At 52.9% G+C, this 144,179-nt stretch overlaps 3 protein-coding genes across 4 annotated transcripts in view; 1 reads left to right on the top strand and 2 right to left on the bottom strand.

Annotated features, from left to right (window-relative positions):
* Positions 1 to 374, top strand: part of KCNN3 (potassium calcium-activated channel subfamily N member 3) — a 124,494-nt gene extending 124,120 nt beyond the window's left edge. Inside the window, exon 8 of the mRNA XM_078879346.1 lies at positions 1 to 374. This exon is cut by the window's left edge and continues 95 nt beyond it. Coding sequence (XP_078735472.1) covers positions 1 to 361 — 361 coding nt within the window. The 3' untranslated portion in view covers positions 362 to 374.
* Positions 375 to 30,436: 30,062 nt separating this feature from the next.
* Positions 30,437 to 74,580, bottom strand: TRIM46 (tripartite motif containing 46). Of its 2 annotated transcripts, none has more exons than XM_078879340.1 (13): positions 74,252 to 74,580; positions 62,994 to 63,158; positions 61,497 to 61,701; positions 47,481 to 47,516; positions 45,764 to 46,134; positions 43,454 to 43,600; positions 40,667 to 40,762; positions 39,383 to 39,636; positions 38,990 to 39,114; positions 37,565 to 38,038; positions 33,192 to 33,540; positions 30,870 to 31,865; positions 30,437 to 30,752 (listed from the first exon to the last, which is right to left on the bottom strand). In XM_078879340.1, the coding sequence occupies exons 1-12, from the start codon at positions 74,312 to 74,314 to the stop codon at positions 31,523 to 31,525; spliced, it is 2,628 nt and encodes an 875-aa protein (XP_078735466.1). In that variant the 5' UTR covers positions 74,315 to 74,580; the 3' UTR covers positions 30,437 to 30,752; positions 30,870 to 31,522. The 2 variants fall into 2 exon arrangements, with proteins under 2 accessions (XP_078735466.1, XP_078735467.1); XM_078879341.1 differs by having other exon boundaries at positions 39,383 to 39,633.
* Positions 74,581 to 84,037: 9,457 nt separating this feature from the next.
* Positions 84,038 to 109,808, bottom strand: LOC144949191 (receptor expression-enhancing protein 5-like). The gene is made up of 5 exons (XM_078879081.1): positions 109,446 to 109,808; positions 98,615 to 98,708; positions 90,340 to 90,478; positions 87,173 to 87,341; positions 84,038 to 84,205 (listed from the first exon to the last, which is right to left on the bottom strand). Exons 1-5 carry the CDS (start codon positions 109,573 to 109,575, stop codon positions 84,153 to 84,155), a joined length of 585 nt encoding a protein of 194 aa, XP_078735207.1. The 5' UTR covers positions 109,576 to 109,808; the 3' UTR covers positions 84,038 to 84,152.
* Between the last annotated feature and the right edge of the window lie 34,371 nt (positions 109,809 to 144,179).

Below are 144,179 nucleotides of genomic sequence, written 5' to 3'. Positions count from 1 at the left end.
GCTGGCGGGCAGCCTGCGCGAGCTGCCCGACCTCGTGGGGCAGGCCGTGGGCCAGCGGCAGCGCGAGGCCCTCGAAGCGCAGCTCTCGCGCTTCCGCCAGCACCACCAGCAGCAGCAGCAGCAGCCCAACCACCAACAGCTCCACCACCACCATCTCCTCCATCACCCACAGCAGCAGCAGCAGCAGCAGCCGGCAGCGGCGCCGGCACCGGCGGCGGCCGTGGCCTACGCCGGACATTTTGCGTGGCACCGGCAGGCGGGGCTGGACGACCCGGCGGTGGGGATGTCTCCGCGCAGGAGGGCCCACTCGTCGTCCTCCTCCTCGTCCATGGCGCCGCACACCTCGTCGGACAGCGCGTGACCCTCCCGTCTCTCCGGAGAGGGGTGGGGGGGGGGGGGCCGGGAGGGCGGGGGGGCGACGCCGCGGTGGCGCCGCACGGATGGATGTAACGGGACATTCTGGGATTCTGCGCGAAATCGCTTGCACTGGACTCGGCTTCGTGGGAGGAGGCCCGCGGGGGTCGCGTGGGGGTCGCGTGGGGGTCGCGTGGGGGTCGCGTGGGGGTCGCGGGTCGCGTCGTCGCGAGGCGGCGGGGCCCGCCGATCCTGCTCGTGGCCGTCTGCGCTCGCGACGTCGGAGATTCGACGTCGTCGCACGCAGCGGGGGCTCGAGTGACCCCCCCCCCCCCGCAAACCGCGAGAGGCCGCTGTCCCTCACCAACAATGGCCGGAAGAGAGAGTGGGGGGGGTACGGGGGGGGGGGAATGGTGAATTTGTGTTCACCCGTTACTATGCATGTCGCGCGGTTCATCCCTCAGAGGCGGATCTGGGAACTTCCAAAGTGGGGGTGTGAGGGGGGGGGGGTGGAGGGGGGCGGGGCAGTCGTGATATATCCAAGCCTTTTAAACAAGGCCCCGCGTCAATGTTTAAAACACTCAGTGTATCTTCTCCGGTAGCATACCAACCGCATCCCAGTAGTCGGGGTCTCAAGGATGGGAGTGTATGGGGAGGGGGGATCACCCCCCCCCCCCCCCTTGAATCCCCCCACAGATCCCTCCAGAGGCAATGTGAGATGATCGCTCACCGTTCGTATCGCCGCTCCGATTTGAAGGCCACTCCCCAGATCTCGTCACCGGTGGTTAAACCAAAAATTATTTTGGTTTTATACAAATTTCACGCAGAGGTCACAGGATACGGTCGCGTGGTTACCCCCCTCCCCATCCTCCTCCACCCCCCCCTTTCCCCGACCCCCCACTCCAAACTGATGCGAAGTTGAAAGGGAACAAAGTGGGCGCTCCGAATGGGACGCGAGTCACCAACCAGCCCACGGCTTTCCGAGTCTCTCCCGACTCCATTCAGATTCACGATTTCCTTGACCTCCCTCACCCCCCCCCCCCCTTCGTGAGTGACCTCTTCACCAAACTCCGTGAGGATTCCTCGTCTCGTGCCGCCTCTCGCTCGACGCTCGTTCGCTACGTTAGCCCGGAGGCAACATTGGCTTCTTACCCAACTCATCCCCCCTGCATCATCCCCCCTGCATCATCCCCCCTGCATCATCTCACCCAACTCATCCCCCCTGCATCATCCCCCCTGCATCATCTCACTCTCATCATCTCACCCAACTCATCCCCCCTGCATCATCCCCCCTGCATCATCTCACTCTCATCATCTCACCCAACTCATCCCCCCTGCATCATCCCCCCTGCATCATCTCACTCTCATCATCTCACCCAACTCATCCCCCCTGCATCATCCCCCCTGCATCATCTCACTCTCATCATCTCACCCAACTCATCCCCCCTGCATCATCTCACTCTCATCATCTCACCCAACTCATCTCACCTGCATCATCCCCCCTGCATCATGTTACCTGCATCATCTCACCTGCATCATGTTACCGGCACCATCTAACCCACATCTCACTCTCATCATCTCACCCGCATCATCCCCCCTGCATCATGTTTCCTGCATCATGTTACCGGCACCATCTAACCCACATCTCACTCTCATCATCTCACCTGCATCATGTTACCTGCACCATCTAACCCACATCTCACTGGCATCATCTCACTCTCATCATCTCACTCTCATCATCTCCCCTGCATCATGTTACCTGCACCATCTAACCCACATCTCACTCTCATCATCTCCCCTGCATCATCTCACTCTCATCATCTCCCCTGCATCATGTTACCTGCACCATCTAACCCACATCTCACCATCATCATCTCACCTGCATCATCTCACCTGCATCATCTCACAGGCATCTCACCCACATCTCAACCGCATCAACTGACCCATATTTCTCACCCGCATCTCAATATCATCATCTCACTCTCATCATCTCACTCTCATCATCTCACCTGCATCATCTTACAGGCATCTTACCCATATTTCTCACCCGCATCATCTCACTGGCATCATCTCACCCGCATCTCACCGCCATGTACAGTGGAGGTGGGCTGGAGCACGACGATGCGCCTGATGGGCACCGCTCACGACACACGAGCGGCAATCCAATTCCTACACGAGAGCGGGAGTGGCGATGAGTGGGTCAGTGGCGAGGGGGTGAGTGCGCTTGGTGTGTGATTGATGAGTGAGTATCGTGGCGAGTGAGCGTGTGGTGTGTGCAAGTGTCTAAGTGAGAGAGAGAGCGATTGTGTTGTGCGTCAAGGTGAGTAATTGCGGGGAGCGGTGGCGCGACGGTTAGCGCGCTGCGCGACCAACCCGCCGACCCGGGTTCGATTCCCGCTCACGGCCACCGACACCAGTGACGATTATCTGAACCGGTCCTGGGGCTCCCCGAGGTGAATGTACGTTTGTTGAACTTCTTGCACGCACCGTATGTAGCCAACCGTGCTAGACAGAGTTGCGGGGGAAGGACAACAAACTAAACATGAGTACCCGGTGCGGTGTGTAAACATCGCCAATGGTGAGACAAAGGCGGCCTGGCGTCGTGATGGCCACCCACCCCCTCGTGTGCCATGCCGGCCGACCTTCATAGGTGCTCGCTAACAACACTTGCTTCGACGGTCTGTTACGGCTACACGGGAGATGTTTGTCTTTGTGTGAGAGGGTGTGAGTGTATGAGTGAGTGTGACAGGGTGCGCGAGTGAGTGTGTGTGTGAGTGAGTGGCAGTGACCACGGGCCTACAGGACGAGTTGGGCCTCACACCCGCCCCACTACCAACGTTTAACGTTTCGCCCGCGGAGCATTCAAATGGCACGCGTCGCTCGCAGGCGAATTGAGCGGCGAGTCGAGGCATCTTCACACAGCTCCCGCTGCGTGCCGTGTCTCGGGTCCGTCCGACGGCGTTTTTTTTTGCAGCTTCGTGAAAAAGAAACTAAATCATGGTTTAGGCGCAAGCATTACAGCTCCGCAGCGACGTCGCAACTCCGTCTGATGAAGGCTTCGGTGGGTTCGCTCGCAACCCGCGAAGCGCAGGCCTCCTCCTCCTCCGCTGGGCCATCGAAGAGTCGCCCTCTCGTTGGCGTCTCGCCTCGCTTGAACGCTGACGGAGGGCGCCGGTTCGTGGTTGGGATTTGGCAGGCCGCCCCGGTGAACCCTCCTCCCCCGTTCACGATGGCGCACGTGCGTGTAAGTCATCGGAACGGGGGTGGAAGTAAAAGGCCACGTGGGGAGGGCTGTGTGCGGCGGTCGTGTCCCTACAGTTCTCTGCCGTGAGCACACAGTGCAATGTCTTTTAAACAAAACAAAAACCAGCGGCGCCACGCGTCTCCAAATAAGATAAACGCCGAGCCGCTCGCGCATTCCGAGATTCGGCGGCGAGCGGGGAACCCACCCCGCGGCCTGCAGACGTCATCGCAACGGGAAAGGGGTTTGGCGGGGCTCCGCAGGGTGGGTGCTCGTCAGCGACGCCGCGGGTCGCCTGGGGCCTCGCGGGCCCCTCGCTGTGACCGCGTGGCAGCCAGTGGCGGCAGCAAGCGGCAGGCGGTAACGGCAGCAAGCAGCAGCAGCGACGGCGTCGTTTTCGTATCCGCGGCAACGTCGACGTTTAAAGTCTCCCGCTTGACATCGTTTTGGAGTCGGCCATTTGGCGTTTGTCGGCATCGCCGCAGTCCCAATGTTAAAAGAAACACTACTAGTAATGACGCCGCTAATTTGTATTTACAGTGGACGAATCCGATGAGCTATGAAGCTCTTTTTCAACACAGCCCCCCCCCCCCCGACTGTGAAGGGAGTGACGTCACGGCGGGCGGTATGATGTCACAGCGATGGATGTGACGTCACAGCGATGGATGTGACGGCACAGCGAGGGATGCGACGTCACGGCGGGCGATGCCACGTCATAGTGAGCAATTTGACGTCACGGGGTGATGTCACGTCACAGCGGGTGATGTCACTCGGGTGCCATAATGACGCGCTGCATCATGATTTTTTTTTTTTACAAATCTCATTCCAAACGCGCTCGCGACCGGCGGGTGTCGCGTCAACAGATGAGCGATCCGTGCGGGGCCCTCGCCAGCAAGCGGCCGCATCACCCGGCGCGCGTCGCACCCCGCGGCGGACGGGGGATACCGCAGAACAGTTTCTGATCACCCCGTCGATCAATTTGTTCCCCTCCTCGATCCGCACCCCAGGCCGTCGCTGCACTCTTCCCACGCAATCCTGCCACGTGGTTGATGCCTGTCGCTTGGCAGGCAAAACACCAACACTTTGAATTGTCGGAGCTGGACTTTTTGGTGAAATTCAGTGAAAAAGCCAAAATTTAATGTGGTGGTTTGTTGGTGCAGAGCATGAACTCACGACACTTGAGAACCCGGTCTAATCACAACTCAGCCTATGCGAGTCTATGGGTCTCTATGTGAGTCTATGGGTCTCTATGTGAGTCTATGGGTCTCTGTGCGAGTCTATGGGTCTCTGTTCGAGTCTATGGGTCTCTGTGCGAGTCTATGGGTCTCTGTGTGAGTCTATGGGTCTCTATGTTAGTGTATGGGTCTCTGTGTGAGGTTATGGGTCTCTGTGTGAGTGTATGGGTCTCTGTGTGAGTCTATGGGTCTCTGTGTGAGTATCGGTCTCTATGTTAGTGTATGGGTCTCTGTGTGAGTCTATGGGTCTCTGTGTGAGTCTATCGGTCTCTATGTTAGTGTATGGGTCTCTGTGTGAGTCTATGGGTCTCTATGTTAGTGTATGGGTCTCTGTGTGAGGCTATGGGTCTCTGTGCGAGTCTATGGTTCTCTATGTGAATGTATGGGTCTCTATGTGAGTGCATGGGTCTCTGTGTGAGTTTATGGGTCTCTGTGCGAGTCTATGATCTCCGCGTGAGTCTGTGTGTTTATGTGCAAGTCGACGAGTCTCTCTGTCAGTCTATGGGGGTCTCTATGCAGTCTACGGGGTCTCTATGATATTTGGTGACCAGGCGCAGACAATCAACTCACCAATCGCTCCTCGGTTATCGTGGGTTTATGGATCGCTCTGCGAGTTTATGGGTCACTTTGCCAGTCTCTGGGTCTCTGTGTGAGTGTATGGGTCTCTGTGTGAGTCTATGGGTCTCTGTGTGAGTCTTTGGGTCTCTGTGCCAGTCTCTGGGTCTCTGTGTAAGCCTATGAGGGTATGTAATTCTCCAGTAATACTGTCAATCAATGGCTCTCGAAGTGAGTCTGTGGATCCTCTGTGTAATTCATCGGCTGAGAGAACCAACTCGCTGGAACTCGAGAACCCGGTTTAGTCGCTGTGGTTTTGCCGGATTTAAACCGGATTCGAACCCAGGAATTTCAGCGGCGGCGGCGCCTCGTTCGTCTGTGACCCCCTGAGAAAACCCGTCCGCGTCTTTGACCTTTGACTTTAAACGTAGACTTTTATTTGTATTCGTTGTTGTCGTCGTCGGAAAAAACTCGTGAATGTTTCACGCGCCCCTATTTTTTTGTTGGACAGCCCAGAACACAGCCTAAGGGGGGGGGGGGGAGGGGGTCACCCACCGTCTCTGCAAGACGGAGAGGTGATTTGACATTGTGGGTGGGGGTGTTTCTCTTGGAAACCCAGGGGGGGGGGCGCGGTAATTCTCCGGGGTTGTTGTTGTTGTTGTCTTTGTTGTTGTCGTCGTCGTCAGCCTTTGTTGGAACTCGCCATCGGCTTCAGAGAGAGAGGGAGAGAGACCGGCGTTTCAGGAACTCGCTCGCAAGTTTTACCATTCTAATCCTCGCGTCTTCACGTCGCGTTACGAGACGGGCGAATCGTACTTGTACTCGCACATGCATCGTCATTATCTGTGCGCTGCTAGATGAACGCCTCCCCAAGCGTCCCGCGATGTCAACGATCCATCCAGCACCACCACCACCACGTGGACGTAATAGTAATGATAGTTAGATAATCATATAATCTAGTTCTTTCGGTAAAGTCACGTAGATAGAAAAATAAACAAAATAAAGACTATGACGTTTCGATCACAACACAAGCGATCGTCATCGGGAGGATCGTCATCGGGAGGATGGCGATCGCTTGTGTCGTGCTCGAAACGTCGTTTTTATTTTATTTACTGTTATTTCTCTATCTACGTGACTTTACCGAAAGAACCAAAGAATGTGGATTCCTGCAGTCACGAAAGTTTTAAGTCGAAATTAAATAATCGTTGCCCCCCCCCTCCCATCCCACCGTGGCGGCCACGTTGCACTCGGCTGTCTGCCTGCCCGCTCCCCCGTGCGACGACCTCCTCCTTCAGCCGTCGCCTCCCTTGCAGCCGTGACCCACACGGCGTCTCCTGCCCAAGCCCACTGACCCCCCCTCCCCCTCTCTCTCACTCACCCCACTATGCACCTCTCTCGTCTGAATCATCTCGCGGTGAGGGCGCCGCGGTGGCTAGGAGATGTTAACTACCTCGCCTGGTGTACAGGAGGTCGTGGGTTGTCTCCCGACCCTGACGCCTGCTGTATATTTGGTGTTGGCGTGTTCTCTCTCCCTTTCTCATCATCATCACGGTGGCTAGGAGATGTTGACTACCTCGCCGGGTATACAGGAGGTCGTGGGTTCGATCCCGACCCTGACGCCTGCTGTATATTTGGTGTTGGCGTGTTCTCTCTCTCTCTCTCGCCGTGGTCGCGTGGATTTTTCTCCTCCGATGTTTTCGCCCCTCCACATTTCGTGTCGACGTCACGCCTTTCGAGGATTTGACTGCCGTAACTTTCCACGTGATCACGATGAGCTCACTTCGTTGATACGATCGTTCGTGATCGCCAGGTCGCTTCTGAAAAAAAGAGCTTTAAAATAGCTCTAGTGGGGCCTCTTTACCGGGTAAAATGAAAACAAAAGACGAGAGGCTTAGTTTATCATTATTTATAGCTGCGAGCTCTCACCTCCCCCTTCTTCTCCGAGCACTTTCCCAATCCGGCGGCGACGTCACGCTCCGAATTTTGCACTTTGACATCTGCCGAGGATATGATTGTTTTGTTTCTTTATTGCAAAGGCGTGGAATGTCTGCTTTGCGTCCCCCCCCCCCGCCAACTTAAGTGGAACAGCCCAACCACTGAGGATGAATGGCAGCCCGTGGCCTGTACCATCTCCCCGTGCCCATCGAGGGGCTCCCCTTGCACGCCCCCCCCCCTTCTTGCGCGAGTTGTGGAGTAGACGAGGGGTAGGGGGTGGGGGTGGAACCGGGGGAGGGGGGTCAAGTCGGTGAGTGAGTGAATGCGCGGTAATTAAGTCCTCTCCGGAGAGGGGAAGGTGTAAATAAATCATCACGAGCGGAGAGAGAGAGAGAGCGGCCCGGAGTGATGCGCCAATACCCCGCCCCGCCCCCTAACTCCGTGCCCCCCCCGCTCCCCGCGGATGTTTAATTGGCTGTCACGATGGGGGGCATCACCCGTCCCCCATCTTTTAAACGAGCGTCTCCCATTAGGTGAGCATCGGATTTAATTTAGTGTTTGTCCGTGCGGATCAGCAGCGTGCGGCTTTCACTCGCCCACAGGCATCGAGGTCAACGCCATCACCATCTGGTCTCAGAGAGATCTGTAGCTACAGCGAGCCCCACTCACTCTCATAGAGATCTGTAGCTAAAGCGAGCTCCACTCACTCTCATAGAGATCTGTAGCTACAGCGAGCTCCACTCACTCTCAGAGAGATCTGTAGCTACAGCGAGCCCCCCTCACTCTCATAGAGATCTGTAGCTACAGCGAGCTCCACTCACTCTCATAGAGATCTGTAGCTACAGCGAGCTCCACTCACTCTCATAGAGATCTGTAGCTACAGCGAGCCCCACTCACTCTCCTAGAGATCTGTAGCTCCAGCGAGCTCCACTCACTCTCATAGAGATCTGTAGCTACAGCGAGCCCCACTCACTTTCATAGAGATCTGTAGCTCCAGCGAGCTCCACTCACTCTCATAGAGATCTGTAGCTACAGCGAGCCCCACTCACTCTCATAGAGATCTGTAGCTACAGCGAGCTCCACTCACTCTCATAGAGATCTGTAGCTACAGCGAGCCCCACTCACTCTCATAGAGATCTGTAGCTACAGCGAGCCCCACTCACTCTCATAGAGATCTGTAGCTACAGCGAGCCCCACTCACTCTCATAGAGATCTGTAGCTCCAGCGAGCTCCACTCACTCTCATAGAGATCTGTAGCTACAGCGAGCTCCACTCACTCTCATAAAGATCTGTAGCCACAGCGAGCTCCACTCACTCTCATAGAGATCTGTAGCTACAGCGAGCTCCACTCACTCTCATAGAGATCTGTAGCTACAGCGAGCCCCACTCACTCTCATAGAGATCTGTAGCTACAGCGAGCTCCACTCACTCCCATAGAGATCTGTAGCTACAGCGAGCTCCACTCACTCTCATAGAGATCTGTAGCTACAGCGAGCTCCACTCACTCTCATAGAGATCTGTAGCTACAGCGAGCCCCACTCACTCTCATAGAGATCTGTAGCTACAGCGAGCCCCACTCACTCTCATAGAGATCTGTAGCTACAGCGAGCTCCACTCACTCTCATAGAGATCTGTAGCTACAGCGAGCTCCACTCACTCTCATAGAGATCTGTAGCTACAGCGAGCCCCACTCACTCTCATAGAGATCTGTAGCTACAGCGAGCCCCACTCACTCTCATAGAGATCTGTAGCTACAGCGAGCTCCACTCCCATAGAGATCTGTAGCTACAGCGAGCCCCACTCACTCTCATAGAGATCTGTAGCTACAGCGAGCTCCACTCACTCCCATAGAGATCTGTAGCTACAGCGAGCTCCACTCACTCTCATAGAGATCTGTAGCTACAGCGAGCTCCACTCACTCCCATAGAGATTTGTAGCTACAGCGAGCTCCACTCACTCTCATAGAGATCTGTAGCTACAGCGAGCTCCACACACTCTCATAGAGATCTGTAGCTACAGCGAGCTCCACTCACTCTCATAGAGATCTGTAGCTACAGCGAGCCCCACTCACTCTCATAGAGATCTGTAGCTACAGCGAGCTCCACTCACTCTCATAGAGATCTGTAGCTACAGCGAGCTCCACTCACTCTCATAGAGATCTGTAGCTCCAGCGAGCTCCACTCACTCTCATAGAGATCTGTAGCTACAGCGAGCTCCACTCACTCTCATAGAGATCTGTAGCTACAGCGAGCTCCACTCACTCTCATAGAGATCTGTAGCTCCAGCGAGCGCCACTCACTCTCATAGAGATCTGTAGCTACAGCGAGCTCCACTCACTCTCATAGAGATCTGTAGCTCCAGCGAGCTCCACTCACTCTCATAGAGATCTGTAGCTACAGCGAGCTCCACTCACTCTCATAGAGATCTGTAGCTACAGCGAGCCCCACTCACTCTCATAGAGATCTGTAGCTACAGCGAGCCCCACTCACTCTCATAGAGATCTGTAGCTACAGCGAGCTCCACTCACTCTCATAGAGATCTGTAGCTACAGCGAGCCCCACTCACTCTCATAGAGATCTGTAGCTACAGCGAGCTCCACTCACTCTCATAGAGATCTGTAGCTACAGCGAGCTCCACTCACTCTCATAGAGATCTGTAGCTCCAGCGAGCTCCACTCACTCTCATAGAGATCTGTAGCTACAGCGAGCTCCACTCACTCTCATATAGATCTGTAGCTACAGCGAGCTCCACTCACTCTCATAGAGATCTGTAGCTCCAGCGAGCGCCACTCACTCTCATAGAGATCTGTAGCTACAGCGAGCTCCACTCACTCTCATAGAGATCTGTAGCTCCAGCGAGCTCCACTCACTCTCATAGAGATCTGTAGCTACAGCGAGCTCCACTCACTCTCATAGAGATCTGTAGCTCCATCGAGCTCCACTCACTCTCATAGAGATCTGTAGCTACAGCGAGCTCCACTCACTCTCATAGAGATCTGTAGCTACAGCGAGCTCCACTCACCCTCATAGATATCTGTAGCTACAGCGAGCTCCACTCACTCTCATAGAGATCTGTAGCTACAGCGAGCCCCACTCACTCTCATAGAGATCTGTAGCTACAGCGAGCTCCACTCACTCTCATAGAGATTTGTAGCTACAGCGAGCTCCACTCACTCTCATAGACATCTGTAGCTACAGCGAGCTCCACTCACTCCCATAGAGATCTGTAGCTACAGCGAGCTCCACTCACTCTCATAGAGATTTGTAGCTACAGCGAGCTCCACTCACTCTCATAGAGATCTGTAGCTACAGCGAGCTCCACTCACTATCATAGAGATCTGTAGCTACAGCGAGCTCCACTCACTCCCATAGAGATCTGTAGCTACAGCGAGCTCCACTCACTCTCATAGAGATCTGTAGCTACAGCGAGCCCCACTCACTCTCATAGAGATCTGTAGCTACAGCGAGCTCCACTCACTCTCATAGAGATCTGTAGCTACAGCGAGCTCCACTCACTCCCATAGAGATCTGTAGCTACAGCGAGCTCCACTCACTCTCATAGAGATCTGTAGCTACAGCGAGCCCCACTCACTCTCATAGAGATCTGTAGCTACAGCGAGCTCCACTCACTCTCATAGAGATCTGTAGCTACATCGAGCTCCACTCACTCTCATAGAGATCTGTAGCTACAGCGAGCTCCACTCACTCTCATAGAGATCTGTAGCTACAGCGAGCTCCACTCACTCTCATAGAGATCTGTAGCTACAGCGAGCTCCACTCACTCCCATAGAGATCTGTAGCTACAGCGAGCTCCACTCACTCTCATAGAGATCTGTAGCTCCAGCGAGCCCCACTCACTCTCATAGAGATCTGTAGCTACAGCGAGCCCCACTCACTCTCATAGAGATCTGTAGCTACAGCGAGCCCCACTCACTCTCATAGAGATCTGTAGCTACAGCGAGCCCCACTCACTCTCATAGAGATCTGTAGCTACAGCGAGCTCCACTCACTCTCATAGAGATATGTAGCTACAGCGAGCCCCACTCACTCTCATAGAGATCTGTAGCTACAGCGAGCTCCACTCACTCTCATAGAGATCTGTAGCTACAGCGAGCCCCACTCACCCTCATAGAGATCTGTAGCTACAGCGAGCTCCACTCACTCTCATAGAGATCTGTAGTTACAGCGAGCTCCACTCACTCCCATAGAGATCTGTAGCTACAGCGATCTCCACTCACTCTCATAGAGATCTGTAGCTACAGCGAGCTCCACTCACTCTCATAGAGATCTGTAGCTACAGCGAGCCCCACTCACCCTCATAGAGATCTGTAGCTACAGCGAGCTCCACTCACTCTCATAGAGATCTGTAGCTACAGCGAGCTCCACTCACTCTCATAGATATCTGTAGCTACAGCGAGCTCCACTCACTCTCATAGAGATCTGTAGCTACAGCGAGCTCCACTCACTCTCATAGAGATCTGTAGCTACAGCGAGCCCCACTCACTCTCATAGAGATCTGTAGCTACAGCGAGCTCCACTCACTCTCATAGAGATCTGTAGCTACAGCGAGCTCCACTCACTCCCATAGAGATCTGTAGCTACAGCGAGCTCCACTCACTCTCAGAGAGATCTGTAGCTACAGCGAGCCCCACTCACTCTCATAGAGATCTGTAGCTACAGCGAGCTCCACTCACTCTCATAGAGATCTGTAGCTACAGCGAGCCCCACTCACTCTCATAGAGATCTGTAGCTACAGCGAGCCCCACTCACTCTCATAGAGATCTGTAGCTACAGCGAGCTCCACTCACTCTCATAGAGATCTGTAGCTACAGCGAGCTCCACTCACTCTCATAGAGATCTGTAGCTACAGCGAGCTCCACTCACTCTCATAGAGATCTGTAGCTACAGCGAGCTCCACTCACTCCCATAGAGATCTGTAGCTACAGCGAGCCCCACTCACTCTCATAGAGATCTGTAGCTACAGCGAGCTCCACTCACTCCCATAGAGATCTGTAGCTACAGCGAGCTCCACTCACTCTCATAGAGATCTGTAGCTACAGCGAGCCCCACTCACTCTCATAGAGATCTGTAGCTACAGCGAGCCCCACTCACTCCCATAGAGATCTGTAGCTACAGCGAGCTCCACTCACTCTCATAGAGATCTGTAGCTCCAGCGAGCTCCACTCACTCTCATAGAGATCTGTAGCTCCGGCGAGCTCCACTCTCCCATAGAGATATGTAGCTACAGCGAGCCCCACTCACTCTCATAGAGATCTGTAGCTACAGCGAGCTCCACTCACTCTCATAGAGATCTGTAGCTCCAGCGAGCTCCACTCACTCTCATAGAGATCTGTAGCTCCAGCGAGCTCCACTCACTCTCATAGAGATCTGTAGCTCCAGCGAGCTCCACTCTCCCATAGAGATCTGTAGCTACAGCGAGCCCCACTCACTCTCATAGAGATCTGTAGCTACAGCGAGCCCCACTCACTCTCATAGAGATCTGTAGCTACAGCGAGTTCCACTCTCCCATATAGATCTGTAGCTACAGCGAGCTCCACTCACTCTCATAGAGATCTGTAGCTACAGCGAGCCCCACTCACTCTCATAGAGATCTGTAGCTACAGCGAGCTCCACTCACTCTCATAGAGATCTGTAGCTACAGCGAGCTCCACTCACTCTCATAGAGATCTGTAGCTACAGCGAGCCCCACTCACTCTCATAGAGATCTGTAGCTACAGCGAGCTCCACTCACTCCCATATAGATCTGTAGCTACAGCGAGCTCCACTCACTCTCATAGAGATCTGTAGCTACAGCGAGCTCCACTCACTCTCATAGAGATCTGTAGCTCCAGCGAGCTCCACTCTCCCATAGAGATCTGTAGCTACAGCGAGCTCCACTCACTCTCATAGAGATCTGTAGCTACAGCGAGCCCCACTCACTCTCATAGAGATCTGTAGCTACAGCGAGCTCCACTCACTCTCATAGAGATCTGTAGCTACAGCGAGCTCCACTCACTCTCATAGAGATCTGTAGCTACAGCGAGCTCCACTCACTCTCATAGAGATCTGTAGCTACAGCGAGCCCCACTCACTCTCAGAGAGATCTGTAGCTACAGCGAGCTCCACTCTCATAGAGATCTGTAGCTAGAGCGAGCTCCACTCACTCCCATAGAGATCCCAACAAGAGTGTCGTTCTTTAATGTTTCACGTCAGATGGGGGATTTTCTTTTTTTTCGTGCAACGCCTCCTTCGCATTCAATCAACAGACATTTAATTGACATTATAGATCGACTTCCCCTCCCTCCCCCAGTACTCTTACCCATTGGCTACGTCATCTCAACGTGTCCCTGTTTTGTTTTCGTATCAACAAACGGGGGAACCACAGGGGGAGAGGGGAGAGGGGAAGCAAGGGGGTGAGGGTCTCATCGTGTCGGTGGTCAGAGCTGTCGTGACGACACGGCGGCGTTCAGCGGCTTCAATGAAAACCTCCCTCGATCACCCTCCTCCGTCCATCCATTCTCCCATCCGTCCGTCTATCCATCCATCTGGCCATTAATTTCATCTGCCCGTGGATAAGATCCATGGGCAGATATCCATCCGTCTGTCCATCCGTTCATCCGTCATACGTCCGCTCTGCGTCGACCGGCACGCGTCTGGGGACATCGTCACAAGCCGTGGGATGAGTTTCCCCTCCCGCGTCCTGTACGTGGCACACTGCACGCCACCTCGCTACCACGTCACCACCACACCACCACCACGTTACCACACCATCACACCACACCACCACACCACCACCACACCACCACCACGTCACCACACCACACCACACCACCACACCACCACTCCGCCACCACACCACCACCACCACACCACCACGTCACCACTACACCACCACCACCACACCATCACACCACCACCACGTCACCACGTCACCACACCACCACACCACCACCACCCCACCACCACACCATCACACCACCACGCCACCACGCCACCACGCCACCACACCACCACACCACCACCACACCACCACCACACCACCAACACACCACCACACCACCACCATACCACCACACCACCACCACCACACCACCACGCCATCAGACCATCATGCCACCACACCACCACACCAACACACCACCACACCACCACCACCACCACACCACCACGCCACCACACCACCACACCACCACCACCCACTCCACCCCACCCACCCAGTCCACCCCACCCACCCCACCCACTTCCACCCACCCACTCCACCTACACTATCCCACCCACCCACCCCCACCCACCCCACCCACCCCACCCACTCCACCCCACCCACCCCACCCACCCCCACCCACCCACCCCACCCACCCACTCCACCTACACTATCCCACCCACCCACCCCCACCCACCCCACCCACTCCACCCCACCCACCCCACCCACCCACGGCAGCCCGAATGACAGAGGGAACGCAATACATCTCTAGGAGAGAGAGGGAGAGGTGATGGGGGGCGGGGGGAGCATTTACAAAATGAAAATTGCCCTCGATGGCCTCACGATATCTTTCGCCTTTGACGCCAATAATGCCTGCGTTGGCTAACGTCGAGTGCATCTCCTGCTGCTGCTGCTGCTGTTGTTGTTGTTCCGATGGAGAAGATTCACGACGATGATGATGATGATGATGGCGATGGTGATGATGATGAGTGGGAAAAGCTAAAAACTTGTAAAACCTCAGGTGCTTTTAATGTCCATCGGTCTTTTTATTTCTTTCTCTCCGTCCGTCTTTGCATGTTGTGGCGTCCACGGAGTTTTCAAATGTTGAGTTCAAAGCACAAATGTTGATTTCATGTCACGAACAGCCCAAAGTCCCGAAAAAAAAATTGTCACTTAACATTACGTGTACATATTCATAACGACAATAATAATGCTGATCATACTACTGTAACAATGAATACTAATGAATAATATATATAAAGAAGTATATAAATATATACATATCCTACACTTGCATTTATATATCTAAAAAAATTGCATATTTTTTGCTATGAAATCACATGCATTGTATCCTTGCATGACATTTAGTAACCAAAATATTTCTATGATTGAAAAATTAAATTCTGTTTTTCTTTTCTTTCTCTTCGCGTTTGTCATGGATCGCCGGGGGGGGGGGGCGACGCCCTGGAGGCATTTCTTGGGGGGCAACGCCCCTAGGGCATCGGCTGGCGACCATCGTCTTGGGGGGCATTGCCATTGGGGGCATTGCCACGGAGGGCATTGTCATGGGGGGCATTGCCACGGCGGGCATTGCCACGGGGGGCATCGCCTGGAGGCCATCGCTTGGGGGGCATTGCCCTGGGGGACATTGCCCCGTGGAGCATTGCCCTGGGGGACATTGCCCTGGGAGACATTGCCCTGGGGGACATTGCCCTGGGGGACATTGCCCCAAGGGGCATTGCCCCGGGGGACATTTCCCTGGGAGGCATTGCCATGGGGGGCATTGCCCTGGGGGGCATTGCCCCAAGGGGCATTGCCATGGGAGACATTGCCCTGGGGGACATTGCCCTGGGGGACATTGCCCTGGGGGACATTGCCCTGGGAGACATTGCCCTGGGGGACATTGCCCTGGGGGACATTGCCCCAAGGGGCATTTTCCTGGGGGACATTGCCCCAAGGGGCATTGCCCCGGGGGACATTTCCCTGGGAGGCATTGCCATGGGGGGCATTGCCCTGGGGGGCATTGCCCCAAGGGGCATTGCCATGGGAGACATTGCCCTGTGGGACATTGCCCTGGGGGACATTGCCCTGGGGGACATTGCCCTGGGGGGCATTGCCCTGGGAGACATTGCCCTGTGGGACATTGCCCTGGGGGGCATTGCCCTGGGAGACATTGCCCTGTGGGACATTGCCCTGGGGGACATTGCCCCAAGGGGCATTGCCCTGGGAGACATTGCCCTGGGGGCATTGCCCTGGGGGACATTGCCCTGTGGGACATTGCCCCAAGGGACATTGCCCTGGGGGACATTTCCCTAAAGGGCATTGCCCCGAAGTGGCGGCTTCTCATCATGTAGACATTCATAGCAGTAGCTAAATAACTCTGCTAAACTCGTGATGTTGATTGTAAATATGTGAGGGAAAAAGCGGAGGACCTGGAGAAAAATCCACGCGGCCACGGGGGGAGAGAGAGAGCAAGACACACAAACTCCAAATATACAGCAGGCGTCAGGATTGGGATTGAACCCACGACCTCCTGTATACCAGGCGAGGTAGTTAACATCTCCTAGCCACCGTGATGATGAGAGAGAGAGACACGCAAACTCCAAATATACAGCAGATGTCGGGTTGGGATTGAACCCACGGCCTCCTGTATACCAGGCGAGGTAGTTAACATCTCCTAGCCACCGTGATGATGATGAGAGAGAGAGAGAGACACACAAACTCAAAATATATAGAAGGCGTCAGGGTCGGGATCGAACCCACGACCTCCTGTTTACCAGGCGAGGTAGTATACGGCAGAGTTCTCGGCCAATTGATGAGCGTGTTTACACGTGGGAAGGAAACACTGGAGGCACCCGGATAAAGGCGGCGCGTGCGAGGGGGCAACACTCGATCCCGTTCGGGTGTAACAGATGGAGTCGCGTTTGCTTCGCTGCCCTCTTCTGGCAAGCCACGTCGTGACAACCTCGACCACCACTCAAGGGAGATGGAACAGATGGGGATTAGTCGGCACTCCGCAGGACCGCAGTCTCGTGGCAAGCGAGGGCAAGGCTCTATATTGACGCCCACGGGAGAAGGGAGTTTGGCAACGTTTCGGGCGTGATCCGCAGGCAGCCACCAAAGACAGAGATCCCCGGTACAGCCTGGACAGACTGATGGGGCAAGTGCTGTTAGCGATCAACCATTGAACGCTCAAACGGCACACGAAATGGGTGGGGTGGCCGGCACCACGCCCGGTCGCATTTGTCTCCCCAGTGGCGATGTTGACACACCGCACCAGGTACTCATTTAAGGCTGAGTCGACCTAGGGGAGGCCCAGGACCGGCGTTGGTGGCAGTTGGCGGGAAATGGAACTCTGGTCGCCCGGTTCTGAGGCGCAGCGCAAACCGCTACACCACCGCTCCCCATAGCCACCACCACCACAACCACCACAACCACCACAACCACCGTAACCACCACTGCAGCCACCACAACCACTACGACAATCACCACCACTACAACCACCACAACCACCACCACAACCACCACCACAACCATCATCACCACTATCACAGCCATCACCACAACCACCACCACAACCACAACCACCGTAACCAGCACTACAGCCACCAAAACCACAACCACCACCACCACAACCACCACCACTACAACTACCACAAACACCACCACCACTACCACCACAACCACCACAACCACCACAGCCACCACCACCACCACAACCACCACCACTACAACTACCACAAATACCACCACCACTACCACCACAACCACCACCACAACCACCACCACCACCACAACCACTACAACTACCACAAATACCACCACCACCACCAGCAGCACTGCCACCGTCGCCTGGCTAATACTCCGCACGGGGGGGTGGGGGGGGGGCTCTGGGCCCACGGCCACGCGCCGCTGCGCAGATGGCGAGCGGCGCAATCCGTGGACTCGCACTCTCCCTCCTCCCTCTCTCACTCTCTCGTTCGCTCTCCCTCCCTCTCCCTCCCTCTCTCCCTCCCGCACTCTCTCGTTCGCTCTCCCTCCCTTCCCTCTCTCTCCCGCACTCTCTCCTCTCTCTTTTTTCGATCAAAGGAAACAAGACGATGCTCGGTGTAATCGGCACTTTGCTTCGTTCATCATTTCTTTTTTTTAATGCTTTGCTTTATGTTAACCCCACCCCCCCCCCTTTAGATAACATAATTCACAATAGATTTTACTCTCTGCACTCCTTACCCCTTTCCCTCTCTCTAGCCCCCCTCTCTCTCTACCCCCTCTCCCCCTACTCCATGTCTATGTTCCCCTTATGTAATATTTGTAAAATGACAAAAAAACTACGACAAGTGCTGCATCTGCAGCCAGCCCTTCTCGCAGTCCTACGGCCTCCGACGAGTAGCTCACAACTGCATGCAGAGCTCCCCGTCATCTGCCACCGAGCACACGGCCTCCTCCATCGCCCACTGCTCCTTGAAGGCCGGCACGGCGTGGGTCAGCCGCGCCACATGGCGGAACTCCAGCCCACACACCCTGGCTCCGACCAGAGCGCGGATGATGCCCAGGCTGCTGGCCGGACGTTTCCCCTCCAGGGCCACCTTCCTCGCCCTGTGCACGGCGAGCTTGGCGTAGCCGCCGAGCACGTTGACCAGCCCCTGAAGATGTTGGGGTCCGTCGCCCTTTTGGTATCCAAAGATGAGGACGGTCGGGGAAAAGTGGAGGCTGAACTTTAGGAGGATGTATCTCAGGACCTTGAACAGCGAGTCCAGGCTCTTGCACTCCACGTATTGGTGCGCCACCGTCTCCACTTTACCGCAGAACCGGCACTCCGGGGACGTGTCGGTGAAGCGCGCCAGGGAGGCGTTGGTGGTGACGGTGCCGTGGGCGATGCTCCAGCTGAGGTCGCCGATGCGGTCGTACGTCGGGCTGGAGTAGAGTTGCCTCCAGCGAGGCCTCTCCGGAGAGACGCAGGGCAGCAGGGCTCTCCTCCAGGCGTGGTCCTTGTGGCTCCTCGGGGTGTCTTGTTGGTGACACCGCACCATGTAGGAGTAGAGCACCTTCCTCTTGACATTTGCGAAGGCCACCTCGGAGACAGAGAGATACAACATTCGGACTCGGAATATACAAAGGGTCCTGGATCGAACCCACGCAAGGCGAGGGAGATCACAACTCCAGGTCACCGTGGAAGAGACAGAGAGAGATCGTGATCTGTCTCTTTTGGGGGGTTCTCCGTGACTTTTCACCGTCTACAGATCTCGGCTCTCTGCTTCCAATCGGGCAAATGAATCGTCGTCGCGTCGTAGTTGTTACCGTGATTAATTGATGCACAAATATGAAGGAAACGCGGAGATATTCGCGAATTTCTTGTTGAGCGAGCCGACGGATCGGGAGCCATCGGACCGCGCCGCCGTCTCCGCCACGGGGAAGCATTCCCACGTCTCTGCGACCTTCGGGGTGATCGGGGACGTCGACGGCCGACCAGCTTTGAATAAAAGCGACGGTGATGCTGATGATGATGAAAATAAAAAGTGTCGCTCGGCAATTCTGCACTCGGAAAAGAATGGAGCGGCCACCCAGCCCAGTTGAGGTGGGGAGGGGGAGGGCGGCTTGTCTCAGAGATGTAGTAGGATTAGAGAGATGTACACGCGAGACAGAGATGTAGTAGGATTAGAGAGATGTACACGAGACAGAGATGTAGTGAGATGAGAGAGATGTACACGAGACAGAGATGTAGTGAGATGAGAGAGATGTAAACCAGACGAGAGACAGAGATGTAGTGAGATGAGAGAGATGTACACGAGACAGAGATGTAGTAGGATTAGAGAGATGTAGACGCGAGACAGAGATGTAGTAGTATTAGAGAGATGTAGACTAGACACAGAGATGTAGTAGGATTAGAGAGATGTAGACGCGAGACAGATGTAGTGAGATGAGAGAGATGTACACGACAGACAGAGATGTAGTGAGATGAGAGAGATGTACACGAGACAGAGATGTAGTGAGATGAGAGAGATGTACACGCGAGACAGAGATGTAGTAGGATTAGAGAGATGTACACGAGACAGATGTAGTGAGATGAGAGAGACGTACACGAGAGACAGAGATGTAGTAGGATTAGAGAGATGTACACGAGACAGAGATGTAGTGAGATGAGAGAGACGTACACGCGAGACAGAGATGTAGTAGGATTAGAGAGATGTACACGAGACAGAGATGTAGTGAGATGAGAGAGATGCAAACCAGACGAGAGACAATAGAGACGACTTTGGGCGTTTTCACTGCGAGCTGATCATTCATACAACCTTTTATTTTATCAGGAGAGGGGGGGGTCAGTGAGCCTCTTGAAGGCACCCTCCTCTAAGCTTCAGCTTGTCTCAAATCCGAAGCGGCTGCCCCCCCCCCCTCCCGCCGGTCACGTGACGCCCGGCGTCTGGAGGTCTCTCCCCCCCCCCCCACACCGATGAGTTTGTAAAACAAAATATAAAACGGAGTGAGACGGTGGGGTGCAGAAGGGAGGAGTCGCGGCCGACAACCTTGGGACAAGTGAAATTCGTCTCGTGCAGAGTGCCATCAAATATTGCGACGCGGGTCAGATGAGTGGTGGGACGGTGGCGGTGGCGTGGCAGGCGACGAGATGTCGCAGCAGCAGCAGCATCTCTCTCGCGGGCTTCACTCTAGAATTCGCTGCCCGCCCTCTCGCCACAACAACAACAGCAACAACAACAGCAACAACAGCAACAACAACGTTGTACGGGAAATAAATATTCGCGTTAAAAAAAAAGTAATCGCGACGCGAATTTTGTTTGTTTCGGTGATGCTCCGTCAGCTGATGCTACCGCTGCTGCTGCGTTGGCAAGCGGTGGACGGGTAGAATAAACAACAACAACAACAACCCTCAACAACAACAACATTCCTCAACAACAACCACATTCCTCAACAACAACAACATTCCTCAACAACAACAACATTCCTCAACAACAACAACATTCCTCAACAACAACCACATTCCTCAACAACAACCACATTCCTCAACAACAACAACATTCCTCAACAACAACAAACAACAGCACGTGGACTTAAATATAAGAAAATGAAGATGAAGAAAAAGATTAATAAGATGATGAATAAGAAGATGATGATGATGATGAAGAATAATAAGAAGAAAAATAATGAGAAGATGAAGAAAAAGAAGAAGATGGTGATGATGATGATGAAGAATAATAAGAAGAAAAATAATGAGAAGATGAAGAAAAAGATTAATAAGATGATGAATAAGAAGATTATGATGATGATGATGATGAAGAATAATAAGAAGAAAAATTATGAGAAGATGAAGAAAAAGAAGAAGATGGTGATGATGATGATGATGATGAAGAATAATAAGAAGAAAAATAATGAGAATATGAAGAAAAAGATTAATAAGATGATGAATAAGAAGATTATGATGATGGTGATGAAGAATAATAAGAAGAAAAATAATGAGAAGATGAAAAAAAAGAAGAAGATGGTGATGATGATGATGAAGAATGATAAGAAGAAAAATAATGAGAAGATGAAGAGAAAGATTAATAAGATGATGAATAAGAAGATTATGATGATGATGATGAAGAAGTAGTAGATGATGAATAAGAAGCCACAACGTTTGGATTGTCCGAAATTCCGAACCCGGGGGTGCTTGACCTTCAGATTGAACGCGCCGCTAGTAACGACCATGTACGGGGTGGGGGCGTCAAATGACGCTCAGTAACGAATGTTCAGTAATCAACGGGCACGTGACGTTTGATGAAGAAGGCCCACTGCCCGAAACGTCGCCCATGACATGTATGTATCAGTGGAGCAGTGTGTTCGTTTGCAGCCTGTCCCTTCATTCCGACTGCTTCGTCAACCGGAGCGTGGCGCCATCGTCGGGAGCTGCCACCCTGAACCCCACAGCCAGCGCGGGTCTTCCTCCTCCCGTCGTTATTCGGGCTGCATGTTCCCACCGTCGTTGTTTTTACACAACACCACGGCTACTCGTCATCGTCGTACGTATTCATACTCACGCGATAATCCGTCGTTTTAAAAACGTGGTCGTTTTTAATTTTCTTTCAATTTTTCATTTTTTTAAATAAAAATGAAATTCTCGCCTTCCCGTGTCGTTCTCACTTGGCTGTGACCGGCTCCGTGCCGCCACCATCAATGACTGATTGATTGACGTGGCATTCGCTCCGTGTGTGAGTGCGTGTGTGTGAGCGTGTGTGTGTGTGAGGGTGTGTGTGTGAGGGTGTGTGTGTGAGCGTGTGTGTGACAGCGTGTGTGTGTGGGCAAAGTGCCATCGGTGAGCTCCTCCGGCAGGCAATGCTGCGTTGGCTGGGTCATGTAGCTCGCATGCCCAGCCACCGCATGCCTAAACAGCTTTTGTTCGGCCGGATCGAGGGGGCTAAACGGGCGCGGCACGGGCTAGAGAAGAGATGGAGTGATGTGGTACAGGAGGACGTGGAGCTGAGTGGACTTGCCGATGACTGGTACCAGCGGTGTCAAGATCGGCCTCAGTGGAGGAGGCTCGTGAAGGACGCTACTTGGCAGTTGGAGGCAGTCGCCCTCCAACAACAACGGAGGGCGGAGGAGCGACGCTCACAACAACGAGCGGAGCGCCGGGTGGCTAAAGCACAGCAAGTTGGCACAGTAGGGGGCACAGGTGGTGCATCAGCCAGTCATCTCGGTCATCTCAGTCAGTCGACCCGTGGCACCTGGGTCTGCCCCGTGACCTCCTGCCAGCGGGCGTTCGACACTTCACGTGGCCTCAGGGTGCACATGGCCTGGCACAAGCGTCGTGGTGACGTCACCGCCACTTAGTGGCGAATGGCGGTTGTGTGTGAGCGTGTGTGTGTGACAGCGCGTGTGTGAGCGTGTGGGGAGCGGTGGTGCAGCGGTTAGCGCGCAGCGCTACGAACCTGGCGACCCAGGTTCGATTCCCGCTCACGGCCACCACCAGTGACGATTATCTGAACCGGTCCTGGGCCAGTCCTATGTCGACTCAGCCTAAAATGAGTACCTGGTGCGGTGTGCAGTAAACATCGCCACTGGGGGGACAAAGGCAAAGGCGCTCGGGGGTGGTGCTGGCCACCCACCCCCTCGTGTACAGTTCCGGCCTTAATAGGTGCTCGCTAACAGCACTTGCCCCTACAGTCTGTTAAGGCTATACGGGGGGGGGATCTTTGTTTGCGTAGTTTGAGATTTGTGTGATGGGGGAGTGCTGCTGGTGGTGTGAGCGTGTGTGAGCTTCTGCCAGTCATCTCAGCAGGCGTCAGGGTCGGGATCGAACCCACAACCTCCTGTGTACCAGTTGAGGTAGTTAACATCTCCTAGCCACCGTGATGATGAGAGAGAGACACACAAACTCCAAATATACAGCAGGCGTCAGATTCGGAATAGAACTCACGACCTCCTGTATACCAGGCGAGGTAGTTAACATCTCCTAGCAACTCACGGGGGAGCTGAACCAGCAGCTTCACGGTTCTTCACCCACGGGACGACTCCCTGAGAAGGCCGCCAGATGCGTCAGCTGCGCCCCCTGCTGCGCCAAGCGGCTGCATGTCGTCCCAACGCGGCGCTCCCGCTCCTCCTCCTCCTCGTCGTCGTCCTTGTGAGCGTCACAACATTGTGACCTCCCTCCGTTTGTTGCTGGAGGGTCGACTGCCTGCACCCCCCCCCTCTCTACCACCCCAAATCGCCCGGTAGCCTCCTTCGCGAGCCTCCAACGCAGGGGACGTCGCTTGCCCCCCGCACCCCCCCCCCCGCTACTCCCCCCCCCCACCTCTCCCCCCCACCTCTCCCCCCGCTACTCCCCCCCCCCCCCGCTACTCCCCCCCCCCACCTCTCCCCCCCCCCCACCTCTCCCCCCCCCCACCTCTCCCCCCCCACCTCCCCCCCCACCTCTCCCCCCCCCACCTCTCCCCCCCCCCACCTCTCCCCCCCCCACCTCTCCCCCCCCACCTCTCCCCCCCACCTCTCCCACCTCTCCCCCCCCCCCACCTCTCCCACCTCTCCCCCCCACCTCTCCCCCCCACCTCTCCCCCCCCACCTCTCCCCCCCCCCCCCACCTCTCCCCCCCCCACCTCTCCCCCCCCCACCTCTCCTCCCCCCACCTCTCCCCCCCACCTCTCCCCCCCCACCTCCCCCCCCACCTCCCCCCCCACCTCCCCCCGCACCTCCCCCCCGCACCTCCCCCCCCCCGACACACACACAGGCTGTGGGGTGGCTGGACCCGACCCGCTACTGCACCTCGCAAGGACCCCGGGCTCACCGTTCATCATCACGAGATCGTTTTAAAACCCAGCAAAGCCTCCCTTGAGCCTCATTGTTCACGAGGGCCCTAACAAGTTTTCTTGTTGTTATTGTTGTTGTTGCAGCCGCCGTTTTGTCGATGATTGCTGTGTATCTGATTGCTGTGTATATATACAGGGACTTTTCTACTTACGAACGAGTTAGATTCCAAAGGTCTGTTCGTAAATCGATTTGTTCGTAAGTCCAACTTCATACTAAACATGGGGAATGGCTTTAAAAGTTGTATAATCTCCTGTAGATGTAGATGCCACTGGTTCTTCGTGTTCTGCAGATGTCGATGCCACTGGTTCTTCACGTTCTGTAGATGTAGATGCCACCACCTCCATCTATTGCGCGGCGTTTGAATTTACGATTCTCGTTCCGAACAGGCAACTGGACATACGGCCCAGGTTTGTTCGTGTATCTGGGTAATTTAGTTTTTAAATTGGACCGTGACGCCGACACACACAGGGTCAACTCTTGCGAACGACCTCACGGGCTCTTTAACGCCCACTGTGTAGCAGACAGCGCGTGGCGTTATTTTTTTCATTTTTTTTCACGGTAATCAGAATATTTACCCTGGAGGAAACCCGTAGAGCTATGAAGCTCTTTATTCTCACTCACAGATATCCGCGCACCGCGTGAATCCACAACGCGGGCCCGCGAGGCTGAGGTCACTTTCCAGCGGCCCGGAAGCCACAATGGATGTATCCCTCCCTGCAGTAAGAACAAGATGAAGGAGATGAAGAAGATGAAGACGAGAGGAATTCTAGATTTGAAGCTTTCGTGACTGCAATGATTCGTACTCTTAGTTTTTTCGGTAAAGTCACGTAGGTAAAAAATTAAAATTTATAAAAATAAAATAATAATAATAAATCACGACGTTTCGGAGGCAACACAAGTCTCCGTCATCAGGTGGGACCGTCACAGTGAATCTAGCTGTGACGGTCCCACCTGATGACGGATTCCAAGAACACGGGATGAACTGTTACTATCCTTTGTGCAAGCACTTCCAAGAGTTCATGAACAGTGAGCCTGGTGAAATTTGGGAAGCGCATCGTCAGTAGTGTACATTTGGTTCCTAGGGTGTTTCGGCCTTTCACACTATACACCCTCCCCAAAGGCGGCCGGCGACAGGGTGATCAATCCTACGCTTGCGTCCCATTCCCAATTAGTCATAGGAGTTGCCTTGTTGTTGATAGCCAACATCCCAAAATGTCGTGATTTTTATTATTTTATTTTTATTAATTTAATTTTTTTACCAACGTGACTTTACCGAAAAAACTAAGAGTACGAAGATGAATAATCGTCTATCCCAGGGGGGGGGGGGGGGTGGGAATCGGCAGCAACCTTTCAGAAGAAGAGGAGGAGGCGGAGACATGTGTTGTTGGGGTTTCTCTCTCTTGTATTTTGTCTCCGACCAAAAAGGTCGGCAAGAGCCCCGCGCATCTCGCACGCCGAGCCCGCGCGCGCACAAACACAGAGCGGCGAGATGACAGCCACCTCCACCACCACCATCACGCGTTGTGAGACTCCATGAACAAAACACGCTGATGGAGTCAGCGGCGTCTTTGCCCCCCCCTCCTCCTCTTAGTTATTCCGTAACAATCCACTTTGGGCTGTTGTCTATTTTGTCGTCGTCGTCACCAAAGACCACAACAGTGACCCCCATTCATCCCCTTGCCATGTTTAATCAATTGTCGTTGCCGTAAAATTACGAATTTTAGGGTTTAAGGTTTTGGGGGGGGGGGGCAGTGTTTTTTTGTCTTCTTAAGAAAAATACAAAACGGGTTGTCCGCAAATGCAGGGGGAGGGCAGGGGGGGGGGCAGCCAAAGAGTCGCAAGGGGGGAAGTGGAATTGGGGGGGGGGGGCAAAGAGATAGCGTAGCGAGCCGGTGACTAAATCGAGTACCGACACGGGGGGGGGGGGGGGGGTGTGTGCAATGTGTTTAGACGCCCCAACACGGCTGTGTCTGCGCTGTGTGCGTGTCTGCGCGTGTGCGCTGTCTGCGTATCTGCGTGTCTGCGCGTGTGCGTGTCTGCGCGTCTGCGTGTCTGCGTGTCTGCGTGTGTGCACTGTGCTGTGTGCGATGTATGCGCGTGTGCGTGTTAGCGCTGTGTGCGTTTCTGCGCGTGTGCGCTGTGTGCTGTGTGCGCGTCTGCGTGTCTGCGCGTGTGCGCGTCTGCGCGTGTGCGCTGTGTGCTGTGTGCGTGTCTGCGCGTGTGCACCGTGTGCGTGTCTGCGTGTGTGCACTGCGCTATGTGCGTGTGTGCGCGTGTGCGCGTGTGCGTGTGCTGTGAGCGCCCGCAGTGCTCAGGCACTGGCGTCCGTGCGGAGGGCCTCGCGAAGTGCCCGGGTCGTGCGCGCGAGCGGCAACGCGCCGGTCCCCGTCCTGCCGGGTCCTCAGTCAGGACGAGCCCCCCCCCCCCTCCCCTACTCCGCAGTCCGCCTCGACGCGACAGCCGTGCCACAGCCGCCAAAGGGCGCCCGCAAAAGCAGAGGACGCCGGCTTTGTTTGATGTTTTGCCGGTTGACGGCCTCTGCGGAAAACGACCGCCTTCTAAATGTCTCTCCGCGGCGGTGGGGGGGGGGGTCCCTCCGTCGTCGTTCGCGCTCCCACCGGCGCCGGCTCCTGGGAGTCGCGGTTGGGGCGCGATTCGAGCTCAGCGTCCGCCGTCGTCACCGATGTCACTCACCCTGCTTGGTCCGACCACGTACCCTCATGAGACCGTCCAGCCACCCACCCACCCACCCCCCACAGCACCCCCCACAGCACCCCCCACAGCACCCCCCACCCATCCCCCCACCTATCCCGCCAGTGCAACTAAAACGTCTCCTCGGTTCCGGGCGGCGCGATGAAGAGGCTGGAGAAGAGGCGACACGCTGGCGCGTTGTTCACGCGTCACCATTCGTCACCCTCGGCCTTGGGACTATCCCGGCAGCCATGCGCGCTTGGGATGGGGGGTCCCGGGCACAATGTGTGTGTGTGTGTGTCGAGACAGACTTCGACTTACGAACACTCGACTCACGAATACCCGCACTTACGAAGCAGCTCCCATGAAATATTTGTTGTTGTTTTTTCCTACCATGACTTAAAAACGCAAACTCTCGCTTGCAAATTGAACCGCGGCACTAATTTGTCCAGCTGAGCGCTCCTCCGCGAGATGGAAATGAGCAGGCCTCGACTTACGAACTGTTTCGACTTAAGAACAGGTATCGGGAACACATTGTGTCCGTAAGTCGAGGACTGCTCGCATTGTTCAACTTCTTTCGCGCCGTACGTAGACAACCGCGCAAATCGGAGGAGCGGGGGTGTGGGGAGGAAGGATAAGAAACTAAACACAACAACAAGCAGCTCTAAAGATATTGAGTTTTCAATCTACAGAAGGAATTCAACTGTGCCCCCTGCCCTGCCCCCCCGCCTCCCCTGTTCAATGTCCAGCCCCCCCCCCCTCTTCGTTGCCGTGTCGCCCAGCGAGTCTCGAAACCATCGCCTTGCCACGCCTCTCATCTCCTTCAATGTCCCCTCCTCTCGTCTTCTTCATTACAAACTTCTCTCTCTGTCTCTTTCTGCCTCCTGCTCCCTGTGCCCCCACCCCCCCCCCCCCCCGTTTTCCGTCTTCCTCCCTCCTCGCTCCCCTCGACTGGAATCGACTTCCCCCCGTACATTGAGCAGCACTGCACCATGGACTCAGCACTGCACCATAGACTCAGCACTGCACCATAGACTCAGCACTGCACCATAGACTCAGCACTGCACCATAGACTCAGCACTGCACCATAGACTCAGCACTGTCCATAGACTCAGCACTGCACCATAGACTCAGCACTGCACCATAGACTCAGCACTGCCTATAGACTCAGCACTGCCCATAGACTCAGCACTGCACCATAGACTCAGCACTGCCCATAGACTCAGCACTGCCCATAGACTCAGCACTGCCCATAGACTCAACACTGTCCATAGACTCAGCACTGCACCATAGACTCAGCACTGCACCATAGACTCAGCACTGCACCATAGACTCAGCACTGCACCATAGACTCAGCACTGCACCATAGACTCAGCACTGCCCATAGACTCAACACTGTCCATAGACTCAGCACTGCACCATAGACTCAGCACTGCACCATAGACTCAGCACTGCCTATAGACTCAGCACTGCCCATAGACTCAGCACTGCACCATAGACTCAGCACTGCCCATAGACTCAGCACTGCCCATAGACTCAGCACTGCCCATAGACTCAACACTGTCCATAGACTCAGCACTGCACCATAGACTCAGCACTGCACCATAGACTCAGCACTGCCTATAGACTCAGCACTGCCCATAGACTCAGCACTGCACCATAGACTCAGCACTGCACCATAGACTCAGCACTGCACCATAGACTCAGCACTGCCCATAGACTCAGCACTGCCCATAGACTCAGCACTGCCCCTGTACACGAAGCAGTCAACCTCCTGAACCTCATTCCGTTCCTCTCTCAAAGCATCACCCCCTCTTCTCTATCGCCCATTCCCTTCCTCTTCCCTCCCCTCGCCCCTCCACTCCTCCCCGTCTCTCCCCTGCAGCCCTGTCGCGACCTCCACGTGCCCTCCTGTTACGGGCACTCATTCCTCAACCACTTGTGCTGGCTCTGCTATCTAAACCAGTCGAGTTTTTTGCTACCGCCTATTCAACTATGCAAATCGTCCTGAGCCAAGACGCTCTACGAATATAAAACGTGTTTCAGAGCTGCACAGTTCGACTCCGGTGGACGCCCTGGTGAACACTGTGGTGGAGCGCCACGGTGGCTAGGAGATGTTAACGACCTCGCCTGGTATACAGGAGGTCGTGGGTTCAATGCCGACCCCGACACCTGGATATTTGGAGTTTGCGGTGTCTCCCTCCCCGTGGTCGTGTGGATTTTTCTCCGGGTCCTCCGGGTTTTCCCTCCACATTTAGAATGAACATCACGCGTTTAGAGTAATTAGCTGCTGCTATACATTTCCACGTGATGATGATGAGCCACTTCGTTGAGCTGTCATTTGTGGTGGACAGGTCGCTTCTGAAAAAGAAGCTGCACAGCAGATTAGTGGGACCTTACCTGGAAAGATAAAAAATTTGTTTCGTAAATATCTTCTTGGTTCTTTCGGTGAAGTCACGTAGAAGGGAAATAATAAAATAATAAAAATAAAACAATAAAAAAAAATTCTCACGACGTTTCGGCCACAACGCAAGCAGCCGTCCCCAGGTGAAGAACAGGTCTGTCGGAAAGACAGCGTCCGAATGATTCACCTGAGGACGGCTGCTTGCGTTGTGGCCGAAACGTCGTGAGAATTGTATTTTATTATGTTTTATTTGTATTATTTTATTATTTCTCTTCGACGTGACTTTACCGAAAGAACCAAGAAGATGAATCCCTGCAGTCACGAAAGCTTTAAATGGAAGTTTCGTAAATAGTATAACCGTGCGAATACTCTGCACCGTCTGCTTCGTATTAGACATTGAAAGGTTCCACGCGGTAATTCGTACGGGTATATAGGCCGTTTGTTGTGCCAGCGTAATTTTTTTAATTTGCCAAATTGCCAAATTTGCCAAATTCTAAAAACGCCGCCGCCAATGACTCGCTTGGCATGGCTCGTGAGCAGCAAATCATCGCCCCCGTTAAATTGTGGAGCTTTTCAGCCAGGCTGGGCTGGCATTTTGGCAAGGACATCGCACAAGCGCCACTGACAATAACAACGGTAATGACTTATTTATACGGGAGAGCCACGAGGAGTAGGAGGAGTCTTGGGACTCTTGTTTCAGGGGGGTCCTACTGCATTCACTTTTATTTTAAGATGTTTTCAGCCAATTAACGATGCGAGCTGTGTTCATTATTCACGTGGGAAGGAAACCCGAGCAGCCGGAGAAACCCCCACGCGTGTGAGCGAGGGTGCAACGCTCTGTTCCACGTACAGATGGCAACAGATGGAGATTAGTCCACACGTTCTTAGGTTTTTTCGGTAAAGTCACGTAGGTAAAACATCAAAATTAATGAAAATAAAATAAAACAAAAATCACGACGTTTCGGAGGCAACACAAATCTCCGTCATCAGGTGGGACCGTCACAGCCGAATTAGCTGCTTTGACGGTCCCACCTGATGACGGAGACTTGTGTTGCCTCCGAAACGTCGTGATTTTTGTTTTATTTTCATTAATTTTTATGTTTTACCTACTTGACTTTACCGAAAAAACCTAAGAATATGATTCCTTGCAGTCACGAAAGCTTCAAATCTAGAATTAGTCCACACGTTGGTGTACCACCTTCTCCCGGCGTGCTGGGGTACGGGCTACTCCTCGACGCCCACGGGATGGGAGTTCCACAACAACACCATCTGTGCGTGATCCACCAACCCTCGTCGCTTCCTCCACGATGCTGCCGGGTTAAACACAGCCCACGTGCAGCACCTCCACCATCACCGCCACCACCACCACCGCCGCCGTTACCACCACCGCCACCACCACAGCCACCTCCACCACCACCGCCACCACCACAGCCACCTCCACCGCCACCACCACAGCCACCTCCACCATCACCGCCACCACCACAGCCACCGTTACCACCACCGCCACCACCACAGCCACCTCCACCATCACCGCCACAACCACCACCGCCCGGCACTTTGTATCCCGGCAACCGGACAACACATAGCTAGCAGTTACATATGTCTAAGAATCGCACGGTAAAAAATACATGAAGTTGTACAATTAGGAATAAAAAAAAATTGTACTTCAAATCTCATCAATGATTCTCACACGACGTCTGGGCCACGTGGCAGGACCCTCTTCCAAAGAGAGTCACAAGATTTGGAAAGCCTTTTCCTGGGTTACACAAGCGTGGTGATGATGATGATGATTATTATTATTATAAAATGTAATCAATCAGGATAACACACACACAGTAGTGCAATCGCCGCTCCCGATTGCAACAAAACATCTTAGCAGGAGCCTCATGAAAAGACTGTCATGATGATCATATTCATACTAAAGGTTGGTTTGTTTTGGGTTAGGTTGCGTAAATATTAAACGTGCCGTTAATGTTAAAATCATAACCAGAATGACCTCTATTGTATGAAGCGCCTTTCATCTTGAAGTATCTGAAAGCGCCGCACGTAGCAGTAGTAGTAACAGTGAGACACCCCCACCCCACCCCCCACCACGACCGCCTTTGTATCTCCTCAGGGCCGCTGGAAGGCCGCGTGGTGCAGGTGCACGGCCCCGCCACCCAGGAAGCCGAAGGCCGGGTAGACGGGCGACGAGCAGTCGAAGGGCCGCTCCCAGAGCAGCCGCATGGCCCCGTCGGAGGCGTCGAACAGGGCGGCCGTGCCGCGCTCGCGGTCCACGGCCACGGCCAGCACCTCGGGCAGGGCCACGGCGCGGCAGCCGCCCGAGGAGGCGGCGGGGGCGCGGGGCCCGCGGGGCAGGAGGAGTTTGCCGGCGGCCGCGGTGACGAGCAGCGCGCTCGGGGAGGGGGCCTCGGCCTCCTCGCTGCCGCTGTCGTGCCCGCTGTCCTGTTCGTACCTGCCGGGTGCGGGCGGTGGGGCAATGCGGGGGTGTCAGGGTCTGTCTGCTGCTGGATGAGGGTGTCAGGGTCTGTCTGCTGCTGGATGAGGGTGTCAGGGTCTGTCTGCTGCTGGATGAGGGTGTCAGGGTCTGTCTGCTGCTGGATGAGGGTGTCAGGGTCTGTCTGCTGCTGGATGAGGGTGTCAGGGTCTGTCTGCTGCTGGATGAGGGTGTCAGGGTCTGTCCGCTGCTGGATGAGGGTGGTGGTGTCAGGGTCTACGCAAGGGGAGAGGTGGTCAATTTTGCGGCCTTTGGCTGCCGTTCTGTCGCCAGTCTCGACCGGCCACGCTCACCGCGAATGCACCGGGCTCCATCATCAATATCGTCATCACCGTCGTCATCATCGTCATCAACATCGTAGTCATCGTCATCATCGTCGTCATCATCATCGTCGTAATCAATCGTCGTCATCACCGTCTGTCATCATCATCATAGTCGTCAACTTAACGAGTACCATACTCATCATTTTCAGAATCATCATCCCATTCTCCTCTTCTACCTCGCCTCCTCCTCACCCTGCTCCTCATTAACACCACCAACCAACCCACCACTAAATCACTCCACCACCCAACCACCGTACCACCACACCCAACCACCACTCAGCTGCAAGCCCACCACGCCAACACCACACCACCGCCACCACCATCATCCTCGTCCTCCCACCTGTGCCTAGGCACCGATCAACTCCCCCGCCACGACACCACCCCATGACTACACCACCACCACCACCACCAAACCGCGTAGTCTTCTGCGGCCATCTGGAACCCTCTCCCTTCCGACACTGGAGATATGCACTTTTAAATCATCACCTTGATTGACAAACTCATTGATTTGGAACTGCTTTTTGTGTTTAGATTGTTGTCCCTCCCCCGCACCTCCGATGAGCACGGTTGTCTACGTACGGTGCGAAAGAAGTTCAACGTACACACATACACACCACCCAACCACCCCCCCCCCATCACACCGCGCCATAACTACCACACCACCAGCAGCACCACCGCACCACCTCATCACCAAATCACTCCACCAAAACACCACCCCATGACGACCACATCGCCATCCAACTACCAAACCACAGCACCACCACAGCACAGAGGTCGCAAACGGGTTTTGATTCCTTACCCGTACCCGTACCCGGCCGCACCAGGGTCGTAAATGGCTACCCGTACCCGGCCGGGTACGGGTAGCCGGGTATCGGGTAGGGTATCGGGTACCCGGTTGCGACCTCTGCCACAGCACCACCCCAGCACAACCACAGCACCACCACTCTCCTCGTCCTCCCACCTGGGGCTGTGCACGTCCCCGCGAGCGCCTGCGCCGCCGCCGCCGCCGCCGGCGCCGCGGAACCACTCGTGCAGCTTGCTCTCAGCCACCACCCCGATGCGCACCACGAACGAGTCGGGCAGCACGCGCAGCGCCCAGCAGGCGCGGCCGCGCGCCGCCAGCGGCGCGTCGCCCACCACGAAGTCCACCGGGAGGCACACGGCCGGCGGGGCCGGCGGGGCCGGCGAGGGCCGCTCGGCGGCGAGCACGGTGGCGAGGCCCGCGACGGAGCGGGCGCACAGCCCGTCCTTGCTGATGCTCAGGCGCTCGCGGCTGCAGCCGCAGCCCGCGTCGAAGCGGAAGCGGAGGACTGGGGGGGGGGGGGGTGGGGGGGGTTGGGAGGGGGTGGAGATGAGGAGGAGGATGCAGAGGAGGAGGTAGAAGGGGTGGAATCGGGAGAAGGGATGAGAAGTGGGGTGCGAGGATGAAGAGGGGGAAGGATGATGGAGAGATGAAGGATGATGAAGGAGCGGGCGGGAGGTGGGGGAGGGGGGGGAATGAGGGGGAGGGGTGGAAGAGGAGGGTGATTATTAATAATAATAATAAAACAATAATACAGCTGTCCAGGTCCCCGTGTCTGACTTCGCGTGTGTCCCCGCGTGTGTCCCCGCGTGTGTCCCCGGGTGTCCCCGTGTGTGTCCCTGTGTCCGGCAAAACAACCCCCTACCCCCTCGTTGGTGTTGGACAGTAACGCTGTGGTGAGCAGTGCCATGAGCGAAGGGCCAATTTTGATTGCCCATTCCACTCATGGCGTTTGTAGCCACCACAGCGGCCAAAGGGGGCTTTGGATTGGTGTGCGGGGCTTGTAACCCCTCCACCTTCCAATAAATTACCACTAAACCACGAAAAAAATATCAAACGAGGTTTGTGCCGGAGGCCCCGTGGGGACAGGCGGATATGACGTCCCCTGGCCAAACCCCATTTGGCGGAGCCAGGAGACTGAATCCTTACCCTCGGGGTTCCTCCAGAAACAGCAAAAAGACACTGCGGTGGCCACGTGGAATGTTTGAATGCTCACTGAGGAGAGGCTGCCACTCCTCTGTATGGAGCTGGACCGGTACTGCCTGGATCTCTGTGATATTCAAGAGGTCCGGTGGAATGGCTCTGGCTCCTGCCACCATGAGGGGTGGACAGTCCTCTACTCGGGGCAGGAGACTGCCAAACAACAGGGAGTGGCTCTTTTTCTAAACAAAATAATGAAGGGGACGTGGGAGCGTGGCGGTGAGGTGTGGGAAGCTGTAAGCCCAAGGCTACTTTGGGCTCGCCTTCCCATCAACTAAATGTAAGGAGTGCTGGTCGTGGTTACTCATGCCTCCACCGAAGATGAACATCAGTGGAGGTGTAATAAAAGACTCGGACGCTTCTCTCTGTCCTGTGTCCTTTATTTGGGTTCGATCTCTTTTCCCTCACGGCCCTCCCCTATATACTCTCTGCTCTGCAGCCCCAGGCTGCTGTCGCTCACGTAGCCCAACTCCCTCCTAGCAGATCCGCTGCTGTCTCGTCGCGCAGACCCCCGCTGCCCAACTCCTCCCTTGCAGACCCGCTGCTCTCTGCAGCCTCCTCGCTGCTCCTGCTGCCCTGGGGTCGGTCACCGTTGGCCGACGGTGCCGATCCTCGTGGGCTGGGTGTGTGGCGATCTCGCCACTCTCTCTCTCTCACCCTTCGCCCTGCATGGCCTCACACTTTCCCAGTCTCCGATCACTCCCCACTGCTTCCGGTTTCCCCCCTTATAGACCTGAACCCTCTCCCCCACGTGACGTAACTCCTCCCCCCATGACGTCACTTCCGGGAGGTCGTTTACGCCCGCATTACAGAGGGATGCAGGCAAGGCCGATGTGTCAGATTCCTTCTATGGCCTCCTGTCACAGGTGCTGGCTAAAGTGGCCCCTCAGGATAGAATCATCCTGTTGGTTGACTTTAATGCCCGAGTTGGTCATGATTCTGGCACCTGGTCTGGAGTGATTGGAAGGCATGGGCCAGATCAGCTCAATAATAATGGTAGGAGGCTGCTAGATTTTTATGCAGTCCATGGGCTTGTAATTATCAACACGCTGATCCGACATCAGCGCATCCACACAATATCATGGATGCATGCCGGGCCCAAGCAAGAACATCTGCTGGACTATATAGTGATGGAGTAGCGGATGCGGTCCCATGTCATTGACACCAGGACCTACCATGGAGCTGATCTGCCCTCTGACCATCGACTTGTCATCTGTAAGATGCGCCTGCCATTCATCCACTCCGGTGGTGGGTGTACACCCAGGACCCCATTCAAACCCATAGTGACCTGGTCTCAACTAGTTGAGACCAGGCCACTATGCAAGCGAGAATTTCATCATCGCTTGCAGCTGGGGTTGGCATCGTTCCCCACTCCTCCTGATGTCGAGGGGAGATGGGGGAGGTTTAGGACTGTGGCTCATGCAACTGCAATGGCTGCGTTGGGTACATGGTCCAGACCTTCCCAGAGACCCTGGCTAATAGAGGAGGTGTTCAGGGCTGGCGACAGGCCCAATCTCATTGTCTACAGCATCCCACATCAGAGAATGAGGAGGTTTACCGCAGCCTTCGCTTGGAGGTTTGGAGAGCCGTGAGGCGCTGCAAGGATGGGTGGTGGTCGCGGGTTGCTGAGGAGATGGAATCTGCCTTCGTGGCCCACGATCACAAATCAATCTTTAATTACATAAAAAAGTTACTTTTAGTGCCACACCTATCACCATTATTAGGGGAAAAAACGGTGATCCAACCTCCAACCCCCAGGAACAGGTTGGCAGATTTGCTGAGCATTTCTGCGAGGTCTTGGGGGAGAGGAAATCCCTCAGCCTGGAAAACATCATGGGACAAAGTGGGGATGACCCTGCTGAGGCTGCAGTGCCTCAAATATTGGAAGAAGTAGTCACCCCCTGTGAATGGCTGGCTGAGGTGCCATTTGTCGAGGAAGTACTGAAGGCGATCCAGAGTCTGAGACCAGGAAAGGCACCGGGCAGAGATGGTCTCCCAAGCGAAATGCTTAGGGAGGGTGGAGTTTGTGCACAGAGCGGCCTACATGACATCATAATAACAGTCTGGACCGCTGGATGGGTTCTGCAGGATTGGAAGGATGCCCTGGTGGTCCCCTTCTTTAAGAAGGGGGACCGCACAGACTAATAACTCCAGGAGCATCTCACTCCTCAGTGTGCCGGGAAACGGTCCTGGCAAAGATTATTCAACATCGCCTTGCCAGGTACACTGAGGAGATGATTGCAGAGCCCAAATGTGGTTTCAGGAAAGGGCTGTCCTGTACATCTGCCATATTTTCTGTCTGTCTGCTACAACAGAGGTGTAGGGAATTCCAACAAGACCTTAATCTCTGCTTTATTGACCTAGTCAAGGCCTATGATACCATCAGTAGGCCTGGGCTCTGGGTTGTTCTTCATGCTTTCGGAGTCCCTGACTCTCTGCTGACGATCATTAAGGACCTTCATGATGGTGAGTGGGCCCTGGTTAAACTACGTGGCTGGGAGTCGGAGCTATTCCCTGTTCACCTTGGAGTGCAACAGGGATGTCCTCTGGCTCCCACATTATTTAACATCTATTTCGACCATGTAATTCATGAAGCCTTCAATGACTTTACTGGAGAAATTTCCATCTGGTACAGATACAATGGGAGGCTGATCGATGCCCAGGTGCGGTCAAGGGATGGCTCCGTATTGGTCAACCATGTTATGAATGCCGATGATCTGGTAATTGCAGCTCACTCCTAAAGGAGGAGTTGGAGGCACTGCTGCTGAACCAGGAGCTTGCCACTAAGATGTAGGGCCTTACCATCAGCCCCACCAAAATTAAGCACCTGCCAGGGTATTTTGTACCATCGGGTACTCCACACCGACAACTCACAAATGGTGATGGGGCAGTTGTGGAGAAAGTGGAGAGTTTCCCATACCTTAGCAAAATGCTCATGATCGGCTCCGGTTTGACAGCAGAGGTCTTACTCCGAATCAGTCGAGCAGCATAATCTTTTCATCGGTTGCGTAACGCTGTGTGGAAGCTACCTGGTCTGTCGCTCCGCACGAAGCTTCAGGTCTTCTCGGCCACAGTTATGCCCTCTCTTCTCTACGCTTGCGAAACGTGGACCCCCCTAATGGAACATCTTCGCCGGTTAGAAACATTTAGGTTGGCCTGCATACGATCCATCCTGGGTTTAACCAGGCTGGATTGTGTGAGGAGCTCACAAATCCTTGAAAGATCTGAACAAAGTCCCATCGGTGAGCTCCTCCAGCAGGCAATGCTGCATTGGCTGGGTCATGTAGCCCGCATGCCCAGCCACCACCACCTCGTCACCAGCGTCGTCTCACCTGGCGCGGGCGGAGTCCTCACCACGACCTCGTCGCTCCACGCCCCCGCGCCCACCTCGTTGGCGCCGCGCACCCGCACCGCGTAGGCTGCCCCCTCCTCAAGCGCCGCCGCCACCGCTGCCGACGCAGACGCTGACACGGAGTGCGACCCCTCGGGGCCCGCGTCCTGGGGGGCGCCCCCATCGGCGAACAGCTCCCCTCCATCCACCCACACCACCGGCTTCTCCGAACCGCCGTCACCGTCACCGCCGTCACCGCCGTCACCGCCGCCACCGCCGCCACCGCCGGCGCCGCCGCCGCCGAGAAGGGGATTCGCAACTCCGTTGCCGGCCGTGCCGGAGCCGTCCGGCGCCAGCGGGCGGAACTCGAGGTGGTAGGAGCGCACCGGCGGGCAGCCCCGCGGCAGGGCCCAGCACAGCGCCAGGCGGCTGTAGACGAAGCAGCGGCGAGGGTCGAGGGTCGGCGCGTCTGGAACTGCGCGTCAGTGCGGGGGGGTGGGGGGGGTTGACGGTGAGGTTTGGTCAAAACGCAGCCCGGATTCGCGTCCCGAGCGATCGTGCCACGGTGGCTCTTGGAGATGTTAACGAGCCCCTGCACGAGCGGCATTGCACCCCACGTCGAAAACTCAGCAGGACCAGGATAGAACAACACCCGGTGGCGAGATGTTAACTACCTCGCCTGGTATACATGAGGTCGTGGGTTTGATCCCAACCCTGACGCCAGCTGTGTATTTGAAGTTTGCGTCTCTCTCTCTCTCTCCCTGTGGTCGCGTTGATTTTTCTCCGGGTCCTCTGGTTTTTCCCCTCCATGTTGAGAATCAACATCACGCATTTAGAGTGATGATGATGATGACGAGCCACTTTCGTTGAGCTATCACTTGTGATAGCCAGATCGCTTCTGAAAAAGTGCTACACAGCTCAGGGGGCCTTTCCTGGTAAAATAAAAATAACAAAGTTAAGCCAAGTAAGTTAATTTAGATTACGTATTTAGCCGTTGCTAATGGGAGGTGCGGGGAAAGCACAAACTACCGAACCACACAAAGTCGTTGTTAAAGAAATTAGTTTTCAATCCGGATGATAATGAAGAAGATAATGATGATGATGAAGATGATGATGATGAAGATGATGATGATGATGATGAAAATGATGATGATGATGAAGATAATGATTTAAAAGTTCGTAGCTCCCAGTGGCATCATAATGATCGCTGGGGAGTCAAAGACGGCCGGGTGTGTGGGCCACACCACCGCCCTTCCCCCCCCCCCTCACGTGCCCTGCCGGCCACCGTGAAGGTGCTCACTAACAGCACTTGCCCCAGCGGTCAATGAAAGGCTACACGGGGGGCAAGGGGGACCTTTGTCTCTATCGTTATCGTTGCTGTTGCAGTTGTTGTTGTTGCATGTTGTTGTTGTTGTGAGCGTCGCACCTCTGCGGAAGGAGAGGTTGGCGAGCATCTCCGCCTCTCGGGACACGTCAAGGGTGAAGCCTCCGAAGCCGGTGTCCACCACGGGCGGGCCCAGGCTCTTGAGAGACTCCAACGCTCGGCAGATCCTGGCGGGGTCGGCACGGGGGTCGGTGCGGGGGTCGGCACGGGGGTCAGCAAGGGGGTCGGCACGGGGGTCGGCACGGGGGTCAGCACGAGATTGGGCAGGCGGACAGACCGAGAGGAGGCGCGGGGCGAGGGGGGGGGCGCACGTGCAAGCCAGCGAGTGAGCCAGCCATTGAAGCAACCAACGACCGAGCCAGCGAGTGAGCCAGTCCACGAGCCAGCGAGTGAGCCAGTCCGTGAGCCAGCGAGCGAGCCGGCCGGGGGTCTCACCGCACGTGCAGGTGCTTGGCGGTCTGCACGAAGCACGCCTGGTCGGCCTCCTTGAGCACCTCCTGCGCGTAGCCGACGAGGCCGCGGCCGTCGAGGAGGCCCGCGTGCTCCGCCAGGCTCTCGCGCAGCGCCCGCAGGCGGCCCTCCACGCCGCCGCTCACGGCCAGCGCCAGCGCCTGGCGCCGCTCGTCCACGACGCGCCCCAGCAGCGCCGCAGACTCCGCCACGCCGTGCTGCGCCCGGCGGCCGCTCTTCTGCGGTGGAGGGGGGCAGCGGTGGCGGGGGTGGCACCGGCGTCGATGTTTGCGCAACGTTTTTGTCTGTCCGCCCCCCGTCCCCCCCCCACCACCCCCCACCCACCCACCACCCACCACCCCCCACCCACCCACCCACCACCACCCCCACCCACCCACCCCCCACTACCCCCCACCCACCCACCACCCCCCACCCACCCACTGACCCCCCACCCACCCACCACCCCCCTGCAGGAATTCATACTCTTTGCGTATTTCGGGAAAGTCACGTAGGTAGAAAAATAATAGGTCACGACGTTTCGCTCGCAACACAGGCAATCGTCATCAGGTGAGAGAGAGAAAATTACTGAAACAAGGTCTTGTATAGGTCTGAGATGGGAGTCCCCTCAGGGTGAGAGGGCGGGGCTAGAGATGGCCTCCCTGAGGCTGTGGGAGTGGCCATTATATTTATAGAGATCAGCATGTCAATGATGCTTCGGTGGCAGATCGAGTAGGACATCCAGCCTGTCAATACAAAGACATCCAACCGAGTAATGCAACTCAAAGAGTCAGCTAACATCGCAGGGAAAAACCGGAGGACCCGGAGGAAAATCCACGCGACCGCGGGGAGAGAGAGAGACACGCAGACTCCAAATATACAGCAGGCGTCAGGGTTGGGATCAAACCCACGACCTCCTGTATACCAGAAGAGGTAGTTAACATCTCCTAGCCACCGGGTGGGTGATGTTCTACTCTGGACCTGCTGAGTTTTCGAAGCTGTTACCGCTGTTAGAATCCCAAATGAGGCACTTGCGAGCGCATTTGTTCGTTGGGAATTTGGCAAAATTTGGAGCGTGACAATGGCCAACTCTGACGCCGCAATTTTCAAACTACCACCCCTTACCGCCCCGCCCCCCTCTGCCCTTCCCCCCGCCCCTTACCCACCGCCCCGCCCCCCTCTGCCCCTCCCCCCGCCCCTTCCCCCCCGCCCCGCCCCCCTCTGCCCCTCCCCCCGCCCCTTCCCCCCCGCCCCGCCCCCAGGCCACGTTACCTCCACCTGCCGCACGCAGTCGTCTATGTCGTCCATGCGAGCGCGCACCTCGGGCTCCTTGCTGACGAGGTAGGCGATGCTCTTGGAGAGTTTGTCCTGGCGTCGGTATCGTGGCGGGGGGTACAAGGAGGTGGAGGCAGGGGTGGGGGGTGGACAATGAGACACCAGGACGACGCTTTCATCCCCTACCGCTCAGCCCGTCAACGCACCGCACAAGCCTGATGATTGCTTCGGGGCCGTCCGTGGCGTGATCAGCTCACCGCCCCCCCCCCCCCCCACAAAAGTCGCAGCCCATCTTGGAAAGCCCCCCCCTCCACGCGACTTCAAAGCGTCCCCCGAGCGCGTGTGAGACCACGGCCGCTGGCTACACTGCTCGTACCTCCGATGGACACGGCTGGCGACACGTACGGAGTGAAAGAAGTTCAGCACACGCACGCACTCGTTGCGTTGGTCGTGGTGCATAATCAACAAACAACAACAACGACAACGACGACGTCGTCAACACGTCCGTCAACAACAACAAGTGTGTGTGTGCGCGGACTTAAAATGATGAATATGTAATAGGCGACGTTTCGGGCTATGGCCCTTCATCATGTTCGGGGCTCCGCGGTGGCGAGACGTCAACTCCCTCGCCTGCTATGACGGGGGTCGTGGGTTCGATACCAACTCTGACGCCTGCTGTGTGTGTGCAGTCTGCCTGTCTCTCTCTCTCTGTCCAGTGATCAGGGGCCTGCTCAAGTTGCGGCTCCGGCTGGAGCACGCGTACCACACACATGCCGGTGATGTGCAGCACGTCTTCTTCGAACGCTGGGGAGCCGGAAAAGCCCCTCTCTGCACCAGCGTGGACGGCACCCTCGTGTTGTTCACCTTCTGAAGCGCTCGCTCGTCACCGTGGCGTGCGCGATGACCACCACCACCACGTGACTTTTCTTTCGTGTTGTGCGCGGTGCTTTTAGCGCCACAACGCGTGGATTTGTAGCGTTTGTTTATTTGTTTGCTGGTAACTTTGTGTATTTCATATCGGAATCGCCTCCAGTGCTGTTGCTGCTGGCGGCAATAAAAGTTGTTTAAAAGTCAAAAGTCCCTCGCTGTCTTTCCCCGTGGTCGCGTGGATTTTTCTCCAGGTCCTGCGGTTTCGTGTCCCTTCATTTAAAATCAACATCACCACGCGCTTGAGAGGATTTGTCTGCAGCTATAAATGTCCACGTGATGATGATGATGATGGTAATCAGCCGCTTCGCTGAGCTGTCACTTCTGAAAAAGAGCGACTTAGCCCGGTGGGGCCTCACCCGGTAAAATAATTTTCTAAAAAAAGTTTAAGTTTATCATAGCACGGGATCTACGTGCCATGATGAAGGGTCATTGCCCGAAACGCCATTTATTATATATGTATATGTCCTCTCAAGGCCGCAGTGTTGTTATTGACGAGTGTGTTGAGGTTTTTTTGTATTATGTTTTATTTGTATTATTGTATTATTTCCCTTCTACGTGACTTTACCGAAAGAACCAAGAATATGAATCCCTGCAGTCACGAAAGCTTTAAATCGAAATGTGTTAAGGTTGTTGTTGTTGTTTGTTTACCACCACTGCTAACGCAGCAGCAGCAGCATCGGCAATTCATTCCTTTGGCCACGATGCACAGCGACGGTTGAATGTCCGCGTGTAGTCGATCTCGTTTCCATGCGCAGAGTGAAGGGCGGTGTTGGGTTTTAGCCACGGCGTGAACGAACAACAACTAAAAATCGGTTTCCTACTTGACCGGGAAAGGTAACCGCTGAGCTGCGGAGATCTTTCTCAACAGCGACCTTGGCCTATCGCAAATGATAGCTCAGCCAAGTGGCTCAATCATCAGGTGGAAATGGATGGGGTGTGCCTTGCACTCTAGTGGTAGTGCCTTACGCCAACAATCCCTAATCGGAGCCAGCCTATAGCAGCATCCCAAATGATAGCTCAACTAATGAGGATGTATAGCAGCCAAATACGCTCAACGGTGATGTTGATTCTACATGTGAAGGGAAAAATACTGGAGGACCGGAGAATCAACGTGAGCACGGGGAGAGAGAGACACCGCAAACTTCAAATATACAGCAGGCGTCAGGGTCGGGATCGAACCCACGACCTCCTGCATACCAGGCGAGGTAGTTAACATGTCCTAGCCACCGTGACGTCCTCATAACGTGGAGCGTGTTTCGAGTGTGGTATAGACATCACGAGCTATTCATTAAAAATACTTTACAGGGAGGAGGGTAAGGGGGACGGAGCAGTGGCACAGTGGTTAGCCCTGCACTGCCCTACGAATCTTGGCAAAAACCAAATATCCGAACCGGTGCTGGCCCTCCGCTAGGCCGACTCAGCCTTAAAAACGAGCAGCTGATGCGGTGTGCATTTAAGCATCAGCACGTGTTAGCCACTTGGCTAACAGCACTTGCCCTAACAATCTGTTGAGGCTATACGGGGGATCTTTGTCTTCATTTGTTCCGCCACTGTGCCCCCCTTCCCCTCCTCTGGGGAGTTGTTTGTTGTTGTTTATTAGTTGCTGTTATGTGTTGTTGTTTGCTGTTGTTGGTTGTTGTTTGTTGCTGATGTTGTTGTGTGTTAGTTGTTGTCTGCTGTTTATTGTTGTTGTTGTTTGCTGTTGTATGTTGTCTGTTTGATGTTTTCTATTTTTTATTGTTTGCTGTTGCTGTTATTTGCTGCTGTTTGTTGTTTGTTGTTGTTTGTTGTTGTTGTTGTTTGTTGTCTGTTGTTGTTTGTTCTTGTTGCTGTTCGCCCTCTGGCGAGGCTCGCCTTGAGCGTGCGGTAGGCGTTGGTGATGGATGAGATCTTGTGGTTGCCGTGGGCCCCCCCCAGCTTGCACAGGTGGCACAGGGGCCGGCGGCACACCTCGCAGTACACCGTCACCCGCTCCGCCTCGTGCTCCGGGCACAGCAGCACCTGCAGCACAAGCAGCACGCGGTCACTCGCACCACAACAACCACAACGACAACGAGAGCCGTGGCGGTGAACTGGACTTCCATGGTGAACTGGACTCCCATGGTAAACTGGAATTCCATGGTGAACTGGAATTCCATGGTGAACTGGACTTCCATGGTGAACTGGACTCCCATGTTGAACTGGACTTCCATGGTGAACTGGAATTCCATGGTGAACTGGAATTCCATGGTGAACTGGACTTCCATGGTGAACTGGACTCCCATGGTGAACTGGACTTCCATGGTGAACTGGACTCCCATGGTGAACTGGACTTCCATGGTGAACTGGAATTCCATGGTGAACTGGAATTCCATGGTGAACTGGACTTCCATGGTGAACTGGACTCCCATGGTGAACTGGACTTCCATGGTGAACTGGACTCCCATGGTGAACTGGACTCCCATGGTGAACTGGACTCCCATGGTGAACTGGACTCCCATGGTGAACTGGCAACCACAATAACACGCAGACCCATTTCCTTTTTGAATTTCAAGAGCCGCCACCACTGTCCTCAAAGAGCCACCGCGCTCAGAACCTCTGAACAGTTCTACTGCTTTATCTTTCTACCTGATGACGATTGCTTGTGTTGCGATCGAAACGTCGTAATCCATTATTTTATTTTTCTACCTACGTGACTTTACCGAAAGAACCAAAGAGTTTGCATTCCTGCAGGCACGAAAATTTCAAATCAAGATAGAATCACCCATTTGATCCCACGTCGCGAATGTCGGAATCACCCATCTCGTGCCAAATAAAGAAAAAAAAATCAATCTAGACCTCCACCCCCACATCTTTCCCCAAATTCCACAATTTGCAATGTCATCTCAATTGGTCAGATTTAGCAACGCAGTCCTTTTAAAAAATATAACAAATATATATATCACAAAACCCAGCACTCAGAGAGGCCCAGTGCATCAAAACCAGTGCACTAAGTGGGCGAGTATATGAGGGTACTGTGGTGAAGGTGGGGGGGGGGCACGAGAAGGTGAAACGGAATTCATTTATTTGCCGCTTGTCCCTCGTTTGTGCTGACCGAGGCCACGCCACGCTGCTTTCCCCTCCCGCTCGGCGTCGTCTCCCCTCCTCCTCCCCCTCCTCCTCCCCCTCCTCCCCCTCCTCCTCCCCCCCTCCTCCTCCCCCCTTCCTCCTCTCCCTCCTCCTCCCCCTCCTCCCCCTCCTCCTCCCCCCCCTCCTCCTCCCCCCTTCCTCCTCCCCCTCCTCCTCCTCCCCCTCCTCCTCCTCCTCCTCCTCCTCTTCCCCCTCCTCCTCCCCCCTTCCTCCTCCTCCTCCTCCCCCTCCTCCTCCTCCCCCTCCTCCTCCTCCCCCTCCTCCTCCCCCCTTCCTCCCCCTCCTCCTTCTCCTCCCCCTCCTCCTCCTCCCCCTCCTCCTCCTCCCCCTCCTCCTCCTCCCCCTCCTCCTCCCCCCTTCCTCCCCCTCCTCCTCCCCCTCCTCCTCCTCCCCCTCGGCTGCCGGCCCCAGGAACGCGGCGTGCCGTGAAGTTCATTTAGCGCCATCGTCATCACCGTCACAACCACCACAACCACCGCCAGCACCGTCATCATCATCACCACCGCTGCCAGCGACATTGTCATCACAATCAAACAACCACCAGTACCACCATCATCATCACCACCAGCACCACCATCATCACCACCACTGTCAGCACCATCATCACCACCAGCGCTACCAGCACTACAAGCGCCATTGTCATCACAATCAAAACCACCACCAACAATACCACCATCATCACCACCAGCACCAGCACCGCCATTGTCATCACAATCAAAACCACCACCAGCACCACCAGCACCACCACTGCCAGGCCTGCCCTTGAGGGTGAAGGTGAGGAGTCCTCAGAGGCTGCTCGCTGCGCCCAGCCAGGAGTCTCCAAACGGCGAGCGCGGAGCGATGTGACTGACGCCTTTACCCCATTCACGGATGTGTCAGGAAGCTTGATTATTATAATATTTAATTAATCAATATTTTTTTTTAGAGCACCTGCCCACCTGCCCACCTGCCCACCTACCCGTCTCCCCACCTGCCCGTCTGCCCACCTGCCCACCTACCCACCTGCCCACCTGTCCACCTGCCCACCCACCCCCTACCCGCCCGCCCACCGCCCACCTTTGGCCTGAAGCTGGTGGTGGGCGCCACGAACTCGTGCTGCGCGCGCGGCGTGCCCCACGGGTGGTGCAGCTTGAAGCACGCCTTGCAGAAGCTGCTCTTGCAGTCGAGGCAGCTCTTGGTGGCGGCGCGGGACGACGACGCCGCCGCCGCAGCCGCAGCCGCCGGGCGGCACGCCTGGCACGGGATGGCGCCCCCCCGCGCCACCCGGTGGCGCTCCACGACCCCCTCGAGCGCGAAGTTGCGGCAGAGCGAGGCGAGTCCTCGCTCGCCCAGCTCCACGTCGCGCTGGCACACGGGGCACGGGAAGGCGGACGGGGGGCGCGGGCTCGGCGGGGGGGTGCGGCGGTGGCCGGGGTAGGTCGCGTAGCCTGGGCACCCCCGGTGGGGTGGGGGGGCGGGGGGCGGGGGGGGGAGATTGTTGAGTCGAAAGGTTCGGGGCCGTCGATAAATGACGTCACGCGATTTTGGACGATTTTTTAGCACTTGACCCCCTCCCCTACTTCGCTACTTCGTCACACGGCGTCACAAAGTCAGACCCCCCCCTCCCCTCAAATATGACGTCACAAAGCTCTGCCCTCCCCCCCCAAAACATGTTTCAAATCGCTTTAAACTATTGTCATTGTAGTGCGTATTTTATGTGGCGCTGCACTCTGATGTTGTAGGAGAAAACATTTATTAAAAAGTATATTTAATTAAGTAGAACGTGTTGTCTATATTTATTTAAAGTTGCGCATTTTGATGTGATGTCACATTTCTCAACCCCCCCCCCTGTCACACATCGTCACAAATGTCTGATCCCCCCCCCTAGGTGTGTGACGTCATTTATGGACGGCCCCTTATGGAACCCAGCTGTCCGGGTCTGTGCCCGTGTCTGTGTGCCCACGTGTGCGTCCGCGTGTGTACTCGTGTGTGTGTGTTGTCGTGTGTGTGTATACTTGTGTGTGTGTGTACTCATGTGTGTGTGTACTCGTGTGTGTGTGTGTGTACTCGTGTGTGTGTATACTTGTGTGTGTGTGTGTACTTGTGTGTGTGTATACTTGTGTGTGTGTGTGTACTCGTGTGTGTGTGTACTTGTGTGTGTGAGTACTTGTGTGTGTGTACTCGTGTGTGTGTGTGTGTACTCGTGTGTGTGTATACTTGTGTGTGTGTGTACGTGTGTGTGTGTGTGTGTGTCCTAGGGGGAGCGGTGGCGTAGCGGTTAGCGGCGCTGCGCTAGGAGCCTGGCTACCGAGCGCGGAACAAACGGCGCTCGTTTCAGCGGCCACGCGCACGCGGGCTGCTGTCAACGCGCCCAGGCGCGGCATTAACCGGGTCGGCCGCTCGAGTAGAAACCTCGTCACCTCGTCACCTCGTCACCCCCCCCTCCGCTCCGCCCGAGAGTTCTCACTTAGTTGACCTGGGCACTTCTAGAGTTGAAGCTTTCGTGACTGCAAGGATCCATACTCTTTAGTTTTTTCGGTGAAGTCACGTAGGTAAAAAAAATGAAATTAAAATTAATAATATTAAAATTTATAATATTAAATATTATTTTATTTTTTATAAATTTTAATTTCATTGTTTTACCTACGTGACTTTTACCGAAAAAAACTAAGAGTATGACCTGGGCACATTCGTGTTCACTTTGTTTACGATCGTTACGCGTGGCCACGCTCGTAGCGGCCGAGGTGGACAGAGATCGAGTGAGCGCTGAGCGAGAGGTGTCGGCAAGGGTTACCTGACTTCCAGAAGGAGCGCTCCCTCGTCAGACGCACTGAGAAAGACAAGGGAGCAGTGAGTTGACGTTAGCAGCAGCAGCAATGGGCTCGGTGGGGCATTGAAACTAAAGCTATTCAACTAATATGTTTTTATTTCACCAGGTAAGGCCTCCACTGAGCTGCTATGCAGCTGCGTTTTTTCAGAAGCGACCCTGGCGATCATCATCATCATCACGTGCAAATATACAGCAGCCAAACACTCTAAACGCGTGATGTTGATTCTCAATGTGGAGAGAAAATCCGCGCGACCACGGGGAGAGAGAGAGACACGCAAACTCCAAATATACAGCAGCAGGCGTCAGGGTCGGGATCGAAGCCAGGACCTCCTGTACACCAGGCGAGGTAGTTAACATCTCCTAGCCACCGTGATGATGATGACAGGGAGAGACACGCAGACTCAAAATATACAGCAGCAGCAGGCGTCAGGGTCGGGTTCGAACCCACGACCTCCTGTGCACCAGGCGAGGTAGTTAACATCTCCTAGCCACCGTGATGATGATGATGATGAGAGAGAGACACGCAAACTCCAAATACACAGCATGCGTCAGGGTCGGGATCGAAGCCAGGACCTCCTGTACACCAGGCGAGGTAGTTACCACCTCGCCACCACGGCACCCGAGGTCAAACCTGGTGCAGAGCCATTGCCACGACAGAAGTTTAACGTCGTGGTACATTAGACGACGCGCTTTGACGAAGGGCCGTCATCCGTCACGTTGCCTCTTGCATATTCAGTTCTTCATCTCTTCCTAACCACCGGCCCTTCTTCGCAGCGGACAAGATTACCTGTTGAATTTTACCCGCTCCATTTTAAGGGCCGTTGCAATTATCGTCGAGAAAGGCGATGCGCAACGTCACGCATTTTCATCATCATCATCATCACCGCCACCACAACCACGATCATCACGATCCACGGACACACAGCCCGCAGTAGGTGGTGTCCATTGTACATTTCGCCATTCGTTGTTTCCACTTTGCTTTCTCTGTCTTGTGGTGCCAATATGCTCAAAGTAGTGGACATATCTTACTGGCACCCATGTCTTACGTCGTCGTCATCGTCAAGCACATTCTCCGTTAGGTCTTCATCTCTGTCCGGTTCCTTCCATTTTTCTGAACAACTTTTAATCTAGATTTGAAGCTTTCGTGACTGCAGGAATCCATACGTAGGTTTTAAAATAAAATAAAATATGTTTTATTTTATTTTCATCAGGCGACAGCCAGTAATCACCACTAGCATCATCACGTGACATTCAGTAATTACCACGAGCACCATCACGTGACAGACAGTAATTACCACGAGCATCATCACGTGACATTCAGTAATTACCACTAGCATCATCACGTGACATTCAGTAATTACCACGAGCACCATCACGTGACAGACAGTAATTACCACGAGCACCATCACGTGACAGACAGTAATTACCACGAGCACCATCACGTGACAGACAGTAATTACCACTAGCACCATCACGTGACAGACAGTAATTACCACGAGCATCATCACGTGACAGACAGTAATTACCACTAGCACCATCACGTGACAGACAGTAATTACCACGAGCACCATCACGTGACAGACAGTAATTACCACGAGCACCATCACGTGACAGACAGTAATTACCACGAGCATCATCACGTGACATTCAGTAATTACCACGAGCACCATCACGTGACATTCAGTAATTACCACGAGCACCATCACGTGACAGTCAGTAATTACCACGAGCATCATCACGTGACAGCCAGTAATTACCACGAGCATCATCACGTGACAGCCAGTAATTACCACGAGCATCATCAGGCGACAGCCAGTAATTACAACTAGCATCATCACGTGACAGCCAGTAATTACCACGAGCATCATCACGTGACAGCCAGTAATTACCACTAGCATCATCACGTGACAGCCAGTAATTACCACTAGCATCATCAGGTGACAGCCAGTAATTACCACTAGCATCATCACGTGACAGCCAGTAATTACAACTAGCATCATCAGGCGACAGCCAGTAATTACAACTAGCATCATCAGGCGACAGCCAGTAATTACAACTAGCATCATCAGGCGACAGCCAGTAATTACAACTAGCATCATCAGGTGACAGCCAGTAATTACCACGAGCATCATCACGTGACAGCCAGTAATTACAACTAGCATCATCAGGCGACAGACAGTAATTACAACTAGCATCATCAGGTGACAGTCAGTAATTACCACTAGCATCATCAGGTGACAGCCAGTAATTACAACTAGCATCATCACGTGACAGCCAGTAATTACAACTAGCATCATCAGGCGACAGCCAGTAATTACAACTAGCATCATCAGGTGACAGTCAGTAATTACCACTAGCATCATCACGTGACAGCCAGTAATTACCACTAGCATCATCACGTGACAGCCAGTAATTACAACTAGCATCATCAGGCGACAGCCAGTAATTACAACTAGCATCATCAGGCGACAGCCAGTAATTACAACTAGCATCATCAGGTGACAGTCAGTAATTACCACTAGCATCATCACGTGACAGCCAGTAATTACAACTAGCATCATCAGGTGACAGTCAGTAATTACAACTAGCATCATCACGTGACAGCCAGTAATTACAACTAGCATCATCAGGTGACAGTCAGTAATTACAACTAGCATCATCACGTGACAGCCAGTAATTACAACTAGCATCATCAGGTGACAGTCAGTAATTACAACTAGCATCATCACGTGACAGTCAGTAATTACAACTAACATCATCAGGTGACAGTCAGTAATTACAACTAGCATCATCAGGCGACAGTCAGTAATTACAACTAGCATCATCACGTGACAGTCAGTAATTACAACTAGCATCATCAGGCGACAGTCAGTAATTACCACTAGCATCATCACGTGACAGCCAGTAATTACAACTAGCATCATCAGGCGACAGTCAGTAATTACAACTAGCATCATCACGTGACAGTCAGTAATTACCACTAGCATCATCAGGTGACAGCCAGTAATTACAACTAGCATCATCAGGTGACAGTCAGTAATTACAACTAGCATCATCAGGCGACAGCAAGTAATTACAACTAGCATCATCAGGCGACAGTCAGTAATTACAACTAGCATCATCAGGTGACAGTCAGTAATTACCACTAGCATCATCAGGCGACAGTCAGTAATTACAACTAGCATCATCAGGCGACAGCCAGTAATTACAACTAGCATCATCAGGCGACAGAAAGTAATTACAACTAGCATCATCAGGCGACAGTCAGTAATTACAACTAGCATCATCAGGCGACAGAAAGTAATTACAACTAGCATCATCAGGCGACAGTCAGTAATTACAACTAGCATCATCAGGCGACAGCAAGTAATTACAACTAGCATCATCAGGTGACAGCCAGTAATTACCACTAGCATCATCAGGCGACAGCAAGTAATTACAACTAGCATCATCAGGTGACACTCAGTAATTACCACTAGCATCATCAGGTGACACTCAGTAATTACCACTAGCATCATCAGGCGACAGCAAGTAATTACAACTAGCATCATCAGGTGACACTCAGTAATTACCACTAGCATCATCAGGTGACACTCAGTAATTACAACTAGCATCATCAGGTGACACTCAGTAATTACAACTAGCATCATCAGGTGACACTCAGTAATTACCACTAGCATCATCAGGCGACAGCAAGTAATTACAACTAGCATCATCAGGTGACACTCAGTAATTACCACTAGCATCATCAGGTGACACTCAGTAATTACCACTAGCATCATCAGGCGACAGCAAGTAATTACAACTAGCATCATCAGGTGACACTCAGTAATTACAACTAGCATCATCAGGTGACACTCAGTAATTACCACTAGCATCATCAGGCGACAGCAAGTAATTACAACTAGCATCATCAGGTGACAGTCAGTAATTACAACTAGCATCATCAGGTGACACTCAGTAATTACCACTAGCATCATCAGGCGACACCCAGTAATTACCACTAGCATCATCAGGCGACAGCAAGTAATTACAACTAGCATCATCAGGTGACACTCAGTAATTACCACTAGCATCATCAGGTGACACTCAGTAATTACCACTAGCATCATCAGGCGACAGCCAGTAATTACAACTAGCATCATCAGGCGACAGCAAGTAATTACAACTAGCATCATCAGGCGACAGCCAGTAATTACCACTAGCATCATCAGGCGACAGCCAGTAATTACCACTAGCATCATCAGGCGACACCCAGTAATTACAACTAGCATCATCAGGCGACAGCAAGTAATTACAACTAGCATCATCAGGCGACAGTCAGTAATTACAACTAGCATCATCAGGCGACAGCAAGTAATTACAACTAGCATCATCAGGTGACAGCCAGTAATTACCACTAGCATCATCAGGTGACAGCCAGTAATTACCACTAGCATCATCAGGCGACACCCAGTAATTACAACTAGCATCTTCAGGTGACAGCCAGTAATTACAACTAGCATCATCAGGTGACAGCCAGTAATTACCACTAGCATCATCAGGCGACAGTCAGTAATTACAACTAGCATCATCAGGTGACAGCCAGTAATTACCACTAGCATCATCAGGCGACAGTCAGTAATTACCACTAGCATCATCAGGTGACAGCCATTAATTACCACTAGCATCATCAGGTGACAGCCAGTAATTACAACTAGCATCATCAGGTGACAGCCAGTAATTACAACTAGCATCATCAGGTGACAGCCAGTAATTACCACTAGCATCATCAGGCGACACCCAGTAATTACAACTAGCATCATCAGGTGACAGCGAGTAATTACAACTAGCATCATCAGGCGACACCCAGTAATTACAACTAGCATCATCAGGTGACAGCCAGTAATTACCACTAGCATCATCAGGCGACACCCAGTAATTACAACTAGCATCATCAGGTGACAGCCAGTAATTACCACTAGCATCATCAGGCGACAGTCAGTAATTACAACTAGCATCATCAGGCGACAGCAAGTAATTACAACTAGCATCATCAGGTGACAGTCAGTAATTACAACTAGCATCATCAGGTGACAGTCTGTAATTACAACTAGCATCATCAGGCGACAGCCAGTAATTACAACTAGCATCATCAGGTGACAGTCAGTAATTACAACTAGCATCATCAGGTGACAGTCAGTAATTACAACTAGCATCATCAGGTGACAGTCAGTAATTACAACTAGCATCATCAGGTGACAGTCAGTAATTACAACTAGCATCATCAGGCGACAGCCAGTAATTACAACTAGCATCATCAGGCGACAGCCAGTAATTACAACTAGCATCATCAGGTGACAGTCAGTAATTACAACTAGCATCATCAGGTGACAGTCAGTAATTACAACTAGCATCATCAGGTGACAGTCAGTAATTACAACTAGCATCATCAGGCGACAGCCAGTAATTACAACTAGCATCATCAGGTGACAGCCAGTAATTACAACTAGCATCATCAGGTGACAGCCAGTAATTACCACTAGCATCATCAGGTGACAGCCAGTAATTACCACTAGCATCATCACGTGACAGCCAGTAATTACAACTAGCATCATCAGGTGACAGTCAGTAATTACCACTAGCATCATCACGTGACAGCCAGTAATTACAACTAGCATCATCAGGTGACAGTCAGTAATTACCACTAGCATCATCACGTGACAGCCAGTAATTACAACTAGCATCATCAGGCGACAGTCAGTAATTACAACTAGCATCATCAGGCGACAGCCAGTAATTACCACTAGCATCATCACGTGACAGCCAGTAATTACAACTAGCATCATCAGGCGACAGTCAGTAATTACAACTAGCATCATCAGGCAACAGCCAGTAATTACCACTAGCATCCTCACGTGACAGCCAGTAATTACAACTAGCATCATCAGGCGACAGTCAGTAATTACCACTAGCATCATCACGTGACAGCCAGTAATTACAACTAGCATCATCAGGTGACAGTCAGTAATTACCACTAGCATCATCAGGTGACAGTCAGTAATTACAACTAGCATCATCAGGCGACAGCCAGTAATTACCACTAGCATCATCAGGCGACAGCCAGTAATTACCACTAGCATCATCACGTGACAGCCAGTAATTACAACTAGCATCATCAGGTGACAGTCAGTAATTACAACTAGCATCATCAGGCGACAGCCAGTAATTACAACTAGCATCATCAGGTGACAGTCAGTAATTACAACTAGCATCATCAGGCAACAGCCAGTAATTACCACTAGCATCCTCACGTGACAGCCAGTAATTACAACTAGCATCATCAGGCGACAGTCAGTAATTACCACTAGCATCCTCACGTGACAGTCAGTAATTACAACCAGCATCATCAGGTGACAGTCAGTAATTACAACTAGCATCATCAGGCGACAGCCAGTAATTACCACTAGCATCATCACGTGACAGCCAGTAATTACAACTAGCATCATCAGGTGACAGTCAGTAATTACAACTAGCATCATCAGGCGACAGCCAGTAATTACCACTAGCATCATCAGGCGACAGTCAGTAATTACAACTAGCATCATCAGGCGACAGCAAGTAATTACAACTAGCATCATCAGGTGACAGTCAGTAATTACCACTAGCATCATCAGGCGACAGTCAGTAATTACAACTAGCATCATCAGGCGACAGTCAGTAATTACAACTAGCATCATCAGGTGACAGCCAGTAATTACAACTAGCATCATCAGGTGACAGCCAGTAATTACCACTAGCATCATCAGGTGACAGCCAGTAATTACCACTAGCATCATCAGGTGACAGCCAGTAATTACCACTAGCATCATCAGGTGACAGCCAGTAATTACAACTAGCATCATCAGGTGACAGCAAGTAATTACAACTAGCATCATCAGGTGACAGTCAGTAATTACCACTAGCATCATCAGGCGACAGTCAGTAATTACAACTAGCATCATCAGGCGACACCCAGTAATTACAACTAGCATCATCAGGTGACAGTCAGTAATTACCACTAGCATCATCAGGCGACAGTCAGTAATTACAACTAGCATCATCAGGTGACAGCCAGTAATTACAACTAGCATCATCAGGTGACAGTCAGTAATTACAACTAGCATCATCAGGTGACAGTCAGTAATTACCACTAGCATCATCAGGCGACAGTCAGTAATTACAACTAGCATCATCAGGCGACACCCAGTAATTACAACTAGCATCATCAGGTGACAGTCAGTAATTACCACTAGCATCATCAGGCGACAGTCAGTAACTACAACTAGCATCATCAGGTGACAGCCAGTAATTACCACTAGCATCATCAGGCGACACCCAGTAATTACAACTAGCATCATCAGGTGACAGTCAGTAATTACCACTAGCATCATCACGTGACAGCCAGTAATTACCACTAGCATCATCAGGTGACAGCCAGTAATTACAACTAGCATCATCAGGCGACACCCAGTAATTACAACTAGCATCATCAGGTGACAGTCAGTAATTACCACTAGCATCATCACGTGACAGCCAGTAATTACCACTAGCATCATCAGGCGACACCCAGTAATTACAACTAGCATCATCAGGCGACACCCAGTAATTACAACTAGCATCATCAGGCGACACCCAGTAATTACCACTAGCATCATCAGGTGACAGTCAGTAATTACCACTAGCATCCTCACGTGACAGTCAGTAATTACAACCAGCATCATCAGGTGACAGTCAGTAATTACAACTAGCATCATCAGGCGACAGCCAGTAATTACCACTAGCATCATCACGTGACAGCAAGTAATTACAACTAGCATCATCAGGTGACAGTCAGTAATTACAACTAGCATCATCAGGCGACAGTCAGTAATTACAACTAGCATCATCAGGCGACACCCAGTAATTACAACTAGCATCATCAGGCGACAGTCAGTAATTACAACTAGCATCATCAGGTGACACCCAGTAATTACAACTAGCATCATCAGGTGACAGTCAGTAATTACCACTAGCATCATCAGGTGACAGTCAGTAATTACAACTAGCATCATCAGGTGACACCCAGTAATTACAACTAGCATCATCAGGTGACAGTCAGTAATTACAACTAGCATCATCAGGCGACACCCAGTAATTACAACTAGCATCATCAGGTGACAGTCAGTAATTACCACTAGCATCATCAGGTGACAGCCAGTAATTACAACTAGCATCATCAGGTGACACCCAGTAATTACAACTAGCATCATCAGGCGACAGTCAGTAATTACAACTAGCATCATCAGGCGACACCCAGTAATTACAACTAGCATCATCAGGCGACAGTCAGTAATTACAACTAGCATCATCAGGTGACACCCAGTAATTACAACTAGCATCATCAGGCGACAGTCAGTAATTACAACTAGCATCATCAGGTGACACCCAGTAATTACAACTAGCATCATCAGGTGACAGTCAGTAATTACCACTAGCATCATCAGGTGACACCCAGTAATTACAACTAGCATCATCAGGTGACAGTCAGTAATTACAACTAGCATCATCAGGCGACACCCAGTAATTACAACTAGCATCATCAGGTGACAGTCAGTAATTACAACTAGCATCATCAGGTGACACCCAGTAATTACAACTAGCATCATCAGGTGACAGTCAGTAATTACAACTAGCATCATCAGGCGACACCCAGTAATTACAACTAGCATCATCACGTGACAGCCAGTAATTACCACTAGCATCATCAGGTGACAGCCAGTAATTACAACTAGCATCATCAGGTGACAGTCAGTAATTACCACTAGCATCATCACGTGACAGCCAGTAATTACAACTAGCATCATCAGGCGACACCCAGTAATTACCACTAGCATCATCAGGCGACACCCAGTAATTACAACTAGCATCATCAGGCGACACCCAGTAATTACCACTAGCATCATCAGGTGACAGACAGTAATTACAACTAGCATCATCACGTGACAGCCAGTAATTACCACTAGCATCATCAGGCGACACCCAGTAATTACAACTAGCATCATCAGGTGACAGTCAGTAATTACCACTAGCATCATCACGTGACAGCCAGTAATTACAACTAGCATCATCAGGCGACACCCAGTAATTACCACTAGCATCATCAGGCGACACCCAGTAATTACAACTAGCATCATCAGGCGACACCCAGTAATTACCACTAGCATCATCAGGTGACAGACAGTAATTACAACTAGCATCATCAGGTGACAGCCAGTAATTACCACTAGCATCATCAGGCGACACCCAGTAATTACAACTAGCATCATCAGGCGACACCCAGTAATTACAACTAGCATCATCAGGTGACAGACAGTAATTACCACTAGCATCATCAGGTGACAGCCAGTAATTACAACTAGCATCATCAGGCGACACCCAGTAATTACAACTAGCATCATCAGGTGACAGTCAGTAATTACAACTAGCATCATCAGGTGACAGCCAGTAATTACAACTAGCATCATCAGGCGACACCCAGTAATTACCACTAGCATCATCAGGTGACAGTCAGTAATTACAACTAGCATCATCAGGTGACAGCCAGTAATTACAACTAGCATCATCAGGCGACACCCAGTAATTACCACTAGCATCATCAGGCGACACCCAGTAATTACAACTAGCATCATCAGGCGACACCCAGTAATTACCACTAGCATCATCAGGCGACACCCAGTAATTACCACTAGCATCATCAGGCGACAGCCAGTAATTACCACTAGCATCATCAGGCGACACCCAGTAATTACCACTAGCATCATCAGGCGACACCCAGTAATTACCACTAGCATCATCAGGTGACAGCCAGTAATTACCACTAGCATCATCAGGCGACAGCCAGTAATTACAACTAGCATCATCAGGTGACACCCAGTAATTACAACTAGCATCATCAGGTGACACCCAGTAATTACAACTAGCATCATCAGGTGACAGTCAGTAATTACAACTAGCATCATCAGGTGACACCCAGTAATTACCACTAGCATCATCAGGTGACAGTCAGTAATTACCACTAGCATCATCAGGCGACACCCAGTAATTACCACTAGCATCATCAGGTGACACCCAGTAATTACAACTAGCATCATCAGGTGACAGTCAGTAATTACAACTAGCATCATCAGGTGACACCCAGTAATTACCACTAGCATCATCAGGTGACACCCAGTAATTACAACTAGCATCATCAGGTGACAGTCAGTAATTACCACTAGCATCATCAGGCGACACCCAGTAATTACCACTAGCATCATCAGGCGACACCCAGTAATTACCACTAGCATCATCAGGCGACACCCAGTAATTACCACTAGCATCATCAGGTGACAGTCAGTAATTACAACTAGCATCATCAGGCGACAGTCAGAGTTTGTGGAGAAATCCTCCTCCTGTTTCGTCCGCGACAGCCTCCGTGATAAACTGACTCCGCATCGCATTGCCTCGACTGACAGGTGACGACACCGTTCAGCGTCACGACGGGGTTTGTGAAGCGATCCCCGCACCGCCAGAGCGACCTCTCTCTCTCTCTCGCTGTGTCGTGCGCTCAAGAGGTCGCAGCGTCGCAATATTTGTTGGGGGTGGAGTGTGAGCGGTAGGGCGTGGGTGGACATCCACTCGCCCCACTCGCCCGCCCGCATCTCTCCCACCCGGTGCCCACTCCGCCCCACTCCGCCCAGTCACTTCGCGTCTCCGTCAGTCTGTCGAGGCCGCTGTCGCGACTTGTCACATGGTTTATGGTTGTCCTCGTATCATCCGTGGTAGTCGTTGCTTCCATTTCGTATGCGCCTGTCAGGATCAGCGCGATGGCTGCTGTCGTCGGAGTTGTTCTCGTCGTGGTTGCTGTTGTTGCTGCTGGTGATTTGTGATGTTTTGAATGTCTACTCTCCTGGATTATTTCAAAGGTATAATTTTACTTTTAGTTACATGTAATATTTAGTAGTTTTCATTTTAACGGGTTTTTTGTCAATCGGGATAATACGCAGCAGCAGCAGCAACATCAGTCCCCTTCCTAGGCAGCACCCTCCTGACAAAACGAGTCTTGAGACCCAAGTCAGGATTTCCCGGGCAAACGAGCGAAAGTAACGACCGCAGTGATATTCCGGCGAAGAATTCTCGACGTGAAAAACATCTTCGGTGGCAGCTTCACGGATCACTTCATCCTGGTGCGCCCTACCGCTACGAAGGGACCGCTGGGTCGGTCCACCCCCTTCTGGATCCCAGCCAGAGCCTCGCTCGACGCCGCAAATACGAATTGAAGGCGAGAGATGGAGGCGAGAGTTCTGCGGTGCGGCCGAAGTCACGAAACGAGCGTCTCTCTCAACCGTCGAACCTCACCCGGTTTCACCGTCCCACGCCGACAATGGGTCGGCCATCAGCCGAATCGGGGCCGGGCCACGTGGCCGATGCGGCAACGCGATGCCACGAATGGCGCCTTCAAAGAACCATCGACCCGCACATCGTAAACGCTCCGCCGCCGCCACCTTCACTCCTTTGAAAAAGGAACGGACGATGATCAACGCTGCTTCTGAGCAGACATTTGAGTGGATAGCGACGTCTAAAATTACATCTTGAATCTGTTGCTATGGTGATGGTGGTGATGGTGGCGGTGACGTCGCTGTCACGTGGCTTGCCTACGTAGAGATTTGTATCACTACCTCACCTGGTGTAGGCCAATCAGTTCCAAAGACAATGCAAACATTATCAACCTTTTGATTTAAAGCTTTCGTGACTGCAGGGATTCATCTTCTTGGTTCTTTCGGTAAAGTCACGTAGAATGGAAATAATAAAATAATAAAAATATAAAACAATCAATATTCTCACGACGTTTCGACTTCCTGTGGATTTCACACCTGATGATAGTTGCTTGTGTTGCATTCGAAACGTCGTGAGAATTTGTATTGTTTTATATTTTTATTATTTTATTATTTCCATTCTACGTGACTTTACCGAAAGAACCAAGAAGATGAATCCCTGCAGTCACGAAAGCTTTAAATCAAAATGTTGATGATGTTTGCATTTTCTTTGGAACTGATTGGCCGACACCAGGTGAGGTAGTGAAAGAACCAAGTATATCATCAACATTTGTTTCCATGTCCACCAGAAGTACTGTGTGGTTAACACAGACTTGATTCATTACAAAAGGTTTCTATTTGGTGTTTGAACATCTGAACACCTCCTGTTTTAAACTTGATTTGGAGCTTTCGTGACTGCAGGAATTACTCGTTGGTTTTTTCGGTAAAGTCACGTAGAAGTTAATTGGTTTAATTTATTTTTCTTTCTACGTGACTTCACCGAAAGAACCAAAGAGAACCTCCTGTTTTATTGCCAGAAAGGCTAAAATCGATTATTGTTTGACATACTTTGATACGGGCAAAAAGGTCTCGTGATGTAGCTGCCAGAGGTGGGACAAAGTCATTGTTATGCAAGTCCAAGTCGAGTCGCAAGTCATCAAATTCATGACTCGAGTCTGACTCGAGTCCAAGTCACATGACTCGAGTCCACATCTCAGAGGTGGGACAAAGTCATTGTTATGCAAGTCCAAGTCGAGTCGCAAGTCATCAAATTCATGACTCGAGTCTGACTCGAGTCCAAATCACATGACTCGAGTCCACACCTCTGGTAGCTGCTCACCCCGAGCTATGAATACTCTGATACGTTCATCGTCTTGATCTTGTTCACCTTTTTTGGCATGTTCTGGTCTGACACTGGTGGAACGAGGCCCTAAAGAAGGTTGTCTCTGGTGTAAACCAATCAGTTTCAAAGACAATGCAACTATTATCAGACGATGTCTGTTTGCATGTTCACCACAAGTACTGTGTGGTTAATGCAGGACTTGATTCCTCGCAAAAGGTTTCTATTTGCCTTTTGAACATCTAAACACCTCCTGTTTTATTACCAGAAAGGGTAAAACCGATTATTGTTGTTTCATAGTCTTGAGTGTTTATAATATTCTGACCCCGTGGCCCCCTACTTGACATCTGTGGGTAAAAAGTAGCTTCATAGGTAATCGGATTCCTCCATTATAAATAAATAAATATCGCTTCTGAACCTCGCGTGAAAACTACCATGAACATATCAAAATCGAAGTTAAGAGACCAACATCATCACACGTACGGTAGATAATCGATTATCACACCACTTCGGGGGGGGAAGGGGTGGCCAGATTTTTTAAAACGCCGGATAACCACTCATCATAATTATTTGAAATAGCTTATCTTTGCACGTTCTTATAAGCCATTATGTTTCAAGGTGTTGTGTGTACGCTTGTTTCAGTGTTTCACGATTGGCAGAATCGTCACCTGTGGTATATGAAGGTTAACCACGTGGGGGGGGGGGGGGGGGTTGGCGATGTTGCTGCTGATGTTGCTGCTGCGTTGGCAGCGGTGTCCAAACACACTTCGCAAAAACTCAAAACATTCACCAATGACACTGTGGTCTTAAAGGACAATACAAAGACAAAGATCCCCCCGTGTAGCCTTAACAGACTGTTGTGGCAAGTGCTGTTCGCGAGAAGTAACCTATGAAGACCGGCACGGCACACGAGGGGGTGGGTGCCCAGCACCACTCCCGGCCGCCTTTGTTTCCCCAGTGGCGACGATTTTACAGACCGCACCAAGGTACTAATTTGAGGCTGAGTCGACCTAGGGGAGGAAGCCCAGGACCGGTTCAGATAAATCGTCACTGGTGTTGGTGCTGGACGTCAGCGGCAATCGAACTCGGGTCGCCGGGTTCGCAGCTCAACGCGCGAACCACAAGGACCACCCCCCCCCCCCGCCCCCCAACACACACAAAGTACAATACGCGACGTTTCGGGAAAGTGCCCTTCCTTATCGCACTTCGGGATAACCGATGAACGGCCGCGGGTGGAGCGCGCGCGGGGGGGGGGGGGGGGTGGGTGTTGTGGGGGCCCCCACTGACCGGGCCGCTGGGCCCTGCTGTTGGCCTCCCCGCGGTCCGCGTGCGGCGGCAGGGGCCCCGCCAGGCCGACGGGAGACGCCGCGGCGGAGCCCGGGCTGCACGGCGAGGGGCCTGAGGCGGGCGACTTGGGGCCCCGGGGGCTGTGGGTGGGCGTCAGGCCCGGAGAGGAGTGCTGAGATCCGTGCTGCTCTTCCTGGGCCAGCGCCTGCAACAAGAGGGGAGGGGGGGGGGTCATCAGAGGGGGGGGGGGGGTCATCACAGGGCTGCCACGGTGGCTAGGAGATGTTAACTGCCTCGCCTGGTATGCAGCAGGGCATGGGTTCGATCCCTGGACCCTGACGCCTGCTGCTGTATATTTGGAGTTTGTGTGTCTCTCTCTTTCTCCTCGTGGTCGCGTGGATTTTTCTCCGGGTCCTCCAGTTTTAGCCTCCACTTTAGAATTCTAGTGAGATTTAGATAATTTCTATTTAGAGGCTCAGATATTCTCTATTCCGAGACTCAAAATTCAGAGACTCAGAGATTATCTATTCAGAGACTCAAAACCTTTCTATTCAGAGACTCAGAACCTCTCTATTCAGAGACTCAGAACATCTCTATTCAGAGACTCAGAGATGATCTATTCAGAGACACAGGCACCGCCACAGAAACTAGTAAATCCAGAAAGAGACTCCATTCACAAATTCCGAGAGACACGGAGACACTTTCCACTTAGAGACTCAGATACCTCCCCAGAGACTCAGCGAGACCCAGAGAGACACAGAAATACTCAAAGAGACTCAACGAGACTCGCAGAGCCTTGGCGAAACTTCGAGAGACTCGGTGAGACTCGGAGACTCGACGAGACACAGGCGGACTCAAGAGATGCATCGAGACTTGGCGAAACACGGAGAGACACAGTGAGACTCAGAGAGAGACACAGTGAGACTCAGAGAGAGACACAGTGAGACTCAGAGAGAGACACAGTGAGACTCAGAGAGAGAGACACAGCGAGACTCAGAGAGACACAGTGAGCCTCAGAGAGAGAGGGGGGAGATTCAGAGAGAGACACAGTGAGACTCAGAGAGAGACACAGCGAGACTCAGAGAGAGACACAGCGAGACTCAGAGAGAGACACAGTGAGACTCAGAGAGAGAGACACAGTGAGACTCAGAGAGAGAGACAGTGAGACTCAGAGAGAGACACAGTGAGACTCAGAGAGAGACACAGTGAGACTCAGAGAGAGAGACACAGCGAGACTCAGAGAGAGACACAGTGAGACTCAGAGAGAGAGACACAGTGAGACTCAGAGAGAGACACAGTGAGACTCATGGAGAGAGACACAGCGAGACTCAGAGAGAGAGACACAGTGAGACTCAGAGAGAGAGACACAGTGAGACTCATGGAGAGACAGAAAGAGAGAGGGAGACTCACAAACCTCCCCCTCGCACACCACCATCACCCTGCCTGTGTGTGAGCTCCTCTCTTCTAGACACGGCACCCCCCCCCCCAATCTCCCACCTGGAAAGGAGCCCCCCCTGGGCTCGATCCGCGTCCCAGCAGCAGCAGCGCGTCCTTGATGCAGGCGCGGCAGGCGCTGTGCTGGCACGGCAGCAGGAGCGGCGTCGCGTACAGCTCCTTGCACATGGGGCACGTGAGCTCCCGCTCGATCGCCTTCAGAGGGACCTGCCGAGGAAGAAGGGCGACGATGAGAAGCCGCGGTGGCTGGGAGATGTTAACTACCTCGCCTGGTGTACAGGAGGTCGTGGGTTCGATCCCGACACTGACTATGCCTGCTGCTGTATATTTGGAATTTGCGTGTCTCTCTCATCATCATCACGGTGGCTTGGATATGTTAACTACCTCGCCTGGTGTACAGGAGGTCGTGGGTTGGATCCCGACCCTGACGATGCCTGCTGCTGTATATTTGGAATTTGCGTGTCTCTCTCATCATCATCACGGTGGCTAGGAGATGTTGACTACCTCGCCTGGTGTACAGGAGGTCGTGGGTTCGATCCCGACCCTGACGCCCCCTGTATATTTGGAGTCTGCGTGTCTCTCTCTCATCATCACGGTGGCTAGGAGATGTTGACTACCTCGCCTGGTGTACAGGAGGTCGGGGGTTCGATCCCGACCCTGACGCCCCCTGTATATTTGGAGTTTGCGTGTCTCTCTCTCATCATCACGGTGGCTAGGAGATGTTAACTACCTCGCCTGGTGTACAGGAGGTCGGGGGTTCGATCCCGACCCTGACGATAACTGCTGCTGTATATTTGGAGTTTGCGTGTCTCTCTCATCATCATCACGGTGGCTAGGAGATGTTAACTACCTCGCCTGGTGTACGGGAGGTCGTGGGTTCAATCCCGACCCTGACGACCCCTGTATATGTGTATGCATGTTCAACTAATTTAGCGCCGTACGTAGCCAGCCATGCTAATCGGAGGTGCGGGAATATTTGGAATATATTTGGAGTTTGCGGTGTCCCTCTCTCTCTCCTCGTGGTCGCGTGGATTTTTCTCCGGGTCTTCCGATTTTCCCTCCACATTCAGAATCAACGTCACGCGTTTAAGAGCATTTGGCTGCTGCTTCACATTTCCACGTGATGATGATGATAAGTCACTTCGATGAGCTATCATTTATAGCCAAGTCGCTTCTGAAAAACAGCTGTATAGCTCAGTGGGCCTTACCTGGTAAAATAATAAAATACAAAGTTTATAGTGAAACTAAAATAACAACCTGCTGATGAATGACGACCACGCCGCCCCATCGAAGCGACGCTTGCCTCGCGTCTTTACAGCGCCAATGAAGCCAATGGGTGAAAATTCCACGTTCACATTTTGATTGCAGAACGAATACATCTCGTGTAACGTCGCACTCGTGACACACAAAGTTATCGCCACAAACGAGCCACCACAACACCCTCGCTGATCTCGTCAAGAAGCATGAACCCATCGTCACGCCAACTCCGATAATCCCTCGCAAGCAGCGGCGACGGCGGCTTTTGGCTGCCCATCGAACATAGACGGTCCCAGCATCTGCGGCCGTCTGGAACTTTCTCAGTGGAGCTGCGCACTTAGATTGACGAACTCATTTCTTTAGAAATGCTCTTTCTGTCCTTAGTTCGTTGTCCTTCGCCCGCGCACCTCCGATGAGCGCGGTCGGCAACGTACGGTGCTAAAGAAGTTAAATACACGGTACACTTAAACATAGTGGCGGGTCGAGGGGTGGGGAGGGGGAGGGGCGGCCTTACGACAGCCAACTCATGGTTGGCTCGCACGTAAAAGTTGTTACTCAAATTTATCGACCCCCACCCCGGCTTTCGGGATGATGGGTTGAGAGTCAACCCCGAGCCGGGATCTGAATTCGCAGCCTTCCGGCCGTCACTGCCGCTGAGCGCCGCTGAGGCCAAATACCCCGACCCCGTGATGGGGCGTTCGTTCGTGAGAGAGGGACGCGCACTCGATGTGCCTCGTGTCCACCCCTCCTGTCGCATCAGTGCGGACAGGGGGAGAGGGGGGGCAGACTTTGACCTTTAAACAACTTTTATTGCCGCTAGCAGCAACAGCATTGGAGGCGATTCCGATATGAAATACACAAAGTCACCAGCAACACAAATAAACGCTACAAATCCACGCGCTGTGGCGCTCAATGCACCGCGCACAACACGAAAGAAAAGTCACGTGGTGGTGGTGGTGGTGGTGTCATCGCGCACGCCACGGTGACGAGCGAGCGCTTCGGAAGGTGAACACGAGGGTGCCGTCCACGCTGGTACAGAGACACAGAGAGAGAGAGAAGAGAGGCAGTCGAGGTGACTCGATGGTTGGATTAAAAAAATAAAAATCCGGCGCCTCGTTCGATGAGATCGCGACTACCGTCCAAGTGTCCGAGTGGGCAGGCCTCGGCACCATCTGGGGACATGAGCCAACAACTCCCCATCCCGACATCACGGCGACATTAGTTTTTGAAAGTATCAAAGTATTTGTAAAAAAAAATAATCCTAGATTTTACCCTTTAAGATGTTCAAACACCAAATAGTTACATTTCTTTTTCAAGGAATCAAGTACTGTATTACCCAAACAAACAAGCTCTGATGATAATATATGCATTGTCTTTAATAATAATGTAATTATATTTCGATTTAAAGCTTTCGTGATTGCAGGGATTCATCTTCTTGGTTCTTTCGGTAAAGTCACGTAGAAGGGAAATAATAAAATAATAAAAATAAAACATAATAAAATACAATTCTCACGACGTTTCGACCACAACGCAAGCAGCCGTACTCAGGTGAAGAACAGGTCTGTCGGAAAGACAGCGTCTGAATGAACACCACCAAGCTTGGTAGCATATATATAAGCTGGGTTAGAGGAGGAAGGGCGCCTTGACAAAGGAATTTGCATATCAACAGACAAATTTAGCATATTTATGGGAAATGCAGATATGGGATTAGTCACTACTTGTGGAATGCGTAGGAGGTGGGGGGGGATCTAAAAGTCATATTATGCCCGTGCATTATGTAGGATTAGCAGCAACACAGGGAGGGAGTAGGGTTAGCAGTAATAAAGGGAAGGAATTTGAATAGTAAGGAGCTGCAGCAGCCAAACCACCACGTAAAAAACTAATATTAAAAACTACATCAATATCATCAATATACTAAACGAAACGTCGTGAGAATTGTATTTTATTATGTTTAATTTTTATTATTTTATTATTTCCCTTCTACGTGACTTTACCGAAAGAACCAATAATAATGTCATTATAGTGACATAAGCATCGTCTTTAAAAATAATGTAATTATAGTGTTACGTGCATCGTCTTTGAAACTGATTGGCCTCCACCACAGATGCCTTCGTCTCACCACCAGTGGCAGACCAGAGAACGCCCAAAGGCGAACAGGACAAGGGCAATGCCACACGTACCAGAGCATTCATAGCCCTGTGTGAGCAGCCACATCATGGGACACCTTTTGTCAGTTTTAAAGTGTGAACATTTGTAATAGGTTTTACCCTTTCTGACAATTAAACAGGAGGTGTTAAGATGTTCAAAATACCAAATAGATACATACTCCTTGGTTCTTTCGGTAAAGTCACGTAGGTAGAAAAATAAAATAAAATAATTATTTTATTTAAAATAACCATTTTTTTTATTTAAAATAAAATAATTATAAAATAATTATTTTATTTTAAACAAAATAATTATTTTTATTTTAAACAACATAATTATTTTATTTCATTTTTCTACCTACGTGACTTTACCGAAAGAAACCAACAACCAAAGAGAAACCAAAGAGTATGGATTCCTGCAGTCACGAAAGCTTCAAATCAAGACCAAATAGATACCTTTTTTAAATCCTTTATATTAAGTTCACTTGCTTGCTTGCTTGCGCGCTTACGACCGTGCAAATCTTTCGGTCGTTTTTTAACCCACTTCCCGTGATCCAATCGAGCTGACATTTTGCACACAGACTCGTTGTGCGTGACAATTTATTTTCGTGAAATTTTTTTTCCAAAATGTTCCACTTTTTAGGAAAATTTTTTTAAATATTTAATTTAGAATACCAATGTGATAAAAATGAAATTCTTACTCAAGAAAAACAGAAATGAATAATAAAATAAAACCGATGCCACGCATATAAAGGATTTATAGTGAAAAACTTTGTTTTTACGGGTTAATTTTTGCAAGTAAGCAAGTACTGCATTACCCACACACAGTGCTTGTGGTGAACACGCAAGTCAACGTGGCTCTGATAATATTCGCGTTGTGCGTGAAACTGATTGGCCGACAACGGAGACAGCCTTCACTACCCCGGCCACAGACCGACATTGCAAAATCAAACTCCGTAGAGACCCAGGCCTCATTTCTCAAGAACAATAACAGACGACAGCGACGTTAAAGCACCCACGTGGGTTGCAGTCCAGCTGCCCCCCCCCCCTCGCCATCAGCTGGTTAAAAAATTTGGACATTGAGTTGAATCCAATTTGCATTTGAGGTCAGGGCTGGGTTTTTTTTTTATTTTGCCAGCCCTGCGTCGCCCCTCCCAAGACGAAAAGCTTTGTCCTGCAGCAGGAGCCACGCGCACCCCATCCTCCCATCGCCCTCCCCGTCTCCTCTCCGTCTTCCTCTTCACAGAACAATGCCACGTGTCCCCCACCCATCAACCCAACCCACCAAACCTACCACCCCACCCATCCAACCACCAACCCAACCACCCACCAACCCACCCACCAACACAACACAACCCACCCACCAATACAACCCACCCACCCATCCACCCACAAACCCAACCACCCACCAACCCACCCACACACCCACCAACCCAACCACCCACCAACCCACCCACCCACCAACACAACCCAACCCACCCACCAATACAACCCACCCACCCATCCACCCACCAACCCAACCACTCACCAACCCAACCACCCACCAACCCACCCACCCACCAACCCACCCACCCACCCACTAACCCACTCCCACACCAATCCAACCCACCCACCCAACCACCCACCAACCCAACCACCCACCAACCCAACCCAACCACCCACCAACCCAACCACCTACCAACCCACCCATCCACCCAACCACCAACCCACCCACCCACAAACCAAACCACCCACCAACCCAACCACCCACCAACCCAACCACCTACCAACCCACCCACCCACCCAACCACCAACCCACCCACCCACAAACCCAACCACCCACCACCCCAACCACCCACCAACCACCAACCCACCAATCCAACCCACCAACCCCCACCCAATTGACTCCGATCTCCTCTCCTTAACCCAAATACACGCCGCTCCCAAAGCCTCGTTTCTAATCCGGATTAACCACTGAGCCATCGATCAATGAGCCCAGTGTATGGGTTTAAACACCCGACCACCCTCCCACCCCGACCCCATATACATCGCACACATGGCACCATGCATTTATTACGCTGTTCTGAAAACCTGATTCTGTTTGCCGATCTCTCTGCCATGAAGAAGGGTCATTCCCTAAACGTTACCTATTGTCTATTTTATTATCTCTGTACTTTTAGTGATATTGGATGAATGTGCTGAGTTGTTGTTTGTGCATGTGCATCACTGCCAATGCAGTTTGATGAATGCAATGATGAGACAATGAAGGGAGAATGATGGTACAATGATGAGACATTAATGAGTCAATGATGGCACAATGATGATCCCCGTGTATTTGTTGTATGCATTTGTCACCAAGTACATCTATTAAAATCAAACGTCATCAGCACGACACACGGCTCATATCATGCGTTGTTGCGTGGGTATCGACGATCCACAACTGATGCAAACGCAAAGACTCCGATTGAAACGGTGCTACGAATGAGACAACGAGATGATTAACGAACCCAAAATAAAATAGAATCGATAAAATATTATCTCGATTCAAACAAACGACCCCGCCCCTCTCGCCGGTGGGACCGTGATGCATCATCGCATCACCGGGCGTCGGTAAAGAATCGTTCCTTGTCATCAAACCACGAATTCATGATAAAAAAAAATACGAAAAATGGACCATCCAATGTGTTTCTGCAAATATGAATTAATTGGTGGCCGCACAGACATTCATTCACTCATTCAATCGTCATTTCTTTCTCTTGAACCCCCCCCCCCCCCAAAGGGCATCATTTGTCCACGGTGACAAATATCATGCAATTGGATCTTAATGCCAAATGGTGAAGGGTCAATACCCCCCCTCTCCACACCCCCCTCTCCACACCCCCCTCTCCCCCCCCCTCTCCACACCCACAGTCTCCCTCGTTAATTCTGCTGCCTGGACACAGAGAGAGAGTGACTCACACAATAATAATTCAAAAAATTGTTGGCCCGCCATCGCTTCACACCACCACCACCACCACCACACACACACACAGAGTGAGAGACGCACACAGGAGGAACGGGGGAGCGATGCCCGTGCTATGCGCACTTCGCAGGGCAGACCGGGTCGCGCGGCAACTGGGAGTGTGATTGAAGATGGGGCTGCGTGTGCGGTAGTGAGCAGCCAGACTTGCTTGTCGCTCCTATAACCTTGCAAGCCGCGAGCGAGAGACAAAAATATATATAGCAAAGACAAAGATTCCCCCGTATAGACCGAGTAGAATGTAGGGGCAAGTGCTGTTAGCGAGCACCTATGAAGGCCGGCACGGCACGCGAGGGGATGTGGGTGGCCGACACCACGCCGGCCGCCTTTGTCTCCCCAGTGACGATGTTCACACACCGCATCAGGTACTCATTTGGGCTGAATAACCCACACACAGACCCGCAGACCCACAGACCCACAGACCCACAGACCCAGCCACGCACACAGACACGCACACAGACACACAGTCACCCAAATACAACGACAAAGATCCCCGCATAGCCGAGGGGGGCCCCCATGACCGGTTCAGATAATTGCCATTGGTATTGGTGGCCGTGAGTGGGAATCGAACTGGGGACGCCGGGTTCGTAGTGCAGCCCGCAAACCGTTACGCTAACGCTCCCCACGCATCATATATATGTGTAGCACACACACACACGCGCGCACATGTACTGCACCAGCGGGTGAACGTGCCAGTGAAATTCCACGTTTGTGCTTCCTTCACGCGAGAAAAAAAAATTAAATTGCGTCATGGGCATTGCTTTGGTGTGCACGCTAGCGCAGCGGGCAGGGTCACGCTCGGATAGGTCACCGCCATGCATAACAGGTGCTATAGGCCACGCGGCTCGCAGCGACATCAATTGTTGTGCAGCACTTGGCGTGCGACCATCGCCTGCGGACGTCGGCGCCTTCACCAACTCGCACGAGACCGCCGTGGCGATGCACGGCGGTCCACATGACCTCCACGATTCACCGCCAGAGAATGGGGGAGTGGGTCGTCATCCAGCAGTGGATAGACCAAAGCAACCTGCCGCGGGACCCGCCTAGACGCAGCAGACGGAACGAATACATTGGTGGCGCCGAGCGGGGGGATTGGCACCGTTGGCGACGTACGGTGCGAAAGAAGTTCAGCATCCATGCATACAGCTGAGATGCGTCCGTACAAATAACATTTTTTTTTTCACCAACGTGAAGATAACATTTTTGGGACGATGACGATACGAGTTAACGCATTAACAGCATCACCTTCAGCAAGCGCGCATGCACCCGTTTACCGCATTTTTGCATCGGCTAATAAAGCTGCGCACACAATTGATTTTTTTTTAAACATAACGATGATGCTTGCAGCGTTGTTGTACGATTCTCGCGTTAGGCTGGGCGCGCGCGATAGAACGCGATCTGGTTTATAATGCACACGAGGAGGAGGAGGAAACTTGGAAGTTGCAGCTCACCAACGCCCTCCTCCTTTGTGTGCGAATAACCAGAGGAGGCGAATGAAGCGACGGAAGACAAAGCCAACAACCACATTCACGAGGCGCCACTGCTACCACCACCACCACCACCACCACTTTAATAACCAGCACAACCACTACTACCATCACTACCACTATCATTACCACCACCACTTTAATAACCAGCACAACCACTACTACCATCACTACCACTATCATTACCACCACCACTTTAATAACCAGCACAACCACTACTACCATCACTACCACTATCACCACCACCACTTTAATAACCAGCACAACCACTACTACCATCACTACCACTATCACCACCACCACTTTAATAACCACCACGACCACTACTACTACTATCACTACCACTATCACCACCACTTTAATAACCAGCACAACGACTACTACTACCATCACTACCTCTATCACCACCGCTAATACCACCACCACAACTAACACCACGATCACCAAAACGTCACCACCACTTTAACCACCACCACCAACACCACTACGAGTACTACAACCATCACTACCACTACAACCACCGCTAATACCATCACTGCTACCACCACTACCACCACTATCACCATCAACACCCACTGTCATGATCATCATCACCACCACCACCAACACCATTAGCACGCCCACCACTATTGCCACCAAAAGACAAATACCCCCATATAGCCTTCAACAGACTGTTAGGGCAAGTGCAGTTTGCGAGCACCATCATTACCAAAGACACTACCGCTCCCCACCTGCACCACCACGACTACCACCACCATCATTACAACCACCATCGCCGCCACAACCACCACCACTATCACCGACACGACCGTCATCACCTTGACCACCATCATGATCATCACCCCCATCACCACCACTAACACCACCACCACTATCAACACCACCATCACCACCACCACTATCACCATCACCACCACTATCAACACCACCATCACCACCAATATCACCACCACCATCAACACTATCACCACTATCACCACCACTATTACCACCACCACTGTCACCACCAATATCACCACCACCTTCACCGCCATCACTACCACCACCACTATCACCATCACTACCACTATCACCACCACTATCACCACCACTTTTACCACCACCACTGTCACCACCACCACTATCACCACCACGATCACCACTATCACCACTATTACCACCACCACTGTCACCACCAATATCACCACCACCACTGTTACCACCGCCACTATCACCACCATCACTACCACCACCACTATCACCACCACCACGATCACCACTATCACCACTGTCACCACCACCGCCACTATCACCACCGTCACTACCACCACCACCACCATGATCACCACCACCGCCAATGTAATCACCACCACCACCACCGCCACCACCACCATGATCACCACCACCGCCAATGTAATCACCACCACCACCACCACCGCCACCACCACCACCAACGCCACCACCACCATGATCACCACCACCGCCAATGTAATCACCACCACCATCACCACCACCGCCACCACCACCACCACCAACGCCACCACGCGCAGGGCGCTCACGTTCCAGTTCAGCACCCCGCGCACGAGGACAGCTCCCACGTGGCCGCTCCGCTCGGCCGCCGTCACGGGCGGGAGGCCGCACGCCTCGGGGTGTGGGGGGGGCTGGTGCCCACGAGCCCCCCCCCCCAACACCCACACAGGCGCCCTGGGCACGCGGGGACGATTGCAAAGGTCGATAGCCGGAGGTCGGAGGGCGACTGCGGTCAGGGCTGCGTTGTGCAGTGTCCGTGCGTGGGGACTTCTTTCGCGCCGTACGTAGCCGACCCCGTGCCAATCGGATGTGTGCGCAGGGCGAGGACAAGGAACTAGGCACCGTTTTAGAGACGTCAGTTCTCGACCTTGGTGCGTCTCACGGAAGATCCTCGGCAGATGCCTGGTCGGACGCTGATGCTGGTTGTAGTTTAGTTACGTGGTCTCGTATGCACGCACGGCGTCAATAAAACACACGCGACACAGACAAAGGATCCCCCGTGTAGTCTTTGACAGACGTGGGGCAAGTGCTGCTAGCGAGCAGCGCCGTATTGAGGCCGACACGGCACACGAGGGGGTGGGTGGGCAACACCCACGCCCGGCCGCCTTTGTCTCCCCAGTGGCGATGTTTAAGCATCGCCTCCAGGTTCTCATTTGAGGCCGAGTCGACTTAGAGGTGGGAGGGGCGCCCAGGACCGGTTCAGATAATCGTCAGTGGCGTTGGTGGCCGTGAGCGAGTCATCGTGCTCGAGGTCGCCGGGGTTCGTCGCGCGGCGCTCTAACCACTGCGCCACCGCTCCCCGCACGCGCAACATCACGCAACATCACACACACACACACAGACACACACAGACACACACACAGACACACACAGACACACACACGCTGCATCACGCACAGACACGGACACACACACGCACGTACACGCAACATCACACACACACACACAGACACACACAGACACACACACGCAGCATCACGCACAGACACAGACACACACACGCACGTACACGCAGCATCACACACACACACAGACACACACAGACACACACACGCAGCATCACGCACAGACACAGACACACGCACGTACACGCAGCATCACGCACACACAAAGACACACACACACGCACGCACACGCAGCATCACGCACAGACACAGACACACACACGCACGTACACGCAGCATCACGCACACACACAGACACACACGCACGCACGTACACGCAGCATCACGCACACACACACAGACACACACGCACGCACGCACACGCAGCATCACTCACACACACACACACACGCACGCACGCACACGCAGCATCACGCACACACACACAGACACACACACGCAGCATCACGCACACGCAGACACACACGCGCGCGCGAAGCAAGGGACGCTAGAACAAAGCAGAATACAGAAGTGGGATGAGTGCGGTGGTGGTCGACGCTGTGATTTAAAGGCGCGTCTGACGAGGGTTGGTTGTGTTGATTGATAATTTTCATCGCGAGCCGAGTGTCAAACAATTTTGCCCCGCGTGCATTATATATGCGCGCGCGCACACACACGCAGGGACACAGACACACACACAGAGACGCCGCGAGAGACTGAGGCTCGCATATAGACAGAGCGACGTAGAAACAGGAGAGATAGAAATACGGTGATACAGACGGCGAGAGATACAAAGAGAGCGAGACACAGATATAGATGGAGACGCGGACACACAGACAGAAATTCACAGACAGAGAGGCATAGAAACAGAGAGAGAGAGACACAGAGAGAGATGCAGAGACACAATGAAGGAGAGAGCTAGACAAAGAGACACAGAGAGAGAGAGACACACAGAGAGAGAGAGACCGACTCACACAGGGAGAGGGACAGAGAGGGACACACAGACAGAGACCGATCTCACCTCTCCCCGGCTGGCGGGGTCCGTGACAGAGCAGAGGTCGCTCATGTCGGCGCTGTCTGACATCTCGGAGGCTCTGAGCGCGCGGGGTGTCGGTCGTGCAGGTGTGGCGGCGGTGGTGGCGGTGGTGACCGATCGTGGCAGGGGAGGCACCTCCCAATCACTCTATTGTCCACGGCGGAGAGCAAACCAGGGGGAGCGGCGGTGCGAGAGCCAGAGACGGAGGGAGAGAGAGGGGAGAGAAAGAGACGCCTCCAATAAACCTGCGCTGTGGCGGTCCCTCCCTCCTCGCCCCGTCTCCTACGTGATGCTCTGAGCAGCGGAGGTGGTTGTCAAGACAACACTGCCACCACCCCCCATCCACCCACCCACCCACCCCCTCCTCCACCTCAGTCTCCCTCTCTCTCCCTCTCTCACACCCCCACCAACCACCCACCCACCCTACCCAAACTCACCCCATTCTCTCTCCCCCCACCACCCACCCACTCTACCCAAACTCACCCCAACCTCTCTCCCCCCACCAGCCACCCACCCTACCCAAACTCACCCAAATCTCTCCCCCCCCACCACACACCCACCCTACCCAAACTCACCCCATTCTCTCTCCCCCCACCACCCACCCACTCTACCCAAACTCACCCCAACCTCTCTCCCCCCACCACCCACCCACTCTACCCAAACTCACCCCATTCTCTCTCCCCCCACCACCCACCCACCCTACCCAAACTCAACCCAACCTCTCTCCCCCCACCAACCACCCACCCTACCCAAACTCACCCCATTCTCTCTCCCCCCACCACCCACCCACTCTACCCAAACTCACCCCAACCTCTCTCCCCCCACCAACCACCCACTCTACCCAAACTCACCCCAACCTCTCTCCCCCCACCAACCACCCACCCTACCCAAACTCACCCCATTCTCTCTCCCCCCACCACCCACCCACTCTACCCAAACTCACCCCAACCTCTCTCCCCCCACCAACCACCCACCCTACCCAAACTCACCCCAACCTCACTCCCCCCACCACCCACCCACCCTACCCAAACTCACCCCATTCTCTCTCCCCCCACCACCCACCCACCCTACCTAAACTCACCCCAATCTCTCTCCCCCCACCAACAACCCACCCTACCCAAACTCACCCCAACCTCTCTCCCCCCACCACCCACCCACCCTACCCAAACTCACCCAAATCTCTCCCCCCCCACCACCCACCCACCCTACCCAAACTCACCCCAACCTCTCTCCCCCCACCACCCACCCACCCTACCCAAACTCACCCAAATCTCTCCCCCCCCACCACCCACCCACCCTACCCAAACTCACCCCAACCTCTCTCCCCCCACCACCCACCCACCCTACCCAAACTCACCCCAACCTCTCTCCCCCCACCACCCACCCACCCTACCCAAACTCACCCCAACCTCTCTCCCCCCACCACCCACCCACCCTACCCAAACTCACCCCAACCTCTCTCCCCCCACCACCCACCCACCCTACCCAAACTCACCCCAACCTCTCTCCCCCCACCACCCACCCACCCTACCCAAACTCACCACAATCTCTCTCCCCCACCACCCACCCCCCCTACCCAAACTCACCCCAACCTCTCTCCCCCCACCACCCACCCACCCTACCCAAACTCACCCCATTCTCTCTCCCCCCACCACCCACCCACCCTACCCAAACTCACCACAATCTCTCTCCCCCACCACCCTACCCAAACTCAGCCCAATCTCTCTCCCCCCACCACCCACCCACCCTAGCCAAACTCACCCCAATCTCTCCCCCCACCAACCACCCACCCTACCCAAACTCACCCCAACCTCTCTCCCCCCACCACCCACCCACCCTACCCAAACTCAGCCCAGTCTCTCTCCCCCCACCACCCACCCACCCTACCCAAACTCACCCCATTCTCTCCCCCCCCACCACCCACCCACCCTACCCAAACTCACCCCAACCTCTCTCCCCCCACCACCCACCCACCCTACCCAAACTCACTCAATCTCTCTCCCCCCACCACCCACCCACCCTGCCCAAACTCTCCCCAATCTCTCTCCCCCCACCACCCACCCACCCTGCCCAAACTCTCCCCAATCTCTCTCCCCCCACCACCCACCCACCCTGCCCAAACTCTCCCCAATCTCTCTCCCCCCACCACCCACCCACCCTACCCAAACTCACCCCAACCTCTCTCCCCCCACCACCCACCCACCCTACCCAAACTCACCCCAACCTCTCTCCCCCCACCACCCACCCACCCTACCCAAACTCACCCCAATCTCTCTCCCCCCACCACCCTACCCAAACTCAGCCCAATCTCTCTCCCCCCACCACCCACCCACCCTACCCAAACTCACCCCAACCTCTCTCCCCCCACCACCCACCCACCCTACCCAAACTCACCCCAATCTCTCTCCCCCCACCACCCTACCCAAACTCACCCAATCTCTCTCCCCCCACCACCCACCCACCCTGCCCAAACTCTCCCCAATCTCTCTCCCCCCACCACCCACCCACCCTGCCCAAACTCTCCCCAATCTCTCTCCCCCCACCACCCACCCACCCTACCCAAACTCACCCCAACCTCTCTCCCCCCACCACCCACCCACCCTACCCAAACTCACCCCAACCTCTCTCCCCCCACCACCCACCCACCCTACCCAAACTCACCCCAATCTCTCTCCCCCCACCACCCTACCCAAACTCAGCCCAATCTCTCTCCCCCCACCACCCACCCACCCTACCCAAACTCACCCAAACCTCTCTCCCCCCACCACCCACCCACCCTACCCAAACTCACCCCAATCTCTCTCCCCCCACCACCCTACCCAAACTCAGCCCAATCTCTCTCCCCCCACCACCCACCCACCCTACCCAAACTCACCCCAATCTCTCTCCCCCCACCACCCTACCCAAACTCACCCCAACCTCTCTCCCCCCACCACCCACCCACCCTACCCAAACTCACCCCAACCTCTCTCCCCCCACCACCCTACCCAAACTCAGCCCAATCTCTCTCCCCACACCACCCACCCACCCTACCCAAACTCACCCCAATCTCTCCCCCCACCACCCACCCACCCTACCCAAACTCACCCCATTCTCTCCCCCCCCACCACCCACCCACCCTACCCAAACTCACCCCAATCTCTCTCCCCCCACCACCCACCCACCCTGCCCAAACTCTCCCCAATCTCTCTCCCCCCACCACCCACCCACCCTACCCAAACTCACCCCAATCTCTCTCCCCCCACCACCCACCCACCCTGCCCAAACTCACCCCAATCTCTCCCCCCACCAACCACCCACCCTACCCAAACTCACCCCAATCTCTCCCCCCACCAACCACCCACCCTACCCAAACTCAGCCCAATCTCTCTCCCCACACCACCCACCCACCCTACCCAAACTCAGCCCAATCTCTCTCCCCACACCACCCACCCACCCTACCCAAACTCACCCCAATCTCTCTCCCCCCACCACCCACCCACCCTGCCCAAACTCACCCCAATCTCTCCCCCCACCAACCACCCACCCTACCCAAACTCACCCCAATCTCTCCCCCCACCAACCACCCACCCTACCCAAACTCAGCCCAATCTCTCTCCCCACACCACCCACCCACCCTACCCAAACTCACCCCAATCTCTCTCCCCCCACCAATCACCCACCCTACCTAAACGCACCCCAATATATCTCTGTCTGTGTATTCTACCCAACCCGCCGACACGTTTTCAGGCCCATACCAACGCCCACAAATAATACATGCACAGACCTAAAGCTTCTTTGCAATTCAAATCCATTCTTCCGTGGCTGATCTATATAAAATTGTCTCTCTCTCTCTCGCTCTTAAATCCCCCAGCGGAAGATAGAAGACCGTCACAGCACCCAGCAGCGGCTTGCCATGAAGCTGCACCAGAAATAAAACCCCGATGGAGGAATTGACCCATTTCCAGTCAAATTGTGTTTCACGCCTCTCCTCCGCACTGCCTTCAAAGGCAAAATCCCAGCGTAGCGCAGACACCCAGCGCCACGTTGTGTGTGTGTGTGGGGGGGGGGGTCTACGTGTGTGGGTCTGACAAAGGCGGCCGTATGTGGTGCTGGCCACCCACCCCCTCGTGTGCTGTGCCCGCCTGCATAGGTGCTCGCTAACAGCACTTGCCCCAGCCGTCTGTTAAGGCTACACGGGGGATCGTTGTCGTTGTATTTGGGTGCCTGTGTGTCTGTGTGTGTGTGGCTGGGTCTGTGTGTGTGTGGGTCTGTGTCTGTGTGTGGGTTATTCAGCCCAAATGACTTCTTAGTGCGGTGTTTAAACATCGTCACTCGGGAGACAAAGGCGGCCGGGCGTGGTGCTGGGCCAACCACCCCCCCCCCCCGTGAGTGCCGTGCCGTCCTTCACAGGTGCTCGCGAACAGCACTTGCCTATGTGGGGGATCTTTGTCTTTGCGTGGGTCATTGCACCGCGCCTCGAACCCGGCGACCCGAATTCGATTGCCACTCACGGCCACAAAACAATCAGCGACGAACATCTGATACCTGGGGTCTCTCCTAGGTCGACTCAGCCCTAAAACTGAATACCTGATGCGATTTGTCAAAAGTCAGCGCTGCCCCAAAGAGTCCGTTGAAGGCAATACGGGGGGTAGCTTGTCTTCGTGTGTGATGGGTAGGTGCGACCCGCGGCGCTTACGGACCCAGCCACCCGAGTTCGATTCCCAACCACGGCTAACCTAAGTGGCTATTATCTGAACCCGTTCCTGCCCGCGGCCTCCCAATGCAACAAAGCAGACCGCACTGACCAGCGTGGTGAAGTATGGTGAAGCGACCCCAATGATCGAGAGGGGAAAGCTTCCACCCAGCAGTTGATTAACAATGCGCAATTGTGCCGTGCGTGCTTTACAGCTATTAAACTAAACTATTAAACTAAACTACGTTTAATTTTTCTGGGTCAGAAGCGACTTGGCCACAAATGATAGCTCGACGAATGGAGATTTATAGCAGAAGTCAAATAACTCTAAACGCGTGACGTTGATTCTAAATGGGGAGGGGTGGGTGGGGTGGGAACGGGGAGAGAGAGACGCAAACCACAAATATACAGCAGGCGTCAGGGTCGCGATCGAACCCACGACCTCCTGTATACCAGGCGAGGTACTGAACAAAATTAATCAATATACAATCAAAATGTATGCACAGCCGTGCTTTGTATGTAGCCGTGGTGTTGATGCACAGCCATCAGTGGGGAACCTCTCTCGCACACACGTGTCTACTGCCCGCCCGCCTGCCCGCCCGTGGCTGCGTGATTGCATCGGTAGCTGCTGCACGGAATAGTAAATGGATTTCGCGGCGTGTACCCGAGCGAGAGCAGCGGTGGTTAAATGTAGCCGCGCGTGGCCACACGGACTCACAGAGCAGCAGCAGCAGCAATGCCAACACACAGAGTTGGAGGACCGCCGCTGCCGCTGCCGCGAACAGAGACAGTGTGGAGCAACGCGGCCGTCCAGAATAAACGCCTCCTCATTTCGAGACCCAAAACAACATCATGGCACCACCTCCTCCTGGCTTTGACATTCCTCCTCCTCCTGGTGGTGGTGGTGGTGGGACCATTGATCGCATCGTCAGGACATCGCTGACAGCCCGATGCGCACACCTCAATCGTGAATGGAAAATGACGGCGATGCGAATGTGGTCATGCAACACAAACTATGGGCCATACAGTGCACCCAGAGACCCATAGAGACCCGTAGAGATGCATTGAGATGCCTACAAACCATTAGAGATATATAAAGACCCGTAGAGACACATAGAGATCCATAGAGATACATTGAGATAAATAGAACCCAGCAGGAATATACATTTCGATATAAAGCTTCCGTGACTGCAGGGATTCAAATTCTTGGTTCTTTTGGTAAAGTCACGTAGAAAGGAAATAATAAAATAATAATAAAACAGCAGGAATATATAAAGACCCGTAGAGACACAGAGATACGTAGAGACCCATAGCGATACATAGAGATACATATAATCCAATAGAGATATATAAAGATCGGTAGAGATACAGAGATATGCATAGAGACCAACAGAAATACAATGAGATACAGACACCAACAGGGATAAATAGACCCATAGAGACCCATAGAGACACAGACACATAGACACACAGAGATACATAGAAACCAGCAGGGATAAATAGACCCATAGAGACCCATAGAGACACAGACACAGAGACACACAGAGATGCATAGAAACCAACAGGGATAAATAGACCCATAGAGACCCATAGAGACACAGACACATAGAGACACACAGAGATACATAGAAACCAACAGGGATAAATAGACCCATAGACCCATAGAGACACAGACAGACACACAGAGATGCATAGAAACCAACAGGGATATATAAAAAGAGACCCATAGAGATACATAGAGACCCACAGAGATACAAAGAGACCCATAGAGATACAGAGACCAGATTTGAAGCTTTCGTGACTGCAAGGATTCATACTCTTAGTTCTTTCGGTAAAGTCACGTAGGTAAAAAATGAAATAAAAATTAATAAATATAAAACAATAAAAATCACGACGTTTCGGAGGCAACACAAGTCTCCGTCATCAGGTGGGACCGTCACAGCCAGATTTGCTGCATCAAGTGAGGGAGGGATTCAAGGTGTAAGCTCTTAAGTACCAGTTAAGGGGGGAGGGGCTTATCAGAATGTGGTAGCCAATGAATGGAACGTATCGGGAGGGGGGTGGCGGGGCTAACAGAGGGACGGGGTACTCGTGGTCGTGGTCTGATCGTGTCCGCGAGCACAAGTCAGATTTGAAACACGGCAAAATTGAGTCTTCCGCCGTTGCCGATAATTGCTGCAACTCGGTGGGCTCTCATGAGATTGTTTTCTCCGAGACATGTTGAACGACATCATCATCTAAACGCGTGTTTCTAAATGTGGAGGGAGAAAACCTTAGGACCCGGAGAAAAAAAAACATCCACGCGACCACTGGGAGAGAGAGACGCAAACTCCAAATATACAGCAGGCGTCAGGGTCGGGATCGAACCCACGACCTCCTGTATACCAGGCGAGGGAGTTAACATCTCCTAGCCACCACAAGCCACGACGCTGGTGCTGTACAGGGCAGAGTGTTTCCACAGTGGGTGGTGGCTGGGGGAGTCACGTGGATGTAGGGGAGGCTCAGGCCGATGTACATCGATTAGGAGGAGCCTGTATGCCTGATCGTCAACAATGTTGGTTTCCAAGAGTAACCAGCGGGCTCGGACTAATTGCACCACGCGTGCGGTGCCTCCGTTGATTTGTATTTTCCTCCGCTTGCAGTCACTTAGCTAGCCGGGATATAGACCTCACAAAATGGGACAATTGGTTAAAACATCGACGGTCATTAATTCGTAAATTTAATTCTCGAAACCCATGTTGGGGGTCGGGCCAGGGGCCTGGGGTCCACTCTGCAGTGGGCCACAAAGTAGTCGAGGACAAGGCCGTAGCCATGGAGTCAACATTGGGGGGGGGACCAAATCTTTCAGGGGGTCTGGGGTCCCCCCCCCCCAGAAAAACAATCTAAATTTGAAAACGAATTTCCTGCCTAAAATATTAAAAAATTCACTAGCACATGGGATGAACTTTTTCTTTATTTTTTACAATAATGTCTAATAATGTATTGTATTACATTGCTGGTTTTTCTGTTTTACCTTTTCTTGTTTCATTGTATGTAATGGCAGAGATTAGGGATTAATAAAGTACAACCACAATCATATAAACAGCAATCTATTTTATAGCAATATATTGGAGGGGGGGACATTTTGAGCATATTTGAATATTGGGGGGGGGGGATGTGCCCCCCCAAATATATATTATACAATCACAGCCTTAGTCGAGGACCACTTCTCCAGGACAGAATAAAACACGAAACCTTCTCAAACGTAATGAACCGACAACGTACACGCGGTGTTTTGTTTTGTTTGGATCAACTTTTATTCAACGATAAATTATAAACTATTCCCCGTCGACTTTTAAATTACGCCCCACCACCAGGCAAGCGACGGTCATCCGCAGGTGCCTGGCAAAGTATTGGGAACAGACAGTGCCACAATCCTTCGTTCGTGAATGGGAGGGAGAGGGGGGGGGGGGTGAGAAACGCAGGATAACTTCCACAACCGCGTCCTCTGTTTATATCCAAAGAGATTAAACGGTAGGGCAGTTGAACCACTCCGACACACGGCAATCACCCCACGGCCACAGTATTGCATTCAGAGTTGGCCATGGAGATGGTTTTCCTGGCTGGGCAAGAACGTTTGCAGCCAGAGTTTAACACAATCGAACCCCTCGCGATGCGCCTTCTCCCACGTTTCACAAATCTTCGCCGTTCCATTACGCGCTACGTCGTGACGCACCGCACGCACCTGATGCCGAATCGGATCTCTCTACGTCATGAGGAACCAAGACGAAGATCCCCCGTGTAGCCTCAACAAACTGTAGGGGGCAAGTGCTGCGAGCGAGCGCATATACAGGCCGGCAGGGTGCGCGAAAGAGGAGTGGTGTGGCCGGTACCTGTGCTCGGCCACCTTTGATCCCCCCCAAGTGCCGATGTCTACACACCACAGAGCTGCCACTCATTTAAGGCCGAGCCGACCTGGAGGAGGCCCGGGACAAGTTCAGATAACCGAACACTCGTGTTGGCATGGAACTCGGCTCGCCAGGTTCGCGGCGCAGCGTGCCAAACACTGCGCAACCGTTCACAAACACGCGCACACACACACATGCACACGCACGCACACACACACACACATACGCACGTGCACACACGCACACACGCACACGCATACCAGCGCGGGCACACGCACACACGCACACATGCACGCACGCACGCGCACACACACACATGCGCGCACGCGTACCAGCGCGGGCACACATGCGGTTACGCTTCTCGATTCGGCTCGCCGCTGCATACTGCGCCTGCAGCATGCTGCACACTGCGCCTGCAGCATGCTGCATACTGTGCGTGCAGCATGCTGCACACTGCACGTGCTGCACACTGCGTACTGCACATGCAGCATGGTGCATACTGCACATGCAGCATGCTGCACCTCAACCTGTATTCGAACGGAGGAGACCGCGATAGTGAAGCCGTCGTTCCAGAAATGAAGCGACACGGACTTCGCGGTGAGAATGCGTCGCAAGGGACGGAGGGAATTCGTTGATGAACGCAAACAGACGGAAGGACGTCGCAGCCCTTGGGAGAGACTGGATTTCGTTACGGGTGGGGGGGGGGTGTGACAATGCTGGCAAACAAAAAACAACGCAACAAACACCGCCCCCACCTCTGTTGCTCTCTCTCTCCGTATCCATCTCTCTCTCTCGAGAGAGAGAGAGATGGATAGGGAGAGAGATGGAGGGCAAGAGAGAGAGAGAGAGATGTAAAGAAATGCAGCGTGGACCCGTGGCAGACCTGAAACACCGGGGCGGGGAAAAGCTTCCCAACTCGCCACTTCACCCCTTGCTCTCTCTCAAAAGCCAAAACGCCGGTCGGTGAACGCCAAAACCCGCCAATTCGCGCTGGCTGCAGAGCCGTGCCGCCCCCACGCGGCCGGGCGGCACGACCCGACAACGTGGCACGGAGTGGCAAAAAAATAATTAACCCCTGACCCAGACCCCCGCATGGACTCCCCGGCTCCCCACCCCCCCACACACCCCCCCACCACCCCCCCACCACCCCCCCACCACCCCCCCACCACCCCCCACCGCCCCCCACCACCGCCCCCCACCGCCCCCCACCGCCCCCCACGAGCCGGATTCAGCGGCCGCGGAAGAGAGGTCGAGTCGACGGCAGCGTCGGTCAGCTCGGTGGCGGCGGCGGCGGTCGAGGCGGCCCCGCCGAGCGCTGTCGCAGTCACGAACTTTTCTTGTCCTTGGAGCCCAAGGCCGCTGTCGCGAGGCCGACGGCTGTGGGTGACGGACGAGGAGGTGGGGGGGAGGGGTGGGTGAGGGGCAAGGTGCAGAAGAAAAACAACAACAACAACAACAACAATGGACGCGTCTGTAAACCTGGGGTGTGGGCCACATGGGCCACGCTTTGGAAGACACTGAACGTTGACCACGTGGGCGCTGCGTGCGGGACGGTGCCCGAGCGCGGCGCTAAGATTATAAACGCGGCGTGTTGGCGGGTCGACGCCTTCCCCCCTCCACGGAGTGCGGCGAGGATGCCCGCAGTCTCAATAAAGATTCCGATTCTAGATGCCGGATCAAGTTCGTAGTGGTCCAGAACTCTCTTCTGCCAACGTGGCGAGATGTTAACTACCTCGCCTGGTATGCAGGCGGTCGTAGGTTCGATCCAGACCCTGACGCCTGCTGTATGTTTTTGGTGTTTCCGTGTCTCTCTCTCCCTGTGGTCGCGTGGAATTTTCTCCGGGTCCTCCGGTTTTTCCCTCCACATTTAGAATAAACATCACGCGTTTAGAGACCATTTGGCTGCTATCAATTTGCACGTGATGGTGATGATGATGATAAGCCACTTCCTTGAGCTATCAAATTGTGGCAGCCAGGTCGCGTCTGAAAAAGAGCTCAGCGGGGCCTTACCTGGTTAAAATAAAAAAAAATTGTTTTGTTTCGTTTTAGTGCAGATGCATGCCGCTGGACTCCCTGCCCCCTGCCTCTCTCCAGGAAATAAGCGCTACGCCAGCTGCCCCCGCAGAGACTTCTGGGATGCGAGTGCGGGTAGGCACCGGGTGTATCCACATGGCGCTGTAGCACAAGTCCAGATGGCAAATCGGCGAACATTTTTTTTTTATATTCGAGATGTTAACTACCTCGCCTGGTATACAGGAGTTCGTGAGTTCGATCTGCACTCTGATGCCTGCTGTATATTTGGAGTTTGCGTGTCTCTCTCATCATCATCACGGTGGCTAGGAGATGTTAACTACCTCGCCTGGTATACAGGAGGTCGTGAGTTCGATCTGCACTCTGATGCCTGCTGTATATTTGGAGTTTGCGTGTCTCTCTCGTCATCATCACGGTGGCTAGGAGATGTTAACTACCTCGCCTGATATGCAGCAGGTCGTGGGTTCGATCCTGACCCTGACGCCTGCTGCTGTATATTTGGAGTTTGCGTGTCTCTCCCTGTGGTCGTGTGGATTTTTCTCCGGGTCCTCTGGTTTTTCCCTCCACATTTAGAATCAACGTGCACTGAAGAGTATTTGGCTTCTGCTATAAATGTCCACACGATGATGATACGCCACTGCGATCGGGCCATCACTTGTGGCCAGTCCACTTTGAAACGAGAGAGCCACATAAGCTTACCTGGTGCAATAAAAAAAATGTTTAAACAGTTTAGTTGCTGCGGTTCTGCAGTGGCAGAACCGCAGCAGTGCCGTTGTGATAGCAGGCAAATGTTTACTGCCACAACAACAACAGGCGCCGCCAATCACCACCACGTGGATGTCACACTACAGCTTGTGCCAGGCTCGGTGCACTTAGGTGTCGAAGGTTCGCTGCTAGCGTGAGGTCACGGGACTGCAAATAACACACTCGCAGACGCACGCTCTCACGCGCTCTCACGCTCACACATACACAGACACTCAAACACACCCTCTCACCTTCACAGGGGGCAAAGACAAATGAAAAGATTCCCCGTATAGCCTTTAACAGGCTGTTGGGGCAAGCGCTGTTCGGGAGGACCGATCAAGGCCGGCACAGCACACTAAAAGGTGGGTGGCCAGCACCATGCCCATGTCACACTTACACACACAAACTTACACATACACGCAACTTACACACACACTTCAGCCGGCACCCTCCTGTTCGCACAGTTGGCTACGTACGGTGAGAAAGAAGTTCAACATACATGCACGAATGGCGGTGACGTCACCACGCGCTCGTGCCAGCCTAGGTGCACTCCGAGGCTATCACGTGAAGTGTCGAAGGCTCACTGCCGGCAGGAGGTCACATGACAGACCCAGGTACACACTGGCACATTTCATCACAATTCCGTACGCACCTCCCCCCACTACCCCCTCCCCCCCACTACCCCCCACTACCCCCTCCCCCCCACTACCCCCTCCCCCCCCACTACCCCCCACTACCCCCTCCCCCCCCACTACCCCCCACTACCCCCTCCCCCCCCACTACCCCCCACTACCCCCTCCCCCCCCACTACCCCCCACTACCCCCTCCCCCCCCACTACCCCCCACTACCCCCTCCCCCCCCACTACCCCCCACTACCCCCTCCCCCCCCACTACCCCCCACTACCCCCTCCCCCCCCACTACCCCCCACTACCCCCTCCCCCCCCACTACCCCCCACTACCCCCTCCCCCCCCACTACCCCCCACTACCCCCTCCCCCCCCACTACCCCCCACTACCCCCTCCCCCCCCACTACCCCCCACTACCCCCTCCCCCCCCACTACCCCCCACTACCCCCTCCCCCCCCACTACCCCCCACTACCCCCCTCCCCCCCCACTACCCCCCACTACCCCCTCCCCCCCCACTACCCCCCACTACCCCCTCCCCCCCCACTACCCCCCACTACCCCCTCCCCCCCCACTACCCCCCACTACCCCCTCCCCCCCCACTACCCCCCACTACCCCCTCCCCCCCCACTACCCCCCACTACCCCCTCCCCCCCACTACCCCCCACTACCCCCTCCCCCCCACTACCCCCCACTACCCACTACCCCCTCCCCCCCCACTACCCCCCCACTACCCCCCTCCCCCCCACTACCCCCCTCCCCCCCACTACCCCCTCCCCCCCACTACCCCCTCCCCCCCACTACCCCCTCCCCCCCACTACCCCCTCCCCCCCACTACCCCCCCCCACCCCACTACCCCCCTCCCCCCCACTACCCCCTCCCCCCCACTACCCCCTCCCCCCCACTACCCCCCCCACCCCACTACCCCCCCCACCTCCCTCACCTCGTGACGTGGCCGCGTCGGCCGCCTCGCGCGCCCGCCCTCCCAGGTCTTCCATCACGCGGTCGACCTGTGCCGCGTGGGCGTGGAACCAGGGCAGGATGATGCGCTGGTAGATGACGGTGGAGCCGTTCCACGACACGGGCGCCATGCACCACACGAGGAAGGCACACTGCAGCGCGCAAAGACAAAGATCACCATCCACCACCCCCGCCGCCTCCCGTGTGTGTTTTGACAGAGCGCTGGGGCAAGCGCTGTTAAGCGAGCAGCACCGACGAAGGCCGGCACAGTGGCACGTGAGGTGGGGTGGGTGGGTGGGTCGCCAGAGCCACGCCCGGCCGTCTTTGTCTCCCCCCCCCCCCCCCCAGTGGCGATGTTTCTACACAGACACACACACACGGGGGTGCGGAGTGTGTGCGTACGCGAGCACGGACACAAAGACCCGCCCAGTGAAGCCTTACCCGACTGTCGGGGCAAGTGCTGTTCTCACCAGCGCCTATGAAGGCCGGCACGGCACGCGAGGGGGTGGGTGGGAAACACCACGCCCGGCCGCCTTTGTCTCCCCAGTGGCGATGTTTACACATAGCACTCATTTTAGGTGTACCCTGCCGGGTACGGGTAGCCGGGTATCGGGTATGGTACGGGTATCGGGTATGGTACGGGTATCGGGTACCAGATTGCGACCTCTGGCGGTAAGCGTCGTGTTTAGTACAGAAGAACCCCTCTTAACGACCATCCCTGTTAATGGTGAATTGCTTAACGACGAGCCTCCATAGAGCCCCATGTGTAGTGTATAGAAGTGGTGTATAGTGTAGTGTATAGCAGAGGTGTGGACTCGAGTCATGTGACTTGGACTCGAGTCAGACTCGAGTCATGAATTTGATGACTTGCGACTCGACTTGGACTTGCATAACAATGACTTTGTCCCACCTCTGGTGTATAGTGTAGTGTATAGTGTAGTGTATAGTGTAGTGTATAGTGTAGTGTATAGTGTATAGTGTAGTGTATAGTGTAGTGTATAGTGTAGAATGTAGTGTATAGTGTAGTGTATAGTGTAATGTATAGTGTAGTGTATAGTGTAGTGTATAGTGTAGAATGTAGTGTATAGTGTAGAATGTAGTGTATAGTGTATAGTGTAGTGTATAGTGTAGAATGTAGTGTAGAATGTAGTGTATAGTGTAGTGTATAGTGTAGTGTATAGTGTAGAATGTAGTGTATAGTGTAATGTATAATGTAGAATGTAGTGTATAGTCTAGTGTATAGTGTAGTGTATAGTGTAATGTATAGTGTAGTGTATAGTGTAGTGTATAGTGTATAGTGTAATGTATAGTGTAGTGTATAGTGTAGTGTAGTGCCTCCATAGAACCCAATGTGGTTCGCTAACCGACCATTCCCCCGTTAACGACGGGCTTACGACAAGCAGGCGACCACCAATTTCGGCCAATCGGCGGGCTCCAAAGTGGTCTGACCGGGCCTCGGCCAATCAGCGACGTCCATTCACGACCGCTGGGGCATTGTTCACATGCGACGCCACCGGAACGAATGACGCTGTTAACAAGCCCTTCCTAAACTCGCTTGACGACCAAATCACTTCACGGGCAGTCGAGGAACGAATTGCCGCCGTCAAGAGCGGCTTCTACTGTACACTGCGCTGCGCTACGAAACCGGCGACCCGAGTTCGATTCCTTAGACGCCTCGTCGCCCGCCCTCCCGGCCTTAAAACAGGCGCTCGCAAACAGCACTTGCCCCAACAGTTGTCCGTAGGCCACACGGGGGATCTTCATCGTCGTGTGTGCGCGAGCGCGTGAGATTTGCGAGCGTGTAGACCAGCGGTCCTTAAACTTCACTGCAGCCTTGCACCACTCCTTTGGTTCTCAATCATTAAAATAAAAAAATTACAATATCAATAAACAGGTCGGGTTTGACGAAACGAAGTAAGTTGTTACTTAACGTGCCGGTGCTTAAGTTGCGTTTGCGATGATTGACCTAATATGAAGAAAAACAAATGCGGCCGTGTCTCGCCACACCCCAGAGAGGGCATCTCGCACCCCCAGGCTAAGAAGAAGAACCGCTGCTGCAGTGAGCACCCTTCGTGGCGTATTCACGCTCTCCGTTGCTGCATTGAGTCTCCCCACGTGTCCGTCAGCCCCCAAAGATTCTTCATCCCCCCCCCACCCAGGTGAAGAACCACCGCTGCAGACAAACTGGAGGCGACTGGGGGGGGGGGGCCAAGCCCAGTGCAGAAGTCACTCGCCGTGGGCTGGAATCAAGGGAGGTCGCCGGGGTCACGGCACCTCGCCCGAGTCCTCCGTTCAGAGGGCCCCCCCCACCCCGTCAAGCGCTCGCGACCGCAACGTGCCCCCCCCCCCCCCCCCCAGTCGACACTGCTACTCCCGACCGTTATTGTTGTTGTTGTTGTTTTTGTTGTTGATAATTCGATTTAAAGCTTTCGTGACTGCAGGGATTCATCTGTTTTTTTACGTGGTGGTTTGGCTGCTGCAGCTCCTTACTATTAAAATTCCCTCCCTTTATTACTGCTAATCCTACATAATGCACGGGCATATTATGACTTTGAGACCCCCCCCATCTCCTACACATTCCACAAGTAGTGACTAATCCCATATCTGCATTTTCCATAAATATGCTAAATTCCTCTGTTGATATGCAAATTCCTTTGTCAAAGCTCCCTCCTCCTCTAACCCAGCTTAAATATACGCTGCCAAGCTTGGTGGTGTTCATTCAGACGCTGTTTTTCCAACAGACCTGTTTTTCACCTGAGGACGGCTGCTTGCGTTTTGGCCAAAACGTCGTGAGAATTATTTTATTATGTTTTATTTTTATTATTTTATTATTTCTCTTCTACTTGACTTTACCGAAAGAACCAAGAAGAAGGTTACTGTTGTTGTTGTACGGGGCTATCCTGCGAGCGCGCAACGGTGAGGGTCGCGTTCTGGGCCAGCCGGTGCAACCTCCCGGCACGGCGGTCGGAACGGCGCAGGTCAATACGACGTAGGTCAAGGTGAAGCAGGTCGAGACAGTGATGGTCAAGGGCGCAGGTCAAGATGGCAAAGGTCAAGGGCGCAGGTCAAGGAGCGCAGGTCAAGGAGCGCAGGTCATAACGGCGCATGCCACAGGCGCCGTTCGGCGGGGACAAAATCCGCGGCGGTCACCTTGAAGAAGTAGTAAAAGGGGAACCAGTAGAGGACGAGGTCGGAGAAGAACTCCCCGACGCAGAAGAGTCCGTAGACCACCCAGTAGGTGAGCCACTTGGTGTCGTCCTCCTTGCTGGAGCTCTCGATCGCCGCGATCCTGCGGGAGCCACGCACAGGGTCACGTCCTCACACGACCCACCCCCTCCCCCCACACACGGGGTCACGTCCTCACACGACCCACCCCCCAAGCATGGGGTAACATCATCATAACCCCCCCCTCCCCCCCACGCACGCGCCCGCCATCCAGCAGCTCCGTGCAGGCAGCCGCCAGGGTTGGTGGGTCGCCGTGTGAATGTTGCTAGACGCCGCGAGCCCCCTGGCTCGCCAGGAGGAGGCGCCACAGCACCAACTCCACGTGTCCCACGTCTCCCCTCGACTTACAAACATTCAGAGACACGAACAAACCTGTCCGTAACGTCCAGGTTGCCTTTCCGGACCGAGAGTCGTAAGTTCAACTGCCGCGCAATAGATGGCGGTGGTGGCATCTACATCTACAGAACATGAAGAACCAGTGGCATCTGCAGAATGTGAAGAACCAGTGTCATCTGCAAAACGTGAAGAACCAGTGGCATCTACATCAGCAGAACGTGAAGAACCAGTGGCATCTACATCTGCAGAACGTGAAGAACCAGTGGCATCTACATCTCCAGAACGTGAAGAACCAGTGGCATCTACATCTGCAGAACGTGAAGAACCAGTGGCATCTACATCTACAGGAGATTATACAACTTTTAAACCCTCTCCCATTGTTAAGTGTACATGCCGTACAACACGTTTGGAATCGACAGCAGTAAAGTTGGACTTACGAACAAATCGACTTACGAACAGACCTCTGGAACCTAACTCATTCGTAAGTAGTGGAATCCCTGTATGGGGATAGAGTGTTTCCCCCTCGCACGCCTGGGTTTTTGCCGGGCGCTCCGGTTACCTCGCACGGGTAAGTACTCATCAATCATCCAACAACACCTCCATACAGAGAGAAACTGGGGTGGGGCAGTGGCAAGATGTTAACCACCTCGCCTGGTACGGAGGAGGTTGTGGGTTTGATCCTAACCCTGACGCCTGCTGTATGTTTGGAGTTTGCGTCTCTCTCTCCCCGTGGTTGCGTGGATTTTTCTCCGGGTTCTCCGCGTGTGTAAAAGTGTGAGGGTTAACCGTGCCACTGTGGCTATGGTGTGGCAGGGGTGGTTGGTAGTGTGTGTGGAAGCGTCAGGGTTAACCGCACCGCTGTGGTTATGGCTTGGCAGGGGTGGTTGGTAGCGTGTGTGCAAACCCAATATTTCCCCGGCCCTCTCGAATAAGACGCCTATTGGCTCCCTGATAAAGCCCTGCGGGCTCTCTCTTAGCGTACAAAACGTTTTCTTTGTATTCTTGCGAGAGATGCACGGCGTATCAAAGAACCCGCGGGGGGCACTGCCGCCGCGTGCATTGTCCAACCCTGCCGATCCTTGCACGCGGAATGATTTTTTTGAATGCCACAGGCAAGTATGCCGAACTTCTTTCACACCGTAAGTTGCCAACTGTGCTCATCTGATGTGCGGGCGAAGGACAAGAAAACTAAACACAAACAGCAGCCGCAAAGAAATGAGTTTGTCCATCTAGATGCAGTGGCTTTGTAATATCGGAAAGAAGAGCGTTCCAGACGGCCGCAAAAGCGGCAACTGAAAGCGCCGCGCCTTTGTTCGATGGTTAGCCAAAGGCCGTTGCTGCGGGGGACGACCGGAGTTTGCGTGAAGGTCTACGCCTCCTTGACGAGATGAGTCGCGGGTTCTTTTGTGGCACGCTCCTGGCGTGCGTAACGAGCGCGACCCCATGACAACCGCATTCGTTCTTGGCAAACAGGAGGCCAATGCGGCTCGGTGAGCACCGGGACGGACGCGTTCAGGATGTCGCGGTAGGGAACGAGGCCACGTTGCTTCCGGCAGCGAAAGCCCCCTCTCCGTCGTCGGCAAACTTGTCCAGGCGTGGGGGAGCGCTGCCTCCGTAATGAGGGTGCTCCGTCGCTCCGGGGAAAAACTGTGCACGTGACCGCGCAAATTGGCGCGTGCCAATTGCACCCGGCCGTCGCCAGCAACGGCGATGACGAGCGACACTCGCGCTCCCCGTCCCGCCGCCTCCACCAACCCGCACCGGGGCTCAGCGTGCCCAAGTTGTGGACAACAAACAACGCCCCGCGCGACACGACGCCGTTGCCGGCGGGGGGGGGGTAGGAGGGGGCGGCCTTCGACCAACAGCGGATTGACAATGGGCTGGAAATTCAATTGGAATGAGCAGCGGCAATCGGTGGTCGGTGTGACGAGTGGGAAGGGAACGACCGAGTGTGTGCGGTGGACACCTACGGGCAGTCTGCCCCAATGGATCATGATGACGACGACGACGACTTTAAAATCCTAAAGGAATCTGCCGACGTGTGGCGGGTGGCGCGCCGCGCTACGAACCTGGCAACCAGTTGGATTCCCGCTCACGGCCACCACCGGTGAAACGATTATCGCAACCAGTCCTGGACCTCCCCCCTAGGTCAACTCAGCCTCAAATGCATACCTGGTGCGGTGTGTAAACATCGCCACTGGGGAGGCAAAGGCGGCCGGGCGTGGTGTTGGCCACCCCACCCCCCGAGTGTGCCTTCGGAGGTGCTCGCTAACAGCACTTGCCCCAACAGTCTATTGCAGGCTACACGGGGATTTTTGCCTTTGTTCTGCCCAGTGGTTCCCAGTTGGGTGGTATACCGGCCCATCTGTCAGCACCACCCAACTTGTTCTTGGTTCTTTCGGTGAAGTCACGTAGAAGGGAAATAGTAAAATAATAAAAATAAAACATCATTAAAAAAAATTACGTTTTATTTGTATTATTTCCCTTCCACGTGACTTTACCGAAAGAACCAAGACCATGAATCCCTGCAGTCACGAAAGCTTTCGATCGAAACACAACCCAACAGTTCCCCCCGGCCGTTCCCCTTCGCCGACGAGCACCGTTCCGCATGGCATGCACGTGCGTGCGTGGCATGCACGTGCGTGCGTGGCATGCACGTGCGTGCGTGTGCACGTGCGTGGCATGCACGTGCGTGTGTGGCATGCACGTGCGTGGCATGCACGTGCGTGCGTGGCATGCACGTGCGTGTGTGGCATGCGCGTGCGTGGCATGCACGTGCGTGTGTGGCATGCACGTGCGTGGCATGCACGTGCGTGCGTGTGCACGTGCGTGGCATGCACGTGCGTGCGTGGCATGCACGTGCGTGCGTGGCATGCACGTGCGTGCGTGGCATGCACGTGCGTGCGTGGCATGCACGTGCGTGCGTGGCATGCACGTGCGTGCGTGGCATGCACGTGCGTGCGTGGCATGCACGTGCGTGCGTGGCATGCACGTGCGTGCGTGTGCACGTGCGTGGCATGCACGTGCGTGCGTGTGCACGTGCGTTCAACGTGTTCCCACGCCGCACGTTGCTAGCCAACCGTGGCTGATCGGAGGTGCGCGGGGGGGGGGCGAAGGACCACAAATTAAACACAAAAATCAGGCTCTAAATGAATGAGTTTCAACTTTAGTGTAGTGGTGTGTAGTGTATAGTAGTGTGTAGTGAAGAGTGGTGTATAGCAATGTAGTGTAAATGTAGTGTATAGTAGTGTAGTGTATAGTAGTGTACAGTGTAGTGTGTAGCGTCGTGTATAGTGTAGTATGCAGTGTATTGTGTAATGTGTATCGTAGTGTATAGTGTAGGATGTAGTCTATTGTATAGTGTGTATCGTAGTGTATGTATGTTAAACTTATTTCGCACCGTACGTAGCCAACCGTGCTAATCGGAGGCGCGGGGGAAGGACAACAAACTAAACACAAAAAGCAGTTCTACAGAGATGCGTTTTCAACTTCGAGTTAAAAAGTGCGCATCGCTTCAGTGGCTTCATCACGTCTCGCTGTTTGGAAGACTGCCAAAATCAAATCTCCGGCCAAAAACCACGAATTCATTGTAGCCGACAAAAATAAGCAGCACTCCGCGAGACTTCAACAATGATTCACTCCATGCAGAGATTCAACCCCCCCCCCCCGCATGAACATTGCACGAAATGTTCATCTCTCTGCAATTCAACGGATTGTCACCGATCCAGGGGGCCACAATCGACCCACCTACCCCACCAGCTCCCCCGTACGAAGACACAGACTTCCTCTTCAAAAGGACGCGTCATCACGTTCTATTTTTAAATCCTTTATATTAAGTTCGCATGCTTGCTTGCTTGCGTGCTTGCTTGCTTACGACCGTGCAAATCTTTCGGTCGTTTTTTAACCCACTTCCCGTGATCCAATCGAGCTGACATTTTCCACACAGACTCGTTGTGCCAGACAATTAATGTTCGTGAAAAAAAATTCCCAAAATTTAACACTTTTTAGGCAAAAAAAAATTATTTTACATATATTCAAATATAACTCATTCTTGGCTTTGGCTGAACGTCACAGTATAAGAGCCCAGAGCGTAACCCCTCCACAGGCCGTGGCGGAGTAGCGCAGTTGGTAGCGCCCTCGCTTCCCATGCCAAAGGTCGCGGGATCGATCCCCGCGTCCTCCACAGGCGAATATATTTTTAAATCCTTTATATTAAGTTCACTTGCTTGCTTAGGACCGTGCAAATATTTCGCTCGTTTTTTAACCCACTTCCCGTGATCCAATCGAGCTGACATTTTCCACACAGACTCGTTGTGTGTGACAATTAATTGTCGTGAAATTTTTTTTCCAAAATTTTACACTGTTTAGGGAAAACAAATTAAATATTTAATTACCAATTGCTTAATACTGGCAGACAATCATCTGACCCATAGATTGCATCCATCTCAAGCCAGAGGACGAGAAGACTCTTGCCGCCACGCATATAAAGGATTTATAGTGAAAAACTTTGTTTTTACGGGTTTACTTGTTTGTTGTTGTTGTTGTTGTATTCATTCATTCCCACCCCCTGAGCGCCGGCGTCCACACCGCCCGTCTCGTCCCCAGCCGCGCGTCCGCTCGCGACCACCACGGCCTCGGGGTGGCGTTTGTGCACGCGGCTCTTCACGAAATGTGAAAATGTGACGTTTGTTTAACGCGTAGGCTTTCGCGAGGGCCGATATCATCCATAATGGATAGCCGTTGTCATTTGTATGCATTCATTAATCCCCCCCCCCCGTCCCGACTTTGCTCAAGAAGGGCTCACAAGTGACGCCGTCACACCTACCCCTCTATTTAAGGAACGAAACAGGAGGATTTCTCCACAAATCTGGCTGTCGCCTGATGATTCCGGTTGTAATTGTTGGCGAAACGTCGTGCTCAGATTGTAAATGTTGTGGCTTGGCTCTCCAACACACCGGTTAGTGCTGTACTAGTGACGAATTGGCCACGTTCTGCTTAATTGACAACCCTTACTAGTGGCCTGTATCGGGTGCTGGCTGGTTTAACGACACATTTGTATATTGACGCGATCTGTATTGAGTATAATGGATATTACATTTGTACACACGCAACTCGATGCACATCTCATGAGCGGCAGAATCTGTGTTCACGGTAGGAGTTTTTTTGGCTTGGGTCGTGTGAATATAAATGTGTCGTCATCACTGTCAAGCCCTTATCAGTGCCCTGCCTGATTACAGACCAATTCAGACCTTATCGGTCACCCCGTGCCCTTATATATCTCAACGTTCATCCCACAAAGTCCCATCACAAGGGATAAACACAAACAGACATTATTTTCCTTTGTGCCCGTATTGAAACGCCGTATGGACCTGAAAATTCTACTTCGCTGTACAAGAACACGGGGTGAACCGTATGGGTTGGCAGCGATGTGTCGTACACACACCTCCGCCAATTAGTTTGTTTTGTGAACATCAGGTGCTAACTAGCACCTTAGCACACTGGGGTTGTGTGGTGGAGAGCAAACCCCACGGCGGCAGGAAGTCGTGGGTTCGATCCAGACCCTGACGCCTGGAAATTTGGCGATTGCGTGTCTCTCTCCCCATGCAGAGGAGCCATTTCATGGAGCTATCGTTTGTGGCCAGATCGCTTCTGAAAAAAAACAGCTGTATAGCTCAGTGGGCCTTACCTGGTAAAGTAAAAAAACTAAAGTTTAGTTTAATTTAAACGTGAGCACGATGTTTGGCTGGTGATTACAACCAGCATCATCAGGCGAATGCCAGAATGAGTGCGAATGCCTTCGTTGTTAAACAGAATATATTTTACTCAACAGGTCACTGATAGGGCTTCTCAAATTCTGCCAGTGCATCCACCGTGGAGATGGAGCGATTTCTAATCGGTACGAGGAATCGGCACAACGACGAGAGGAGACTGCGTCGCCTTGCCGTGACCGTCATGCGGCAGAGGATTCTTATTTTCTCGTACGCCGTTCGCAAAAAGCAACAGGGCTACAAATGTGTACATTTCTTTACTTGCAAGCCATCCCACGGCACCCGGATTGGTGGCCGAGTGACGTCTGCACGTCCCACCAGAGGACGCGTGCTGCACTGGGACGGCCATCGGGGATACACGCCCGACGGCTTGCACCTAGCCGCCAGAGGTGTGGACTCGAGTCATGTGACTTGGACTCGAGTCAGACTCGAGTCATGAATTTGATGACTTGCGACTCGACTTGGACTTGCATAACAATGACTTTGTCCCACCTATGAGATGTGGACTCGAGTCATGTGACTTGGACTCGAGTCAGACTCGAGTCATGAATTTGATGACTTGCGACTCGACTTGGACTTGCATAACAATGACTTTGTCCCACCTCTGCTAGCCGCCTCCACTGCAGCACGCGTACTCTGGTGCAACGAGCAGACGTCACTCGGCTAACCACTCGTAATCAAGGCTTTTGGGTTAGATCGCGTGAGTGTAACACATTTATACTTACGCGATCTAACCCAAAAACCTTTTTTATGCATATTTGGTCGTGAAAGCCTACGCGTTAAGCAGACTAAGCGTCCGCGCCTTGCGTGCGCGTTTGTTGCACACTACGGAGAGCGGCCCCCCCACTGCGCGCAGACTGATCGCGGCCCCACGGTGGCGCTGTGGGTGGCTCTGTGGGTGGCTCTTTGGGTGGCGCTGTGGGTGGCGCTGTGGGTGGCGCTGCGGGTGGCTCTGTGGGTGGCTCTGTGGGTGGCTCTGTGGGTGGCTCTTTGGGTGGCGCTGTGGGTGGCGCTGTGGGTGGCGCTGCGGGTGGCGCTGTGGGTGGCGCTGTGGGTGGCTCTGTGGGTGGCGCTGTGGGTGGCGCTGTGGGTGGCTCTGTGGGTGGCTCTGTGGGTGGCTCTTTGGGTGGCGCTGTGGGTGGCGCTGTGGGTGGCGCTGTGGGTGGCGCTGTGGGTGGCGCTGTGGGTGGCGCTGCGGGTGGCGCTGTGGGTGGCGCTGCGGGTGGCGCTGTGGGTGGCTCTGTGGGTGGCTCTGTGGGTGGCTCTGTGGGTGGCGCTGTGGGTGGCGCTGCGTGCGGCGCTGTGGGTGGCGCTGTGGGTGGCGCTGCGGGTGGCGCTGTGGGTGGCTCTGTGGGTGGCTCTGTGGGTGGCGCTGTGGGTGGCGCTGTGGGTGGCGCTGTGGGTGGCGCTGCGTGCGGCGCTGTGGGTGGCGCTGCGGGTGGCGCTGTGGGTGGCTCTGTGGGTGGCTCTGTGGGTGGCGCTGTGGGTGGCGCTGTGGGTGGCGCTGTGGGTGGCGCTGCGGGTGGCTCTGTGTGCGGCTCTGTGGGTGGCGCTGCGGGTGGCGCTGTGGGTGGCGCTGTGGGTGGCGCTGTGGGTGGCTCTGTGGGTGGCGCTGTGGGTGGCTCTGTGGGTGGCTCTGTGTGCGGCTCTGTGGGTGGCGCTGCGGGTGGCGCTGCGGGTGGCGCTGTGGGTGGCGCTGTGGGTGGCGCTGTGGGTGGCGCTGCGGGTGGCGCTGTGGGTGGCGCTGTGGGTGGCGCTGTGGGTGGCTCTGTGGGTGGCGCTGTGGGTGGCTCTGTGGGTGGCTCTGTGGGTGGCTCTGTGTGCGGCTCTGTGGGTGGCGCTGCGGGTGGCGCTGCGGGTGGCGCTGTGGGTGGCGCTGTGGGTGGCTCTGTGGGTGGCGCTGCGGGTGGCTCTGTGGGTGGCGCTGCGGGTGGCGCTGCGGGTGGCGCTGTGGGTGGCGCTGCGGGTGGCGCTGTGGGTGGCGCTGTGGGTGGCGCTGCGGGTGGCTCTGTGGGTGGCGCTGCGGGTGGCGCTGCGGGTGGCGCTGTGGGTGGCGCTGTGGGTGGCGCTGTGGGTGGCGCTGCGTGCGGACTCACGAGCGGTAGGCGGGGTAGCAGAAGCCCACGAGGTTGCACAGCAGCGACGCTCCGTAGCCGACGGCGAGGTACATCGCGATGAGGGCAGCGAAGCCTGTGGAGAGACACGCACGGCGGTGGTTAGACACTCAGCCACCACCACCACCACCAATACCACCACCACCAATACCACCACCACGAGCAGTGGAGATTTCCTGGGTGGTAGGGCGAGAAGGGGGGACTATGCAGGAGGTCGTGGGTTCGATCCGGACCCTGACACCTGCATGTGTGAAGTTTGCGCGCATCTCTCTCGCCGAACCCTCCACCACCCGACACGGCCAAGCGAATGAAACAACGCGGCGATGGTGATCGTTCCGGCCTGCTCAGCCGATCGAGTCGAGGGAGAATTCTCACAGCCAGACCTAGCGGCAGTTGGGACACGTGACAAATTACTTGGCACCGTGACAAGCCTCGTGAGGACGAGATCTGGGAAGTCAGAACATTCAGACTTCCTGGAACCCGAAAAGGCACATCGTGAATTAACGCCTCCTGTATTCTTGTGCCCGGTGTATGTTGCCCAGGGCGTATCGCGATTGAAGGTCATGGTTTGTCTGCAATCACTTTCGTTCGGAGGCGATTCTCTCAGCCTCAAGATGCACTGCATGCGAGGAGGGGGTATGACAACCACATGGTGTGAACATGAGATTCCGACCCTCAACATTAAGCTAAAGACTACTTTTTATTTTACGAGGTATGGCCCACAGAGCTATATCGCCCTTTCCATAAGCGACCTGGACACAAATGATAGCTCGACGAAGTCGCTTATCACGTGGACATTCATAGCAGCCAAATACTTTAAATGCATGTTTCTAAAGGTGGAGGGGGAAAAACCAGAGGCCCCGGAGAAACATCCACATGACCACGGAGAGAGAGACACGCAAACTCCAAATATCCAGCAGGCGTAAGGGTCGAGATCGAACCGCCGACCTCCTGTATACCAGGCGAGGTAGTTAACATCTCCTAGCCACCGTGATGATGATGAGAGAGAGAGACGCAAACTCCAAATATACAGCAGGCATTGTCAGGGTCGGGATCGAACCGACGACCCCCTGTATACCAGGCGAGGTAGTTAACATCTAGCTACCGTGGCGTTGCTCTCACACACAACCGGTATGCTAAAGTAGTAGCGAACCTTGCACGTGACACACACATTACTAATTGGCGGAGGTGGGTGTACGGCCATCGCAGAATCTACGCAAGTCCACGGGCTCTCTGTGCGAGGCTCAGAAGCGCCGCGCGAGAACCACAGAGCACTGTTGACTTGCGCGTGAGAATCCACATCCCAAAAACCACCGCCGCTGCGGCGCAGACTGCAGATTTCGGCAAAAACCAGACTGCTGATTCGGCAAAACCCGTACAGTGCAAACCGATCTGCCTGACTAGCAGCAGCAGCAAGCAGGCTTAACGCAGCCCTTTATTGTAAGGGCTGTGGGTTGGTGGGTTGGTGGGTTATGGGGGGGGGGCGGAAGGACGCACAACCCGCTTGCATAACCCACGTTGCTTCACGCTAAACAGCTCACGTGGCCAGCGGGCTCGTGGAGATGAAAGATTTTTTTAAAGGGACGGCGTAACCGCGGGCTACGGCGACGCGAAGGGGAAGGGGGGTTCGGAGGAAGTGGCCGCCACTCGTCGTGCAAGCGGCCGCTATCTCGAGATGCGGCGGCTTTCGGAGGCCGGGGTTGGCGGGTCGCGCAGAGATCCGCGAAGCTCCCGAATCCGCCCGCGTGGGATGCCGAGCAAAGGTTTTGGGCCAGGAGGTGGCGGTGGCATGCGCAAGCGGGTTCACGAAGCCATTGTAGTGTGGACTTTGTGGGGGTTAAAATCTATTCTGCCTCATGTCAATCCACCAATGGATGAAGAGGCCTCCCCACAACACTTGGGATTTCTTGGCCATACTTCACCGTGCTGGTCGATGCATGCTGACCAATGAGGCGGGAGAGGAGGGCAAGACTGGCTCGTCACGGATGCTGGGCGCTGTTAGCCACTGAAGTCTAGAGGTCAAAGTTCACAGCGGGAAACCACTCCAACCCACCCACCCACCCACCACTCCAACCCACCCACCCACCCACCACTCCAACCCACCCACCCACCCACCACTCCAACCCACCCACCCACCCACCACTCCAACCCACCCACCCACCCACCACTCCAACCCACCCACCCACCCACCACTCCAACCCACCCACCCACCCACCACTCCAACCCACCCACCCACCCACCACTCCAACCCACCCACCCACCCACCACTCCAACCCACCCACCCACCCACCACTCCAACCCACCCACCCACCCACCACTCCAACCCACCCACCCACCCACCACTCCAACCCACCCACCCACCCACCACTCCAACCCACCCACCCACCCACCACTCCAACCCACCCACCCACCCACCACTCCAACCCACCCACCCACCCACCACTCCAACCCACCCACCCACCACTCCAACCCACCCACCCACCCACCACTCCAACCCACCCACCCACCCACCACTCCAACCCACCCACCCACCCACCACTCCAACCCACCCACCCACCACTCCAACCCACCCACCCACCACTCCAACCCACCCACCCACCACTCCAACCCACCCACCCACCACTCCAACCCACCCACCACTCCAACCCACCCACCACCCCCCCTCCACCACCCCCCCCCCTCCACCACCACCTTTCTATTCCTGTGGTTTTCTCTGGGCACTCCGGTCTCGTCGCACACTTTTACAAAAAGAGACAAAAAAAATCCCACAGCGGGATCCTCGCGAATGATAACCCCGAAGGGCCAGTGAGGCGTCCCCAAACAAACGCCATCATCATCACCATTATTATTGCCAATGTTTTTGTTGTTGGTGTTGTTGGTGTTGTTATGAAAATAGAAATAGAAATAGCACGGGCTCGGTCGACCGCGATGGGTGTCACGAGACTTTTTCAAACGTAGCCGTGGGGTCGTGGGGCGAGCGGTCGTGGCAACGACACCCATCGCGAGGGAGACCTTTGAACCCCGCGGCAACGACGGCAAAAATTAAACATTCACCCGCGTGGGGACAGTGGGTGGCACGCGGTCTGAACGTGCGGCGTTGCTGCTTACACGCGAGCCAGCCCCCGGCAGGGTCGGCGGGGGGAGCTTTGGGTGGGGGGGGGTGGGAGCCCCCGCTGAACACGGACCCCTTGAGCCACCTGGGGGGTACGAAGCTTTTGCTTGGTCTGCTCACGCAAGCGTGACGCCGGTTACAACCTGCGGGCTTTTTGTTTCTCTTTTGACAAAAAGAGAAAACAGCCGACTGTACCTCGTGGCGGTCGTGGGTCAGATCATTTTGAAGCGGCGGTGCATGGCAGCTTAGTGACGGACGCTGTGCCTCCTTTCGTACGACAAACTACAGTTTCACAATCCAGGTGGTCAAGCCAGACAACAAGCGCATCGGGAGCAGCGGACTGCATCATCGCCCGCGATGTCTCCTTCACATTTGTGGATCGGGCGTCGTGTCGTTGTACGCTGTACCAACTTCTTCTGGATGACCAAAGTCGGACACCGCTACTGGGGAGTTTGTCTGCAACGTTACATTTGTGCATCAGGGTGTCCCCGCATCGACTGCCATGGTCTGCGCAGTGGATGCGCTTTAGGGCGCATCACGAGTTTCGTGGAAGCTCAAACCCAGCGGGATCTGCTGTGCACCCCGTCAGACCGAAGACTCACACTTCCCCCTCTCTCTCTCTCTTTGCCTGCGGGTAGCTTTGTTGCAATCGCGGCTGCATTTCCTGAAGAAGCTCCCAGCACGTGGAGCGGAACGTCAGACACCACCAAGTGAAACGACAGACACATTGGAGGCTGGACTGTGACCGCTACCTCACCACTGTACACTTGGGAATCAAGTTTCATCAACAGGTGGCTGAAACCAGCACTCCGACCCCTAAAAGTCAAAAACACACAGACCTGATATTTCACTTGTCATGCGAAATAGCGTGGGTTGTTCCCAATTTCTCTGCGTGGCAAATGACCGCGAAAACCACGTGCGATAACCGCCCGAGGCGAGCGGGCTATGGGTCGATGCGTGCTCGCGGGCCTTGTTCAAATCGGCGCTCGATGGAAGCGTTGCTGCCTTGGGCGATCCAAACATCGGCTCCGGCCCTCGGACCAAAGAGCCGAAGTGGTCTCTTGCCAGCGGATGCTCGCACGTCTCGAAAAAACTCGGCTGCGGACGCCGTGAGGGTGGGCCGGCTTTTCTCGCGGGCATGATGAGGTGGCTCAACACGGATCAAGGATAAGCGTGAGATCCCAGCCACCCCAATCCCCCCCACCCCCCAACTGTGAACCCACTGACTAATCCCGTGTTGCCGGCAGACTTTCATTCCGCAAGGTCACAACGTCTTAGGGCGCCACAGTGGCTAGGAGATGTTGACTACCTCGCCTGGTATACAGGAAGTCGTGAGTTCCATCCCGACCCTGACGCCTGCTGCTGTATATTTAGAGTTTGGGTGTCTCTCTCTCTCTCTCTCATCATCATCACGGTGGCTAGGAGATGTTAACTACCTCGCCTGGTACACAGGAGGTCGTGGGCTCGATCCAGACCCTTACGATGCCTGCTGTACATTTCGAGTTTGCGGTGTCTCTCTCTCCCCGTGGTCGCGTGGTATTTTCTCCGGCCCCTCCGGTTTTTCCCCTCCACATTTAGAATCAACATCACGCGTTCGGACTAATTTGGTTGTTACAAATTTCCGGGTGATGAGCCACTTTGTTCAGCAATCATGCGATGACCAGGTCGCTTCTGAAAAAGAGATCAATAGCTCAGTGGGCCTTACCTAGTAAAAATATAAATAAATGTTTCAAAATAAAATAGTTTAAAGCGGCCTTGGCGGGACATTTACTGTAAACACACTTGAAAGAATGCCCTGCACGCCACCTTGTCTCGTGCGTGTGCGTTCTCTTCCCTCTCCATCCGACGACGCGTCAGACAGAACGAAGCGGAATACAAAACCCCAAAAGCTGTGCGGAGAAGCGTCGAGTGGGCGCATGCTTGCAATTACATCGGCAAAAGGCAGTCGGCATAAGACGTGGGGGCGTAAATTGCACGCGGGTGCCACGGAGGATTTTTACCGCACTGGCCCTGCAACAGCCTATAGCACCTGGTAGACATGGCGGCGGCCCACTCTTAGTATTATCCCAGGCTCAAAAAATCGCTTCGCTTCAAGAGATCTGACGAGAAGCATGCTCAGCAAATCGTCGTGGGCACAACGAAGTGACCAGCTTGCGAAATTCTTCTCCGCGGCGGTGTCGTTTTACCGACGGTAAAATTTCACCATCGCTGCTACCCGAGCAATGTTGCCCGACAAGCGGTGTCAAGCGTGGCTCGAGCAACCTCGGACGTAAAAATAGCCAACCCCTGCCAGCGACCCACAAATTCATATCCACGGTACATTCCCGTTCTCATATAACGCGGCGGTAGTTGCGTTCCTCAAGAACACCGCGTGATGGATATATAATTCGCGTTACAATAAACGATAGATAACACAGCTGACGACGCACAGTGCGCGATGACACGTGAGACGCGCACGCAGGCCGGACAAAGTCCGAGGCGCGTGGGGGTAGCGTCTAGAAGCATCCGGCAGGATCCCGTCCCGTGTGACGCTACGCCGAGGCAGCCGCACGACCGCTTAATCCTACCTCGGGCGACGGAGTTCCGTTCGCTCGATCACGTCAAATACAATCTGCATCCGCGTCCCCCATCACATTCATCGCGTTATATCAAATCCGCGTCGTGAAAACAACGCGTTACGGGAGAAAACACTGCACTGCCACGAGTACCGTGAACGCGCGTACGTACGTGCGTAAACGCGCGCACGTGCGTGCGTAAGCGCGCGTCTGCGGCTCAGAAATGGTCCATCACCGTCGGCCACGGTCTGCCCGCCGCTGGGCGATGAGCTCGGCCAGCCGCCGGCCATCTCTCTCTCGCGCAAATCTGCCATGCGACATTCCGCCCGGGCGACGGCGCACGGGCCGATTTCGTCGCTCCGTCTCCCCGGTGGACGCGCCCTCGGACGCGTCCCGTTCTGTCGCCGCCACTCCGCCACTATTCTTGACCTCGGGACATCGTCGCATCCGGTCCGTGACGCGTCCTGACCCGGCGGTTTTGGTCGTCGTTCTTCAAGCGGCGCGCGTTTCCTTTAATGCCACGCTTTCTCGAATTAAATAATGTACTACGTGCGCGATGGGATAAAACATGCTAAAAATACTGCCAAACACATGGCATTTAGACTATGGCAGTGGTACTGGAAATGTCAAGTGCGTTACGTGTGTAGTCAATGGCGGAGCCAGGATTTTCAGGTAGAGGGGGGCACCCCTCCAGCAATGAAAAATGATAGAGTGGTTAGTAAGTAAATGATGACGTCACCCTGATGCTGCTCTATTTAAGACCGGAAGAAACAGGAGAGCTTCACCATTCTTGCCTGATGAAGCTGATTGTAATTATCAGCGAAACGTCGTACTACTCACATTTTATAATGCTGTTGATTCTCTCTTCAGCACACCGGTGGGCTAAAGAAGTGAATGATTTTGTCCTTCGAAAACGTGACACATTTTTTACTGATTGGCCGTGTCGGGTGGTGGAGGGTTACGACACATTTATAGATAACGCGATCTCACCCAAAAACCTATATGATGAGTAAGTAAGGAGTTGTCCCTTGCTTCTTATTCGACGCGTGTGCAGCGATGGCGCAGCCATCGATCGAGGGTCGAATTCGAACCGCGTGGTGTGATTGGCATCGCGCTCGCTGAGGGTGAATGCCTTCAGGGAAGTCGTGTACTGTATACGCAACTGTGCACAATTCTGTGAGCCACTTAACTGCTTTGCCGTTACTTATTGCCAGCTATGGCTACAGGGTTTGGTGGTACATGTTGTTTATGTCGTTTATTGTTAAATTTCGGTCACATATCCTATGATCACTGTTACATTGCTTTTATGGATTTATTTTGGTGATTTCGAAAAGTTTTTTGGTTTGGCCATGTTTGTTTGTTGTAGTACGGCGTTAGACTGATGGCTTTAATCTAAGTTGTCTTGTGGTTGTTGTTGTTTGACTTGCATCCCACTGGGATTTTTGCACACAGCAGTGGTGTACGGTGCTTTTTCTGGAATATTTTGCTGTTTTTTCCTGGATATTTCTGTTTGCGCATAGTCACTTTAAGATGTTTTCTTGTTCATGTTTTTGTTTTTTGTTTGTTGCGGTTGCACCCGATTCAAGAGCAGAATGGCTCGCATGGCTATACCAAATAAATGAAACTGAAAAAACTGAAATAAACAATTATAGACACAGACTATTGTCATATCATCTCATCGAGTCCCTGGCACATACTAATATGCTACACAGTGGCAGTTGCGGTCGCAAAATGCCAATTTATTACTAAAAAACCCCAATGATGCGAACGAAATTAGGGATTTCGATCGGATCATTGGGGGGGCACGTGCCACCCCACCCCCACTGTCTCCGCCAGTGTGTGTAGTGACATGGAATGGGTCACTACATAGCAGAGCGCTGGTTGCTGGCAGAGAAGGGGATCTGCGGTTGCAGCAGCCCTGTCTGACAGCAGGTCACGTGACAAGCCAGAGAGGGATGCAGGGCAAAGGTCACAGATGGTGCTAGAAGAGGGGGCGTGGGGGTGGCCGGGGCGGAGCAAGATAACGCCGGGAGGATAAAAGGAGGCCCCGAGGGGGAGCTCGGGGCTGTCGCCTGGAGTGGGATCCCCTCGTCGTGCTGCTGGAGTCTTCGTCGCTGTCTTCGCCTGCTCGGCATCGTCAGTCAGGCGGTCTGCCCGCTGTCCTACCTCTTGTGAGCTGTGAAGGCTGATAATCGAGTGCCTCCTCCTCCTAGTGTCTCCGAGTCAGTCACTACACCATGTTATGAATTGTTCTCAATGCCTGGATGTTCATTTCGAGTTTTCCAATTATAAGCGACGACAAAAAATGGAACCCATTTTTAGGTGCGGTGAAGGATGTGTCAATCACGGGCCGGATGAGGCCCTCATCCAGCATCGGATTGACAAAATAACCGCAAGCCAACGTAGGTCAATGTACAGTGCATGCTATGAACAACACCGTTTTGATTTTACCAGGTAAGGCCCCACTGGCCACAAATGACAGCTCAACAAAGTGGCTTATCATCATCACCATCATCACCACGTGGAAATATCAAGCGACCAAAGACTCAACAAGCGCGTTTTAAACACGCTATGGAGCATGAGGAATAGCAACAAATGTGAAGCATCTGGAGCTGTGGGCATTCACGACTCATTAATCTATGCAAATAGTTACTGTAGGGAACCCAACGTGGGTCATATTTTATGCAAACAAACCACGTTTGAAACGAGCCCTCGCCCTTGCAGGCAGCTGACGATCCGGGTGAAACTGAACACCACCTGATGATTTGGTGAGGAAAGGAGACGTACATAGAACCAGCCCAGCTCGGAATCTGCACACAGCCCAGGTGTCAATCTGCTCAAGGCTTGCCAACACAGCACGACGGGGGGGGGGGGCAGGGTGAAAGGGGGGCAGACTTTCACCCGCAGACAGCCCAGGTGTCATTAAACTAAACCTAAACTATGTCTAGTTTTTTGTTACCTGTTAAGGCCCACCGAGCTATGCGGCTCTTTTTCAGACGCGACCTGGCTGTCACGAATGATAGCTCAACCAAGTGGCTTATCAGGTGGAAGTGTAGTGCAGCCAAATACAGCACTCTCGAAATGTGGAGGGAAAAGCGGAGGACCCGGAGAAAAAGCCACGCGACCACGGGGAGAGAGAGAGACGCAAACTCCAAATATACAGCAGCAGGCGTCAGGGTCGGGATCGAACCCACGACCTCCTGTATACCAGGCGAGGTAGTTAACATCTCCTAGCCACCGTGGTGATGATGAGAGAGAGAGACGCAAACTCCAAATATACAGCAGCAGGCGTCAGGGTCGGGATCGAACCCACGACCTCCTGTGTACCAGGCGAGGTAGTGAACATCTCCTAGCCACCGTGATGATGATGAGAGAGAGAGAGACGCAAACTCCGAATATACAGCAGGCGTCACAGTCGGGATCGAACCCACGACCTCCTGTATACCAGGCGAGGGAGTTAACATCTCTGAACACCGCCGAATGACGTGACCCACAGGCGAGGTGTGCTGTTAGCCTCATCCAGCAGTGGATTGACCACGGCCGATGATGAACATATCACCTCCACTAGACCCCGACGTGTGTCTGAACAAACTTCTCTCAACACCAACCGATCTCAACCTGACCGAGAGCCCAGCGGAACATGTGCACGTCGCTTTAAGCGACTGTCCACTGCTGGATGATGGCCTAACGCGTGGCGTCGCGGCTACTCGGGGGTTGACCATACTTCACCACGCTGCCATTCGCGGGACTCAAAGCAGGGTCACATTGACACGGGTGCACAGACGCAGACCGGTTTGCCCCGAATTCTCGTGCAGGGCAACTGAGTTTCCAGGTCCATACGGCGGCGAACAGCAGCAGTTTCAATGCGGGCAAAAAACAAATGTGTCGTCTATTTGTTTGTCTTTAGCCCTCGTGGTGGGACTTTGTAGGATGAACGTTGAGATTTATAAGGGCACGGGGTGACCAATAAGGTCTGAATTTGTAATAACGTATGCACTGATAAGGGGTTGACAGGTATGTAGTGTAGTGTATAGTGTAGTGTATAGTGTAGTGTATAGTGTAGCGTATAGTGTAGTGTATAGTGTATAGTATTAACGTTGAGATGTATAAGGGCACGGGGTGATCAATAAAGTAGGGCACCGATAAGGGCTTTTGACAGCTACGCAGACGCAAAGTGGCAGTCATTTGAATTTGCTGTACTGCCCCTTCTTGTCCAAACAGCGCGGGTTCGACATCGCCTCGTGCCGATGGGACTGGCACACCATGCCAGCCTTGACCACCGCCGCAAGCTGGCGTGCCTTCGAGCCACCTAACCTCATCCAGCAGCGGATCGACCGTGGCTGACGACGATGATGATGCTGCTGCTGCTGCTGAACACGCCATCCGAAACCCGAGCTGTGGGTCATCATTCTGCTGCAGCAGCAGCAGCAGCAAACTTAGTTTACGTTCAAACGCGTGCGTTTTCGCGACCAATCTTGAACGTGAAATGAAATCTCAAGTTTGCAAACAATAACAAAAACATCTCAAACATTCGGAATCCCAAACCTCATCCGGCGCCCACGTGCGGTTTAGACCGCAAATCTCTCAACAAAGACAAAGATCCCCCGTGTAGCCCGAACAGACTGTAGGGGCAAGTGCTGTTAGCGAGTGGCACCTATGAAGGCCGGAACGGCACACGAGGGGGTGGGTGGCCAGCACCACGCCCGGCCGCCTTTGTCTCCCCAGTGCCAATGATTTTACACTGCACCGGGTACTCATTTTTAGGCTAAGTCTACTTAGGGGGAGGAGGCCCAGGACCGGTTCAGATAATCACACACCACCACCACACACAACACACAGCACACCAACACCACCACACACAACACACCACCACACAAAGATCCCCCCTATAGCCTTAACAGATTGTAGGGGCAAGTGCTGTTACACAACACCACCACACACAACACCACACACACCACACAAAACACACCACCACCACACACAACACCACACACACCACCACCACCACACACACACACCACCACACACACACCACCACACACACACCACCACACACACTCAACACACCACCACACACACCACACACCGACACGAACAACGCCACCCGCCACGTGGTGTCGAGGACGCACGTGGCGAGGCCGCTCACCTGTCACCAGGTGGAGTCTCGCCACTCCGGTCCGCGCCTCCAGGAACGCAAGGGAGTCGGTGAGGACGTTCTTCTCCTGCAGAGCGCGCTCCAGCCGCTGCTTGTACTGAGCGAAGCTTCCCGCAGCCATGGCCACTCTCTCTGTGTTTCTCTCTCTGTGTGTGTTTCTCTCCCTCTGTGTGTTTCTCTCTCTCTGTGTGTCTCGCTCTCTCACCCTCCTCCTATCTCTCTCTCCCCCGCTGTCTTTCGTCGTCGGTGATCTGCGCGTGCGTCCGATCTGCTCGCGAGAGAAGAAGAGGAGGAGACGACTCAGTGGCCTGTGGGCGGGGGGAGGAGATTCCCTCGTGCGAGCGAGCGGCGAGGCGACAAGAAGCGAGCGAGCTTTAAACAGCCGGGAGGAAGACGGAGGCGGTACGAGGGGGAGGGGCTGAGATGGAGATGAGGGGGAGGAGCTGAGAGATGGAGATGAGTGGGAGGAGCTGAGAGATGGAGATGAGGGGAGGGGCTGAGAGATGGAGATGAGGGGGGGGAGCTGAGAGATGGAGATGAGGGGGAGGAGCTGAGAGATGGAGATGAGGGGGAGGGGCTGAGAGATGGAGATGAGGGGGAGGGGCTGAGAGATGGAGATGAGGGGGAGGAGCTGAGAGACGGAGATGAGGGGGAGGGGCTGAGAGATGGAGATGAGGGGGAGGAGCTGAGAGATGGAGATGAGGGGGAGGGGCTGAGAGATGGAGATGAGGGGGAGGAGCTGAGAGATGGAGATGAGGGGGAGGGGCTGAGAGATGGAGATGAGGGGGAGGGGCTGAGAGATGGAGATGAGGGGGAGGAGCTGAGAGATGGAGATGAGGGGGAGGGGCTGAGAGATGGAGATGAGGGGGAGGAGCTGAGAGATGGAGATGAGGGGGAGGAGCTGAGAGATGGAGATGAGGGGGAGGGGCTGAGAGATGGAGATGAGGGGGAGGAGCTGAGAGATGGAGATGAGGGGGAGGGGCTGAGAGACGGAGATGAGGGGGAGGAGCTGAGAGGTGGAGATGAGGGGGAGGAGCTGAGAGATGGAGATGAGGGGAGGGCTGAGAGATGGAGATGAGGGGGAGGGGCTGAGAGATGGAGATGAGGGGGAGGAGTTGAGATATGGAGATGAGGGGGAGGAGCTGAGAGACGGAGATGAGGGGGAGGGGCTGAGAGACGGAGATGAGGGGGAGGGGCTGAGAGGTGGAGATGAGGAGGAGGGGCTGAGAGATGGAGATGAGGGGGATGGGCTGAGAGATGGAGATGAGGAGGAGGAGCGATGTGGTGATGATGATGATGGAGGTGGTTGATCACCAATCCACGTATCCTGTTGACGTGGAGGAAAGTGAAGATGATGATCTGGCGTTACGAGTTGCTAACAACGAGTGTGTGGGGGTGTCCTGTATAACGCTGTGGATCGTCATGTCAAAGGGCGGAGTGGGCGTGTGGTTGAGGATCGGTGGTGAGGCTGCGTCGTCCCCCCCCCCCTAGGTCTACTCGGTCTTAAATAACGACAGAGTACGGTGGTAACCCGCTGCTGCGGTGTTGTTCAAACATCGCTCGCGGGGAGAGACAAAGGCGGCCCCGGGCGTGGATTGCTGTGTTACATCCAGACTCGTGTGAATGTGTGTGTGTGAGTGTGTACGTGTGTGAGTGGGTAAGTGAGTGAGTGTGTGTGTGGGTCAGTATGTGAGTGAGCGAGTGTGTGAGTGCGCTGTGTGAGTGGGTCAGTGTGTGTGTGAGTGAGCGAGTAAGTGTGTGTGTTAGTGTGTAAGTGTGTGAGTGGGTAAGTGTGTGTGTGAGTGAGCGAGTGTGTGAGTGGGTCAGTGTGTTAGTGTGTAAGTGTGTGAGTGGGTAAGTGTGTGTGTGAGTGAGCGAGTGTGTGAGTGGGTAAGTGAGTGAGTGGGTAAGTGAGTGAGCGAGTGTGTGAGTGGGTCAGTGTGTGAGTGAGCGAGTGTGTGAGTGTGTAAGTGTGTGAGTGAGCGAGTGTGTGAGTGGGTAAGTGAGTGAGTGGGTAAGTGAGTGAGCGAGTGTGTGAGTGAGTGAGTGTGTAAGTGTGTGAGTGTGTAAGTGTGTGAGCGAGTGTGTGAGTGTGTGTGTGGGTCAGTGTGTGAGTGTGTGTATGTGTGTGTGCGCTGTGTGAGTGGGTCAGTGTGTGTGTGAGTGAGCGAGTATGTGTGTGAGTGTGTAAGTGTGTGAGTGGGTAAGTGAGTGAGCGAGTGTGTGAGTGTGTGAGTGGGTCAGTGTGTGAGTGTGTAAGTGTGAGTGTGTAAGTGTGAGTGGGTAAGTGAGTGAGCGAGTGTGTGAGTGTGTGAGTAAGTGAGTGTGTGAGTGTGTAAGTGTGTGAGTGAGTGTGTGAGTGTGTGTGGGTCAGTGTGTGAGTGTGTGAGTGGGTCAGTGTGTGAGTATGTGAGTGTGTAAGTGTGTGAGTAGGTAAGTGAGTGAGCGAGTGTGTGAGTGGGTCAGTGTGTGAGTGTGTAAGTGTCTGTGTAAGTGTGTGAGTGGGTAAGTGAGTGAGCGAGTGTGTGAGTGGGTGAGTGTGTGAGTGTGTGAGTGAGTGTGTGAGTGTGTGTGGGTCAGTGTGTGAGTGTGTGTGAGTGTGTAAGTGTGTGAGTGTATGAGTGTGTGAGTGTGTAAGTGTGTGAGTGTGTAAATGGGTGAGTGGGTGAGTGAGTGTGTGTGTCAGTGTGTGAGTGTGTAAGTGAGTGAGTGTGTAAGTGTGTGAGTGTGTCAGTGTATGAGTATGTAAGTGTGTGAGCGTGTAAGTAGGTGAGTGTGTGAGTGAGCGAGTGTGTCAGTGTGTGAGTGTGTAAGTGAGTGTATGAGTGTGTAAGCGTGTAAGTGTGTGAGTGGGTCAGTGTGTGTGTAAGCGAGTGTGTAAGTGTGTGAGTGGGTCAGTGAGTGAGTGAGCGAGTGTGTCAGTGTCTGAGTGTGTAAGTGAGTGTGTGAGTGTGTAAGCGTGTAAGTGTGTGAGTGGGTCAGTGTGTGTGTGAGCGAGTGTGTAAGTGTGTGAGTGGGTCAGTGAGTGAGTGAGCGAGTGTGTAAGTGTGTGAGTGTGTAAGTGTGTGAGTGTGTGTGTGAATGAGCGATTGTGTAAGTGTGTGAGTGGGTCAATGTGTGAGTGAGTGAGTGAGCGAGTGTGTGAGTGTGTGTAAGTGTGTGAGTGGGTCAGTGTGTGAGTGTGTAAGTGTGTGACTGTGTAAGTGTGTGAGTGTGTGAGTGAGCGAGTATGTCAGTGTGTCAGTGTGTGAGTGTGTAAGTGTGTGAGTGAGTGAGTGAGTGTGTCAGTGTGTGAGTGTGTGTGTGAGTGAGTGTAAAAGTGTGATACACTTACAAACACACTTACGTGTGAGTGTGTAAGTGTGTGAGTGAGTGTGTCAGTGTGTGAATGTGTCAGTGTGTGAGTGTGTGAGTGTGTAAGTGTGTGTGTGAGTGTATAAGTGTTAGCGAGTGTGTGTAAGTGTGTGAGTGAGTGTGTGAGTGAGTGAGTGTGTAAGTGTATGAGTGAGCGAGTGTGTGAGTGAGCGAGTGTGTAAGTGTGTAAGTGTGTAAGGGTGTGAGTGAGTGTGTGAGTGTGTAAGTGTGTGAGCTAGTGTGTGAGTGAGTGTGTAAGTGTGTGAGTGAGCGAGTGTGTGAGTGTGTAAGTGTGTGAGTGAGTGGGTCAGTGTGTGTGTGAGTGAGCGAGTGTGTAAGTGAGTGAGCGAGTGTGTAAGTGTGTAAGTTTGTAAGGGTGTGAGTGAGTGTGTGAGTGTGTAAGTGTGTGAGTGAGTGTGTGAGTGAGTGTGTAAGTGTGTGAGTGAGTGTGTAAGTGTGTCAGTGTGTGAGTGAGTGTGTGAGTGTGTAAGTGTGTCAGTGTATGTGTGAGTGAGTGTGTGAGTGTGTAAGTGTGTGAGTGAGCGAGTGTGTGAGTGTGTAAGTGAGTGAGCGAGTGTGTAAATGTGTAAGTGTGAGTGTGTGAGTGTGTCAGTGTGTCAGTGTATGTGTGAGTGAGTGTGTAAGTGTGTGAGTGAGCGAGTGTGTAAGTGTGTGTGTGAGTGAGTGTGTAAGTGTGAGAGTGTGTAAGTGTGTGAGTGGGTCAGTGTGCCAGTGGGGAGCGGTGGCGCAGCGGTTAGCGCTACGCTGCACTACGAACCCGGCGACCCGAGTTCGATTCCCGCTCATGGCCAACATCGGTGACCATTAACTGAACCGGTCCTGGGCCTCCCCTAGGTCGACTCAGCCTCAAATGAGTACCCGGTGCATTGTTAAAGAAAAAACATCGCCACTGGGGAGACAAAGGCGGCCGGGCGTGGTGCTGGCCACCCACCCCCTCATGTGCTGTGCCGGCCTTCATAGCGGCTCGCTAACAGCACTTGCCCCTACAGTCTGTTGAGGCTACACGGGGGATCTTTGTTTGCTGTATCGACCTTAATAGGTGCTCGCTAACAACACCTGCTGGGAGTAGGAGTTTGTGGTGCACCTAGCCTGGCACGAGCGTCGTCAGCACCGACCCAAGCGGTGACTTAGCGCCCCCGCGTGGCGCTGTTAATAACCCCACGGACTTTGTCGTTCATTATATACTACACACACTCACTGCAGCCCGTGTCAATCTTAATAGTTAGTGTGAAACTTAATAGTAAATCTCAGGTTTTTTCGGTAAAGTCACGTAGGTAAAAAATAAAATTAAAAGTTAATAAAAGTAATAATGGAAATAAAATAAAATAATAAATCACAAAAATATGGAACGCTTCCACTATTACTTTTATTAACTTTTAATTTTATTTTTTACTTACGTGACTTTACCGAAAAAACCTGAGAATATGAATCCTTGCAGTCACGAAAGCTTCAAATCTAGAATTAATAGTTAGCGTCAAACTTAATGACTGCTAATCCTACATAATACACGAGCATAATATGACTTTGAGACCTCCCCACCACCTACACATTTCACAAGTAGCGACTAATCCCATATCTGCATTTTAACATAAACATGCTAAATTCCTCTGTTGATATGTAAATTCCTGTGTCAAGGCGCCCTTCCTCCTCTAACCCAGCTTAAATATACGCTGCCAAGCCTGTTGGTGTTCATTCGGACGCTGTCTTTCGACAGCCCTGTTCTTCACCTGAGGACGGCTGCTTGCGTTGTGGCCGAAACGTCGTGAGAATTATATTATGTTTAATGTTTATTATTTTATTATTTCCCTTCGACGTGACTTTACCGAAAGAACCAATAAGATGAATAGGCCAATGTAGGCCTCATATATTATCAGAGAATGATTGCGTGTTCACCACGAGTAAACTGTGTGTGGTCAATGCAGTAGTTGATCCCATGCGAAAGCTAATTCTACTTGGCGTTTGGACATCCTGACACAACTCCCGTTTCATTGCCAGAAAGGGTAACACCTCTTCCCCGTTGTATTCAGAACGCGCTGTTGTTGTTGTTGTTGTCATCTGCTGTGTTTGTGTACGAGGAGCTCTGCGTGCGATGCGGCAAAGTGTGTCGACTTCGTAACTCTACAAAGACGAAACGATTGTCTCCTGGAAGGTTCGCGAACCCTCCACCACAGAACTACCGAGTGTCCACTCGGTAGTTCTGTACGAGTAGTCCAGATGTCTTGTGACCCCCCCCCCCGCCGCATTTAATTCTCTAAAACTTAGTATAGAGCAGTATTTTTTGACGTAATGTTTCTTTATAAAACATAAATATATACGAAAAGGTATTTGGTACTGCACAACTGCGACTGGTATTATTAGCGTGTAATAACAATGACTGCAACGTTAATCGAGCCTTAATAATCAAGGGGATTGTTTAACGGTCATCCAACGATATGAAATGCACCTTGTGCTCAAATGTAGCGCTAATTGGTGCTAATGATCTACATTCAATCGCCGTGTTTAGCCGGGTATTAGAAACACCGTGGTATATACCGACGCGATTACTCACACGCGCGTGTCTGAACGTGTGACATGTACACACCGCTGTACTGTAGTAGGGGTCGTACGAACATGTGTTGCTAGGTAATGATTGACGGCCTCACCTGCTTTGACGAATACGAATCCGGTGCGCGTTGTCGGTTTTATCTCGTGCGCTGCGTCGTTAACCGCCATCTCCCGACGATGACGACGACGATGATGACGATGATTATTTAAACCGTTAACCGTCTTCAGAATCTCATTACCGGTTCCAAATGTCCGGCATTGAAACGAAACTTTGACCGTTGTTTTAACGCTGCCGCACCGGGAGATCGGGCGCGTGGGTCACAGTCCACCGTTAGATGCCGACCTAAATACCGTGATCAGAATCCCAGAAAATGTATTTATACTGGAGGAATCCGATGAGCTATAAAGCGCTTTGTTTACACAGACGTCGAAGGGGCCGTCCATAAATGACGTCACGCGATTTTTAACGATTTGATTTTTGATCCCCCCCTCCCCCCCTTCGTCACACGGCGTCACAAAAAGTCAGACCCCCCTCAAATATGACGTCACATTGCTCTGCCCCCCCCCCCCCAAAATAAAACATGCTTCAAATCGCTTCAAACTATTGTCATTGTAGTGCGTATTTAATGTGGCGCTGCACTCTGATGTTGTAGGAGAAAACATTTATTAAAACGTCTATTTAATTAAGTAGAACGTGTTGTCTATATTTATTCAAAGTTGCGCATTTTTATGTGACGTCACATTTCTCACCCCCCCCCTCGTCACACATCCTCACAAATGTCTGACCCCCCCCCCCTAGGTGCGTGACGTCATTTATGGACGGCCCCTAAGTAGGGGTACGCGGTTCAGCACGTTACAACAACACAAAAAAACATACTAAAGGAGTGCATAAGCATATGAACGGTAAACAATTCGCTTTAAATATACACAAGTAAAACTGAACTACTTTGACTTGATATTCTTGGTTCTTTCGGTAAAGTCACGTAGAAGGGAAATAATACAATAATATGAATATAAAATAATCAAAATTATCACGACTTTTCCACGTGCTTTGACTTTACCAGGTAAAGCTCAACGAAGTGGCTCGTCAACGTGGACATTTATAGCAGCCAAATATTCCAAATAACGTCAGCGCATGTTTCACCAGCTCTGCTTAATCCACTGCTGGATGAAGGCCGTCGCCTCGTCACGATCCTTTGCCAATTCGTGGTTCACTTCTGGTTGATGACCAGCCCATGCTGAGCATCTGTTCGCAAAGAGCTTCATAGCTTTCGATTTAAAGCTTTCGTGACTGCAGGGATTCATCTTCTTGGTTCTTTCGGTAAAGTCACGTAGAATGGAATTAATAAAATAATAAATCATAAAAATAATTATATTCTTTTATATTATTTTATTAAGTTTTTGTTTTTATTTTTTATGATTTTATTAATTCCATTCTACGTGACTTTACCGAAAGAACCAAGAAGAAGCTTCATAGCTCATCGGATTCCTCCAGTCTCAATCGCGATTCTGATTCCGGTAATCCAGCTAGCAAGCGCCTGCACCTCGACTGATCCCATCGCTCCGTCTCCCAGATGAATGTCCTCTCAGACGCGACCCATTCCAAGTAGTAACGGATAGTAATCCCCAACAATTTAGCAACGACGGTTTACGTTAGGGTCCGCGTACTCGCCGAGATCAAAAACTTTCAGGGGGAAACCCCCCCCATCAACTGTGTCAATGCGTGGCTCATTCATTCATAATAACACGAGTGTGCGATGAAAAAGGACCATTGCCCGAAACGTTGCACGTTTTTCTCTCTCTCCTTCTAAGGCCCACGCTGTTATGTCTGTGAACGAGTGTCCATTTGTTTTATTTTTATGAACAAAAGGTGGCGCTATGCCCACATTTTTATTTCAACAGCCGAAATGCGTCTGCCATCATCGTATCTCTCCAGGGGTAAAGTCAGCGGTGTCAACGCTTACCTGTCAACCCACACGGGTTACTCGTATGACACATTGAGTTTTCAGGTCCCTACAGTTCGAGTGCTGAACATGTTCTTGTCGTCAAAACCTTCCACGGTGACCCCAATTCCCCAGCAAATATATAACAGATTATTTTTATATTCTTGGTTCTTTCGGTAAAGTCACGTAGAAGGGAAATAATAAAATAATAAAAATATTAAACAATAAAAATTCTCACGACGTTTCGACTGCAACACAAGCAATCATCATCAGGTGTGAAATCCACAGCAAGAAAACTTTTTAAAAACTTTTTTCAAATTTTCTTGCTGTGGATTTCACACCTGAGGATGATTGCTTGTGTTGCAGTCGAAACGTCGTGAGAATTTTTATTGTTTAATATTTTTATTATTTTATTATTTCCCTTCTACGTGACTTTACCGAAAGAACCAAGAATATGAATCCCTGCAGTCACGAAAGCTTTAAATCAAGATTATTTTTAAGTTAAATTAAGTTTAAGATTTACGGGTTGTTTTTGTTGTTGTGTTTGTTGTTGTTGTTTAAGAGGCTTCCCGCAAAGAGGGGGCAGCCAAAGAGCCGCATGCGACCTCTGGAGCCGCATGCCGTCGACCCCTGCAGTAGAGGATGTGTGTTCTTACTTATAAAACAAACATTGAAAACCCTCCTGAACTTAAACTGTCGCTTTCGCTTGGTGTAAAACAATGTACAGGAAAAGAGTGCTTAAAAAAAGTGTATTATCCCCGCTGTACATTTCAGACATTAATCGTGCAAACATGCATTGTGTTTTTGAATAACTCACAAATTCGATGTGAACAATCAACTACTGCAGATGAGGGCAGGGGGTGGTGGGGGGGCTTAATAAATACCACCACGTGAAATATCCACAGAGGCATACCAACTGCAAGCGTGTTCGCACATTTTCTTGCCAAACAACGCGCCCACGATTGGCACGGTCGGCTACGTACGGTGCGAAAGAAGTTCAAGATACCCGACCAATAGCGTAATACACGGTCTTTTTTTTTGGGAGGGGGGGGGTTCGATCGCGATTATGTAAGTTGAACATACGTTCCAATATCTGTACAGATCAACGATCCGTCCCATCATCATCGGTGAGCTGCTCCGGCAGGCGAGGAAGCTGCGTTGGCTGCGTCACGTGGCCAGCATGCCCAGCCACCCGCATGGCCAATCAGCTTCAGTTTGGCCGAATGAATACACACATACAGCAGTCACTACCTACCCATCAATGAAAACCTCAGCGGTGTCACCTCAAGTGCCGATGTTCCACTCTGGGATCACGCTGCTGCTGATGCTGCTGCTGCTGTTGTCACCATCCTAGAATCTCACCCAGATGCGGAGGAACGTGGACGTCCAGAATAAACACCTGCTCTTGTCGAGACCCAAACATCGTATCTCGCTCGCTTTGACATGTCCTCCTCCTCAGCCTGCTCCTCAAACCGGATCAGAACATCAACAGGCCAATACGCCCATCTCAGCATCGGAGCGTGTACTCATACTGGAGGAATCCGATGAGCGATGAAGCTCTTCATGTCTCGTCGGGGCGGGTTAGAACGTCACAGCAACCAACGGTACAAACCACGATCGGAGTGCAAAGTTCAAGAAAGGTCAACAAATCACCCAAACGAATGCAAATACAACAACTAAACCATCCTCGTCCTGCCAGGCAAAGCCCACTGAGGTATCAACCTACTTATTTCTAGATTTGAAGCTGTCGTGACTGCAATGATTCATATTCTTAGTTTTTTTTTCGGTAAAGTCACGTAGGTAAAAAAATAAAAATTAATTTTAATTTTAAAATTAATTTGAATTTTTTACCTACGTGACTTTAAAATTAATTTTAAAATTAAAATTAATTTTAATTTTTTACCTACGTGACTTTACCGAAAAAACCTAAGAATTTGTATCAACCTACTCTTCAGAAGCTACCTGAGCTATCACGAATGCTAGCTCAGCAAAGCACGGCACGTTGCGAGCCATGGACGGCACAGCACACCCCGTGTGGTCGGTGTGCTCGTCACGTGGAGGATGAGCAGCACCAACTCTTCTTCTTGGTTCATTCGGTAAAGTCACGTAGAATGGAAATAATTATTATCTTGTATTTTTATTATTTTATTATTTCCATTCTACGCGACTTTACCGAAAGAACCAAGAAGATGAATCCCTGCAGTCACGAAAGCTTAAAATCGAAAAACACCAACTCTGTCTCGCGAGGCCCTCTCGTGCCCAGCGGACCTCGACATCGGCATTCAGCGCCTGAGCCACATTGCCACGCACGGCAAACAGAATTGTACAGAGTGATCTTGTAACGATACATATATATACTTCGATGTAGTGTGTTGAAACGATGTTTTCAACACGTGGGCGTGCTAAAGAGACGTATGTTAATTGCTATTACAGAGATGGATAATAACATCTCTGTTCAGTTTAACACGTAGGCTTTTGCGACCAATATCATCCATAATAGAGGGTTTATTTGTGTGTTAGATCGCTTAAATATAAATGCGTCGTTAAATCAGCCACCACTCGACACGGCCAATTATTCAGGTTTGGGCATGGGGTTGTTTACGTGACAAACCTTGCCGATTGGATGTGTCGGGTGGTGGCGGGTTTAACGACACATTTATATTTATTTACGAGATCTAACCCAACAAACACCTCTATTATGGATCCCTGCTCAATTGAGCCTCGGTTCCAGGGTCAGTTTAGGGTCAGAGGTGGAGTTAGGGTGAGTGAGAGGGATAGTATTCGTGTCTGGGTGGATGGGTGTTTAGGGTCAGGGGTAGATTTAGGGTCAGGGGTAGAGTTAGGGCGAGTGGGAGGGATATTGCTCGTGTCTGGGTGTTTGGGGTCAGGGGTAGAGTTTGGGTGAGTGGGAGGGATAGCACTCGTGTCTGGGTGGATGGGTGGCTAAGGTGAGTGGGTGGTCGAGTGTACGTAGCTGATTGACCACTCATCCACCTCCTGCGTACCAGGCGAGGTAGTTAACATCTCGCCATCGTGGTGAATCCGAGGCGGCCACATTCACAACGCGTTTGCGATAACCACTGATCCACCGCTCCTCCTCCGTGTAATTATTAAGCACCGTGCAATGTACACGCAGACATTTTATATATATATCTACACACGCATGCGTGTGTGTGTGTGCACATGCGAAATGTTATCTGCAATTTACGCTGATGGGAGGCGGGGGGGAGGGCGGAGTGGATGGAGGGGGTAGCTGCTCATTTTGTTATTAAAGCATCAACTATGTCGGCGAAATTCAAATGAAGCTGACCATTTCTCAATAAAATGTTTCACCCCCCCCCCCTCTCCCGTTGGCGTTCTATCCCACAGAGGTCAGTAATGTACATTATGAATTACTGCGCCAATTTAGCCCCCCCCACTCTCTCCTCCTCTTCCACCCTCTCCTCCTCCTCCACCCTCCCAGCGGCTGGTAATAAGCGCCGCTGCTGAGATCCGAGGCTTTCCCTGCCGTGAATCTGCGTGGCGCGGCAGATCGCGCGTGCCTGGAGTTGAGCTCGATTGGCCGCGGGAAGATAAACGCGACGCGCTGTTGATGGAGTCAACAGTCGGCCGAGATCAGGGCGGAGTCGGTCTTTTGTTGTTGTTGTTGTTGATTTTTTTTAAAGAAAGATGGAATATTTTCTGGTTTATCCAGGAGGATGTTTCTGTTGCGCCTCGTCGCTTTAAGATGTTCTCTGTTCATATTTTGTTTGTTGCGGTTGCACCCGACTCAGGAGCTCACAGGGCTCCACCTAATCAATGAAACTTGAGAATGAATGAGCACGTGGCGACGTCGCGGTCGCAAGGCGAGCGTGTCTTTCTTGAATCGGTGCGTGCCACCTGCTATGCTTGTTTTGTTGGTGCCGTAAACGTCTATACATTAAACATCAGTCCGAGCTCCCCGTACATCACGTGACGTGTGTGTGTGCGTCGCTATCCCCACTCTGAATCTCTACCCTTTCATCTTCACACACATATATTTACAGGGTGTTTCATAAGATGGACCCAGTTTCAAAGCAGTATATTTCACGATGGCAAGATGTTACAATTACACAAAAAGTTACAAACGGTTTAATGAGTTATCAAGTTTTACTAACCATTTTATAAATGCTCTATGTGCCCTCCACCTGCTGTACAGACAACATCGAGACGATAGTTGAATTCGTCCCAAACGCCTCTCAAAGTGTCTTCTTCCACTGAAGTCACCGCTGCCGTGATTCTGTTTTTGAGGTCATCCAGATTAGTCGCTATTGGTGGCACAAAAACAACACGGTCTTTTGTGCCACCATGCTCTTTAACATTGGCGGATCAATGCCAAAACGCCGTTGAAACGCACGCTGCACCGCAATCACGGATTCAGTCTTGCTGAACTGCAGAACGCAAAACGCCCCTCGTGTGTTCCGAATGACTGAGGCTAGGGGCTGTTTGTGCGCTAGGAGAGGCATCTCGCGGAAATCATTTGAATCTCCATGCCCCGCCCTCTCTATGCCCCGCCCTCTCTATGCCCCGCCCTCTCTATGCCCCGCCCTCTCTATGCCCCGCCCTCTCTATGCCCCGCCCTCTCTATGCCCCGCCCTCTCTATGCCCCGCCCTCTCTATGCCCCGCCCTCTCTATGCCCCGCCCTTTCAAGTGGCAAGAGTTTCATTCATGGGCGGTTCGTGGTTGCAGAGATATAGCGATTTCAAATCGGCTCCATGGTTTTTGAAACACATTGTATATATAGATCTCTCTGAGTGCCGGATTAAGCTAGTGCAGGGCCAGTAGCATATGTTATAAAGGGGCCCTAAATAATATAAAAAGATTAAAGCACACATTTTTAACTGGCATAGTGAAGTAATTGTACTTTTTCTTTTGCTATACAGCCAGATAATACGACAAATCGCCAACCTTAAACACCCAGTCGTTCGTAAAAGTCGAAGGCGGTACAGTACTATAGTAATAGAGCAAGTGCAAAATGACTGAACCGGAATTGATAGCTTGAAAGCATTTAGCGCGGTGCCCTTGAAAGTGCGGGGCCCGTAGCTACTACACGTGTAGTAGTGTAGTGTAGTAGCTACTACATGTGTAGTAGTGTAGTAGCTACTACACATGTGTAGTAGTGTAGTGTAGTAGCTACTACACATGTGTAGTAGCTACTACATGTGTAGTAGCTACTACATGTGTAGTAGTGTAGTAGCTGCTACATGTGTAGCTGCTACATATGTAGCTGCTACTACATATGCTACATATGTAGTAGCTACTACATGTGTAGCGACTTTTGCTACTCGGACAATCCATCACTGATCTCTCGCTCTAAGTCAGGCCAAGCCTCCCGTACATCACGTGACTCGTGTGTGTGGCCATCGCCACTCCTCCTATATTGGATGTTATAGAGCGCGTGTGTCAAATCTCTTCACGAGAATGATAGATGGTACATTAGTAGTTCTAGATTTGAAGCTTTCGTGACTGCAAGGATTCATACTCTTAGTTCTTTCGGTAAAGTCACGTAGGTAAAAAATGAAATTAAAATTAATAAAAAATAAAACAATAAAATCACGACGTTTCGGAGGCAACACAAGTCTCCGTCATCAGGTAGGCTGATGGGGAAAAGGGACGGGGTTTGAGTGTTGGGGAGGGCAAGGGATGGCAAGCGAGGGTGAGTATAGGGGAGAGGAGGGCTGGCGAGGTTAGGAAGGAGCAGGTTGGTAAAGGTGTTAAAGATGCGGACATGAATTGGTAGAGGGATACGCCATTGAAAAAAGAGGAGTCTCAATGGAGGAGGGACAACTGGCGTGTAAAGTTGGCTGTGTTGAAGTGGAGTGGGAGTTTACTCCAATGGAGGGGAGCCGGGATGGAAAACGAGTGGAGACGCGACTGAGCGCAGTGAGGGTGGGAGGCGTCTTGAGAGACAACGGAGATTGTGAACACTCTCAATATCTCTCTCTATCATCTTTACTCCGGTGTTTCTCTAGAAATGATCTCAAGACTCCGGTAAATCACGTGGCCTGTCTGTGTGTGTGTGTGTCCATCCCCGCTATGAATCCCTCTCATCTTTATGAATGGGGCCGTCCATAAATGACGTCACGCAATTTTGGACGATTTTTTACCCCCCCCCCACCTCGTCACACGGCGTCACAAAAAGAAAAAGTCAGACCCCCCCAAATATGACGTCACAACCCCCCCCCCCCAAGACCATATTTCCATTTTGAAAATAAAACATGCTTCAAATCGCTTTAAACTATTGTCATTGTAGTGCGTGTTTAATGTGGCGCTGCACTCTGATGTTGTAGGAGAAAACATTTATTACAAAGGAGGCGTTGGAAAGCTTAAATTTAGCATAAAATTCACTTGAAAATATTAAACGTCTAACTAAAACTGCAGATGTTCAGAATATTATATTGAAATTATCTTATAATTATATGATATTAAAAGTAATTATAACTATTAAAAAAATACTTGAAACTTTGTAGTAGAACGAAGCAAAATGGAGAGTACAATTATCACAATCACATATTCATTCCACAGAATGAAAAGCCCTGGTAGAATCATTAGAATCATAATGTTTAATAACAATCATTAAAATATTTTTGTAAATGTATGCTTCTCCATTCTCCCATGGAGAAGCAAAATGCTCATTCACGGAATAAATAAAAGGTGACCTTAGTACATTTAAATAATAAAATAGTTAATAATTAAAATGTATCAAAATTAGTGTTGTTAAAACAATTTTATATTTATTTAAAGTTGCGCATTTTAATGTGACGTCACATTTCTCAAACACCCCCCCCCCCCTGTCACACATCGTCACAAATGTCTGACACCCTCCCCCCCCAGATGCGTGACGTCATTTATGGACGGCCCCAATATATACACACATCTCTACATCAGACCAAGCCTCCGGTAAATCACGTGACGTGTGTGTTCATCACCACCACCACTCTCAATCCCTCCCCTCTCCCCGCGCACTGTGAAAACAGACGTCGCTCCTCCGTGCAGCAGCAGCAGCGTCGAGGCCCTGATGCCGCCTCTTCCACCTACCTCTCCTCATCTCTCCTGACCCCTCTGCTCCCGTGTCTCTGTCCCCAAGAGCCAGAGATGTCGTTCAGATGCGTGAAGAGAAGATCGAACAGCGTCGTATGCACATATGTTGAACTTCTTTCGCGCCGTACGTAGCAAACCGTGCTAATCGGAAGTGCGGTGTGTGTATGTTGAACTTATACTAATAGGGTTTTTCCCCTTTTTTCTGGCAACACAGCTGAAACCTTTTGCAAGGAATCATGCTTACATTAACCACTACACGTGCAGTCAAATGCAAACAAAAACAATACTCTGATAATGTTTTGTTTGCATTTGACTGCAAGTATTGTGGTTAATGTAAGCATGATTCCTTGCAAAAGGTTTCAGTTTTGTTGCCAGAAAAAAGGGGAAACCCCCTATTAGTATATTTTGGTACTGGCAAAGGAGGTCCCATGATATGTTGAACTTCTTTCACACCGTACGTAGCCAATCGTGCTAATCGGAGGCCGTGCCGGGCTGTCCCGGCTGGCATCACACGAGTGGGCGCGGTGCAGCACGTGGCTGCGCCAGCTGTTTGTTGCTCTCCGCTTGGCGTCTTGGGCCCTTTGCTCGTCAATCGTGACAGCACAGCTAAGGGAGACGACTGGCAGTAGGGGTGAGGAGGGAGGAGGGAAGAGGAGGGTGAAGGAGGAGGAGGGTGAAGGAGGAGGAGGGAGGAGGAGGAGGGAGGAGGAGGGTGGAGGAGGAGAGAGGAGGGTGGAGTAGGGAAAAGGAGGAGGAGGGTGGAGGAGGAGGAGGGAGGAGGAGGGTGGAGGAGGAGGGAGGAGGAGGGAGGAGGAGGGAGGAGGAGGGTGGAGGAGGAGGGAGGAGGAGGGAGGAGGAGGGTGGAGGAGGAGGGAGGAGGAGGGAGGAGGACGGTGGAGGAGGGTGGAGGAGGGTGGAGGAGGAGGAGGGAGGAGGAGGGTGGAGGAGGAGGGAGGAGGAGGGAGGAGGAGGGAGGAGGAGGAGGGAGGAGGAGGGAGGGAGGAGGACGGTGGAGGAGGGTGGAGGAGGGTGGAGGAGGAGGAGGGAGGAGGAGGGAGGAGGAGGGTGGAGGAGGAGGAGGGAGGAGGAGGGAGGAGGAGGGTGGAGGAGGGTGGAGGAGGAGGAGGGAGGAGGAGGGAGGAGGAGGTGGTCGTGACGCCGTTCATTATGAACTGGGGAGGTTTTAGCTGACTCCGTTGTTTCGGGATGGCAGCGTTTCCAATAAGAGGCGAGATCGGCCTCCCTTTCATTCCTTCCGTCGTCAAGTTACGAGGAAATGAAAAAAAACATTGATGGATGGGTAGAGTTCACCCGGTTATTGTTTTTTTGTATTTGCCCTTTCAAAAATAAATAAATGTATATGTTTTATTTTAGAAGCGCTGTGCAAGTTGCTCACGGCGGCGTAGACACGGCAATAATTACGGAGCAAGCAACTCCGACGCAGGGCAGCGATGACGACCAATACGTGTGAACGGAGAGGCGACTCTGTCTCTTATCGAATGACATTTGATAAAAAAAAAATCGCATTTCATTTCTAAGTCCGTTTTATGTTTTTTTTCAATCACCCGAGCCTCTCTTGGCGTCAACAAACAAAAATCGGGAATTCGCTGCCCCCCATTTCCCTGGTGCCCATCCAGGAATTTTTCAGTAAAAAAAAATTTTCAATGAAATTTTTTCTGCAACACTTTCATCGCTTTCACCTGGTCCCCCCCTCCCCCCGAGGTCCATCACCCGCAACAACAACAACAATGCGACTTATTTATGGCGCTGCCGCAGTGGTTGTGACGCTTAGCACAGCGCTGCTGGACTTGCAATCCACGACTCGCTCGGTTCGATGCAATCTCAGGCCGCGTGGCGATTGAATCAACAACAACAACAACATCATCACCCCGAATAACGTTTGGTGTTCATAGATCGCGTCGTCCGTCGTTCACGCAAAATTGCATCTCTCACAGTCAGAATCAGAATATGGACTCGTGCTGGAGGAATCCGATGAGCTGTAAAGCTTCGCTTTAAAGCTTTCGTGACTGCAGGGATTCATCTTCTTGGTTCTTTCGGTAAAGTCACGTAGAAGGGAAATAATAAAATAATAAAAATAAAACATAATAAAATAATTCTCGCGACGTTTCGGCCACAACGCAAGCAGCCGTCCTCAGGTGGAGAGCAGGTCTGTCGAGTAGACAGACTCTGTCGTTGTGTCGATGAGACGTTGAATGTCGAAACCGCCCAATGAACGGCTGCTGAAGAAACGCACTCCCAGAGGGGAGGGCCACGTGGCTGATGGAAATACTTCATTGTTATTTTTTTTGTTCTGTAGAGACGAGTATGTAAAAGATGCGTGATGGCCGCGTATTTATTTAGCCGAAACGTCGTGAGAATTATTTTATCATGTTTTATTTTTATTATTTTATCATTTCCCTTCTACGTGACTTTACCGAAAGAACCAAAGAGTAATTTTTTCCATTTTACCTGATGTATATATATATTTGTTTGCCAGTTGTGGCCTTTGTCGTTGTGTTGTGAAATTCAAAGGACGCCGCACGTGGTGGTCCATCGAGCGTCGTCGTGGGTCACGATACGTTACCGGACGTCTGTGACGAAGAGCTTCATAGCTCATCGGATTCCTCCAGTATGAATACACATTCCGATTTTTACTAAATAAATACGCGGCCATCACGCCTCTTTTACATACACGTCTCTACAGAACAAAACAAAAATAACAATGAACTATTTTTTCCACACATCCCATCAGCCACGTGGCCCTCATCTCTGGGAGTGCGTTTCTTCAGCAGCCGTTCATTGGGCGGTTTCGACATTCAACGTCTCATCGACACGACCAGGCCCGAACACAAACCGATGCTGATGAACTGCCCGATGCTTGATAGGAAAAGGATCCTCCCTTTTAGATGTGCGTCCCAAAAAGATATGGGTCCCCGTAAAACACATTCCTGCGGAGGGAGCTGGTAGGAACGTTGGGTTGCTCGGTCAATGGCCAGGGTCAACGCGGCGTGGTGTATTCCGCAAATATGGCCGACTGTGTGGGGGGCGGGCACAGGCCGGCGTGAGTAGTTCTAGATTTGAAGCTTTCGTGACTGCAAAGATTGCTATTCTTAGGTTTTTTTCGGGTAAAGTCACGTAGGTAAAAAAATGTAATTAATAAAAGTAAAATAAAAATAAAATAAAAATCACGACGTTTCGGAGGCAACACAAGCTTCCGTCTTCAGGTGGAACCGTCACAGCACGATAGCTGTATCAAGTGAGAGAAATACCAAGAAAACAGTATTTGTATATATACTGGTTGAGGGTGGGAGGAGCCAAGGTAGGCCCTGAATATTATTTTTGTGAGGTTCTGTGCGGCTGAAGCACGCTGTTAGGAATGAGCCTTTGTTGTGTAAACTAGGTGCGGATGCTGTAAAGGTGCGTGTAAATGGGACTGAGCCTTTTTATTATGTAGAGGTGATGCGGCTGAAATCGCTGCCAGGAAATTAGTCTTTGTTGTGTAGAATGGTTGACTGAGCCTACACAATAATCCCCTGTGGGCTGGTGTCCCCAGGAGGTTCCTACCAGTAATATAGGTCCCTGTAATATACGTCTCCCAGTAAAATATGGGTCCCTTGTAACAACAGAGTCCCAGTAAGAAATAGGGTCCGGTCAGATATGGCTCCTATATTCTTTTAGAGCGGCGTTATTGCCGAATTTGGTTGTCAGTGTGTGTCTATATTTCGAAGGTGCATCTTCACGCTCCTGCTGCTGCTGCTTAGGTTTGTGGACGTGTTTCTTTACGGTATCACTATCCTGGGTCCCTTGGAGGTATTTCGTCGGAAGAAATTGAGTCTTGGGAGCTATTCCGTAATGTATCGGAGGGCCGCCCTTCTGCCAGCAGTAGCGGGCGTGCGCAAGGACATTGCAGGGCTGCCCCTTAACCTTGGTTCTTTCGGTAAAGTCACGTAGGAGGGAAATAATACAATAATAAAAATAAAACATAATACAATAATTCTCACGACGTTTCGGCCACAACGCAAGCAGCCGACCTCAGGTGGAGAACAGGTTTGTCTTAAATTTCGATTTAAAGCTTTCGTGAATGCAGGGATTCATCTTCTTGGTTCTTTCGGTAAAGTCACGTAGAAGGGAAATAATAAAATAATAAAAATAAAACATAATAAAATAATTCTCACGACGTTTCGGCCACAACGCAAGCAGCCGACCTCAGGTAAATCGAAATGTAACTGCCCCTTTACCCTTCACTAAATAATAATTCCGGTGAGTGCGAATGCTCCTCCTGTGCCGTGCAAACGGAGTCGTCATTGTCATCGTTCCCTTCCCCATCACCCCCCCCCCCCCCGCTGCATCCGCACTCCCCCCTGCACCTCATCTCTAAAAAAGCCCACGCGAGAAATTGCCTGTCCAGAGCGAGCGTGGGAGGGGAGGGGGGTGGGGGGCGCTTCCGTCAAGAGCGCAGAGGGCAATTGACATTTACCAAATCAGTGGTCTGCAACAGATTGTTCTCCCCCCCCCACCTCCAGCCCCCCTCCAGCCCCCCTCGATTACTCCGGCGGGCTTCGGATGTGCCGCCCGCTCAAGCCGCCCCACGTCGCCCGCCACTTCGTCATCGCCGACGCGCCTTCAACCCCCCCCCCCCCCCCCCGTGTGTTTGTTATTGATTCACGTCGTTAGCATCGTCAGCCGCCGCCACCAATGGACTTTCGTTCGTTTATTTTCGCGATGTATCGATTTAGATGTTTTATTCCCGGTCCTCCCCGTGGGGCTCTGTCTCGCAATCGCCATGGGGACGTCCATAAATGACGTTACGCACCTGGGGGGGGGGGGGGGTCAGACATTTGTGACCATGTGTCACGAGGGGGGGGGGGGGGTTTGAGAAATATGACGTCACATATAAAAATGCGCAACTTTAGATAAATATAGACAACACGTTCTACTTAATTAAATATACTTTTTGATAAATTATTTCTCCTACAACATCAGAGTGCAACGCCACATTAAATACGCACTATAATGTAGTTGTCTATAGTGTAGTGTATAGTGTAGTGTAGTTGTTTATAGTACAGTGTATAGTGTAGTGTAGTTATCTATAGTGTAGTGTAGAGTGTAGTGTAGTTGTCTCTAGTGTAGTGTATAGTGTAGTGTAGTTGTCTATAGTGTAGTGTATAGTATAGTGTAGTTCTCTATAGTGTAGTGTATAGTGTAGTGTAGTTATCTATAGTGGTGTGTATAGTGTAGTGTAGTAGTCTATAGTGTAGTGTATAGTGTAGTGTAGTTGTCTATAGTGTAGTTTATAGTGTAGTGAAGTTGTCTATAATGTAGTGTATAGTGTAGTGTAGTAGTCAATAGTGTAGTGTATAGTGTAGTGTAGTAGTCTATAGTGTAGTTGTGTATAGTGTATTGTAGTTATCTATAATGTAGTGTAGAGTGTAGTGTAGTTGTCTCTAGTGTAGTGTATAGTGTAGTGTAGTTGTCTATAGTGTAGTGTATAGTATAGTGTAGTTCTCTATAGTGTAGTGTATAGTGTAGTGTAGTTATCTATAGTGGTGTGTATAGTGTAGTGTAGTAGTCTATAGTGTAGTGTATAGTGTAGTTGTCTATAGTGTAGTGTATAGTGTAGTGTAGTAATCTATAGTGTAGTTTATAGTGTAGTGTAGTAGTCTATAGTGTAGTGTATAGTGTAGTGTAGTAGTCAATAGTGTAGTGTATAGTGTAGTGTAGTAGTCTATAGTGTAGTGTATAGTGTAGTGTAGTAGTCTATAGTGTAGTTGTGTATAGTGTATTGTAGTTATCTATAATGTAGTGTAGAGTGTAGTGTGGTTGTCTCTAGTGTAGTGTATAGTGTAGTGTAGTTGTCTATAGTGTAGTGTATAGTATAGTGTAGTTCTCTATAGTGTAGTGTATAGTGTAGTGTAGTTATCTATAGTGGTGTGTATAGTGTAGTGTAGTAGTCTATAGTGTAGTGTATAGTGTAGTTGTCTATAGTGTAGTGTATAGTGTAGTGTAGTAATCTATAGTGTAGTTTATAGTGTAGTGTAGTAGTCTATAGTGTAGTGTATAGTGTAGTGTAGTAGTCAATAGTGTAGTGTATAGTGTAGTGTAGTAGTCTATAGTGTAGTGTATAGTGTAGTGTAGTAGTCTATAGTGTAGTGTATAGTGTAGTGTAGTAGTCAATAGTGTAGTGTATAGTGTAGTGTAGTAGTCTATAGTGTAGTGTATAGTGTAGTGTAGTAGTCTATAGTGTAGTGTATAGTGTAGTGTAGTTGTCTATAGTGTAATGTATAGTGACGTGTAGTTGTCTATAGTGTAGTGTATAGTGTAGTGTAGTTGTCTATAGTGTAGTGTATAGTGTAGTGTAGTTGTCTATAGTGTAGTGTATAGTGTAGTGTATAGTGTAGTGTAGTTGTCTATAGTGTAATGTATAGTGCCGTGTAATTGTCTATAGTGTAGTGTATAGTGTAGTGTATAGTAGTGTACAGTAGTGTATAGTCATATATAGTAGTGTATAGTGTCGTGTAAAGTGTAGTGTATAGTGTAGTTGTCTATAGTGGAGTAGTGTACAGTGTAGTGTGTAGTAGTGTATAGTGTAGTGTGTAATAGTGTGTAGTAGTGTGTAGTGTAGTGTGTAGTAGTGTGTAGTGTATAGTGTAGTAGTGTATAGTGTAGTGTATAGTGTATAGTGTAGTAGTGTATAGTGTATAGTAGTGTGTAGTAGTATATAGTGTAGTGTATAGTGTAGTAGTGTATAGTGTAGTGTGTAGTAGTGTATAGTGTAGTAGTGTAGTAGTGTAGTGTATAGTAGTGTGTAGTAGTATATAGTGTAGTGTATAGTGTAGTAGTGTATAGTGTAGTGTGTAGTAGTGTATAGTGTAGTAGTGTAGTGTAGTAGTGTAGTGTATACTATACACTACACTATACACTACTACTATACACTACACTATACACTGTATAGTGTAGTGTATAGTAGTAGTGTATAGTGTAGTGTGTAGTAGTGTATAGTAGTGTATAGTGTAGTAGTGTATAGTATAGTGTATAGTAGTGTATAGTATAGTGTATAGTAGTGTGTAGTAGTGCATATGTAGTGGTGGTATTGACGTGCGCCGACTGTGACAGTGATGGATCACGGGGCGGCGCGGGGTGCGGGGTTGGGCACGCGTTGTGGGCGTGGTGTGGACGCGCGCGCCGGGAGTGACAGATGACGGGGCGGCGCGGCGTGAGTGGTGAGGCACGATGAGATGTGGGAAAAGAGGATCGTAGCCAGCGCCCGGCGATTGGTCGAATAAGTGGGTGCTCGCAGCGACGTCCGGAGGTGGGGTATAAAGGGGGACGCGCGAGAGCACTCGGGGAGAGTTACCCAGTTGAAGACCCGAAGACGGAGCTGAAGACCTAGTGCCACGAGACCCCTAGTCCCGCGGTCCTTGTGGGGACCGGGGCCCTGTGTGGCTCGGAGGCGAGGCTGTGGGACCCGGGGTCCGACGCCCCCGTGGGTCGGGCTGGGGACCCACAGTCGAGACGGATACCCCGGGCAGGGAGTGTCCCGAGTAGCTCAGTGGCGTTAGTCGCCGAGTAGCTAAGTGGATGTTGGTCATCCGAGTAGCTCAGTGGCGTTAGTCGCCGAGTAGCTAAGTGGATGTTGGTCATCCGAGTAGCTCAGTGGCGTTAGTCGCCGAGTAGCTAAGTGGGTGTTTGTCACCCGAGATACTAAGTGGATGTTGGTCATCCGAGTAGCTCAGTGGGCGTTAGTCGCCAAGTAGCTAAGTGGGTGATTGTCACCCGAGATACTAAGTGGGTGTTTGTCACCCGAGATACTAAGTGGGTGTTTGTCACCGAGATACAAAGTAGGTGTTAGTCACCTGTGAACGAGTTTGATAAAATAAAGAGTGTGTTACCCGTGAAGTCGTCTCCCGCCGAGTTACTACGTTACAACTGGCGTCAGAAGTGAACCTGTCTTCAAGAAGTATGGACACAAGGAAGACTACCCGTACCCACGAGCGAGGTCGGGACGACGACGGCGTACCGGGGACACCAACCTCGGGAGGAGAGGACGAGGAGTGGCCGCCGATGCAGCACCTCGCGGTGATGGCCGACGCTCTGCTTGCCTCCGACACCAGCCTCCAAGACGCACACTCCCGGTTGGCGGAGTTGCTGCTCGCCGCCGCTGCAATCTTGGCCGAGATCTCCGTTCCAGCGGGCGGGAAAACGGCTGCGGGGTTGGAGGAAGGAGCGAGGCTGGCGGGATCCCGCCAAAAGGCGCTTCGCGCCAAAAGTCTGGAAGTTCCCGCCGTTTTTGAGGGGCCGCCATTGATTGGCGGGAAACACGGACGCCACGTGGCTGGACACCTCCGCGCGGCGCAGCCCACGTCATCAGCGCGCGCCGGAGCTCTCCATTTTGCGCCTGACAACCGAGCCGACATTTTAGACAACTACAGCGGAGCGCGGGAAAATCTCTCCGACGTCGACGACGATCGGGTCCTCCAGCAAAGATTGCCCGCGCTGTCGGCGTTCAAGGCGGATGGGGGCGACTGGGGAGCCTTCCAACGAAGGTTCCTCGCTCATCAGGAGATGTCGGGGTGGTCCGACACCACTGCCCTGCGTGCGTTGCCAGTGATGCTTGACGACGACGCGCTTGCAGCCTTCACATCTGCTGCAAGGTCGTCCCGCTCTACGCTCCAGGCCGCACTACACCTGATGGCGAAGGTGTTCGGGCCGCCCTCCACGTGTCGCCACCAGTTCTACGATCGGCGGAAGGTGGCTGGAGAAACGACGCTAGCCTACCGCACGGCACTACTCGCCTTGGCGGACGCAGCTTTTCCCCGCATGGATAAGGAGGGGAAGGACGCCATGGTGACGGAGCAGCTGCTGGTGTTGGCCCACGAGTTGGGGGTCCCCATCAACGTGGCGGACGAGATGGATATCTGCTCCCTGGCGATCGCCACGAGCATTCACGCGTACGAGGTCCTCAAACGCAGGCCGGGGGTCGTCTGCAATTTGGCGGGGAACGCGGTACTGGCAGCCACGATCGCCGAACCTCAGCCAGCTGCGGTGCAGGAGCAGGCCTTCGCTGCATCGCGTCCGGGGGAGTGGAGAACGGGAGGTCGTTCGCCCACACGTTCGCCCCGCAAGCTGGAGCAACCGAAACCTACGACGTCCGTCGTCTGCTACAACTGCGGCCTTCGGGGTCACGTCGCAGCCGGGTGCCGGGCCCCGCGTCAGCGCGCCACAGGACCACGTCGGGACGACGACCAGGGCCACAAGTCATCCCAACAAAACCCGGCAAGTCGCGGCACCTCACACGTTCGGTCCACAAACACGGCACATTCGGGTCGCCGCTTCGCGGTGGGGGGTTCGCGGCTGGGTGCCGGGGGTTCAATTCGGCGAGGGGGGTCCGTACGCGGCCCGCAAGCAGTCGAGTGGTCCGAATTGGCCCACAGGATCGTGGCTGCGTCGGCCGGGTCGTCCGTGGTAACGGGGTTCATTGACGGGGTTGAGGTCCGGGTGCTTGTTGACACGGGTGCGTCGGCCACCATCATCTCGGACCTTATTTATAACATTCTTCCCGTTCAAAGTAGACCCCTTCTGCCAGTAGACGTGCCATTTAATGCGGCGAATGGGGGATCCCTGGGGATCATCGGCCAGATTCGGGCGACTATTTGCATTGGTGACATCAAATTGGCGGGCCCTATTTTTGTATCATCATCGCTGGCCGTTCCCTGTTTGCTAGGTACGGACTTTTTGTCCAGAATGCCCATCAAAATTCTCATAGATCAGGCCTGCATTGAGCTTCCGTCAGGTCGGCGGCTTGCGTTCTTGACGAGCCCTACCAAAATACGCACGGTTTGTGCGACGGTGCAGGCGCTGGCAACTCAGACTGTAAGGGTGCCCCCGGGATCGAAAATGTTGGTACCCCGTCGGTTGAGGAAGCCACTCGAGGTGGGCGCGGTGGCACAGGGGGGGCCGTTGGGGCCGTCTAACAGGGCCAGAAGGGGCCTCGACTTAGCGGTTGCTCAAACCATGGTGAGAGGGGACAGTGAGCCGTTCGTAAGGGTCCTGAATACGGGGTCGCGGCCGGCCGAAATTGCGCAGGGAACGGTGCTGGCTCACGCCGCGCCGCTACCCGTTGAGGAACGGCTCGTGTCTAAAGCGGATTTCACTGTCGAGTCGCATCCTCCAAGTGATGAGGGGACAGAGTGGTTGGACTCGTTGTGTGCCGGTTCTGCTAACTTGTCCAAAGTGCAATTGGGAGTCGACGCTCCCACGGGGAGGGATTCGCTGTTGTCATTGCCCCTCATTGAGTGGGGCCGTCTCCAAATGTCCGACAGCTCCCTACTTATTCTACGTCGAAAAGTTGGCGCTCCCGAGGTAGGGGATGCGCGGGTCGGTTCCTGGGTGTGCAGACAGGGCCTTTTGATGAAGTGGGACAACATGTCCCGGGGTCACGTGCTCGTTGTGCCTGTTGCTATGCGGGGTAAGGTCGTTCTGGCAGCTCATGAACGGCTCATGCATCTGGGTTTTCAAAAAACGCTCGCCCTAATCCAGCGAGACTATTATTGGCCGGGGATGGGTAACGACGTGGCGAACATTCTTAAGGGATGCGTAGGGTGCGCCGAAAGAAAACCGCCACCATTGGCAGCTAATCCACTGCTGAAATCCATTCAAGTTTCGCGCACAAACGAATTGGTTGCGTTGGACATCTTGGGGCCCTTTCCTGCTACACCGAGGGGAAATAGGTTCCTGCTGGTTGGCGTAGAATACTTCACCCGATGGCCCATGGCATGGCCACTCGCCAACCAGTCGGCTGCAGCGGTGGCGGACGCCTTCGTCCAGGGTTATGTTTTGGACAAGGGCGCCCCCGAACGCTTGCTGACGGATCAAGAAAATAATTTTTCGAGCGGTTTGTTGCGCGAGGTGTGCGACCTGCTGGGTACAATGAAAGTGCGTACTTCCCCCTACCACCCGCAGACTGACGGGATGGTTGAGCGTCTGAACAGGACGATTACGTCTATGTTGTGCCAACAGGTCTGCGACGATCAGGTTGATTGGGACTTACAGGTGCCGGGGGTACTCGCGGCCTATCGAATGGCCCCTCATGCGGCGACGGGGTTTTCCCCATTTTTTCTTATGTATGGGCAGGAGGCCGATCCGGCCATGGACGTCCAACTGGGGATTTCCCAGCCACGTGCAAAATCTATATTGGCAGACCACATCAAATTTAATATCGCAAAATTGACTGAAGCACGGGAGGCGGCGAGGTTGAATTCGCGGTCGCGGCAAATTGCGAACGAGAGATTGCATGAGCGGAGGGTGCATACGCATGATTGGAAACCAGGCGATAAGGCCTGGCTGCATTGTCCACATGCACCGTTGGCTACGTCCCCCAAGTTGTTGAGACCTTGGAGGGGACCGGTGGAAATTGTGCGGGTTGCACGACCCCAGAGTATACAGATTAAATGGGAAAAACGCCGTTGGTACGTGCACCCCTCCCGACTGAAGCCCTATACGGCACCGTGTGACCCCGTTCTGTGCCGTAACGACCGGGCGTGTGATGTGACCGTCGACTCGGGGAGGGAGGTGTCGCAGGCTGCTCCTCACGTGTTTCCACCTGACCCACCCCCAGGTGCCTCGGGCTTGACGGCTGCTAACCGTCGGGAGCCTGAACCCCGGGGCACGCACGGGTCCTCGATGCCTGGCCGATGTCTTCCTGAACCGCCGGCACCACCGGACGTTCAACCGCGTCTGGTGCCGTACGACGGACCGGCAAGGCGGACTCGGGCTAGGTCTCAACAATTTTCATGAAGACGTTTTTTCTCTACACCGAGCTCGCCCGGTGTTCCCCTCTGCCGGGGTAATGTCCCGTTGTAGGGACGCTCGGAAGAAGAAGGGGACACTGCACGAGTCGAAAGAAAAAAAAAAATTTCCATTTATTTTCCTTTTTGCATACACATTGCTATTGTCACTCGCCGGTTTGTATATATTGTTCTATTGTCGCGGTGGCATTGGTTGAGGGTTGCGGATGGTAGTGTTCGCGTCGTGTTGTGTTGTTAGGTTAGTTGTTGTTCTTGTTGTTGTGTTGGGTTACGGGGCACACAGGGGGGTTTGTATATTTTTATAGCAGCCGGGGCGGCTGCGAGCTATGTGGTAGGGGGTGATGTAGTGGTGGTATTGACGTGCGCCGACTGTGACAGTGATGGATCACGGGGCGGCGCGGGGTGCGGGGTTGGGCACGCGTCGTGGGCGTGGTGTGGACGCGCGCGCCGGGAGTGACAGATGACGGGGCGGCGCGGCGTGAGTGGTGAGGCACGATGAGATGTGGGAAAAGAGGATCGTAGCCAGCGCCCGGCGATTGGTCGAATAAGTGGGTGCTCGCAGCGACGTCCGGAGGTGGGGTATAAAGGGGGACGCGCGAGAGCACTCGGGGAGAGTTACCCAGTTGAAGACCCGAAGACGGAGCTGAAGACCTAGTGCCACGAGACCCCTAGTCCCGCGGTCCTTGTGGGGACCGGGGCCCTGTGTGGCTCGGAGGCGAGGCTGTGGGACCCGGGGTCCGACGCCCCCGTGGGTCGGGCTGGGGACCCACAGTCGAGACGGATACCCCGGGCAGGGAGTGTCCCGAGTAGCTCAGTGGCGTTAGTCGCCGAGTAGCTAAGTGGATGTTGGTCATCCGAGTAGCTCAGTGGCGTTAGTCGCCGAGTAGCTAAGTGGATGTTGGTCATCCGAGTAGCTCAGTGGCGTTAGTCGCCGAGTAGCTAAGTGGGTGTTTGTCACCCGAGATACTAAGTGGATGTTGGTCATCCGAGTAGCTCAGTGGGCGTTAGTCGCCAAGTAGCTAAGTGGGTGATTGTCACCCGAGATACTAAGTGGGTGTTTGTCACCCGAGATACTAAGTGGGTGTTTGTCACCGAGATACAAAGTAGGTGTTAGTCACCTGTGAACGAGTTTGATAAAATAAAGAGTGTGTTACCCGTGAAGTCGTCTCCCGCCGAGTTACTACATTACACATATCTCAAGTCCGTCGCCAGGGACAGGGAGGTGTGCACCGCCACGACCCTCCGCAGGACACGCGGACAGAGACGCGAACGGGCGAAGAGATTCAAGGCGACCGCTCCGGCGACAGAGATTCCCGTGCGCTCGAAAGCACGTGGGAACCTCCCCCCACGTGGCCACCGAACTCGCCCCACCCCCCACCCCTCCCCCACCTTCATCCGCCTCCATCACCCCCCACGGGCACGGAGCCTCGACTCATCCCCACCACCCTAATCGATTAACGAGCGATTGATTTCCCACCTTCACAACGGGAGGGAGCGCGGATGGAGGGAACTTCTCGGATTGAAGCGGCCGGCGTGACAGCCTCGGTTCGCCCGAACTCCGTGGCTCCCTCCCCCCCTCCCTCGCTATTCGTACAGGGTGTCCTCCTGACCCCACCACCCACCCGACAACACCCCTCCCCTTCTCCCCCCAACGCACACCCTACAGCAACCCACCACCGGCACCACTGCCACCACCACCATTGCCACCACCACCACCACTGCCATCACCACCACTGCCACCACCACCACTGCCACTACCACTACCACTGCCGCCACCACCAGCACCACCACCGGCACCACCACCATTACCACTACCACCACCACTTCCTCCACCACCACTGCCACCACCAGCACCACCACCGGCACCACCACCACTGCCACCACCACCACTGCCACCATCACCATTTCCACTACCACCACCACTGTCACCAACAGCACCACCACCAGCACCACCACCGGCACCACTGCCACCACCACCACCACCACTGTCACCAACAGCACCACCAACAGCACCACCACCAGCACCACCACCGGCACCACTGCCACCACCACCACCACAACCGCTCAGCTAACAGAGTGTTGGGGAGAGTTTATTCCTTGTTTGTTTTGTGCCCCCCCCCCTCCAAACGCGATGTCGAGATCACGGCCCCCCAAATACCGACTTGATGTTCGACACCACCGCGGAGGGTTCTTTTAGCGCAGCAGTGTGCAGCGGCTGTGCCTCGTGCGATGTCCGACGTTTTAACGCCACGTGCCGGGAGCTTCATGGACTCTAGCACCTGCGTCATGTACCGGAACGGCACACGAGGGGGTGGGTGGCCAGCACCACGCCCGGCCGCCTTTGTCTCCCGAGTGGCAATATTTTCAAACACCACACCAGGTACTCATTTGAGGCTGAGACGACCTAGGGGAGGCCCAGGACCGGGTCGAACAATCGTCACCGGCGTTGGCCACGAGCGGGAATCCAAACTCGGGCCGCCGGGCTCGTAGCGCAGCGTGGCGCTAACCGCTGCGCCACCGCTCCCCGCAGTTGTGACAATCAACGCACACAACGGCAGAGTGATCACGACTCTGAAGCTACCCTGCAGGTCTCGATCGGCAAAGATGCAATAGCGGGCTTCGTGAGTGCATGCGGCGGGCATGCGGCTGCCGCCATCAGACGATGACTTTTGGCACCGCAGTCCCACGTGCTCCTGGGATGTCCCAAGTTTACTTTGGCCGCGTGAGACGCCGAGGGACATGGAGCGTGACTTGCGTATGTGTGCAGGGTGGTCCTGATGTCTTGTGACCCTCACCCCCCCATTTAACTCGCTAAAACGTAATATATAGTTTTTTTTTTTATAAATGAGGTTCATTTTAAACGTTAATATGCAAAGGTAAAAAACGTTAGGGGTTAACCAAAGTGATGCCGTTGCTCACGTGAGCATAGAGACGTTCATTGGGTGCTCATCTCGTGTTTAACATCCACTACACATTTCGATTTAACGCTTTCGTGACTGCAGGGATTCATCTTCTTGGTTCTTTCGGTAAAGTCACGTAGAAGGGAAATAATAAAATAATAAAAATAAAACATAATTAAATAAAATTCTCACGACGTTTCGGCCACAACGCAAGCAGGCGTCCTCAGGTGAAGAACAGGTCTGTCGGAAAGACAGCGTCCGAATGAACACCACCAAGCTTGGCAGCGTATATTTAAGCTGGGTTAGGGGAGGAACGGCGCCTTGACAAAGAAATTTGCATATCAACAGATGAATTTAGCATATTTATGGCAATGCAGATATGGGATTAGTCACTACTTGTGGAATGTGTAGGTGCTGGGGAGGTCTCAAAGTCATATTATGCTCGTGTATTATGTAGGATTAGCAGTCATAAAGGGAGGAAGTAGGATTAGCAGTAATAAAGGGAGGGACATTTTTATAGTAAGGAGCTGCAGCAGCCAAACCACCACGTAAAAAACTTAAATATTAACTACATCCAATATCATAATTGGTTTTTTTACCCTTCTATCTGGCAACAAAACTGACACCTTTTTACAAGGAGTCATATTTGCATATACCACAATACCTGCAGTCATAATGCAAACATTGTTGCCAGATAGAAGGGTAAAAAAACAATTATCATATTTTTACTGGCAAATGAGGTTCCAATGGTACATCCAATATCATCAATATACTCAATATGGAGGAGAGGGAAGGGGGTCCTGGGGGGCGGGGGTGGAGGTGGTGGTGGGGTGGGGGTTCCGGGGGGGTGGAGGTGGTGGGGGGGTGGGGGTCCCGGGGGGGTGGAGGTGGTGGGGGTCCTGGTGGGTGGAGGTGGTGGTGTGGTGGGGTGGGGGTCCTGGTGGGTGGAGGTGGTGGTGGGGTGGGTGTCCCGGGGGGGTGGAGGTGGTGGTGGGGTGGGGGTCCCGGGGGGGTGGAGGTGGTGGTGGGGTGGGGGGTCCGGGGGGGTGGAGGTGGAGGTGGTGGTGGGGTGGGGGTCTTGATGGGTGGAGGTGGTGGTGGGGTGGGGGTCCCGGGGGGGTGGAGGTGGTGGTGGGGTGGGTGTCCCGGGGGGGTGGAGGTGGTGGTGGGGTGGGGTGGGGGTCCGGGGGGGTGGAGGTGGTGGTGGGGTGGGGGTCCCGGGACGCGTGGCGATGCGCGCCGCTAAGTGGTGAACTGAGCCGCGGCTCCTTGGATTCACCTCGGGGCATCGCTCTGATGTACACCACGAGGGGCTGTGGTGACCGCGATGAAGCCGAAGAGCGTCACCCCCCCTCCCCTCCCCTCCCCGTGAGTCATCTACACACGGGGGGGCTGCTTGACGCCACACAGAGCTCGCTTGGTGCAAGCGGAGTTGCTTGCTGTTTGCGAGCGCCTATTTCAACGTGATGGACACGTGCACGTGATCTGTACGTTGTACATGCCCATGCACACGTGCACGATGACGCACGTGATGTGTGTACACGGCGTGTACATGACGTTGACGGTGATGTACACGTGTGCATGATGATGCACATGATCAGCTATGTTATGATGTAAATGATAATATACATGATGTACATGACGTGTACATGATGATGTACATGACGTGTACATGATGATGTACATGACGTGTACATCATCATGTACATGATGATGTACACATGATGTGCATGACGTGTACATGATGATGTACATGACGTGTACATGGCGTGTACATGATGATGTACATGACGTGGACTTGATGATGTACATGACGTGGACTTGATGATGTACATGACGTGTACATGGTGATGTACGTGACGTGTACATGATAATATACATGATGATGTACATGACGTGTACATGATGATGGACATGACGTGTACATGATGATGTACATGACGTGTACATGATGTGTACATGACGTGTACATGATAATGTACATTGTGCCAGGCCATGTGCACCTTGAGGCCACGTGAAGTGTCGAACGCCTGCTGGCAGGAGGTCACGGGGCAGACCCAGGTGCTGACTGAGATGACCGAGATGACACGCTAACACACACGCTCACACACACAGACACACACACACGTACCCACATGTCGGACTATAAGACGCTCCCTCTCCACCCTGCCATTAACGTTTGTTTTTAAAACAGGATAGCGTGTCGTATAAAATCCACGCGTCCACGAGGAGAGAAAAAGACGCAAAATACAAATATACAGCAGGCATCGTCAGGGTCGGGATCGAACCCACGACCCCTGCATACCAAGCGAGGTAGTTAACATCTCCTAGCCACAATGATGATGATGATAAGAGCGAGAAAGACGCAAACTCCAAATATACAGCAGGCATCGTCAGGGCCGGAATCGAACCCACGACCTCCTGTATCCCAGGCGAGGTAGTCAACATCTCCTAGCCACAGTGATGATGATGATGATAAGAGCGAGAAAGACGCAAACTCCAAATATACAGCAGGCATCGTCAGGGTCGGGATCGAACCCACGACCTCCTGTATCCCAGGCGAGGTAGTCAACATCTCCTAGCCACAGTGATGATGATGATGATAAGAGCGAGAAAGACGCAAACTCCAAATATACAGCAGGCATCGTCAGGGTCGGGATCGAACCCACGACCTCCTGTATCCCAGGCGAGGTAGTCAACATCTCCTAGCCACAGTGATGATGATGATGATAAGAGCGAGAAAGACGCAAACTCCAAATATACAGCAGGCATCGTCAGGGTCGGGATCGAACCCACGACCTCCTGTATCCCAGGCGAGGTAGTCAACATCTCCTAGCCACCGTGCTGCGTGGCTCTCCACGCGATGTGTATTTTGCCGTAAGCCGCGTGCTGGTCGGGACGATGTCCGACGTTCCGCAGCAGGTGCTGGGAGCTCACGGCCTCCTCTGTGCGCAGTTGCCGGCGATTTCTCGTCGCGTGAATGTTGGGCAGCCCCACGGTTGAATGTAAACGTTGAATGTAAACGCGGCAAAAAAAAAAACGGAGCTTTTCATCTCGACACTTTTTGTCTCGTCGTGGTGGAGAATTCTCACGCGTCGCCCTCGACGTCTCCCGCCGCCGAAACGCCCCGCGCCTGCGATTGTCCTGTTGGTCTTTCCCTGTCGAAATCCGCAGCAGTAACAGCAGTGACTTATCCACTGCTGGATGAACACACCCCAACCCCCCCCCCCCCCCATCACGATCACTCCTTCACCTCGCCCTCTCTGATCTCATCGCCTCGGATCCCATCCCTTTAGAGGTCACCGCACTCGCTGGCACCCACCCGGCGTCTTCTCAACTTGGGCTGCCATTCCATCACCGCGGGTCTATCGTGCGTTCAATTGGCCCTCGTCCCTCACGGCCATTATCACGGCTGCTGCCCGAGCCAAGCCCATCTCGGCAGTCGTCAGGGGAGCCGTAAACCATCGCCCCGCGGAAGCCCGCTCGTCATCCACGCAGCAGCGGCTGGCGGATTTTGGCTGCCGGCCATCGGACGAGGACGCGCTTCTGCGGCCGTCTGGAACGCTCTCTTACTTCCGACGCGAGGAAGACGCTGGGAGCTGCGGCACTTTTCAAATCGTCTCGGTTGAAAGCTCGTTTGTTTTGAACTGCTTTTGTTTTTGCTGTTTCGTTCGTTGTCCTTCCCCCGCGCCGGTGTGGCTACGTACGGCGTGAAGGAAGTTCGTCGTGCGTAAACACACGTGCATTGTTTCCTGCTCCGTGTGGTTCTCCCTCTGCCTGTCTCCCGGTGTGTCAATTCGAACGAGCGTTCTGTGTTTGTTCCATGTGCCCTGTCAGTGTGTCCGGTGCGTCCGTGCTTCTAATCCACACGTCACGCACGGCAGGTGACGTTGCAATGATTGGGAGACAAATTCAAGCGGACCTCAACATTTATACACGAGCGTTTAGAGCATTTGGTTACTGCCATAAATATCCACGCCACGATGATGATGATGATGATGAGTCACTTTCGTTGAGCTGTCGTTTGTGATAGTCAGGTCGCTTCTGTAAGAGAGAGCGACATGGCAGCTCAGCGGACCTGACCTGGTAAAATAAAATACAACGTTTAGTTGAATAGATATTCTTGGTTCTCTCGGTAAAGTCACGTAGAAGGGAAATAATAAAATAATGAAATAATAAAACATAATAAGATAAAATTCTCGCGACGTTTCGGCCACAACGCAAACAGCCGTCCTCAGGTGAAGAACAGGGCTGTCAGAAAGACAGCGTCTGAAATATTTACACCAGACCTGTTCTTCACCTGAGGACGGCTGCTTGCGTTGTGGCCGAAACGTCGTGAGAATTGTATCCTATTATGTTTCATTTTTATTGGAACTCCCGAACCATAACAATAAGAATGATGGTGTCGTACGTACGTTGAACTTTCTTCGCACCGTACGTAGCCAACCGTTTTACTGGTAGGAACCACCTGGTTACACCAGCCGACAGGGGATTATTGTGTCCGTCCGTCGTGCAGGGAGGGGCTGGGTGGGGAGGGGCTGGGTGGGGAGGGTGGGGCTGGGTGGGAAGGGGAGGGTGGGGAGGGGCTGGGTGGGGAGGGACTGGTCACCCCGTGGTGCCCTTATAAAACTCAACGTTTAACCTACTCACGCCGGCTTGTGCCGCCCTCACAGTCGGGCATATTTGCGGAATACACCACGCCGCCGTTGACCCTGGCCATTGACCGAGCAACCCAACGTTCCTACCAGCTCCCTCCACAGGAATGTGTTTAGGAGTGCACTCCAAATGGACACATTCCCTCCACACCCATACGCTAACCCTACACGATCTAACACAACACACCTCTATTTATGAAAGATCTGTTTGTTGAATGCACGTATGTTGAACGTCTTTCGCACCGTACGTAGCCAACCGTGCTATAATCGGAGGTGCGATAGGTTAGGACAGCAAACCAAACAAAACAATCTATCTAGATTCTAGATGACGATTTAAACGTGCGTAGCTGTCAGTGGCTTCCTAATATCGTGAGGAAGATCGTTCCAGACGGCCGCAGGAGCGCACCTGAGAAAGCGCCGCGCGCCGCTGCGGTGACCGCCGCC

The sequence above is a fragment of the Lampetra fluviatilis genome, chromosome 53 (assembly GCF_964198595.1).
Source record: "Lampetra fluviatilis chromosome 53, kcLamFluv1.1, whole genome shotgun sequence".
Classification (NCBI taxonomy): Eukaryota; Metazoa; Chordata; class Hyperoartia; order Petromyzontiformes; family Petromyzontidae; genus Lampetra; species Lampetra fluviatilis.
The sequence above is the reverse complement of the archived record's forward strand: the minus strand, read 5'-3'. Positions and strand labels throughout refer to the sequence as shown.

What these genes read in the sequence shown, in the direction of transcription:
- TRIM46 (XM_078879340.1), bottom strand. Translation starts at nt 74,314, where the DNA reads ATGTCAGACAGCGCCGACATGAGCGACCTCTGCTCTGTCACGGACCCC. An exon ending in CCACCAGCTTCAGGCCAAAG is followed by an intron (nt 43,601 to 45,763) that starts GTGGGCGGTGGG and finishes CTTGTGCTGCAG; the next exon opens with GTGCTGCTGTGCCCGGAGCA. An exon ending in GCCAAGCACCTGCACGTGCG is followed by an intron (nt 39,115 to 39,382) that starts GTGAGACCCCCG and finishes CGACCCCGCCAG; the next exon opens with GATCTGCCGAGCGTTGGAGT.
- LOC144949191 (XM_078879081.1), bottom strand. Translation starts at nt 109,575, where the DNA reads ATGGCTGCGGGAAGCTTCGCTCAGTACAAGCAGCGGCTGGAGCGCGCT. An exon ending in GAGACTCCACCTGGTGACAG is followed by an intron (nt 98,709 to 109,445) that starts GTGAGCGGCCTC and finishes GTCTCTCCACAG; the next exon opens with GCTTCGCTGCCCTCATCGCG. An exon ending in CCTTTTACTACTTCTTCAAG is followed by an intron (nt 87,342 to 90,339) that starts GTGACCGCCGCG and finishes TGCGCGCTGCAG; the next exon opens with TGTGCCTTCCTCGTGTGGTG.